General features: G+C 39.3%; 6 protein-coding genes and 1 long non-coding RNA gene across 11 annotated transcripts; 4 read left to right on the forward strand and 3 right to left on the reverse strand.

Moving 5' to 3' along the window:
• Window positions 1-702: 702 nt before the first annotated feature.
• On the forward strand, window positions 703-28,238 carry mlip (muscular LMNA-interacting protein). 2 transcript variants are annotated; one of them, XM_030070493.1, is made up of 13 exons: window positions 703-739; window positions 6,071-6,196; window positions 10,872-11,009; window positions 14,182-14,253; window positions 14,857-14,934; window positions 15,015-15,098; window positions 15,195-15,254; window positions 17,129-17,182; window positions 19,604-19,666; window positions 19,781-19,906; window positions 23,392-23,456; window positions 24,692-24,745; window positions 27,357-27,450. In XM_030070493.1, the coding sequence occupies exons 1-12, from the start codon at window positions 710-712 to the stop codon at window positions 24,708-24,710; spliced, it is 915 nt and encodes a 304-aa protein (XP_029926353.1). In that variant the 5' UTR covers window positions 703-709; the 3' UTR covers window positions 24,711-24,745; window positions 27,357-27,450. The 2 variants fall into 2 exon arrangements, with proteins under 2 accessions (XP_029926353.1, XP_029926351.1); XM_030070491.1 differs by lacking the exon at window positions 23,392-23,456 and having other exon boundaries at window positions 27,357-28,238.
• On the reverse strand, window positions 23,012-31,428 carry LOC115372533 (uncharacterized). The gene is made up of 3 exons (XR_003929455.1): window positions 30,946-31,428; window positions 30,705-30,794; window positions 23,012-23,575 (listed from the first exon to the last, which is right to left on the reverse strand). It is a non-coding gene; the product is annotated as an uncharacterized LOC115372533 (long non-coding RNA).
• Window positions 31,429-45,269: 13,841 nt separating this feature from the next.
• On the forward strand, window positions 45,270-54,337 carry fam83b (family with sequence similarity 83 member B). Of its 4 annotated transcripts, none has more exons than XM_030070453.1 (5): window positions 45,270-45,399; window positions 48,112-48,593; window positions 49,884-50,048; window positions 50,968-51,092; window positions 51,551-54,337. In XM_030070453.1, the coding sequence occupies exons 2-5, from the start codon at window positions 48,138-48,140 to the stop codon at window positions 53,598-53,600; spliced, it is 2,796 nt and encodes a 931-aa protein (XP_029926313.1). In that variant the 5' UTR covers window positions 45,270-45,399; window positions 48,112-48,137; the 3' UTR covers window positions 53,601-54,337. The 4 variants fall into 4 exon arrangements, with proteins under 4 accessions (XP_029926313.1, XP_029926316.1, XP_029926312.1 ...); XM_030070452.1 differs by lacking the exon at window positions 45,270-45,399 and adding an exon at window positions 47,444-47,834; XM_030070456.1 differs by lacking the exon at window positions 48,112-48,593.
• A 9,812-nt stretch (window positions 54,338-64,149) lies between these two features.
• On the forward strand, window positions 64,150-78,919 carry hcrtr2 (hypocretin (orexin) receptor 2). The gene is made up of 7 exons (XM_030070494.1): window positions 64,150-64,360; window positions 70,991-71,169; window positions 76,336-76,579; window positions 77,383-77,498; window positions 77,624-77,844; window positions 78,114-78,235; window positions 78,750-78,919. The coding sequence occupies exons 1-7, from the start codon at window positions 64,150-64,152 to the stop codon at window positions 78,917-78,919; spliced, it is 1,263 nt and encodes a 420-aa protein (XP_029926354.1).
• Window positions 78,920-89,005: 10,086 nt separating this feature from the next.
• gfral (GDNF family receptor alpha like) lies at window positions 89,006-92,772 on the forward strand. Its single transcript, XM_030071110.1, has 9 exons — window positions 89,006-89,102; window positions 89,426-89,560; window positions 90,067-90,222; window positions 90,394-90,453; window positions 90,567-90,882; window positions 91,985-92,244; window positions 92,336-92,416; window positions 92,503-92,584; window positions 92,703-92,772. Exons 1-9 carry the CDS (start codon window positions 89,066-89,068, stop codon window positions 92,770-92,772), a joined length of 1,197 nt encoding a protein of 398 aa, XP_029926970.1. The 5' UTR covers window positions 89,006-89,065.
• A 1,830-nt stretch (window positions 92,773-94,602) lies between these two features.
• On the reverse strand, window positions 94,603-113,386 carry hmgcll1 (3-hydroxymethyl-3-methylglutaryl-CoA lyase like 1). Its single transcript, XM_030070498.1, has 10 exons — window positions 113,340-113,386; window positions 110,179-110,479; window positions 107,762-107,839; window positions 107,165-107,272; window positions 106,648-106,743; window positions 106,346-106,494; window positions 105,245-105,308; window positions 104,582-104,770; window positions 96,498-96,623; window positions 94,603-96,124 (listed from the first exon to the last, which is right to left on the reverse strand). The coding sequence occupies exons 2-10, from the start codon at window positions 110,272-110,274 to the stop codon at window positions 96,005-96,007; spliced, it is 1,026 nt and encodes a 341-aa protein (XP_029926358.1). The 5' UTR covers window positions 110,275-110,479; window positions 113,340-113,386; the 3' UTR covers window positions 94,603-96,004.
• Window positions 113,387-119,541: 6,155 nt separating this feature from the next.
• Window positions 119,542-129,613, reverse strand: bmp5 (bone morphogenetic protein 5). Its single transcript, XM_030070478.1, has 7 exons — window positions 128,658-129,613; window positions 125,601-125,793; window positions 122,643-122,791; window positions 122,280-122,477; window positions 121,318-121,394; window positions 120,163-120,273; window positions 119,542-120,030 (listed from the first exon to the last, which is right to left on the reverse strand). Exons 1-7 carry the CDS (start codon window positions 129,145-129,147, stop codon window positions 119,881-119,883), a joined length of 1,368 nt encoding a protein of 455 aa, XP_029926338.1. The 5' UTR covers window positions 129,148-129,613; the 3' UTR covers window positions 119,542-119,880.
• Between the last annotated feature and the right edge of the window lie 1,027 nt (window positions 129,614-130,640).

Genomic DNA, 130,640 nt, shown 5'->3' on the forward strand with positions numbered 1-130,640 from the left:
GAAAAAGGCAGACCTCTTTTTTCACTTTCTTATTCAGCATCAGTGCCTATCGTCACACAGTATGAGCTCCTTGCAGTGGGCCTGGGATAAATAAATCCTTTCATCAGTAGGATGATCATGATAAGATAACTGTCAAGGACTGAGCTGACAGACAAATGCTTGAGTTTGAATTGTTTATTGCACCACTCAGTTTTTTAGTTATCAGTGTAAAGAAAAAAAAAAACACACTAAACTAAACTAAACTAAACTCAGTCAAATAATGCAATATAATGAAAATCATTGCATGAAAGTGCATGAGGCATGCCGTACACTTTCTGTGAGTATATCGTATATACTCTGATTTTTTTTTTTTTTTTTTCTGGTTACCTTGCAGCAAAACAAAGTGAAAAGGATAACATACAGATAGAGTCCATTCCCAGGAACAAGAGCCCTGTTGCTAGAGCAGCAGCTAAGAGCATGAACATTGTTACCGGTGCCCACAAGGCTGACTGCTGTCTGTCAGCTATTTGTGGCTTTTATGTGTCTATAAAAGGAATCAGCAAGGCTATGAACACGCCAACAGTAATAGACATTGAACTTCAGAAGAGGAGTTGAAAAGTAGGTATCTTATCTTCTATATCCAGCTTTATCAACATTTATAGTCTAAAGGGAAATTTTTCCAAAGCCTGGACATAAGCAAAACTTGGATGTAGAGACGTTTGAAGCTGCAATGGAGAGCTTAAATGAAAGACTGGGGAAGGTAAGAGGGTTTGAAATGGGAAATGATATCCTCTCCTCTCCTCTCATTTGCCAGATGAGAAATTTATTGGTGGAATTTCTGTTTTGCTGTCAGGCTAAAGTAATGTGATTGACCTGCCTTCACTTGCCCAGTGACCTTCATAATTGTAGTGTTTCTGGCTCTAACTCCTGTTTGAGGTGGTGATTTTAATCTGACATTTAAACACTACTGGTAGATGAAATTGGAAAGAATTTGCATTTAATCAAGCACACTGTGTTTTTTGTTTGTTTGTTTGTTTGTTTGTTTGTTTTTTACAATTGTACTGCTCACCCTTCTACCACCACCATGCATTAGATATAGGAAGTCTAACTTCTGAAAAAATGCAAACAGTTCTCAGATGGAAATTAAACCTGCAACAATATATCTGTAAATCGTTATTGTGCCCAATAAGCCATCATAAACTTGATTAAACCATCAGTACCACAGGATGTCGCTATTTTAGAAAGTTTGCCACTGCTTGAGTGAAATATCTTTTTTTCATAGATTATTATTAATTTGTTTGTTTGTTTGAATATGTTTTCTGTGTCTGTATAATCTGGACTGGAAACTCAATATGCTCAATAACCGCACTGCTATCAGAGCAGCTGGCAGGCAGCTATATTTGCTGCACCATATCTATTCTAAAGGGAGGGGCTCAGTGTTTGTCTGTAATTAAACTGTAATTTTACTCAGCGACACACCCGATTGTTTATGTTTTCACTTCAGCAGAGCTGTTGCACACTGTGAGCTGCTGAGATATATAAAGATCTGAGGAAGCTAGGCCTAAATTTCAGATTCACTGCAGTTATGTGTTGACATTTTGTGAATGAATAACTCATAGTTCTGTTGAGAATACTGAGTTGAGAATCTTCATTGGAAAGCTCAAATAAATTATTAATGAATATGGCACTTTTTGCTGAAAATGAGGGTTGCAGAGTAAGAGGCATCATTACACTTGGAATAGAGCACACTGAACACAAACCCACAGAAGAAATGTTTGACATAAAAACAGCTTTTAATGTGAGAAGATTTTAAGGGCAATGAGAAGAGGCAATCACAACTTCTATTGATTCATTGGGACCGGCTGGCTTTCCACCTAATTCAATTAATATATTAATGTGCAGCATGTTTTCTCAAAGCATGCTCTTCATTTCATGGTTGGCCACTGTTTATGTGTGTCTCTTTAAACTTGAGCAAGGCGGGTGGTCTGCTTCAGGAAATGATTTAGTGTCGCTTGTATTTGGTCTTTGGTACGGGTCCTGCATGCCACAAGAAATAACTTTAGTGAGATCACGCACGGTGAGGCGACATGCAGCGCCGGACGCGGAGGCACAGCAAGCCAGTGGTGGTGGAAATGTGATCTGTGAGGACAGCATGACCTCGGCAACGCTCGCAGCAATTACACATTCAAGAGGGCTCTGATGGGCAAGCAGGAAATGCTTTGCTTTAACCTTTCAAAGTATAACCTTACTCTCTGCTATGATTACAGAGAGCAAGCCAACAAGGAGGTGATATAACAACATGAACTCATAAATAAAAGTCGATTAGATAACTGTTTTTTTTGCCCTGTCACTTGTTCTGTGTCTATGAGTAACAGATCGTGGACAGGCGGGTATTTCTTTTTTGGGCTGTAAAAGAGGAAGGAAAGCCTTTTTCACTTAAGGTAATTGTAGTTTAAGAGTATACTGGAACACACTGGTGGCTCAAAAAGTGCTGTGTCACCTAGTGTGATGACAGTTATATGGTGATATAAACAATCATTAGAGATTTGAATCAGACTACATGAATCAGACTACATGAATCTATTACATATCACATCTTCTCTGTCTTATTGTGGAATATATAAAATAAGCATAAACACCTTGGAAATAAATCTAAAATGACCCTCATGAGTGAATGGTGAATTGAACTAGAAATATACATGTGCTTGACATAGCTGACAATCATTTGGAAGCAATGATGCCATGATAACGGGGCAATATAACATCTAGTACTTGTTATTTTAATGGCTAGCCACACATCATACATTAAAGGATAACACCAGCTGTTTTGACATTTTGGGAAAATGCCACTCTCGCTTTGATGGTTTAGCAGCACGTCAGGATTGCATGACAGTGCAGCCCTATTAGCTTCAATTCCTAATTAATTTATTTTCAATTCCTGGTGGTTCCTCCACCAATAGATTTGTGTTACATGTACCTTTAAGATCTTAAACACACACAGCACTCACTATAATTGATGAAAAGACCAATTCATAGTCCTGGCAGTGTTGACTGACCGCCTGAAAAGTCACTCTGTTATGCACATGACATTTAATGAGGAACAGTATGTCTTTAGAAGCTGAATTATGGTTTTATCTTCATACTAGATGTTGCACATTTTCAGCGGGTGAAGAAGTGCTCTAATAAAATGGCAAAATGTCAAAACTTAAATATTAAAAATAGAAGTCCTGCATTCAGGATTTCTTTTAGAGAGTTATTCATGCACTAACCTGTGAGAGGTATTTTAATATTGCATCTCTAACTGCTCCAAATGCTGTTGGCTAGTTTACACTCTAACAATGCATCATGTTTTATGAGCTTATCCCAAATCTTGCACATGTAAAACCTAAAACCACACAGCGCCTAGTAACTAAATCCATCAGATAAATGTAGAGGAGAAAAGGCTACAATGCCTCCCTTGGAAATAAAGTGGAGGAAAAGTATAAAGTACATACACTCAGTAAAATTACATTACCTCAATTTAAATTTCAATTCACTTTTATCTGTCTAGCATCAAATCATAACAGAATTTATCTCAAGGCACTTTACAGTCGCCCAACAAATCTTGGCTCCTCCTATTAACCAAAATCTTCCCCATGAGCAAGCAGTTGGCAGTAGTGAGGAAAAAAACCCTCAAGCAGAACCTGGCACTTGGTAGGTGGCCATCTGCCTCTTATCATTATCAATACTTGGATAAACTCTGTAATTACTCTTCATTCATGTAAAGTGACAGTTTGACTGGTGCTCATCCATCGAAACAAAACTAATACACCTGTTGATTAGCCATGCCTTCAGTTTAGCGTCAAAGCTTCAAACTTGCACGGTTGTCATCCAATATTTGCGAGGAAATTACGGCCCACATGGGAGGGCTAGTTTTGCTCTGGTGCAAGCAACAATATATGTACCAATAAGTGTGGAAAGAACCTCAAAGACATGAGTATAAAAGGACATTCTGGCAGCAAATTGCCTTGGAGGGATAACTTTTCAAGGCACCAAATATGAGTTTCAAACAAAACCAACAGGGTGCAGATGAACTTTATGTACATTTGAACACAAGGGGAATAACATCAAACATGCTTATTCCTCCTTTTTTCCTTTGTTGAACTTCCTGCATGCATACAAATATGACTTGGCAAAGATTTGTCGAAATTCAATTTGTTGAAAGTCACCACTGAGTGCAGTTAAACACCTAACACCTACTCCCAGTGTGTTTAGGGAGACATCTATTTTAATCTAGTTCACAGGATTAACCTGGAAGAGTCTGGTTAGTTGGCTGGATCTGCTTCCTTCTGCACAAAAGTGGACATTGTGAGACAAAAGTCGAAACAGAGCTAAAAATGTCAATCCAATGATTGTACCTAAATCAACCAGCAGCAGACATGTGATCTATTTTTAATCGTCTGCATCTGCTACAATCACCGCCAATGATTACTGAGGGAAATTTCAGTGCCTTCACCCATCATTTTGAATTTGGAGATGACCTGACAGCACAGTGGAGAGAGGAGGCATGATTAGTATGCAGCAGAATTACCTTTGATGAGCATGCACTTTGATTACCATACAAAGAATAAATTAAGTGTTTGCATTCATCCGGACCACCACACCTTTGAAACAAAATCAAAACTGTGCTGGAAATTAAAGACCCAACAGTTTTGGTGTTTAAATTCAACACGAGAGTGGCCTAAAACATTTTGTTTACACTATTTTGAGACAAAATATTATGTCTTGCATTCCTATTTGGAAACGTGGCAGTTTCTTGAAACATAAAAGAAGCGCATTTGCGAAAACATGCATTTTCTAATTGCATTTGTTACTATAAAACGTGCTTTTAATATCATGCAGTAAGAAAATACTGGGAGGCTCATGGGACGTGTGACAATAACTTTTGCTGGATTTTGAATACAGAAAGTATGTTATGTGAAGCACTGCATACGAGTGTGGTTTTTTTTTTTTTCATTTCAGGAATGGCATTTATCTCTACACTCATGATATTATGCAACATATCTACAAATTGGCTGGATGCTTTTATCGAAAGCACTTTTCAGTACCATGGGGCAAACATTTCCAGCATGGGTAGCCCCAGTGAGAATTGACTGACTTTCCCTGATGGTGTTAATGCTATGCTGTACCCACTGAGCTACACAGGACTGCAAAGTGGCCTGAGAGAGGCGGAAGCTTCATGTACTAGTTCATCTCCAGCCAGTGTGGATTTGCTCATCCCTAAGGTTGTTTTGTCATGTTGATGTTTGCCATAGCTTAGCTGGGCACTGGGCCTGCACCCTTTCAATTCTGTAGGGGACACTCTGTACTTGTCTGAATTCCCGGCAGTGGGACCATTCATCAATGCAAACAGATGGGAAGCTCGAGTACTTGGTAGCTTTAACTGTTATAATCTGCAGGGTCAGGTGCTTTTTGGATTTTTTTTTTTTTTTTTTTAAAAAGTGCCTGTAATGATGTGGAAAAAAGAGAGATCCAAGGCATGCTATTGGTTGAAAGGTTTTTTATTCTGTACAGGAGTGTTTACAATCATGACATTTTAATTTGAGAAACAGACAATAGCATCAGTGTCTGATACAAGCCATTTTTCCTGAGCATCAGGATTGCATGAATCAGGTGCTAATGCATGCAAAATGCCTAAAGGCTCAATTATACAGACAAGACCATGATTTCATTTAGGTTACCTCATTAGTTCTCATTCAGTTTGGGGTGTACCAGCGCTCAGATCCTTAATCTGTGTGGGCGCATGTGTGAGTTAGTAAGTCAAAATAATTCATTAGTGCCAGAGGAGTGTGTGTATGCGGTGTGGTGTGGTGTGGTGTGGTGCGGGGTTGGGAGGGAGGGAGGGTGATTCAGAATGAGAATGAAAATTTCAGAGTTGTTTTTGACACCTGGATCTTGCAGAGGGCTCTCACTGGCACTAGCTGTCATATTATCCTCATCAGTTAGCTATATCTGTTAAAACCCTGTGAGTGTGCTTGAAAGGAAAAAATTCTGGTAAATCTCTATCAAGAGTCTATTGAATATAGACTAACCACTGCTCTTTGTTTTACAGGTTTCAGTTGGAGTGCCATCTAAGCCGTCTATTTTTACATTTGTGCCACTGATACAGAAATTACCCGTTGAAAGCATCATAAGGGGAGAGGAGAGATCTGGAGCCCTTACAGGAAAACTAAACGAGGTACAGGACAAGCCATTCTGTCTGTACAATGGTGTCTGTTTTAGTTAGATAGACAAACCTTTTGATTTGAGGATCTGAAGGAAGAAAATTCACATACCCCCTTCATTTGCAATGAGAGTGAATTGAGCCCATCTCTGTGGCATGCCTGTCTGATTCAACATTATTCAACACAGCCTCAGGTTCACTTCAGAAGTTACTAACCATTCTGGTTTTTGAGGCAGAAGTCTCTTGTAAGAATTTATTTCTATGAACAAATCCTGCCCCAAGTTACAGCACTTTATTTACTGCACTGTTTATCACACTGTCCATTTCATTTACTCTCAAAATAACATTCATTTACCCAAGCTTATGCCTAATATAATGTGTGTGTGTGTGTATGTGTGTGTGTGTGTGTGTGTGTGTGTGTGTGTGTGTGTGTGTACTCTCTTCCAACGTTTTCGTTCTCTCAATCTGTTGTTGTCTTTGTATGGTAAGAGGCCACTCTGGAATCCACCTCATATTAATTACTCTCCCTTTCCCCCATGCCCTATAACTAATCTGGGAAGCTGACTAATAACTTTGTGTGTGTGTGTGTGTGTGTGTGTGTGTGTGTGCACACATATGTGGTAAAAGCAGTACCCGCCAAAGGAACTAATTTTGCAACTTTGAGGTGTTATGGAGTAAATCAAAGTTCCCAGAGATTAATCATGTCATCGTTTAGCCTGATAATTAAACAATGTACTTCCAGGGATAAATCAATCTCACCGTGACCTGCTAAATTACAGCAATTACATCCATGACTTTATTCTCGGGAGAGCCATTAGGGAGCCTCATCTTTGCAGAGAGGGAAAATGCAAAACACTTTGCTGATTCATAAGCAATATCATACGGGCTTGTCACAGGGATCCTGAGGATCTGCCTTTATTGTCTGGATGCTGATTGACTCTGTTTAGTTACAGGCTTCATCATATTTACGGCTCATGGAAGCCACCTCCTCTGAAACTGTTTAAATAAATTTTAACTTAAGTTTAACTAAATGATATTAGAATTCACTCTGCTGTATAGCACTTCTTAGTTCTTCTTCTTTTTACTTTTCTTAGTACACTTTGCATATTACTGACACATATCGGGCCCAACTATCGGGCGGGAAATATTTTAATAAATGTTTAACTTACCATATGTTAATCAGTAAAATCAATAAAGGCTGGTCTGGACCCCTACTATCAAGATTGTCAAAAGGAAGTGGTGGTATCAGAAGTCAATACAACATCACAGCATTGCAGCTTTGGGTGCCTCTAGTGAGCCAACTGCCCTGCCTGTCTGAAGTCAATTTGCTGGTTGCTTGCATGACTCTGCAAACTTCAAAAGCCCTCTCATTGGGGGGTTGGCACCAGGACTTTTTCAGCTTACCCCAGCTGCTGCTACCTCAAGAAGTGGGAACCCATCATTTAATGCGGTGGCAATAAAACTCCAAAAGTCCACACATGTAATCATGCAGGGGAGCTTTAAAACATTCACATGTACAGTGCTGGATTGTGTTTGATGCACATAGCAATAACTGATTTTGAATCCTCTCTCATCCTGGCTGGCTGGACGCTCGGTGTTCAATTTACCTCCCCTTCTCTGCCAGGGCTTCATTTGATTTGCTGTTTGCAAACCAAGTGGAAATCTGCCTTCAGTTGTGCTTTTGTCTCACGAACGGTCAGTCACAAAAGGGAACAAATCATTCTGATTCCCTTCTGTGCATTTACATAAAGAGAGCAGACATTGTTGGATGTTATTACTTTTCATCTGTAAATTTCCTCCATGCTCCTCCATGCCTCTTATAGGGCAGCTTGTACAGTTTTACCTTCTCATATATGTAGAAATACCCCCTCATTTCAGTTAGACTTCGTTAAAAGAATTAAATTATGATAGTGTCCCCCCTTAAAATTTCATACTTAACTCTTCATTTGATGTTGCTTTGATGAAACTGATTCTAATTTTTGTCCTGTATACAATTTTAATCATCATTGATTGTTAATCATATTGCTTTTGTGACAGAGAGGACAGCTTGGAGGCTGAGAAGACAAGCAGACAGAGTAATGACACTCTGCTCTGGTCTGAACTCCCACAAGGCTGAGCGGGGGATGGGAAAGCTTGTCACTTGCTTTGCTTTACTTTCATGCTTGAAGCTTCAATCTGCCTCAGTGGACTGTCTTTCCTGGATGTGTGTTGATTTTTAGAGTGATGTGTGTCTTCCCATACAATAAAACGTTGATGGTTTTGACAAGATCAATCATACAACGGCACAAAAGTCACCAAGCATTTCTTTAACAAGGCGTATAGCAGTGAGTGTCTGACTTTGTGTTATCTCCAGACTTTTCTCCATTGGATCATGAATGGAAGTAAAGTTAGGCTGTAAGACTCTGTTTCTATGCATCCAACTGCAAGAAAGACAGGTGAACTAATAGACAAAATGAGCATTGACAGAATAATGCAACCGCATGGCAAAAAGAAAACAAAGTTATCAGAACTTTTGTTTTGTTGTTTTGTAGGAGTTTCTGCCGCAGCATGGTGCTGTGAACTTGAAATGCCAAACTCAGGGTGAGACACCTTCTTTAACTGGGTGCTATCCAGCTGTCACTGTGTGGTAAAAACTTTTTACCACATGTATCGCCCTCTTTAATGAGCAGTACTGAATTAATGAAAGGTGAGAAAGTACAGTATTATTGCGAAACAACATAATCTTAGCACATATCAGACTTTCACACATCTCCCATAACCCCTTTTTTCCCATTTGCAAGTCTAATTTGATCATCATCAGATGGGAGAACTCTCTGCAGGTTTCTGAGTTATTGATTTATTTGCATGGCCTGCTGCCCATTAAGTGATGCACGGTGCTTATGTAGCTTAATCTTCTGAGGACTCTACTGAACCAAAAGTTGCAATAAGATCAAAATATTACATTAAAAGTGAAGGCCTTGCAGTCATCAAGTACTCACTATGAAGACAGGTCCCTTTCACAGTTTTAAATACTGATGTATTAATCTGTAGGAAGTATTTTAATGTTCTTGGTCTAACATCTACATTATGAGACTGTCCTCTGGCAAAAAAACTACCCCATAGGTTGTTTGTAAAGCAGTTTATTACAACCTATAGTTACGTTTTAAAGCTGAGCGACCTCTAGTGGTCCTGTAACTCACAACACCGTGGTGCCGTATTAAGGACGCAACAGTGGTTGGTCACGCTGCTCCACTGGTCAATCAACACGCCTCTCACTCAGCCTTAACCCTGACGTTTTCCTAACGTTAACCATTATGACAAACCCAAACATGAACAATAACCTTTTCCTAAGCTTAACCAACTATTTTTAGTGGTTTGCTTGAGCCCGCTCCTTTGGGTCGTATTAAATGGTTGGACCAAATGTCCTACGTGGTCGTATAGACTGGAGGACATGTTGACAAATTCAGTATTTATACTTTCAACATCTATGCGAAAGGCATTTTGTAATAAATTCTGTGTGCATGTAATATGCTGTAGTCTATGGTTTCACACGGTTCGGTTGCCAGTGTTACAGAGCAGCCAAGTAGGCTAGGATCAGGTTGTGTTCTCCGTAGAAGAGTAAAGGAGCTGCTAATTCACTTGCTAATAAACTGCTAATTAAATCGATCCACGGCTGAGTGGTGATCATTTCAGTTCCTTCAGTGGGACCACAGGGGAACTTATTTTTCCACTGCAGTCTGCCAAACTCAGTGTTGGTGTGGATCATGTGGAGCTGTGGCTGGCATGAGGGGTTTCTTTGTTTGTAAGGGTATCCCAAAATTGGTCTGACAGTAATCCAAAATATAGTTAGTTGCTGTCTTCAGGTTAGAATGAGTCACATCTTTTAATTTTTGCACAAGTCAGATCACTAATCCCTCCCCTCCCGGGTCAAGATATTAATGTTTAATGGCCACTGGGCAGAATGGAATTACTTCCTTACCTCTGAGGCAGCAGCCAGATTATTAATCTCCAGTTGTTTAAGAATGTTGATTTACGCCACCTGCATTTCTGAGGATGTCCTGATACACGTGCAAAAGACTGAAAATTGCATTTAATATTACTATTTTTTTTTTTTTTTTTGGTAGTCAAAACAAAGGCGGTTGAGCACAGATGGTGTTTTATTTTTCATTGAAATGCGGTTCAAATGTCAAGTCATTTTCATTTTGTTTAATTTTCTGACTGACAGATGAATCAATTAGCTTAATTTAATGTTGTCTCATTACGAGCAATCATGATGAATTCAGCATTTGTTTAGCTCGGTTTTTCATAATTATACCTCCCCCTCCAACCCACACACATACCATCACTACCACCCACACACACTTGTAATTTCCACTTGTGACTCACTGCTCATAGTTAACAGTAAGTGGATGAATAGCTCACTAATTTCTCATTTCCAGTGGCAAGCTTCAAAGTTGTGTGTGTACAACGGGCTTGCCTCATTTGTTCACGTAAGTGCATGAGGGGTGTGCTATACTAATCTCAGCAGGGCATGTGCTTGTACATGTGAATTATATGTGTGGGGCATGTGGTCTCGTGAAACCAAGCACACCCCTGAGAGCGCCTGATACATCCCTGCCGGAGCTGGAAGTTACGCCGAAGTTCACCTCGGCTTTGCTCAGATTTCACTGACACACTCTTCCTTTACATTTGCTTCATTCTCCCTTGTCAGAATTCAGCCGTGTCCAAGGAGAAGGCAACAACAGGGGCGATGTCAGACAGGCAGATTTTCAAAGCCGAGATCGTCTACATCAAAGATTCAGAGGAGGGAGGAGTAGGAGCCAAAATCAAAGGGGAGACACGTCTTCAAGTAAGTAAAGGAGCTGAACACTCTGCGACACACAGTGGAAACTGAGAGAGGGCTTTAAAGCCGTGAACTGAAGTATTATAATGTTGTGTGTTCATGCGTGTGTGAAGTGTGTCTATTTATGTAATTCACTTATATAATTCTAAATGTACAATATCAGGTTGACATCTATAATAAGGCACCTTGACAGGAGATAATTACTTAAATCAAGAAAATGGTTGCCCTGTCAAAGCTCGCTCTAATTGTCTTTGAAACTTGACATATTAATTAGAACCTAATAATAATCTGATCCAAAAATGTACAACAAATTCCTAAAGATTGAAGTATAATGCTATGAGTTGGATTGGGATTACTTTTTAACAGCCTTTTTATTTATTTATTTATTTATTTTTTTTAAGAAAAAAAGAATTTAGTCACCACATATTTTTCTGAGATTCAGGTTAATATACATTCCCAGTGATCCTTGCCAGATGTGTGTTACTATAGGAAAACAAGTCATGGCACTTGCTATCTTCAGCTGCCATTTGATGAAACAAACAAACAAATAGAAAAAAAAAAATGTCTTCTTTCTCATTTGAAGCACCCGGTGGATCATGTGAGCCTTCCTCAAACCTCTCCCTCACTGAGTGTTCAGGCTGAAAATACACCAGAACATTTAGCTGCTGGACCGGCTTCTATGGAAACAGCTGTTGATAAACACAGGGGCATTTCCCAACAGCGGTGTCACGATACCTCTCTCGGTACTGAGGTCAGCTCGGGTTTCTTTGTAAATAGAGCGGCTGTGTCAGAAGAAAGAACGATGAGTCCCACAGACTCCGCAGACTTGTTCCCCACCCCGGCTTCTTCCAGGGAGTCTGTCCTTTCAGAAGGTTGGGACAAAGAGAAAAGCTGGTCGGCCATGCAGCTGTACAATGAGGCGTCTCCCGCTTCTTTGAGCCGCACAGTTTCCCCCTGCTCCTCTGTCCGATCCGGCGTCTTCTCCCCCGCTGTGGTCAGGGTCAAGAGGCACACGCTCGCCCCTGGCTCCAGCCTGCTTCACATGCCTCAAACCTGCTTCTCGTCCTGTGAAAGCCTGCCCTCCTCCCTGTGCCCCCAGTCTCCACCTTCCCGGCACCGGCCCCCTCTCACGCGACTGTCCCTGCTCACAGCCATCCTGAGGAAAGGCCGCCTTCCTGTCCTGTCCTCCGCTCTGCAGAGGCCTTACTCCCCCTGCTGGCCCGTTAACCCTGTGACCCTGTCCTTCTGTAACGCCTGCTCAGCTGCCTCCAGTGTGGCCTCCATTCCCCTGGAGTTTTCCTCCAGATTCTCGTCATCAACCTCCATAGACAGCCAGAGGGAGCCATACAGAAGCGACACTGCGCCTCCATCTGTGCAGTTACAGGAACCATACAGAAAAGATCCTCATTCTGCACTAACAAGGTGCTCAGATCGAATTCATTCATTCAGCGGCGCTAGATGTGAGAGGGTTATTTCTCCTCCGCCTCAAGCTGTTTTTCAAGTTCGCTCTAAACCGGTGAAGAACAACACACTACCCCGAGCTCCACTGGCACTCTGCTGCTCACGTCCTGTGTCAAAACTCATATCTAGTACTCCTACTCCAACTATTCAGGAGGAAAAGTCTGACTCTTCACCTTCCAGAAAACCGCAGCACCCATTTATCACCACTTCCAAGGCTGAGTCCCCTAAGTTTAAGCCTAGCAACAGTCTGTTATATTTCAGGGGCCATGCGGTAGACGGTAATCCTGCAAAACTCTCTCTGTCTGCTAAGCTTGTCAATAAGCAAGAACAGCCTGCGTCCCAGGAAAGGAGTCGAACGCCAAGTTCATCGCTCTCAAGGCTTCAATCCCTCTCTCAGCAGTTAAGATCCCTGCCCTCCTACCCTGCCGCATCCCAGCTTTCTCAGCCGCGCCCGTCAAGTGCCACAGCTTCCTTTGCGCCGACGCACGCAAATGCAACATCACCACCTCCTCCTGTACAAAACCCCATAAAAGGGAAGCATCAGGCGGAGGAGAGTTTCCCTGTTTCCAAAAGTGAAAGGATACCTCAGCTTCCCAAAGCTCACTGTCTGTCTCCTTCCCGCTACACGCCCATTGTTTTTCCCGGGTGGCCGTCACCCAGCAGCACCCCTCCTGCTACTCCAGACCGCTTCACCCTTTCCCCGTCTCCTGCTCCACCAATCAGAGACCTCACTCCATCCCCTTCTCTCTCGCTTCGCTCCACACCTTCTCCACGGCCAGGGAGTGGAATATCAGACTGCAATGACAGGGAGGGTAAAAAAAGAAAGGTAGCTACTCTGCTTACTATCTGCATGACACTTGCTTCTATAAACTACAGATATTATTCAGTAATATCTGACATACTTATATATGCTGCTAAAAACAGATTTCACTAACTTGATATCTGGGCATGTATCAAGTGTTGTGCTCTGCTGGAACTGTTTTTAGATCTCTGTTTATCTGTTCTCCTTAGCCATAGAATCATAATCATGTGGGAGAATGGGTGATTTTTTTTTTTTTTAGGTCTTTGCCTCAGGAAAAGTGGTATCATTTGCTAGAGTTTAAGAGTTGCACAGTGTATCTAAAATGTCATCTCAGTTCACACTGTAGATGAAAGTCCCCTGTCAAAAAGCCATCATTGTATCATCCAGTGCTGATACCCCATGCTACTTTCTAAAGCTTTTTTCCAGAACTCTCGGTCAGACTTGGGCATCGCAAGTGCAACTTGAAGGTTTTCAGTAATTGTACAATCACACCACAGGCAATTTGAGAAAACCGCAGAGAAGCCACTCATTTACTGCAATCAGCGAATGTTGATACTGAACACAGTCACCATATTTTCCTGTCTGTCAGTGTGTAGTGTGAAGTGTGAAGTTGTTGGCTGTAACCGAATGTTTTGGTGACATTGCTTTACTCAAAATCAGCATCTCTGCAGTGGTAATGTGATGTGGCTGTGATTGGAGACTAACAGAGTTTACAACTGCACTTGCAGCTGTGCAGCTTTGATTTTGGCAATTTGCTTAACCTTATGCAAAAACATGAGGCTTGCATAAAGAAATATACAATGCAGATGACCCATTTATGAGGACATATGGACTGCATCTTGAAGAGAATGCATAGTTTTGTATGGAAAATTCATTTTTGATTTATTCTCTCTACCTCTTCTCTCTAAACTCTAGCCACACAAGATCAAGTTAAGCTACAAATCGCTTGCTGCGATTCCCACAAACACCCTTCTGTTGGACCAGCAGGTGAGATGACATTCAGTTCTGCTCCCACTGATGTATGTCACCGTAGCTGACAAAACAGCTAGGCACATGAAACACTGCAACACTGAGGGGATGCTTCATCTTGACACATATTTGTCATTGCAGTTTTGTTGTTTAGCACCTTCCTCACATAATGCTGCAGGAATTCTATACAGAAAATGCCAAAAACAAAAAAACTTCAGACTTTACAGAACATCAATTTTTAATTATGCTTCAAAACTTGCAGGAAGAAAAGTGACAGAAAGTTAATTTTGAAAGGATTTACAAACTAGAGTTGCTGAGAGTGTAATTTGAATTACATTGGATGCATGAAAGAGCCTCTGTTGTCAACATGTATTAAAACTCAGAAGTGAGAGAGACAGTGACACAGAAGAGACTGCAGTGTGCTGTAATACATTCAGGTAGCATTGTCGAGGTGCACTGCTTGTGAAAATATATTATACCAGTATGTCTAAACTGTCTAGATGGATGCTGAAAATAATGTAAGTTTCAAAATGGACCAGACTCTTCCAAATCAGTAGGTGATAAATATCATTTTTGGCACTTGGCTGAATCTTGTCACTCTCTCACTCTTTGCATTCACAGGCAATAGACGACCAGGTGGAAAGAGAGGAAGATCACTGTGAGACACCAGACAAGGAGCTTTCAGATACTCATGCTGAGGTATTATAGTTTGGCTTTCACAGGAGGTTTACCACTAGAGAATGCTCACTTCAGAGTTTAACTGCAGTCTCTTTGAACAGATGTGCTCCCCTGCACAGCTGCGACAGCAGTCAGAGGAGCTGTACGCCGTTATTGATGAGGTGCTGGGCGACTCCATTGCAACAGTGAGTGCACTTAATCACATCAGTAAAAAACAAAACAAAACATAATGTTGTTGGATTGTATAGTGATTTTTCAACTTTATTTTTGCAATCTTAAAGTGCACAACCTCCCGGTCGCCTCAACCCTCCAGAGAATCAACCAGCAACACTGGTCCGCAGGTAACGTATGATCTGAAGACTCCAACATTTTATAATAACCATCATAATAAATGATAATATGCCAGTTAATTAAAAGCTATTTTACAGTTAACAAACAATGAAAATATCAGTAATAGTAGTTCACCTAATAGTAAAGTATTTATTATTGCTGCACACATTATAACATCTTATATACTATTTTAAACACAGGATTCGTAAACCTTTAAGAAATCATTTGTAAGACAACAAAGTTACATAGATAGATGGGCCAGATATTTCATAACACTTTGTGTATGGTTAATGAACGGTTTGTAAACCATCTATAAACAATATTTGGATGGCTATTCTAAAGATGCGACTTAAGTTTTTAATAGTTGGTAAATGGTTCATAAATATGGTTAGTGCATCTATAAACTTAACTAACCAGTTAAGCTTTCAGTGTTTTGAACTTTGAACAATTGCCGCTTGATATTGCCAGTTAATATAGGCAGTAGTTGCAACTTTATAAGAGCCATTCAAATAATGTTTATAGGAGGTTTACAAAGTAATTATTACCCTAAACAAGGTATTATAATCATGATTAGCAACTTTATAGTAGCCATCCAAATAATTTTTATAGACCATTTAAAAACCCATTATTAACATTATGAAAGTGTTAAAAAATATCTCGTCCATCTATGTAATGCTAGATGTTTTACAAATGATTTCTTAAAGGTTAAAAAAAATCACTAACAAATATTTAATATGGTATATAAAATGTTATAATGCATGCAACAATGAACTGTCAATACATAGTTTACTAGGTGTAAGTAAACATTATTATATATCATTTTTGTGCTTGATAACTATGACATACCTATTAACTTAAGCTTAACTATCATTTATTAATGACGGTAATTATAAACTGTTTCCCTCACCAGTTACAGGGAATTAAGACTCCTCTGTGATAAATGGGCTAAATCAGTAAAGCTGTCCTGACTTGACTTGACTTCATTCAGTTGTCATTATGGCAATGGAAATACTAAAACTGAAAACTGAAAAAACAGAAGGACTGAAGTTAAATTAGGAAAGTTAGGGTTGAAAAGGAGGAGAGAAATACTAAATTATTAACTTTATTATCTCAAATTATTAAGAAACCAGGAAATGCAAAACTGCAATAACCTTGAAGAAAAAGAAACAAGTGGGCTCACTGCATATCGTTCCTTAATGAGAGAGAGAGAGAGAGAGAGAGAGAGAGAGAGAGAGAGAGAGAGAGCTGAGTTCTGATTGTGTACATAACTGCACAAAGAGTGGAGAGCCGTCTGTTTATTATTCATCAAAGGATAAAGCCTCTCATGGTTTCTGGAGAGACAAGAGTGAATAGATGTGTGTGTGTGTGTGTGTGTGTGTGTGTGTGTGTGTGTGTGTGTGTGTGTGTGTCTGTGTGTGGTTGTGCATAGACATTGTCATCTTCAGTGTGTCAGTGTGTGTGATGGGAATTGAGATGCTCTCCAAACACAAGAGGTAAAAATGTGTGATTTAGAATTGCCTTCACTGATTATCGAAACGGAGAAAAACGAAGAGTGGAAAAAGTTTTCCAGTTGCCACATGAGATAAAACTCAAAGTAGAAAAAAAAAAAAAAAAACAATCATCAAAAATCAATGAACAGAATAGTGGAGGTCAGTTTCAAAACACCAAAAGGTAAAAAAAAATCCCTTTTCATTCACTATAAAATATTAATGTATCTTGTCAAAGCGTTATCAGTTTAAAACCAAGATTTCCAGCTACCTACTATCCTTTAATAGATGTCTCTCTCCCAGTCAGTCAAATAGTGGATCTCAAATTTTATGATGAAACTCTTTGATTTCACTTATCAGTTTCAAGTCTAGTTTTTTGTTTGTTTGTTTGATTTCAGCATATGCAGCAACACACATCATCTCCAAAATCCCTGGGACGTGAAACAAAATATGTGAGTAACAGCCAAATATTTGTCTTTCTTGAATTAAAAACACCATCATGGTTTTCACTGTAGCCCATTGAAACTGTGTCAGTGCACTACCACTTGTTTGTTTATTAATTTTGCAGTATGAAAGAATGTTTTACTCTTAATAAAAACTCTCAATAGAATGTATTGTTGGTTAAATGACTGCGATGTGCACACTCTGCTTCAAATCATCTTGTTGAGCTAAACAAACTTCATTCAATAATAAACAATGAATAAATTTAATCAAATAATTTACTGCTTCTAAAGATTTCGTTTCCCCATTTCCATGAAAAAGAAATTGCTGTGGAAATGAAAGGGAAATAATAAACTATGACTTTATCAGCTCCTTCTATTCAACAACAGGAATTTTAACGCAATCTGTAGACACAGTCTCATGAAAGTTTATGAAATAAGCACATAGTTTGAATCCCATATTGTGTGCTCTGGAAATAAATTATGTGAAGATTATGTTCCTCCACCATGAAAGTATTACAGCGCAATACACACACACCGTGAATCACATGGACAGGGGCCACATGCAGAAAACTTTGTGTAGATTCATGATTAAAACTGCATTTATGCACAAAGGCGGAAATATGCATATGCATTCTTTTCATCAGCTTTATAAAGCTGTGCATATGCATAGCTCTGTTTTATAAATCTCAGTTTGTGTCTAATTGTTTGCACGTGCAACAAGCCTAATGCCGGCTCCCACAATCAGTCATACGGGGAGGTTGACACACTCCTTATTAGCTCATTTCCATACAAATAGCTTATTTCCATATAAATACCTGTTGCTGCTCACTAATTTTTTTTTAGATATGGCAACTAAAAGCACAGGAAGGTCCTTTAAGCTGTCATTACGCACAGCCATTACGCACGGCTCAGCCCATTGATAGCACTCATCATAATGACTTTTAACTGGTCGCACATGTGCCTGCAATCCACCCATCAATCCATCTGTATTATGTGTGACGTAGTGCAACAGATACAGCATATTCTCACCCATAAATATAATAATAATTTTAAAAACACTAGATAAATAGGCTTGTACAAAATCATACACACACAATTAAACAGGATACTTACACTTAGTGTACTGAAATAATACAGTTACAATAATAACACTGCATAAATTTCCATTGTCATGTTATTTTCTATCACTTCTCCACCAGCCTGCAGCCAAAACTCTGTGTTCACATGGTTTGAAGTATGCGGGAAGATACACACGTTCTCACTGCATGTTATAAATACTGATTTCTGTGTAGAAAATAGCATATGCATGTTTCTGTGCATATGCAGTGATTATACATCCGGCTCCAGGTTGGCTAATGGTCCATTTATTCACTTTCCATAACCCTCTTTCACTGTCATATTGTCTGTTTCCTCCATGCATCTTCACACAGAAAACTAAAAGAGTGGAGTGGAGTAAAGTGCACCTCTCCGCCAGGCGATGTTGTACTGTGGTGTGCAAATCTGGACAGGAATAATTCTAAAAATGTATCTCCCCTTCTCCAGTGCTTAGGCAATGAAAAAAAAAACATTTAGTTAAAGACATAAAACAAGCTGAGAAGTTAACTCTCAACTGCAATATAAAAAGGGTTTTTCAATGGTTTTGAATCACTGCACCATGGGAGGTCCTTGATCATACAGTCATAACTGTGCACAAAAAATATTAGGCTGATAGTCCCAGCAGCATGCAAGATTAGCTGAGGACAGATACACACGCACACATACACACACACGGACAGATCCAGCCAACTACACACATGATGCCTTCCAGGTTGCTGCCCGGCAGAGGTGATAATAGCACTTTAAGCTCAGAAACAATGCAAAAGTCACAACACATACAACAATCTAAAGTGAGTGCAACAAAGGAAATGTGCTGCAATTGAGGAAAGCACGTACAAATCAATGTTGCATGAACGAGCATCAAATTGAGGAGAAAAGTAGTTAGCCAAACAACCCCAACCTGAGCTTGACAATAAAGGGACACGGCGCAAATTGAGAAAACAAACAGGAAAAGTAAGTGTCATTATTATTGATCAACAGCCTTGTCACTATATATTGTAGTGATTTTATACTGTGGAGCCGGAGCAGAATAATGCTCAGCTTCTGCACCTTTAAATACAACACAGTATTTTCCTCTATCGGACATGGCAAAGTTAAAAATTCAATCATGACACATGAGGGCGATGATAATTATTGATGTTTTTGTTCTTTTTCTTACTGTGAATATTTGTGTTTGTTTGCTTGTACCTTTACCTTTACATCTAGTCAGCTGGTGTCATAGCTTAAAGTGCTACCTGTAGCCTGCACTGGACTTTTAGTAGATCAACAATTATATGCATATGTTGTTGATAATAACCTTGCAATAACTTGTGCTGAATCAACTCGTCTCCACAGGCAACATTATGCAGCTTTCACCCGCCTGCATCTGGTGAGAGAAAGCTGACGGACATTCAAAAGGTAACCATTCACTTCAGTGTCTTGATTCATGCAATGCCTCTTTTATCTCCCGAGAAAGTGATACTGCCCTATGAATATATCTCTGCTTTCTATGTACTGAATCAATGTGTCCAGACTAAACCCGGGGTTATTCGTCCAGCGACTGCCATTCCAAGGTTGACAGTGGAAGATGAAGAAAAATATCATGGCAACCCCTTCAGGCAGCACATTGTCGGGCAATCGTTAACTTATAGCAGAAAGGTAGGTAGGCCTGCTGGGCAAGTGGATGGTACAGTTACAGTGCATGAATCTCAAAAGAAAATGTCACAGGAGGGAGGGACACATATCTATATCTATATCTATATATAGAGTGATAGATATGTAGATAGATAAACAGACAGATAGATGGATTGACCGACTGATAAGAGAGATAGAGAGATGTGTCATCCTCAAACAGTTGTGAGATATGCAAATATTTACCAGAAATGACAAAGCCTTGAGTCAAACCTACCAGTCAAGAGACAAAGAGACAAGAAGCTGACTCGTCACAGTCTGTCTTCTTTACCATCTCCTCTGTGGAGCTGCAGAGAGCCTCTGAACAGGCCAGCTCCAGCTTTCCTGCTGATGTGGGAAAACTGTGAGCTGTGAAAAATAAGGCAATTTGGCCCTCCAAGCCTTTGTTGTGAACTCTGATGAAATATAGTTTTTTAAAAAAATAAAATACAGGGAAAAAAAATACACACACAGACACACACACATACAGATATAGATACAGATGTATATTGCACACGATGGTGCACACCAGATGGTGCAGTGGAACAAGCACAGAATTAATGATACCTCGCCTCAGGTTGTAGTACAAGTACTGACTTCTCTTACTGTCGCATCTCAGTGGTTTTAACGCTGGATACTGGGATGATATTTGGAAATAGATGCTTTCAATGCTAATGCTAACAACAACAATAATAATACTCCTACTCCAACTCCCACTATTAATAATAATCACCCCACCAAGCATCCAGAGAACAATGCCAGATGATGATTTTCTTAACCATAGTGTCATTAAAAAAGATAATTTTTCACAAAAGTAAAGTGTGTCAGAAGTAACTTGACATTTGCAGCATCGCTCTAAGGAATTATGAGAAAGTCTCTCACTTAATTAAAGAACCGAGACTCCATAAGGTCAAGCTTCTATCTTAAAAATACTGATCTGTGTTGATATTATTACCGAGCTGTATGCAGAACAAGTGTCTGCAACAGGTTAATTTATCATCAAAAAAAAAATGGGAGTGTGAATTGTCTCATCCCTGCTCATTAAGCATCAAGGTCGGGATAACAATCTTCCATTAAGGAAACGATCTGCAAAAATACCAGAGACGCATGAGAAACACCTCAACCTCACGAACCAACTCAGTGACGGCAGACTTTTAAGAATCTCTCACGATGGAAAGAGTTTGTTGTTTCAGTGTTCAAGATTCTGCATTTTGAACACTGTTTTCAATGTGAAATGCAGCTTTTTTTACTTCAAGAAATACTGAAGACAAACAATAGCACAGTTTCTAAATTACTGTATTCCACAGCTAGCCTTTAGAATAGTAGGAGCTTTGTAATGATGTGAAATATAATAATATGCAGAGCGCTGGGGATCCTTGGGGCAAGATGAGAGTAAAGCAAGCACCAAGAGCTATTTCTCTTCAAAGCTGCATTTTCATCATCAGTCAGCTGTCTGCTACTCGCTCTGGCAGAGCTGGTTGGTTGTGGCTTTGCTTGGCTGTTTTCATCTAACCCTCAGATCTTTGCTGCCTTAACATGATTCAGTAAGATAATTATTTATTTATTCATTCATTTACTTATTTCAACTATGTTGATTGAATCCAAGGTGTTGGAATATTTATTAATCACTGCTGCTTGCATGTTGATGTTTGTTGTTTACCAACAAAAATAAATGGCCGGATCCCATGCTGAGGGATGAGTGCAAACCTTTATGTTCTAAGTCTGCATACAGTATAAATCAAACTTGACACTAACAATCTGAGTCTAAGGTGTGAATGTGGACATTTTTACATGAGATTTAGATATTGTCATTGAATCAAGGTTAAAGGTGCACTGCACAAAATTGCCAAAGGTCGATGGAGGTGAGCATGGTTAGACTCGATTGACAGAAATGTGTAATAAGCATACATCAATTGAGCCATTGCAATTTTGCATTATGTACCTTTAAATAGTTTAGTTGCAGTAGTAATAATAAAGCTTTATGATACAAATTTTCAGGATTAGAAAACAAAAACAAAAACAAAAAAAACAGTAAAGAAAAATAAAGGAAAAGTGTATAGAGGATAGGCTATTATTAAATTATTAAATGGTTTTGAACTAATGATCCCACATGCAGTCCTCCTTATTGGTTTAGGCATTACATTACTTAAGTAAAACTTTGTGAACAAACAAAGTTTTGTGCACATCCAAGAGACAGCCTCAGTGACGGGTATGCAAAAGAAGAATGACAGTCCACCAAAATAAAGAAAACACCCACACACTGTCTGCTCTCGCCCATAAATAAATTATACATTTATGATAGGAGGCAACATGTGGACCCTCATCAGACATGCTTGTTTTTCCAAGTTTACTTTTGAGTAAAAACAATCATAGTAGTGAATCAGTATCATTGTAGTGCATTATGCAAAGCAGTAACAAACACTGCTGATGGACACTGGCGGACTTTGGTGCACATTTTCTGCCTTTCATGTCACACTTAAGAAAACGTTCATCGTCTCTCCTTACCAGTTGCTGAATGTCCTTGCAGTGTAATATCCACTTTTATTCTGCATTCCTGACATCCTCTTTCACAGCAGGTGAAAGTGGTTATTTAGATGTACCACTGAGTGACTTTTCCATTTCTTCTGCCCAGTCAAAAGACTTGATTGCTCAATACTCAATATGTGGAAATGGGGCATTTCAACAGTTGTTTATGGATAACTGTGTGCCAATGGCGTGCCTCTGAGCACAATCTATCGGTGATCTTCATTTAAAACAAGAAACATGGCGACAGGTGGGGTGTGCAGTGTTTTACAGACTGAATCTGTGAAAGCTTGCTACCCGTGCTTAAATTTGAAGCTGCAGTTGTTGTCCTGCAGTTTGCTTTCAGGAGAAAAATGGATAATACATGAGTAAAAATTATTAATGTGAGGTTACTGTGGATGTTTTCACTTAAACATGTGGTCCTGAATTTGACCTCTGAAAAAAAAATCCTTGCAGTCTCCTCCTTCCTCAAAAACTGCTCCGACTGGTCTTTAGAGTAGTGCTGTCTGCCCCCTAACCAACCAAACAAATAAATAAATAAATATCATGAATGCGTATATCTTTTTTTAAGTCACAGTGGTGTTTAATTTATGAATGCGTCAAGATACAGACAGTAGAAAACATTGCTGTCAGTGCCACCATTATATCACTGAAAACTGAAAAAAATCTCATTTAGTGTTAGAACCAAGTTGTGATTCTGTATGGCCACGCTCAATTTATTAAACAATTAAGCCAACATCTTTCAACAACTTTCAAAATCCATTATGATACAAATTACAGGGTGACATTACAATATTAAATTTACATTTAAGTCACTTAGCTGCTTCTCCAGAGTGACTTCACACTGACTTCAATGCCGCAGCAAAACCAACTGATTATGTCTGAGATCCCCATCATTACACAAGTACAAAACAACATTTATGTGTAATGCAGACGTTTTTGCACGACAGGGAGCTCTGGTGCGAGGACAGGAGGAAGGCAGCTCTGAGGGCGAGCTGAAAAGTTCCTGGAAGAGGTGAGCTGTCATTTCAAAGCAGCGGACAGGTGATTTCTATTCAGTCCTGATGCAGGTGGGAAGGTCACCTCATCATTCAGCTGCCAGATGAAGAGGCGTTGGGGTCGGATGCAAATATGCTGCAGGGAAGGGAGAGGAAAGAGAGCAGGTTTTGCGCCGCTGTGTAATGCAACAAAAGCAGGCTGGACCTTCGCCAGTTTGCTTCGCTCCTCATACTGCATAAAACAAGCAACAACAACAACGTCAAACTACTGGGAGTTACTGTTCACTGTCACATGTTAGCAGCCAAAACATCAGCCAGTCTGGGTGAAAAAACGGCCTTTAGTCGAATCAGCTCAAGGTAGACCAGACATCAACAAAGCGCATAAGGCAACAGAAGGTGTCTGTGAGCCTTCAGTGAGCTGCATGACATTATTAAAACTGAAATGAAACAAACAGACAAAGAAAAACAAAATATAAATGTACTGCCCTCAGATTTCAATTGCACCTGTCAGTTAATAGTCAATTATAACATTATTTTGAATTTCAGTAATCCATTTTCCTTACACAATAACAATGACCCTTTCCCATTATAATATCTGAACACAGAAAAACTGGCATTTCTGTCTTTTTTGTGGAGTCAAATGTCTGCATGGAGAGTACAAATGGAAACGACAGGAATTGTCAAAAATAAATCCAGCACTACGCAGAGGCTTACTGATTACATTATGTTTCGTTTCATGAAATAAAATGCATCAGATAACATCAACTAACACAATAACCTTATAACCAACCAACAACAACTAACATCTTACTTTTTGTGATGACTGCTGCTAGGGAATGTTTATCATTGGGGAAAGGGAACTAAAAGATCAAAATTTCACAAAGGTGATACTAGCGGGTGTCTGTTTAACTCAGCCCTTGTTTTGGGGGCATGTTAAAAAAAAAATTCTGTATGCATAAGGATGCATATTTTCTATATTTTCTATTGGGATTTGGGGATTTCACACTGATAAGAGAGGTATTCATGTATGGCATAAAAAATTACACTTTCACTTACACCTGCTCATGCATAAATGTGTTTTTAATAATATCTTTTCATAAGCTATTTCATTCAAGAGACAGCATGTCACTATTACATTCTGGGTTTTATAAAAGTACTATGGCAGTTTATCAGGAACAGTGTCATTTTACAAGGAATTCACCATGTGCTCTTGTCTTCTTTATCTTTTCTTCTTTTCTCGGACATCACCCAGTCATCCCGCCCTTTTGTGACAATTCATGAGAATGAAACGCTGATTTCTGATGAGGTAATGCATGGAGTTACTTAGAAAGATATAAATGATGTTTTGTGTTATTTGATGAAAGTGAATTGGATTATCTGAATGTGTTTTTCTCAGTCAGTCAGCTGCAGTACATTTAACCTCTAAAGTGTTCAGAACAACGTCAAAAAGTCAGATACCCTAAAGTGAACAGAGGAAAATCTCTCTTGCTTGTGTTTAAAAACTCACTGATTATGATCTCACCTCTTAATCACCTCAGTTACAGTGTAAATGAGTAAAGAGACAAGTCATCATCAAAAAGTGTTGTATCTTCTATTGACGAGTGATCTAAAAAATGATTATAGATCAGTGGTTTTGGTGCATCACTATGAGATCACATGGTTCTTTTTCCACCTGAAGAGGTGAAAGGCTTGATAGGACAGGGTGTCAGTAGTCAAAAATATATATTTTTAACATTGTGTGAATTTCCCCTCTACCTTGACATGAGGTGGGAAGTTGAAGCAACTTTTGAAATTCTCAGAGAGAGCCAATAAGCCAAGTGTGTTGAATCAAGTCAAAGATGGCAGCCTAAAAATAGAAACCAGGCGGTCAGTCCTCCATAAAATGAGAACGACCTTTGCAACAACATATGCCTCCATTTTTAACACTGTGCAATATGGCATTGAATTGTCCCAATGCACCATTTTTTTGTATCTAAAAATACATTTGACAAAGAACTGGTAAAGGTGGCATACCATAGAGAGATAGAAATGCAAAATGCAAATACTAATGCATGTTCTGTGCACAAGAAGTGACAGAAGTGTGTTTTGTCACCACCGAGGGATTACATGAAAGAGACTGACAAGAGACAGGCAGACTCCACCCCTGGGAACAGTGCAGGGGTGGAGAACACATTTAGCTTCAACTCCAACAAAATGAACTCATTTGTCAACTCAATCAGATAAGTTTTCTGTGTTTTCATTTTTAGTTTGTATGTCTAACCATAACTTTAACCTTTTCTTAGGGGGTAAGGTTAGGTTGTCTTTAACCTGACCTGAACCATTTCATTGTCACATAATCCAATTTGTGAAGGAGAAACACAGTGTTCACACCACTACAAATGATCAGCACTTCAAACTTCTTGCTTGTTTCACAAAGTTTTATGAGATTGTGTTGGCCATTCTGCACAAATAATTCATATTTTTCAAAATTTGAAATGAGCTACAGTAAGTGACGTGCATCTAAGAGGGCCTTGTTTTGCAACAAATACATCTTCAATTTGAATACTGAAGACTTTTCCAATTCCTGACCAATGAGAGGGCAGCCACTGCAGCACTGAAAAGACAGATTAGCACGCTGAGCTTGAACATAAACACTTGAAACTGGAGAAACATTTTCTTGTGTTGCATTGAGGTTTATATGATAAGATTCTTTTTGATAGCGATATTCTTTCTGCCTCCTTGCTACCCTTTTCCTGGTTCAGCTGGTGACATCTAACCATTTGTTCCCTGGCATTAGCTGCATCAAAACAAATCCTGCCTGCTGGGGTTGAAAATAAATGGGACAAATATTAAAAAAAAAAAAAAAAAAAAAAAAAAAACTTTCATAATCTTTATTTATGAATTATTGTGATACAGTCGTGTGGTGAAGGTTGCCCAGACTATTTTGTTCCACTGGGAAGTAGGACCCATGCATCATTGGCATATTTCCATATTTATTCGGTGGATCAAATTTGGTGGAATTTGATGAGTCATTGTTACCTTCCCTCCAGCACCACTGGCAGGCCAAAATGTTGTAATAATGGTAGTGTTGGTAATGGTGGTTGGAAGAGTTGAATTTTTGGCTAGAGGATGAAAGGGGACAATTTGGGCGACTCCGTGACCTTCTCTCTAGCACCACCAGCAGGGCCAGAGGCGCATCTGCATGAGAAATAACGCACTTGTTATTTTGAATGAAGTGCCTGGAGGAGCACTTGAAAGGAAAACATAATTTTATTGTCAGTATGTTCCCAGTGTGCTTGGTAAAAAACAGCCTGCACATTTTGTTTTGTCATTTTCAAAGGTCTAGAGGGGGGTGGGGGTATTTTTGTTAATGCTGATAATGCAGGGAATTGTTAGCTATTTAAGTGGATGGCTTCACAGAGAGAGAGAAAAACTTATGGTTATACTCTGGAAAATGACAATACATTGGTGTGTGTGTGTGTGTGTGTGTGTGTGTCTGCATGGGTGTGATAAGGCCAAAGTATCCATTGATTATTGATTTAGTCACAGTAATTCCCACAGCAAACAGGTATCATCTACTACTAAACATTGCCATATTTAATCATTACATACTCTGCCATCTTACATAGCAACTGTTTAAAATAAAATTTGTGAGGCAGAAATAAAGTTAATCGAGGGCAGGTGTTTTGAGCCCTCAACCAATCCCAAAATATATCAGTTTTGATCAGAAACACAATGAATATTGACCATTTTACAATCTCCAGGGACCCCTCAGGGAGAAACACAATTTGAAGCAATTTCCCTCAGCACTCAAGTCAGTCAATTTCAAATGGCAACAAACAGGTTGAATGGAAGATCCTTACTGTTGCTTGTGCATTCTCCTTTGACCTTTCTCACCAGGAAGGCGAAACCTTTCATAATGCCCCTCTGTATTTCAGGTGGTAAAAACATCTCTTGAAGAGACAGGGGGAGGCTCTGATACAAGTCCAACATGTAGAACATTTAGCAAGGAGAAGAGCCCTCAGAGAGGAAACACATTTTCAACATCCGACCTGTTAATCATTGAGCCTGAGGAGCAGATCGCCCACCCTGTGAAAGATGGATCCTGGCAAGACACTTCAGCACCTTTCAGCTCGGTCCTGCTGCGGTTCTAACTGAAGCTCTGGAGACTCATATTTAAAACCTCAGCAGAAGAGAGAGAAAATATTTATAACCATTTACTATACGTGACACAAAAAGGACTCCTTTTTTTTTTTTCCAAATCATTGATATTTGCTGAAAGGTGGCCAACAAGAGAAGACCATTACAAAGCTATTAGATGAAGAGATATGTCAAGTGAATGGCATCTTGCATAGATTGGCTTTTATCTGCAGTTTACAGCGAACGCCTGACTCAATTAATGAATAAAACATTTTCACAGCCTTTTGTGACATTATTCAAGTGGATAATGGTGTCTAGAGACATTTAAAAGTGCAAAGGGTGAAGACTATATGGTTATTAGAAGGGAAGTGCAACACAAATCATAGCGATGCACTTGATGTGGCTCTGATTAATTTTCTATTCATCACATGCAAGCTTTGTTTTGAAATAATTAAAAAGGAAAAAGAAGAAAACAATTTGAGCAGTTCACACGGCTCACTCATAGGAGTCATATTACTGGAACAGAAAATGATGTAAATGATGTAACTCACTGATCTCCATAGAAAATGATGCTGTAATATCATTACATACTTTGAAAATTATGTGACGTGTAATAAATGACTTCCCCACCATTATGCTAAATGATTTCATTTCCCTCTGGTGCATATACATCTTCAAATCAGTTAAAAAAAAAAAAATATGACAAGAAAGACACTGACTGCTTGTTAAAGTATGAATAATTGCCGACAGTTGAAGGAAAACTGGCCAAAGCGATAGAAGTATGAAGTGGTGGGTTTGTCCCATCATTGAGAACATGGGACTGGATGGAGTGAATTTCGTTTCACATTAAGAGCACTAAGCTGTGATTGCACTTGTTGGAAGTTGCTTCACCTGATTACAAGTCCTCATGGAAATGCCTCCTCAATTTGAAAGGGGCTCCTGGGCAAGCTGCAGTAAAAATAGTGCAGATGATTGCCCAGCTCACAGCATCCACTATCTTTGTGGTCATTGCTGAGTTAGGGTGTGGATTTTTAATATTCTAATATCAAATATACACTCAGTGGCCACTTTACTGCGTCCACCTAATACAGTGCAACCCAACAGCTCTGCTATAAATTCAAGTTTATAATGTTCAGTTTTTGTTGACATTGTGGAGAATGTACAGATGTCTTGTACAGCGCTACAGTATATTTAAAGGTGTTTCTAATTTTTTGTCCTCCCTATTCATATACATGACGGCAGGATAGAATATTGGAAACACCTCTCAATAAAATGCAGTCCAGTACGACAGCACCACTAACTATGAGCTCAATGCCAAACATAGAATTGAATGAACACCTCTATTACTGTGACAAAAACAAAACCTGAGCACTATAGGCATCATAAAAATAAACTTTATGGCAGAACAGTTCAGTTGGATTGTATTCAATTTTGCAGGCAGACCGAATAAAGTGGCCATAGAGTGTAGATTAAAAAAAAAAAAAAACTAACAATACCTTGAATAGTAGCTGAAGGAATGCTTCAGAGTGCCTGTCCATTTGCTGATAACAGTTTTGAGAATTAACTTGAAACGCATTGCAACTCGACATTAACCACTCAAATAGCGTTATAGTGCAGAGCTTGTCTTTAGGTCAGCCACAGTCAAACCTTTGAATATAAATTTGTAGCAATTGTGACGCTGTTGGTGTTTACTTCTTAGGGAAAAACAGCATCTATTGTCTTGTCATTCTTGGGCAAACAGGATTAAATAAAATGGCCTTATCAGTTGGGCAAGCTCCAAACACACTTGAGTGTAATTTGATTCAAACTTTGTCCTGCATCCTGGCAGCACTTGAATGGCAATTTCAACACAGGACAAACAACTGATAGATGGGTGTCAGCAATTTCAGCTTGTAATAGAAGTTTTTTTTTTTTTTTTTTTTTTTAATGTTTTATTTTGATATTTTACAAAAGTAGAATAGCAAAAAATGCAAGTCCACCAATTACTCTTTTTTTAATTACTGCAATAAAAAACAAAACAAAACAATATCGTTATTATTTTTTTTTTATGAGGCATGAATCGAGGCATTTAAACCACTTTGTGTCTCTGACAGTAACGATAACAGAGATCTATGTGAAGTGGAGCAAAGGGATCTTCTTCACAACTTAGGCTACAGTATTCACTAGTCCCAACAATTTTTACAGTTTTTCTGTCTTCTTTTTTCTAAAGAAAGTTGTTTTTTTTTTCATTTGAGATATCCATTGCACACAGGAGAGGGGAAAGTCTTATTTCCATGATGATACAATGCATTTCAGTCAGGCCTATATCCAGAAATTTGATATTTGCATTCCTTCTGAGCTCTTTGATATGTTGGTGAAATTGCAAGGTGGGTATAATTCTGCATCTAATGGAAGCTGTTTTCCTGTTATCTTGGGAGACACTTGGCACAAACATCGTGCCAAAGTGGTTGCCCCTTTGTACCTCTCTACAGGTGCCATGAATGAATGTCTCTTCAGCTGCACCACCTTTGAGACACATCATACAAGGAAGGCTCCAAATTGTGTAGGACTATTTATACAAAGCCAACAGAACTGAATACCCCGTAGAGACCTGGCAGCTTTCATCCAGGACCTTTGAAGCACACTCCTCCATCAAGATACTTTTAGATATTGCAGAGGATAGTACGCTCTTCCGATGATGACTTTAAAGCTAAAGCAAGTTGAACTCAGAGAACGGTTCACATCAAGCATTTATCCTCAGAGGTTTGTTATTAGTGTTATAAAAAAAAAAAAAAAACTCTATAGAGAGATAAACAAGCGCTGTTAGAACCATTTCCTATGTCGAGAATAATTTACTTTTGTGCTTTCATTTCCAGCTTTCACCCCATCTGTCTCTATTATAAACGTTACATGAAAACATGGGGATATTTTGATAACACCCGCAAATGGCCTAAGAAAGAGGCTATACAACAAGTCAGACAAAAATTACAGGACTGCTTTTGACTATCTGCCACTGGAATAAAGTTTAGCATGATGAGTGCTATCGCGTAAAACCTGAACTCCTGACTGGTGCCGATGAGCAGTTTGGCACCTTACACCAACAGGTGAATGTGAGGGGTATATAAAAAAGTGTTATATAAAAGTGTATTTAAGTGCAGTCCATTTACCTGTATGTGTAGCCCTTGCTCCTCACGCTCCTCAGGTTGTGACCTTGTGTTTCTCTGTATTTCCTATACCTTCCTTGTATCTCCTCCTAGCTGGGTTTCCATCCAAAATGTTTTGAAAAATTCGATAAAAGAAAATGCAACTTAATGATGGGTTTCCATCAACTCTGTTATGCAAATTATTCTGAAAAGTACAAGCTCAAGTTCAGGCTTATTTAGAGCCCCAGGTAACTCCCTTCCTCACCTCTGCACAGCGCCAACAGTGAAAGGATGTAGGTATTACAAATCGATGCAGAACAATTATTGTGGCTCCTTTATAGCTCTGTGGTGAATTAAAAGTCTCATAGAAGGGAGGTGTTCTCTGTCAGGTGATCCACAACACCACACCTGATCACAGCGGTTCACAGTTTAGCGTTTCACCAAGCAGAGTAGTGTCGCCTCTGCTGTCGTGTTTGTTGTCTGACAGAGGAATCGCTCCCGTAATCATCATTGTTATGTGAGTCAAGTGTCCCCATCTCACATTTAGTGGATTAAGTATTTTTTGAAAGAGGCAAAAAACACCTCAAGCAAGCATAAAAACTTTTTTGCAAAACTGTGGAAGTGTTTTGAATTTTGCCATTTCCATCAACCTTTTCTAAAGCGATACTTCAAAATGCACATAAAAATATGTTGATGGAAACACTGCCACTGTGTCTGTCTTGTTTGTGTGTGTGGCTCACTCTGTCCCCTGACTCCTGCTACACCTGTTGGCAATCAACTCATCAGCACTTCAGGGTAAAAACCCCAGCTTCAGTGGTAACAACAGACCACAACCATTACATACCACTGGCACAGCCTGTACTGAGGTACCTGTCTTATAGAGGATCTTTGGTAACAGCTCAAGTTACATTCCTCTGAGTTACGCTCTCTGCTTTTCCTCAAGCCGGTTGATCTAACAGAGAGTCTCCCTGTGTTCATTTTTCCCTCTTGCCTTCTGCCCAGTGTCTCCTTGCTCACCCATGCCGCAGCCTGCTTCATCTGGATTTCCAGCTCATCTGTTCAGCCTGGATCCGCCTTTTCCACAGCATCTTCCCAGGCGGCATCTCCAACAACCCACATCTTAAAGTTCACAATAAATCCATATTTTACTACATTACATTACCCATACTACCATACTATTTAGTAGGGAAAAAAAAGAATTAGTATGTCCCTATACATAGTATGTCAGATGCAGTATGCCAAGAGTACCAGGACGTTCTACTACATCTGGTCAGATTTCGCAGTATGCATTTCAGCATGCTGCTCTGGCCATTCTGACCCACAATCCTTTGTGCAGCGGACGTTATGTCGCACTGACTGAGTTGTGTGTACAGGCCATGCCCACATACGGAAGACAAAAAAACACACATATCGCACAAAACTCGCTCAGTGACAGCAGAAGCGACAGGAAGACAGAAGATCAGAAATATGACAGACAGCGCAGTATGAAACAGCACTGGCATTTTGACAACAACATTCAAATGTGGCACTACAGACGGCGGTGGAAGTGAGCAAGAGGGTCGGAGCTCAAGGATGATGTATGTAGTGTGTCCCAATAGTATGCATTCGCATGCATATTGCATACTAAACTACATACTTTGTAAGGGCAGCTGCAGTACATACTAAAAGTAAAAAGTATAAGTATGTGATTTGGAACGCAGGGCATGACATTCAGTCTTAATCTTTTCCAAAGCAACCAGCACGCGGACTGTTCGCTTTGAACAGCCGGATTGTCTGGACTGGATTGTCATGACCCATGTGTAGTGTCAGGTTTGAGAGGATCCCTCAGCTTCAAACAGAGAAGCAACTCAGCAGTGAGCAAGACATCACAACATTACACCATAACTGGTGTAAGTCACACTGTAATTTTATTTATTTATTTATAAATTGTGTGATGTGCAGAAATATTGCTGCTCCTTTGACCTTGCAGATATTGAATGTGAAGTTTATTGCCCTGCTGGCCTTGTGGTGGTGCTGTGGTGGCCCGATCAGGTTAATATTCAAAACGTCTGGCGCCCAGTGTCCATCCTTTTTAACGGAGAGATGGAGCCCAACACCTTGCCTCCAATCTTCAGCCCCATTAGTGCACTATAAATGCTGTGCACAGGAAGGTCAATTTCTGTGCGCTTGGAGCTTGATGAACTCTTGGTCAGACTCGGTTCAGACGAATTCAGGATTGCCTTTTTTTTTTTTTTTTTTTTTTTTTTTTTTAGATCTCAGACTGCCCAAAAAAGCCAGCTCTGCTTTATATGTATTCCAGGTTTCTGTGGTCTCCCAGCACATGAATATTTCAACCTCACCTTTTATCCCACTACAGACCTCACTGCTGTATAGAATCAACATTAGGATTAAAATTTTAACACATCTGGATGAGTGAGCTGTGTTTTCCATTTTGATTTAACCGAGTAAGAAAAAAACACTTCTTCTGGCTTCTACACATTATATATTTGAGGTCAAATTCAAACTAAGGTCCTAAGGCACTGATTTCCAGTACAGTTAAGGTAAATATGATGAATTATTATGACTGCTATGACAAACTGTTAACCCCTTAGTTTTCCGCAGAATGTGACTTGAGCTTGAAACAGTTGTTTTCACACGTCTCCAAAACATGTCAGTGGACTTCATGCGACTCATTAAGATGACAGATCTCCTGTCAGCGCAGGCAGCAGGAGGTGGGACCTTAGTGCATTATCCCTGACCTTCACCGATCCACCGCTCAATGACAGGCTTTTACTGAGGGACTGTGTGTAACTGTCAAAAGGGACGGCCTCACACATATCAATAACATTACATTTAGTCCTGAGAAAAGCCATAGCCACTCAAATTGTGCAGATAAATACACTCCCTCATGCACAAATACACTCACACACAAGCCCCCCCACACATTGTTTTTATCATTTAATCGTTCTCTAACCCCCCTCAATACATGGTGAACTTTAACCTTTCACCTACCTTAACAAATACTGATTCTAGCCTTAAGTGAGTTTAAAGGAGTAATCTATAACCTTTACCAGCCTCTATTATTGGTGATCAGTAGGAACTGATAGAGCCTGTCTGCAGCAAATAATGGCCACAATGAATAGAGGCATAATTGATGTCACCTTGAGGGTTTCCAGTTGTGTAAAACAAGCGGTCATTTTGTGTAAATCTATTTTGTGCACACTTTTGTTGACAAAGATAAAAGGGATTGTAATCGTAATGGAATTTTTGTTTTCCCATTTCACACTGATGCACTGCATGAGCACATTTACTGAAAATTACAACCCAGAAATGTGGTTAATATTTGTAACACCGCTTCCCCAAACTGTACATGTGTGGGAAGGGATTAAAATGCTCACTGTTGGACAGATTATATGCATGCAAAATTTACCAGATTTGCCAGAGGTTGTATTTTCCAGTTAATGTTCCTAGCGAACGGGCAATGCAGAAACAGATTGCCTGATGCTGTCTACTCAAGCTGTGAACAGGCATTAGCAGTAACAAAAGCTGACACTAAAACTGACACCACAATAACAGTAAATGCAAAATTTTCGTCTGATTGTTGACAATTTGATGTGGGTGGCAGGCTTTCTGTAAGATTATGTGACACCGCAGAGTATTTTCAATCTGCGTACCCTGCAGTTCAAATATTGTGCCCTCACCCACACACATGTAGTCCAGAGGTTCAACCTTTTTGTCAAAGACCCCAAGATTGATATGCATTATGCTGCGGACCTGTATTTGATAAGATGTAGTCTCAGAGATCCCCATCTAATAGAAAATAATAGAAAACATCTATACTGTGGATTAGCAGATTAAAACCTATGAACATAATAGTCGTTCCTATATACACTCCCTCACTGTCAATATATATAAGTCAATAAAATTATGATAGAAAATAAAAAATGTTTTCCCCATTTGTCCAGGGACCCCTTGGATCCTTAAGGACTCCTGTTTGAGACCCGCTGCTGTAATTCATTTTACATACAAGTCCAGCGAGTCCGTAGCTCATTTTATCAATAATCAGCTGATGCTGAAAGTCCTCTATGTCTGTCATGACCGTGCTGAGCTCTGGGAGGAGCAATGAGTAGGAGATAAATACACACAGGTGAAATCAATCTGCCCTGAATCGCTGCACCTACATTAAGGAGGGGAAGCCGCTGTTCTGTTTGCTCTGCCACCAGCCAGACCTGTGTGTCCTTATGTTTGTTGTGTGTGTCTGAAACTCACTGCCTGATGATGTTAAAGGGAAATTTATTATGGAATCTGCCGCCTCACTTTCCCCAGTGTTGGCGCCTCACAGTTAGACTTCTGTGCTAAATCATTTTTATTCTAATAGGCAAGTCAAACTTCTAATTTTGATGAACCTATAAAATATTAATTTTACATTTCTCCTGCTGAGCACTGAATATCCACACATTTACTTTAGAGTCCTTCTGATTTAGAATAAATAAGTGAATTAACCATTAGGAACAGCAGGATCAGTGGCTTTGACCATGGGACAAATTTAGCCTGCCTCAAATGACACATTCTTAGCTGCTGACCAGTAATTTTTAATTTGCTCAGACAGTATTGATGTCACTTCTCATTTGTCATCTCACTCATAATCCAGACAGTTCAGCCTCTAAAGGCGTAAATCTGCCAAATCAATAGTGTTGGCTAGTTTTGCGTCCTGAAAATCTAAGTTTGGATCTTTGAGCCATGGCTTCTTTTGGCTGATAATACTGGTATACAAATTTTTGGAAATTGTCTGCTTCCGAGATAAAATTCTTCTTCAAATCTTACATACTAAATCCTAAATCTTACATACTTTGATAAGATGAACTGGAAAACAAATGATAAAACTGATGATTGGCTAATGTTTCCAAGCTATTTAATGACAAAGTTTTATTATGTATATACATGTACATAAATCTTGCGTTTGAAAGAATACTTATATCCTAAGTGTCCAAGTGCTAGCCTGGCAAGGATTAAACAAAAGAAGTCTCATGACTTATTGTAACTAAATGTATTAGGAAAATAAAACTGAAACATCACTTAAAACATCACTTAAAACAACAGTTATTCAGTATTGCATGGAGCTTTTTGGCTTGTCTCTTGTACACGGCATCAGGATCATCCCTTGACATATTCCAACAGTAGTCAGCCAGCATAGATGGGTTCCATTTTCCCTGATACCTTTTTTCTCCATGGCTGCAATATCCTGGTGAAATCGCTCCCCATGCTCATCACTTACAGCTCCACTACTGTGATCTGTTGGTTCTTGTTACAACAATATTATGGGGCAATATTATCCTGATCCCCTATTTTGCATCCAAAATAAAGAAGATATGCCTTTTTCACAACAGCAGTTATACGGCGTTTTTGTGATGCAAAGGTTACCTCACCAGAAATATAACAGAAGTTATCTGCAATGTTTACACAGTTTCGAGGCATCTCTGGTTCCTCAGGTAAAAAATATGAGACAATTTGATAAAAGTATCACACACTGACAATTATAAAAGCTGCTACATATGAGTTAGATCAATGTTCGTCGTGGCTTATGAAATGTAACGAAGTATATAATATGTCAAAGAGGGCATGTTCTGTCAAAACATTAGAATATATGAATATGTTCTACATTGCAGACATGTTTTGAGTCAGAACTTGTAGCTCAGACACGTACATATCCTTTCAATTAATAATCGCTTTCTCATTACTTTGTATAGAATTTCAATATTTGACTTATTACTGTATCTTGATAACATGAGCCAACCATCACTTTTGACTTTTTTTTTTTTCTTTTTTAGTGACTGAAAATCGGTAAAGTTTTACTACTTTTATTCTGGAAGCATTTTGCTTGTAGACCAGTGTAATATTTTATCATTTAAATGGGGCTTTGGTTAAGAGTGAATTAAAGTTTGTGGTTAAAACAAGCTTGATAGTTTCATGTTTAGTTCATGACAGATTAAAATAAATATGACTATCAATACATGATTTGTCTCTTGGGTTCTGCAAAACCATCATAAAAACAAATACATCATTTCCAAAACGCCTTTTTTAGTAAACATTTTGTTGTTGTGAGTAGAAAAAGAGGTTCCACAGGTTGTCACAAATTACATGCTATCAAAGCCAAAATCAAGGACAAACACTGAATATCAAACAGAATTTTGGCCCTGAATTATATGTTGCTTCTTGTTTATCTAGGAGCCAAAGGTCTGAAAACTGGTATTCTTCCTCTGGCCATTGAGGTTGGAGGATTCAAAAATATTCCAGAGGAAAACAGATTGTGTGAGCTGTGCGAAGTGGAGCGTCAGTCCCATTTCCCTTTGTACTGTACAAATCATGATGACTGGAAGGCAGAATGAGCAGGATTTGTTGGTTGTGGTTTGTAAACATAATATTCAGATCTGCGAGCTTTATCTGCTGCCTAAAGGATGACGCCCAGAAGAGTCCCATAATCAGGAAAACAAGAAGATCCAGGCAGAGGGCAGGGTCTCTGTAGATACACACACCAACACACACTTCTAGTGGGTCATAAGTGATAACTGAGAGGAATTATTTTTGAATGTGTCTATACATTGTTTTTTGGGAGCATCCATCCAAATCATTCTTCCTTTTAAAGGTGTACTATGCAAAACTGTTGAGGGTCTATTGAAGTGAGGAGTGTTAGACTTGACTGACAAAAAAAAAACAACAAAAAAAAAAACAACGTGGAACAGGTGTGCAGGACCCACTCGCTATCAAAGATTACATGCTCAATTTCACACTTTTTTTCAGTTGAGTGTACGAGGTCCTCACTTCAGTTGACCTTCACCCAGTGCACCCTTAAAGCCGCATATAAATAAGATTTATGCAGTCACTGTAAAGAATAAAAGAATGTAAGCAATTATGTGACATCAGGAAAAAATGAAGGGACTCTATCACTACATTTATTGTGCACCACTTATTTTGCAATTGTCCATGTTTCCACATACTGTAGGAAAAGATTGCAGTTCTTGTTTAGCACTCCCAAATGACCAAGATGTTGTTTTATGTAACTTAATAAAGTCATTTGCTACCTGTTGTGAGCCTTTCCTCTTCCTGACTCAAGTTTGGCTCAGCATAAAAAAAACAAAATGGGTGAGGTTGTATATACGGTCGGGATGTTCCTTCAGGACAGGCAGTACATACTACCCTTTTTTACAAAGAATTTTTTACAACTACACACTTTACAACTAAATTAAACTATATATAGTACAGTATATTTCTTCTGGTTTCATTACAGTCCTCATGTATGAATGATATAAACTGTTGCTGTTAATGTTTCTATGTTTGTCTGGCTACTATTCTCTCTGCCTTCATGTCAGCAGAGCAGTGTTATGTATGCTACTTCTCTTTTGTGTCTGCCTTTTTATTCAAGTTGAATCTTTGCGGTTCACTGACAATCTGTATGTAAGACCTCCAGTCTGGCTGAGTCTCTCTCCTTAATGAAGGCATTGTTGCCAAAACACACAAGCGTGCCTTAAGATCTCTGCCTCTGTGGGCCTTATGACCCCATTTTAACATGTTTTTTCCTATCATGATGTACCCAAGGAATCAAAAGCTTTAACTTTGTTCTTCATCTTGTAAACTTTGGGATTTCTTTTTTTCTCCTTTCTTTCCTTTTTATTAAATATTCCAGGACTTTGGTGGCATTCACATGGGACATTGGAAATCTGTCACACTCATGGACAAGCTGGAGTTGAAAAAACACCTGGTTTGTGCTGCTCTGGGCATGTCTTCAAACCATTTGCTTCATCAAAAGCTTTTGAATCTGTCAAAAACCAGTCTGTCAAAGTCTTTTTTATGATTGCAATATATTCATGCGCTGCATTCTGTCACTGCATGTCATCCTTTCATGCTGCTCTCAGTCCAGGAGTGTAGCTAAGAGTGGTTTGGATGTATCCGCTGTCAATGATACTGAAACTGATACTAAGAGCGTCTCTGAATATAAATACCTTTGTATTGGGGATGAATGAAAAACTCACATTCAAAATTTACTCTTATAGATCATCCCGCCAGAAAACTGTAGCAAAAGCTTGTTTTTCTTTGTAGGAACAGGAATAGCTTTCCCCTGTTCTGCGTAAGGAAACCTCACCAAGAGGCGATTTATTACTAATAAATTCACTCTTACTACAGCTTTCACACTCAAACTTGAAATTATTGAACTCCTATTGTAGTGTGAGACTTGTTGTCTTCCTCAAATCATCACAACCACAAACCCTTACAATATCCTGCTTTCTTTGTGTTTTTCATATGTAATTGTACAGCCTTGTCTCCTCACATTTTTTAGAAATAAAGACTTGGACTTGATGTATCTGCTTTGTGTACAAAAAAACAAAACAAAGCAAAACAAAACAAACAAAAAACAAAACAAACAAAAAACAGCCAGGACTGCATTTTCCTGCTGTGAAAGGATAAGATAAAGGAGGCACGACTAGAAACAGTTATTCACTTCATATTGAGATAGACTGGTTTAAAGTAAGAGCAGTGGCCTTGTTGGAGGGGGTGGAGGTTTAACCTTCAACTCAGAGTGGCCAGGTCTTTCACAGCACCACCCTGTACTGTCCAGTTTTTTTTTTTTTTTGGCTTTTCAGGCTGAAGCCTCATTATGCATCAGAATCCCAGCTGGAATTACTGGAGCCAGACAAACACTTTCAGGTTTCAGTATTCTTCAAATCAGACTGTAAATATGACACTGTAATGAACACTGGCCTCCATGTTGAGTGTGACCATGAAAAGGGTCCCAGATGCATGTAGACTGTGCATCTGGGACCTTTTTTCTTTTGACCCCCTGTGAGCCTGAGCGGAGCCTCAAATCCTCAGGGATTTCTCTTCTAGTGGTGCTGTAGATCCAGGCTTCAAACTCAAGGTGAAAAGGCCTCTGCAGCCCAAGCCTCTCTGCTGTGAGAGAGCCCGCCTCAAGAAGACAGACCACTGAATCCCATCTTTAAATTATTGCTTCTTCCATAGGAAATGGAATTGCTCTTTATTGCTCTTATTTCTTTTAGTCGTTTTTCTCCTTGCTTCTATTCTTTAGTTTTTTTTTTCTGTGCTTTTGCCTGAATTTTTTATCTCTAATTTACTTCTTTGTCTCATGTAATTCTCTTTTGATCACTTTATAATGCACATTTATCTTAGTTGTACTGTAGACATTAGCATTACTTTAAAATAATTTCCATAATCAATAAGTATAAGGTACAGAAAATAATATTAATCAGTCACATTCTTCGATCCCACACAGCTCCCATTTGTGATGTCGATTCTTTCCTAAAACATTTTAAGGGAGGAGGAGGGAAAATTAAATTTCAAATCTGCTACCAGCACAGACAGCAGGATATCAAACCTCAAAGCATTTTCTACTATCCTGCCATCAGTCCAGCTGAGCCAGCAGCTACTGTAAAATGACTGAAGACATAACAGAATATAAATGAAATATAGCTTGAAACACTATAAATAATATTTTGGTTTGTAGAGTCCAAGTGTACTATACAGTAATGTGCTGCAGTGCAGTGTAGAAGTTGTTCTAGATATCTACGTTTATGATGTGGCATGAAAATTACTTTACTTTTCCTTTACTTTTTGATATCAGGCAGTGGTGGAATGTAACTCCACAATTTTGCTTGAATGTCCTCAGATAAAACAGGATCACTATACAATGACTACACAGTTTGGATGATTTGTTTTTAATATTACATCCTGTATCATTTGTATGTTTTATCTATTCTTGACTGAAGTAGGTGATCTGTTAGTGGACTCCCTACCTATTTTAGTAAGCAGCTATAAGTCTTTGCTTCTTTTCTTTTCTTGTCTTTCCTTTTATCACTTCACTTCTTTTCTATTTATGTTGCCATTTTCCAATACACTCATGACTGGAAAAGATGTACTAACTTTTTCTGTCTAGATTATTTTTCACAGTGGTCTAAAATTAAAAAAGCACCCTGACATTCATTTCTGCAAACATGCTCCTCTTCCAATTAAATCATAACCAATAACAACAAATTATACAGGTAGCATGTGAAAAAGCTGTTGTCACTTGATCACACATTGGCTCTCCAGCACAAATGGTAAACTTATCAAGTGACCAAATCCTCATGTCTGGGATTGCAGATGGCAAAGCTGACTCCCAGCATGCCTTGTGGCATCCGATTTGATTACTATGAGTGAAGCAGTCCTGCACCCCACTGTTTCTTAGTGCTTGGTGTCCATTACTAGTTAGAAAGATCTCATTTTAGGAGTGAGATCTCTGCATGCCAGAAACTGACTTTGCTGTCAGACGTTGCCAAATGGATTTAAAACCGGTCCAACTCCTGTGTGTGCGTGTGTGTGTGTGTGTGTACGTTGGGACTCGGCAAACATAAGTATCGTGTTGATGTTTATCAGTCAGTTGAAGAGTAAATTCGGAAGTTTACCAGATAACAAGCACTGCGAGGCATCTTGTCGCTTGCTCAGGCACGCTCGCGTCAGCACCAGCAGAAGCCAAGAACAACTCTGTAACTGATCATGAGGTCACTGTGAAACAGGGCCCGTGCTTCACAAAAGGTACTCACCTGTGACTCACCTGTGATGCAGCTTCAGGGGAAGAAACTCCCAGCGAGTGTGAGTGCATACCTTACTTAATCTACACACACCCACATTCAAGGCACAACTGAACAATGGCGCACATATCTTGTTGTTCTTGGCCCTTTTCAGATGAAGCCTTATGGAGCTACCAGCCATGTTTCAGTCTTAAAGGAACAAGATAACTGTATATCCATGTTACATACCCAATATTATGCAATGCACAGAATGGGCAGAATTTAAGTGGATTTGTAAGATCTTTGATAAAACTTAATGCTAAAGAGTTGAGAGTTGATAGGGGAGCAAAGGAGAATAATGATTAATAATAATTAGCAATTAGACTGCAGCAAATATCAACTCTGGTAGATTCATTATATTGAGCTAATTTGCCATAATCAGCATCTTGTGACAATGGAGATAGAAAAGCATTTAATTTCCTGTTTTAATCTCATTACATGTGTGATCATGCCAATAAGATACAAAAGAATGAACAGGAGCTGGCACAGAAGAAATTGCCTTCAATAAAATGCTGACATTCATTAATATTTCAGTGAACTTGTACAGGAGGAGTCAATTATTGATTTGAAAAATAATAAAAAAAAAAGCATGGAAGAACTTCTTGCATAGCAGCTGATGCATTCTGGTGTCACGTACTGTTTTATTAGCATCCAAAGCCTCATTCTCTCTTGTTTGGCGGCTTTGCCTATCAGACTGTGGAATTTTGGTAAATTGCTCTCTTTCCTCAGGTGAACGTCTCCTCCACTGATCTGCATGCTTGGCTAAGTCAAGAAAATGAAAGTTGGCAGGGTGTTGTTAAAAATGTTTCCTCTGTCATAGAAACAAATGCCCTAACCTATACTATCCATACCATACATTACTCTGTCTGAATGTGACGCTTCCTCACAGGTGTACTGCAAAGACAAGGAGGGTAAGTATGCTTGCAGGTAAATATGTCTGTGAGGCGCCGCTGCACATATGTAACCACCAGTGGAGAGTGTATTTGCGTGCCCAGGCATGGATGTGTGTGTGTGTGTGTGTGTGTATGATGCAGTCAGTGGAAAGACTTGTGTCATTCACTCATATTTCTCAGGGGTTCAGTGCCTCCAGACATTTTACACACAAATACTGTATGTTATTGGGAGAGGAGCTGGGCTGACATGAGGAATAATTTGTGGGTAACCTTGGAGATTCAAACAGGTTGGATGAGATTCATCTCTGGAGGTTTTTTTTTTTTTTTTTTAATGCAAGCTATTTAAAACTAATGAAGGATTTAGGGTTTCTCTAATACATGTTGTGCTGCAGCTACACTTCTCCAGCAATGTGTTGATCAATGTTGGCAGGCTTTTTCACACAAAACTGGGAGAGATGTGGAACACAGGCCCTAGACTGACAAAAAAAGGATAATAGGCTGTCCATGGCCATTAACACTTGCTGCGTGCAATTCAATGCAAACATGCTGAGCTCAGTGTAATGTTTTCATAACTGCGAATTTGAAAGTTGTTTTCTCATATGTGCACCTGGAAAATCAAGTGAAGTCTGGTAAGTCTGGAAGTCAAGCAATATTAGGGCGGTTTCCTAGACAGGGATTAAGTGTAGCCACAGCCTAAAACACCTTTTAAACTGGAATAAGTCAAATTCACTTTCTGGTTGATAGATTGAAATAATAATTTTTAATAATTTTTCTTCTACTCAAGATTAACAATTCTCTGACTCCCAGGTCAAAAAGTAGTGTCAGTCCTGAACTAAAAGGAGTTTTAAATTAAACATCCAAGTAAGCAAATAAAATTCAGATTACTGCTGTTTGTCAGAGAAGAAACAATAAATATCCCCCAATACCACACAATTCAGGACTTTTCTAGATCCAGTCAAGATTATGAGCATCATCAGGTCTTGGAATTAAAGTAATAATCCAAAACCCTTTTTATATAAATAAATGATTTGATAATTTCTATTGCCGACTGATTCTGTACAATCGTGATTCAACCTGTAACCAGTTCCTAAAAGCCTGTACATTTGCCATTCTAAACTCCTATGATAGTAGTTTTTTTAATGTTAATGGAAGCATCAGCAGTGGGTTGTTGCTTTTAAAGTGACACAGCAGAGGAAACACAAGAGAGAGCAATCCTCAGAGCAGGGAGCCTTTATTGTTGCACAGAGCTTGAACCGACGGCATAAGACACACAGGCAATGAACGCTGTCGCCAAAATCAAGAAAAACATGAATATGATGGATTATTACTTTATATTTAATCAAGGACTCGACAGTCCAGAAGTAACTAATCTGAAGTTGAGATGTGTTTTTAGAAAGTCACTTTTTACTCCATAAGGCCTAGTCCTTAATTAATTTAATGTCTAGGAAAATGCCCCATTTTTTCTTATATTTCCTAAAATATTTTCCTAAAGCTATGGTCTAATAGACTACGCATTTCTAGTAATATGTTGTGTAAAATAATTTCTGATTGACATTTCTGCTTTATTCGACAGCGATAGGAGAGACAGGAAAGGGGACAGAGGAGAGAGAGGATGACATGCAGCTAAGGGCTCAGCTCTGAATCAAACTGGGCTGGGCTGAGGAGTCAGCTTTGATATGTGGTTTGTGGTCTATCATGAGAGCCACCGGGGCACCCCAGCATCAGGGGCGCCGTATATGGGGGAAAAATTAGGACAATTCCAGGGGCCCTTGCCTGACAGGGGCCCCAAAAATAGGTACAAACTAATATAGAATTATTAAACCATCATCGAGTAAATATATATATATATATATATATATATATATATATATATATATATATATATATATATATATATATATATATATATATATTTTTTTTTTTTTTTTTTTTTTTATTTATTTTTTTTTCATGGGGCCCAAAATTTCTGGAGGCACCCCTTGCCATGCATAATTTGGCACAAACATGCTAAATTATTATTATTATTATTATTATTATTATTATTATTATTGTTATTTCCTTGTTTTCCTGGGTGAACATTTATCCAGCCTAGGTGAATATGCTTAACTTTATAGAACTGAAAACTCCAAACTGACCACACAAAGTAAAGGTGCACCCAGTTTCACCTCGGGTGAACTCAGCACATCTCTGACAGAAATAGGCCACCTGCACAGGACACAGACAAACAATCAAAAGTAAAATACAACTGTAACAAGTGAAATGATAGCACTACAAATACTATATAAAAAATTGTATGTTAGATTTGAGAGGAGAGAAATAATATATACTTAACTTTAAACCTTGCCTCATGTCTTTTGGCCTTGCCTTTCTTCAGATTATGGGGATTCCCAAACACATTACCTGATAACAACACTGACAATAACAACAACAACAAGAGGCCTGCCGTGCCTGCTCTGTCAAATAATCTGAGTAGCTCCACTCTGAGATTCAAGCCAGCTCTTGAGGTGAGATTAGGTGAGCTCACACTAATTAAATGTATGATGTGTGTGAGCCTCTGATCCTTGTAGGAAAATTGGTTACTTCACTTCCATACAAGTCTATAATTAGGTCCATTGATTTCTGTTTTGAGGTTTTAAATTTGGGTTTTAGGTGTGTCTCATCAAGGCAACTGTGGTGGATGTCTTTAGTTGTGTACAACCCACACGTGTGCTTTAAAACTGGCTTGTTAACCTGCTGGTGCCTGTCACCCGGCAGGTTCAGTAGGAGCAAGGCAAATATAGGGTATTTATAAAGCAAATTTATTTTGTATGTATTTCTGTCCCACTTGTGTGAATGTACAGCACTACAGAGATCATATAAGTCAATGCAATGAAGAAATGAAATACTCACCAAAGTCCAAAGCGTCTTTCCTCCTATCATTATCTCTTTTTTTCACTTCGGTGAACTTTGGCTCCCTGGAAAAAAAAGGGGAGTGGCTAAATATCTCAAACAGGTTTACGGCTGCCTGAGAGCAAGTTTCGAGGCAGGGAATTTGCATGTCAAAACTGGAATCCACACCCTCCATCTGCAGACTGCTTATCATGTTGAGACACCTCCTAGTCTTTGTTTCTTCCAGCCGGTCAGACACTAGTTTTCCTCAACTCTCAGGCACAGACTGAGTATGTTGACAATATGTAAAAGGGATATATTGGCCGCATTCAAGAGGACTTTGACAAAATTCACAATCTTAATGTAAGTTGCTGCTGTAGACTGTAAGATAATGGGGTGGTGGCTTGCACACTCTGCTTTCAAAACTGAACAAACTCTGGCTACTGAACGAGAAAGTACACAGTAGCTCTGCTGGTTGGGGGAAGAAAAAAATTATACAAAGTGCCTCAGTTTCAAATTAATTCTCTAGCCATTGAGGTGCATGTGATATTGTAAATAAATGTGCGTTTTAGATGTGAAGTGTAGTTCATGAAAAATTAGGCTACATGAGGAGATCATCAGAGTCTCTTTTACATTTTGACATGATGTATCTGTTTAAACAAGCCGCAGTGATGCAAACACTTCAGGATAATTGAAATTCAAAACAGCATATCAAAATATGGAAATAAGCATACTGACAATATCTGTATGTATGTGCATATGGAGGCAAAGGCTGGGTTTTAATTGAGAGCATTATGACTGGCAGTCACTCCTCAGATGAACGCCTCTTATGTATGCTTGGTGTATATTAAAATATTCACCTCCGTCTCCCGTGTTAATATGAGAATTGTTTATTGTATAGCTGGATCTATGATATGTCATTGGTGCACAGCGCTATAAAAAATAAACTGACACCAAAAAGAAAAAGGTGAAAGATCTCAGGGTGATTTACTGTATATAAGGCTACATTATTTGTTTATGATAAAACTCATTTGGAAGTCACACTTGGACATTTATTGAATTCATAAAGTATGTTTCCTATTCAAGGTTGATGAAGCGCCTCCAGGTTGTACAACAATATGAAATTACAGATTAACCTTAGCTCTCTACTTTCTGCTTTTGATAGACAGAGGACCACAAATCCTGACTCATCAGTCTTGGGTGGAAAGGAGAAGCTGTTGTTGTTTGAATTTATCCGGTGGTTTTTTGAAAGGGTTTATAAGTGCATGGATTTCATAATTGTCTCAACCGATAGAGGATCATGTAATCCCTCAAGTGAAGTGAAATTAGACACAGTTTTGGCACAGCAGTAGCAATGTTTGATATCTTAAATCAACAAACTAAGGTGCTTCAGACCTGGCAACCCTTAAAAGACCTTCAATGACATTCAAAGTGTTTTTTCAAAGTCATTAGAATACAATTTGTTTATCATGTTGAGACAAACCACACAGATATTCTGATCATTAGCTGTTATGGATCCTGATCAGGAGGTGCCAGTTTTTTTAATGCCTTTAGAGTTGTCTTTATTTATCCTGTTGTTCCAGAGCAAAGCCTATACATGAGTTCTTGTGATTAACAATACACACAAGCTATTTCAAAGTAGATTTCATTCTTTTTTCTTTTTTTTTTTTTTTTTTTGTCTGTTTACATTTCTGCAAGGCACAGAAACTCCATAAAGGAGCTATTTCTGGTTTTGGAAAATGTGGGGGAATTATTTGAATTTCAAGTTTTTGCTGAATTTCATGTTGAGAGAAGGGCCAACTGAGAGAGGAAAAAAAAAAACTGAGACATAAGATGTTTCCACCTCCACAGATACCAAAATAAAGCTGATTGGAGGGTCATGAAGGACACAGAGGGGTAACCAGTCACATTATTACCCCCTGAACATTCACACCTCAAACCTCCAGAGTCAACAGGTTCCTCTAATGATGCCTATGAGTCATGAGTTTTCCAGTCAAATTTCATATCAGCAAAGGGTTGCTTGTTAAAATCACTTTAAAATCTCATTACTTTGTATGAGATTTCAACACATTGTACTCGTACTCGTCCTGCTTGTCTGTATGTTTTTAGTCCCGGCTGTCGGTGTTTTTGCTATTTTCTCTTTCTTTCTTTTCTCTTTTTGTTTCTCTCTTGCTCTCTCCCCATGTCATTTAGTCTCATTATTGCTGTCACCTGTGCCTTGTTAGTTTAATTCCTTTGGTCTGCATGTTATCTGGTCTTTGTCCTATCCAGTGTCTCCAGTGTTTTCTCCCCAATTTCTGTCCCAGCCTTCTCACCAGCTGTGTCTCGTCTCCCCTATTTGTTTCTTGTGTATTTATACCTTTAGTCTTGTCTTTGTGCCCTGCCAGGTTGTTGTTGTCCATGGTTTTGAATCCTGCTTCCAGCCTGTTGTTTGTTACCCTTTCCTTATGCTTACCTGCCAACTTGTTCTCCAAGTAAAACTTTAAATCTCAGCCTTACCTCCGAGTCTGTATTGGGGTCCACTTGCCGGTTCTCTCTCTGACATATTTCTTATTTAAGTAAATAAGCTATTTATTGATTTATGTTCAGTCTTGAAATGAAAAATTCGGACATTGTGAATGAGCTTGTCTATCAGGGAAAACGTCTGTTTGGCAGCAACAACAATTTCTAAATCAATATGGGACAGTACTGTCCAGCGGATTTTTTTTTTTTTTTTTTTATAGCTGTATTTTTTTGTTGTTGAGAAAATCTAAAACATTATCCAGCACAACACTTACATGATGACAAGAGGGAGCAAGGTACTTGTTGAAAAGTGCAACATAATTTCTCATTTTTCATTATATTTGAAAGTTTTTTGTCATCAACATCTTGTCAGAAATGTGTCACTGAAAAACCTCAATAACAATATAACCTTACCAAGTACTCTATAGTGGTTAACTTTACCACAGTAATGTTGCTCAACGTCATGTTACAGTATTTCATGCCATGTCACCATGCTTTTAACACTGTTCGTCACTATCTGCTCATTGATATATCCTCTTGCATCATGTCATTGATTTCCACTATCTGCGACAGGTCCTACTGAGTCACCATTTGGAGCGATGGAGCCCAAAGAGATTTCCATCCTGTCCTCTTTGAGAGGAGAGTTTATACCAGAGGATTATATTCAACCCCACTATAAGGAGTCATATCGTCTTGCCATTGATCGCTTGGTGAGCGGTGGCAGAGAGAGTTATCAGGAGTTCCTCAAGGAAGAACGGCTCGGGAGTTTCCTCTCTGAGGATGAGCTCCTCTTCATCACTACTAAGGCAGAAAGCCCCCCACCTGGAAATCACACGGACACTGAAGAAACCGATGTTTCCTCGGACAGCAAGTCCTCCTCAGGGACCTATTGGCCCCTCCACTCGGATGTGGAAACCCCAGACTTGGACTTAGGGTGGCCTGAGGTTCTGAACAACAGACTACAGACAAGTATAGACGTACTGTTTCATCCACCAAGGCAAAACAACCCAACCATCAAAGAAGTGATACGTAAAAAAATTCAGGATGCAAGACTGGTAATGAAATGTTTTCTGCTTTTGACAAGGTGCTAATGCAATGCAGAAATTAGCATTGTGTGGCGTTGACTACTGATCTAGCCTTAGCTTCAGATCAAAAAAATTGCCTCAGACTTGCTGCCTCTCCAGTGAGTTTAATTTGAGAACTGTGCTCCTCTGTTCCAAAGTATGTTGCAAGTCCTTTTCCCTCCAAGGCAGTCTCACAGTCTTTGTTGTTCTCATTTTTTTCACTGACAAGGAGTGTCTGGGGAGGTTGTCAGGGTCAAAATCTGGTTTTGCAGCTTAGTGTCATGAGATAAATGAGTGGATGTCTCAGAACAGGCAATATGCTATAATAGAATTTACACAGTCATATCCTGTATACAGTTAAGTCTCGACTAGTTCTCACACTATCTGATGATGATTCAGACAGTAATCATGACTAACTGCTTTTGAAGCTTGGATTGTGATTAATCGACAATAATCTACTGCACTATTACAACCCTGATATTGCAGCACTGCCAAAATTAAACCTGCAGTCCACTTACAGAGCAAAATGATGGACTAATGTCTCTCCTCTACAACTCACAAAAGGTTAATAAAATCTTCCTGACCGCTCACCATGAACTACAGCCAATCTCGCATAAACTAATTCAATATGAACTGAGCAAAATATTTCATATGACTCAGCAGCCTGGATGCCTTATGACTGTCCTAATAGCAAATTTGGAGGCTTATATACTTTATTGAAAGATCCTTGTTATTCGATATTGCATGTATATGCATGGTGCTCCCATAAATCTATTGACATCTTTTAGAGCATCTACACAGGAAATTGAAAACAAGAACAATATTGTTATATTTTCAAAATGCACATGATCAAGATGAACTTATACTAAAAATTTCTGCGTCACCGAGCATAACTATTATCTCCAAAACTGAAACTTGGGAACAGAGAAGGAAGTGATTATCAGAACCTGAATCTGTTCCCAGAACAAAGAAGAAATTGACTTCACCTTAATAAATGATTGATTGCTTCCAAATACACCTGAGGTACTCTAACTGCATGTTAACTTTTTCTCCCATTCACAACAAGGAAGTAGTGCCACTCTTTTTTTTTTTTTTTTTTCCTTTGCTTCTAACCTTTGGAAAGTCTTGTTCATATTAACTGGACTGCAGTGTCAAAGATCTGAGTGACAGTGGTTTAAAAAGTTAAGACACCCATGAGGTCCACAACAGTAAACAACATTCCTAGCCATTCTGATCTGGTCACATTTAACTAATCGTAGTTCACTCACTGTCTCCTCACAGGTCGTCGCCATTGTGATGGACGTGTTCACTGATGTAGACATATTCAAAGAAGTTGTTGATGCCTCGTTGCGGGGCGTCGCCGTCTACATGCTTTTGGATGATTTCCATCTGCACAGCTTCCTTTCAATGGCTGAAAATCAAGATATAAAAATTCAACAACTCCGAGTAAGGATACTTTTGAACACTGTACTTTTTTTATATAGGTTTTTTGCACCATCAAATTTAAAGCAGCAACACTAATTTCCAGGATTTCAAAACCTAATCTCATGTCTCATGTTTTCTCATGTTTTGGCACTCTTTAACAATTTAATTAGTGGCTGAATCACAAAACAAAAAGAGGTTTATCATACATCACAGGGTACACATTGTATTCTGCAAAGATGTTGAAATGAAATTATTAAAAACAAATAACCAAACAAAAAGACTTAAAAATTACAGCTTTTTTGATACAGGGTGCACATGACATAATGTCTTAAAAGAATGTGGGGGTAAATCTCAAATTTGGGAACTGCACATTTTAAGTGTGTTTATTCAAAACAGCAATATAAAAGATCAGTTGTTTGGTTCTGTATGATAATGTCTCTCCATTCACACATTCATGAAAAAGTCACTATTGTGTAGTGTTTTTTTTCCACACAGTAATTACATTTTACCATATTACAGGCTCATTGTAAAGGAACATCATCAAACATCATTTTAAAGCCCAGTTCCTCCTGTTTCAACTGGGCAGGGCTGTAATTACTACTTGGCTTAGATGTTAAGTGCTCAAACACACCCTTTAAATTCCCATTAAATGCATGACAGGCAGTCGGCTAACAACAACTTTGGCACAGAGACAGGAGTCTGTATTTTCACATGCTAATAGATTCAAATGGTGGGTCAAATCAGACAAAATCAAATCATCTCCAGAATTGCTCAGAACATGTATTTGATTGCCTCAGATGCATAAAACCACAATATTTGTATGTATGAAAAGGCCGATTCCGTTGTGCCTTTTTATAAGTGACTAAAAATAAGTCTTTACAGGATTTTTTTCCCCACAATAACACATCTGGACATTTTTCTTTTGCTGTTTTGATCACAGAACATGAGAGTGCGCACTGTGAAAGGACAGGATTACCTCTGTCGATCAGGAGCTAAATTTCATGGGGCAATGCAGCAGAAGTTTCTTTTAGCTGACTGCCAAACTGTGGTCTACGGCTCCTACAGGTAAATGAAATTGCAGCGTAAGACATGCTGTGAAATCGGCATGGTGCACAATAACAACGTGCTACCTGTGTCCACAATAGCTGTCGTAATTTCTTTCCAGTGGCTGTTGTGTAACTAAAGTTTGTTTGCGGGTGTGCAGTGACACAAAAACATTATATAATACACCCCCTCAAAAAGGATCTTCTTCAGACATAAATCAAAGAAGAAATCCTTTTGAATTATGCTCTCTCTTTTATACTGAGCCTTCTTGGCCCAATTTAAAGTGCAAACTGGAATCATCCACCACCTCAAGGAAGGACCTCTGCTAATAATTAATGCAAGAATAATAATTAAAATGGAACTAGCACTGCAGGTCTTGTGATGAGACTGTTCTGTTAGTGAAGTATATGTTACAGTCTTTCTAATGTTTTTCCCCATATTGAATTAATACATCTTCACATTCTCATGTTTATTCGCAGCTTCACATGGTCATTTGAGAAGATCAATCTGAGCATGGTGCAGGTCATCACAGGCCATCTGGTGGAGTCCTACGATGAGGAGTTTCGAACACTCTATGCCCGCTCAACTGTGCCAGCTGAACTGTGCCCCTCAGAGGGATTACTTCAAGTCAGTGGGCCAAATGGAAGACAGATGTTTCCAAACTATGTCTCTCACTCTGCCCCAAAATTTGAAAGGAAGGACCAGCTGAGGCACACTCTGGACACAGTCTATCGGAAGGCTTGTGAGAGGCACATAGGTATGAGAGACCTTGAGGAGAGACTTTATGAAGAAGAGCCAATCAAACACAGGCCGCTGATTGATAATGGGATGTACCCGCCGAACCAGATGCCTCAATTCCAGTCCCCAGAGACAATGAACTTCTTGAAAAGGCATAGCTATGCCGGTGAGAGACAAGAAACCAATATTCCCGAGAATGCCAGATACAGGGCAAGTAACTGGAATATCTCCAGGGAAGCAGGGTTTCTTAATGGAAGAAACAACTACCCCATACTCTCAGAAAAATTCCCCCAAGGGCCACAAATGTACAAAGGTCAAAACATGCATCCGTCTTACCACAGCAATGACAAACAGGTCCTCTCCATGAAGCAGGGCATACCAACACTGGAGAATGCAACAAAGTCATACATGCGCACCTGGAGAATTGAGTCTTACCTCAAAAATCCCGACACTCCGTACGAATCCTGTGACTATTTAGACCAGTACGAACCACCAGACAACAAAGCTAACTCCTTCATGCAAGGCAGGATGAGGTCCTCCCTTGTTTTCAGGTCCGTTATTCCAGAGCAAATGGAGACAAACAGTTATACAAACTCCTCCACTGGTGTTTGCCAGGCTGATACCTCAACAGCACCAAACACCGCTTTGCACTACTCGTCGATGCAATGGAATCCAAGGGCAGCAGTTGAAAACAGGAGAAATAATGAGGAATTCAGGTTCAAGAGACAAAGTCTGCAGATTTTGGATGATGATCGGAATAATATAAGCTACAGTCCAGGAAGAAACGCGATATATGCTAGCCTAGGCGAAGCCAAAGGCATGATTACAAAGCCTGACATTCTGACAGACAACTGGTACAAAAGGCACAGCGTGGCAGATCCGAGATCAAACACTGAATATGATCATGAGTCCTCAAGTCACATGTATGGAGGAGCTTTTGCAAGGAGACCGGTAAATAGAACCACAGCAGGGTTCAATGCACAGAATGGGGGATACGGATCAAATCTGAATGAGGATCAGAGATCTGTGTCACAATTTGATGTCAAGAGCATTACGAGCACAAAGAGCCCGTCTGCTTCTATTTGGCAGGAACCACCTTCTCGAACTGTGTCTGCAGCTGCCCTTGATGTGAACAGCAAGGAACTGACAGCTAAATCCACGAGCATGAGCTCTCCACATTTCCTAAAGAAGAGTTCCAAGAAAATCAGATCCTTACTTAACATACCAGAGAAAAAAGAGGTTTCCCGTCAAACCTTAGAAACGGCAAGCTCAACGTCGGGTGGCAGCACAGACACTTTAACTGCCGAGGATGATGAGAAAAAATCAGACTGGGAGAGGAGCCCTCAGAAAAGCACAGCAAAGTCTTCATCACTGCACCAGAGAAACCAGTTTGCAGATGACCACCTAAAATCATCGATTCCTCGCTTCATAACAGAGGAGTGCCATCAGCCAAACTCTCTGTCCAAAACAGTAACACAGACGAGGCCCTCAGCTCATGACAAATACGAGAGGCCAAGCGTTGCGACAGGAAACTCAAGTAGAGATCGAGGTGCTGACAGCCGACTGCACAGCAGGCTGGAGTCTTCCTGTACATTCGAAAATAAACACTCTTCACGTTTTGCAAAAAGCTCTCTCAACACACACTCTCAAGAGAGAGTCAAGAGCATGCTGTTATCCAAGGGGGACTCAACTACTGAACATAGCCTCGGCCGGGCTGCACGCGGTCACCATGACAATAAACTGGGGAAATTTATACAAAAAGTGGGAAATTTCATACACAAAGGCAAGTAGTAATGGCTTTCACCCCCCAAAAAAGAAAAAAAAACATGAAACATGATGTACAAAGTAAATACATCACATTGTTGATGCACATGTGAAGTGTTGAGGGTTTTTTTTTTTTTTTTTTACAGTGTTAACAAGGGTTTATGTTTTTTACTTGAACATGTATTTAGCAGGTGTTTGCAGCTTTTTTGTGGTGTGTCGATGCTTCAAACATCATTGAATATGGCCGCATTAATCAAGTGGTTTTACTGAAGAATTCATTAAATACTCAATGCATAGTTCTACATAATAGACACTTGAAACACACTTGTCATGTTAAGAAAGCCCTTATGTTTTTATTGGCACCCAACTGAAGGCGGAAGGTGTTTGAATAGTTTCATCATCTTCAGTGGGAATATCTCTTCATACTCAGAGGATCATGCAGCCTGGTGTTCAAATGTTTACAACAGTGACCAAATGTTACAACTCACTCCCTGTTTTCTTTACATTTTGTGAAATGACCACAATGTGTTACAATTAAGTATATGCTCCATATACAAAAGGTGAGAGAAATATACTTTCCACCATAAAAGGACTACATGAAGGAGACTGGGCCAGCAACTGTATTTTGACGTTGAGATAGCATGATGCTATGCACTGGCTTTCCAATGACCCAGAATATTTCTACCGTGAGTGAAGTTAAATTTTTTGGCAAAAGTTTTTCTCATTTTATTCTGGCCAGCAGGGTTTCCCTAGCCGACTTTTTTTTTTTTTTTTTTTGCCCAACCTTAAAGTTACTAAGGCTACGTTCAGACAGCTGGTAGAAAGTTGCCTAGATTTATTATTTTCCTCAAATGGGACACAGATCTGATTTTTTTTTTTTATGCCAGTGTGAATAGAAACAAAGCATTGAATTTGACATTTTCAATTCTGATTTTGGCCACTTTCATATGTGATCCTAAATCAGATAAATATCTGATTCCTGCTGATGTGATGCTGCATGAATGTTCATATCAGAGTTCACGTGTTTTTTCCACTGAGCACTCACATCTCTGTCAGTGCGTCATTATTCACTGATTGTCAGCAGTGGTGAACAAAACAAAACATGGAGCATCGCAACAACAGTAACAGGGACACAGGAGGTGGCAAATTTTAATAGATGTATAAGAAGATGCTTCAATCAAAGCCCTTTTTGACCTCAGCCTGAGCAGCCGACAGACCGCCACCATAACACTGCTACCACAGCAAACGATTCTAGAAATGAATGCCTGCTCTTGGGGCTGCGCCTGTTGTTAAGATATGGTAAAATCTGCTCACAGTGATATCAGACACTGGTCGCATACAAAGATGCATGTGACTTGTCAAAGAAAAAAGATCACATCTGAGGAAAAAAAATCAGACTTAGGTCACTTTCATCTGCTGTGTGAACGTGGCTGAGGTGTGATATTTTCACTGGTAATCAATTCACTAAATAAGGGAAGTGGAGCTGATGAGGGTGACGAGTGTTTGAAGTGTTTGGTTTCATGTGATGAGCAGTAGCCTGTTCCTATGACCAAAAAATATTGCACCTGCAGCTGTAACTTGAATCATCGTATTAACCTAATGTTAAGCAAAGCCAGTGCTTAAAAGTTAATGGTGAAAAACATGTCCATTTTTATCATCACATGATCCAGTTTTTGGTGCGGCAGCATCATTTTAACATGGTTTGTGTCCACAACACTTCAGACTTCAGAAAACTCCTTATGGTAAAAACTCACATCAACTCATTACCACAGACTTATAACAACACATGTCAGCCAAAGGATTTATTAATGCAAACATGTGGCTTGCAATCATTTTGTAAATTGTGTATCCATTTTTCTGAAGTGATGAATAAATTTGTGCTACATCTGTCACTCTGCTGTCAGAGAACCTCCCAGAGCATTCCTTTGATTAAATGAAGTGTGTGACATTCAGCAGATAAAGGTACCCAGAGTAGTTTTCCTTGTAAACAAAAATGGTTGTTTGCATTCAAAATTTATCACCAAAGGCACTGTGTGTATCTTTAAGGTCTAATAAACACTTTGAACAAATTTCCTACCTCAAAATACATTTTCAAAGCCTTATTTTGCAATATTTTGAAAGTTTGGATCATTTACATGTGCATGTGTGATGTGTCACTCCTGTGCTCATGGCCTGCTTCATTCAATCATTTATTTGAGCACAGATGCCCTCTTTTACAAGTGTGCCGAGGAATGCAAATGGCTTTGTGCAGATAGGAAAAAAATAACAATAACAACAGGCTTTACTGATAGAAAAATGACAACAATAAAATCAGAGGTTAATCAGGCAAAACAGGATAAGGAACAAGATTCCCTCCTAGACACGTTCTCCACCAGTTCAAACACACAAGTTTGTTTACTCTTAACAGCTGCTGCAATTTCTTCTATTTGTCTGGGGCAAAGAAGCTAAAAGCCGACCTCCCTGAGCTCAGTATGTGAGGGGTCTCGAGAGTAATCATTTCATAATATATCCACAATATATATCCATGATTTGTGCCTTAAAAGAGAACAGATATATAAATTCCCCTGCAAAGCCTCTGAGCGGAGAACATTTCACTTTCTGATAGTTTCTTCTGCCGACTGTTGCCATGGAAAGGTGAATCATTCTGTTTTACCTGAGACAAAAGCCCACACCGGTTCTACTCATTCAATTTCTATGGTTCAAGAACATGAGCTTTAAATGAGAGTTTATTCTGTAACCATATGACCAAGTTTTTACTTCTGTTACCGTGGTCTGGGTGAATATTCCTCTCTGATTGGCTGGCAGGTGTGCAGTAAAATTGTGTATAGCACACATAGCTCAGCTCACTTGTCACCATAGAAACATTAAAAATCACAGCTGTCAAAATTTACCCGTTATCAACAACAGGAAGCACAGCTGAGTTGTCAACATGATAAACAAACAACAGGGAAGGAAAACACACAGGTGGAAGTTTTTGTATGGTTTTCTACTCTTTCCTTTATATTGTTGGCAAATGACCATGTATAAGTGGGATAATCAACTCATAAGTGTGTGTTAAACAGTTTTAACACACAATGTGGTTTGCCTCTGCAATTACCCCTTACATACCCCAACATGCCCAATTTGGATTTCCATTATGTAAATACAGGGACCTGGTTTTCCTAGGGTGCTCTATAGTGCCACCAGTGGTCGCAGCCTACACTGGGCACCTTTTAACTGGAACTGTACGCTGCTGGCTTTCATGTGAGACAGGAGGTGTGAGCGATGTCACCCAAGGATCTGTTTTGCTCTGTGAACATTGTTCCTCGGGGCAAAATTCATTGTTGTTAAACCTGATAAAAGCCACTCAGGGGATGCTGAAAGGTTAACCAAGGTGAAGGAGCTGGATGGGGTGTTGAAAGTAAACAGGCATCGATATGCGTGTCTTTGCATGATGTCATATTCTGCTCACACTTTATTCTAAAATTATAGTTGGGTACTAAATCTCAATGGGAGCCTCAGTTACAGGGTAGAATCTGAAAAATGAGGCACAAAGTGGCTTCATATCATGTCAGTCTAGAATTCAAGTTTCTGAGTTTCGGTGTATTTGACAACCTACCTTACCTGAGTTTGAGCAATAATTTTTGCTACTACCAGCGAAGATTTCCTATATGGGCACAGCTTAAAGTGTTTAAGCAGCACACTCCAGTTCAATTCTGCCAGTGTATTCTGCCTCACCTTTCTGTGGCTACACTCCCATGTCTCTGCTGCCTCTTCTCTACATCTACTTCAACATATCCATAGGAAAACAGATGTGTGCATTTTAGTGCAAAATATGCACAAGTAGAGTATCAATTTGAGCATGGCAGACAACACCCATTTTATTAGCCTCAATTATTATCCCATTGATAAATAGTTTGTGAAACAGTAGTTGTGTACCGCTCTTGTATGATGAAAGAACAACAAAGTATATCCATATCTGTATCTGTATCTGAACCCGCTCTGAAAAGATGCCTGTAGTAGTTGAATATTCCACATGCAGACGCTTGAAAAAGCTGAAGCTTTCTGTGATGCTAAGTGCACTTCAGTATTTCAAAGGCAGTTAAATGTACAATAGGCATTACCAAACAGCATACTTAAATGGACCCCAAAATGACAGAGCAGTAGTTTCCTTGTCATTAATTTCTTCATAGAAGCATGGACATCTGGATGAAGAAGCATTCTGTGTTCATCAGCCTCCTTTTTTACAGGAAAATTTTTTTTTAATAAATATTTTTTCTTGTTCTCAAGGTCAATTTGCCAAATGTAGAGAATTTGACATCTTGTCAAAATATTCTCAGGTAATATTCACAGCTACATACAGTGGCCTTTAACAGGAGAAAAAATGTCAGATTTTAAAATCTGATGGTAAATGTCAGGTTTTGGTGTCAGCGTGCTCAGGGTGTGTGATTCTGACTTTCTCTTGATGAGAAACTCTCACTCTGCTCCTGCAGGAAATGCAGACCAAGTGCGATCACTTCCTTTTTCACTTTCTCTGTGAAAAGTTGTCATGTGTGGGTAATTCATTGGGTGTATGTTGCAACAACCCTCCCAGAAAATTCCAAGATCATTTAACATTTTCTGTGGAAAAACAATTTTTAATTCAATTTTGCCAAAATCTAATCCATGAGCATACTTATTGATAACATTATCTTGATATTGTGCTTTATTCCAGGAAGCTATTTGGCAAGCAATTTAAAAATTAAAGAAATTACACAGATCTGTATGACTTGAAATAATTTCCCCTCTGGTTCCTTGAAGGGAAAAAAATGCATATATGTATTGTCCAACCTGATCTCACAGAAATCCGTGAAATGAGCACGACCTCTTAACAACGCATTGCGTGCTCCTGGCACATAACCTGTTATAATTACGTGTGGCCACCACAGAAACAGTGTCCACTGAAAGTCTATTGGGATCTGTGTCGTGTGGTCACCACGCAAACAGCGTCCACTGAAAGTCAATTAGGATCCGTGTCGTATGGCCACCACGCAAACACTGTCCACTGAAAGTCAATTTCATGTGGGTGGTAGTTCATAGATCCCGGAAGTGCAAATTTAATCAAAATAAAATAATAAAATAAAAAATAAAAAATCGCCAGTTTTCTAGACTAGGCCTACCATACTGACCCGCATAAAAGACGACCCTGATTTTAAGATGACCCCTCTTTTTCAAGACCATTTTTTGGAAAATAGGCTACTTTTTATATGGACAAAATCTTGTTTGAATGAAAAAGCCACCGGCCTGCATCAGGCGGGTCGGCCGTGGTACCGGCTGGTACCGCGCCCACCCGGTCAGGTCTGCCGGATCTGACAGGTGAGTGGTCAGTGCCGCGGTCGGCCCGCCTGGTGCCATGGCCGGTAGGAGTAGTAACATGGAAGGGCGCAAGCCAGTAATTTCGCCTAGGGCGGCAACACAGGCAGAACCGCCACTGTATAGTTTATAATGTCTAATATTTTCATATTTTTCTAGTCCACAAAAATCACATTTTAAGCCATTTTGAAATCAATGAATGAAATTTTATTTTAATCTGAAAAACACCGGCGTTACCAAGGCAACGCGCTTCATGCTACCTGATGACTCCCGGCTTCTCGGCTTCAAAGACGTCACGCCGTGGGTGGTGGTTCATAGATCCCGGAAGTGCAAATTTAATCGGTATTCTGAAAAAAAGGTCTGATTATTAGCCATAACGTTGTAACCACCCAAGGCAGACTTACCACGAGCTATGAGGTTGTGTAACCATGGCATGTGTCCACAAGTCCCATATAATATCAACTTTATTTTAAGAAGAAACACGTTTTATTTGCGATATCATATCACGGAGAAGCACTACATTACCCATAATCCTAGTGTTTATCAGCGACGTGTCTGATTTGACAGCTTTCATCAATAAAGTCAATAAAATCTAATAAAGTGCATGAAAGTTGATAATATGCTGATATGTTACGCCATTGAACACAACCCTTTCAGTCAGCGAAACAGAGCGGGTGGAAAAACGTGGAAACACGTCAAAAATAGCACTAAAGATTTATATATAGGCTATATATATATATTTTTTTCATAACACATCTTTACTCGTGGTATAAACATAGGCTACATGTTAAGGTTATGCTTTTGCTGTTGAAAAACTACCGTATGTATGGTTTTTAAACCTAAATTCACAATGTTTATCCTAACCCGGTAGAGGGGTACCAGAACTACAATTCGTGCAGAGTTGCAACACACAGTGGTGTCCTGCGCCATAGCTTTTGTAGTTCTAACATGTTATGTCTATTATATGAAGTTGTGATCACTAATTTTGCAATCTTAATCAAAGTTTTTGGGTGTGGGAAGAACGCCTGAATGGACCCCATGTCTGTATCATATTTTGTTGCTGCACTGTAAGCCTTTAAAAGTGTCACAGGGGCAAGGTTCAAAGGGCACTCATGGGGAGCAGGAACTGCCCACTGGTCTCACACTGAGATATGTTACTCCATAGGTCAAGACCTTTCAAACGATGTCTTCATTGTTGTTTTATGACAAAGTTTGATTTTCATCTTGCTCCAAGCCAAGGCTGTCTCAGGTGTACATCTGCAGACCTCTTTTAGGGCCAAGCTTGATAAAATCAGTCAAACTTCTTTAAGGGGGTATGTAATGGCCAAATGTATTTAGAATATTGATGTTAGTCATATACACAGTCATACTTTTCAATTTGGACCATTTCAAAGCTTTTTTCCCCCATAAAATACTCAATGTTTCATATTTCAGATTTTCCCATTAACTTAATATGGCCACCTGAGACACTTTTAAAGGCTTACAGTGCAGCAACAAAAAATGGCACAGACATGGGGTCAACATTTTTGGAAAGCTCTTGACCTCTACTATCATGTCCGATGCCAAACCAATAGGGGGCGCCACCGACTAGTGTCAAAACATGGAAAAACCATGATTTCACTATCTTAAAAAAAAAAAAATTAAAATCTGACCATTCAGGCGTTCTTCCCACACCCAAAAACTTTGATTAAGATTGCAAAATTAGTGATCACAACTTCATATAATAGACATAACATGTTAGAACTACAAAAGCTATGGCGCAGGACACCACTGTGTGTTGCAACTCTGCACGAATTGTAGTTCTGGTACCCCTCTACCGGGTTAGGATAAACATTGTGAATTTAGGTTTAAAAACCATACATACGGTAGTTTTTCAACAGCAAAAGCATAACCTTAACATGTAGCCTATGTTTATACCACGAGTAAAGATGTGTTATGAAAAAAATATATATATATAGCCTATATATAAATCTTTAGTGCTATTTTTGACGTGTTTCCACGTTTTTCCACCCGCTCTGTTTCGCTGACTGAAAGGGTTGTGTTCAATGGCGTAACATATCAGCATATTATCAACTTTCATGCACTTTATTAGATTTTATTGACTTTATTGATGAAAGCTGTCAAATCAGACACGTCGCTGATAAACACTAGGATTATGGGTAATGTAGTGCTTCTCCGTGATATGATATCGCAAATAAAACGTGTTTCTTCTTAAAATAAAGTTGATATTATATGGGACTTGTGGACACATGCCATGGTTACACAACCTCATAGCTCGTGGTAAGTCTGCCTTGGGTGGTTACAACGTTATGGCTAATAATCAGACCTTTTTTTCAGAATACCGATTAAATTTGCACTTCCGGGATCTATGAACCACCACCCACGGCGTGACGTCTTTGAAGCCGAGAAGCCGGGAGTCATCAGGTAGCATGAAGCGCGTTGCCTTGGTAACGCCGGTGTTTTTCAGATTAAAATAAAATTTCATTCATTGATTTCAAAATGGCTTAAAATGTGATTTTTGTGGACTAGAAAAATATGAAAATATTAGACATTATAAACTATACAGTGGCGGTTCTGCCTGTGTTGCCGCCCTAGGCGAAATTACTGGCTTGCGCCCTTCCATGTTACTACTCCTACCGGCCATGGCACCAGGCGGGCCGACCGCGGCACTGACCACTCACCTGTCAGATCCGGCAGACCTGACCGGGTGGGCGCGGTACCAGCCGGTGCCGCGGCCGACCCGCCTGATGCAGGCCGGTGGCTTTTTCATTCAAACAAGATTTTGTCCATATAAAAAGTAGCCTATTTTCCAAAAAATGGTCTTGAAAAAGAGGGGTCATCTTAAAATCAGGGTCGTCTTTTATGCGGGTCAGTATGGTAGGCCTAGTCTAGAAAACTGGCGATTTTTTATTTTTTATTTTATTATTTTATTTTGATTAAATTTGCACTTCCAGGATCTATGAACTACCACCCACATGAAATTGACTTTCAGTGGACAGTGTTTGCGTGGTGGCCATACGACACGGATCCTAATTGACTTTCAGTGGACGCTGTTTGCGTGGTGACCACACGACACGGATCCTAATAGACTTTCAGTGGACACTGTTTCTGTGGTGGCCACACGTAATTATAACAGGTTATGTGCCAGGAGCACGCAATGCGTTGTTAAGAGGTCGTGCTCATTTCACGGATTTCTGTGAGATCAGGTTGGTATTGTCATTATGGCCATGCCAGTTTTAATGCCTTTTTAGGTTTTGTGCAAAATATATTTATTACTCTTGCTCTCTCAGTTAATTGAATCTCCATGACATTTTGTGTATAGTACCTTTGAACCTCCCACATTATAACTAATCCATGACCTTTTGAGGATTCAAATTGTGTGGTGAAGACATTCAAACAGAGAGTGAGGCATAATTTGTTTTGTGCTGGAGTCAAACTGTCACTCTGTGCATGTTTTGTTCCATAAAACTATTTGAATAAAGTTGATGAGTGCACTGCCCAAACCGGAGGGGAGACATAAGAATTCATTGAGCATTCAAATTCAGATTTTCAAATGTCCCTGACGACTCAAGAGAAAAATGAAGAATAATAATAATAATAATAATAGGAAGCAGAGATCAATTTTTTTTCTAATCATTCTTCTTTCCTCAAATCCCTACAATTAATGAAAATCTATTGCACATGCTGGTTTAATTTCTGTCTAAGCTGCTCCTCGGCCATTTAGAATTATAAAACTTTTCCCAAGCTCTCACATAGAAGTGCTCCAATCTGCACATTATTTTGCATGGGCAAAAATTTTTCTGACTGGCACTGGTACATTGGCAGATGGACTAGACAGATTGTGCATAATACGAACATGAGACAGTATTTGAAACATGATGCATCAGCTGAGATTTGAATTTGTTAAATGAATGACCATGAAGTTAGTCACTATCAGCTAGAGCTGGGAGATACAAACAAAATCAAATATCACAGCATCTTTGACTGGGCAGCATTATAAGGTTGACTGTTGGTGTTTTTATAAGATAGTCATAATGTGGATATGATGACAAAGCAGGTAGAGGCAAATAACAGAACAGCGTGAACAGTGTAACAAATTCAGAAAATTGCATTCATTCACTGTAACACAGCCATAAAAGCCAGGAAAACAGAACTCTTTGCACACTGCACATTTAAACAACAAGGTCCTTTCATCGATCTCTGCAGATAGCACAATTTTGCACAGTAGCTCTTAAACTTTACTGCACCCTAACTGCACTGCAGGACTCTCCTTCACCCTGCGAGACTGGATGCATCAAAGCTTGAACTATAGTCCTCTTCCTCCAAGTGCAAAAGCAATTGGAAGCACAGACATGAATGGCCACGCTCAACCTTTAACCCACCCCAGCCTGGTCTAAACCTTGAAAAGAAATACTCTACCTAGCTTATATTAAATTTAACATTTTACTATCCAGTTATTGTATGGGTTCTGAGACTTTTCACATGTACATTCTGGTCATTCAGTTTAACATGCTGTGTGATCATCATGGGGGTATTCATGCATCCACTTCTTGTTCTTAGGCTTATAATAGAGAGCTGTGAAAAGCATGTAAAATGGAAGAGGCTGCTGTGGCTTAGCAGCACTCCCCAAAGCTACCACATTAAATTACATCAGCTTGTCCATCATTCCAGAGGAGCAGTGAAAAAAGTAGGAAAAAGGGGGACCTACAACAAACCTGAGGTACATGTCAGAGTAAAACTATAACCTCCTTGTAGGGATGATACAGGACATAACATCTGATGTATGTCATGTCATATCCTATTGCATGATATAGGAGATAAAAATGTAAAAACTCACTATTAGGCGGCACAAATACCTTTTACGTCACTGTGGGAATATTATGGTGATTTGTTTAGTTGGTATAAGAAGGGTTTTGATGAGTTGAAAGAGAAAATCAGGATATATTGTCATTTATTTATCTTTGGAGTGGATGGCTCATTGGCTGCTCAAGTACCGCACTTCATGCTGGGGTGGGAGAATTTTGTGTGCTGCATGCCAAACACACATCTTATTCGTGAGATCTTCCGCTTAGTGACATTTTCCTGCTGTTTGGAGATGGAGTAGCCCTGCGCGTCACGCTGACGAGGTCGGCAGGGCGCGTTTATCAGGCTACTACAGCACAGAGCAGTTTGTCCAGCAGCCTGCCGTCACTGCCTGCACAGGAGTCACACTATAAAGGACTAAACCACCGCAACATCTGGAGGCATGTCTGGGATCACTGTAAATTTGGATTGCGAGGAGTGTTTATCCCATGTGGCCAATACCACGGAGTTGCACCTGCACCCTGATCTGGATGAGGATGATGAACTTCTTAAATACATCTGGAGGGAGTATTTGCACCCCAAACAGTATGAATGGGTTCTGATCGCAGGCTACATTATAGTGTTCTTCGTTTCTCTCATCGGAAACTCACTGGGTAAGTTGAATCTTTCGCATCAAAGTCTCTTCCATTCATGCTCCGTGGAAGCAGTCCCGCGGTAATCTCACGCATACTTTAAAAACATAACTCTGCATGTTTGAATCAGCCTAAATGCCACGGCGATTAATAAATCCCCCAAAAAATATAACTCCAAGTTGCAGCATGTCGTTCAAGGTTAGTGGTGTATCTCATCCACGAACAGACATGAAGAAAGGCAAATTAAACAAGCGCGTCTGTCAGTGAGGCAAAGCGGACCCCTTCAGTATTGGACATGAGCAGGTGGGCTCAAGTGTGTGTGTGTGTGTGTGTGTGTGTGTGTGTGTGTGTGTGTCTGTCTGTCTGTCTGTCTGTCTGTCTGTCTGTCTGTCTGTCAGTCTTAAGCGAGGATTAATTCAGCCAACTGATGATCACACCACGCCACATGCCCCGCGTACCTGACACTGACATTTTGGTCTTATAGACTGCCCTTAATCATTTATTGTTCTGCACTTTTTTCAATCACTGAACTACTTTGTTGCCATTATGTATGAGTTTTCATCAGCTCTATAGATTTTTATATATCTTACAGTGCACACTGTATAAAAAATATATAGAAGCACCATCTTGAAAATCCTCCGGTCAGGGGCGGTTGTAGGGATTTTGATTGCAAGGGGGCTCAAAGGGCCCCCCGACTTCTAAGAGGAAAACTTGTTCAAAACTTTAAACTGCCATTCACAGGTGTTTTCTTCAATACATTTTTGCAGACCAAATTGTGTTTGTGATGAAGCAATTTAGCCCAAATGAAATCAGTGTCTTTAAAATTTCTTTTTCATTTTGACTAAAAAAACAGTGTGTTACATAATGTGTTAAGGTAGAAAATTCTTTTTTGGGGTCATCAGATGCTGTAGTTCTTAATGTATTGCGTATTTATTTGATAATTCTTAGAAATATCATAGATAATACGGAGGTTTTACTGTCATTGTTTACCGGCCCACTTATTTCACTTAGCTTATTAAGAATCACATTATTTTCACCAGTTGACTGTGATGTGGATGAAATGGAGAATTTTGGACAAAAATTCAGCATGCATAGTTATATTCTTAAGAAATTTGGGAAGGCTTTCTAGAAATTCACTAGGTAGGTATCATAGATACATTTTTCCATTCATGCATTTTGGATGCATTAGTTGCAGTAACTCATCGTTAAACATGAAAACAACAAATCAGAGTGTGCTGTCAACTATACTTCACTAGTTGGTAATGATGTTACATAAATTGACTGTGGTAGGGGTGGAAAAAAAGGGAAGGTTTTGCAAAATGTTTAACTGTGATTGGCACCACAGGAATTAGACTAGGAGAGGATATTTCTGCCACTGCCATACAAAAGAAATTACCAACATACACACTGCCTAAGATGTTATTTAGTCAGCAGTTTTGTGAGTTGCTGCTCAAGATTAATGAAGTCACTTTAATTTTCTCTGCAGTTTTGCAGACTATGGTAGATATTGTAACCTTGCTTACACCTACCAATTCTAATTACATTCAGCAAGTCAAATGCATTGGGTTTGATCATGTCCTAAACAACCAGGGTGGCAGGAAGGGGGCGTGTCTTTGAAGCCTCAAGGAAGCCCAGGGTTTCCATGTCCAGCACACACCAGTCTAGTTCTTCTAATTAAAAAATGTCCATGTTTTATAGCTTTGATTACATTGTTTTCATAATTCAGTTTGTAATGATCCAACTGTTCAAATCAGGTAATAGACCTTGATTTATTCTTTTTTTCCCACTGTTAAGTGACCTATGATTGCATCTTGTGTTATTTTATTACTTTGGTGAATGGAGCTGAATACAGTCTTTTATCTCACATAGTCAGAATACGACTGATGCAATAGGAGCAAGCCCCAGCTGATTATGTGAAAACACATGATGAAACTTGACTTCAGGCCATATGCAATGGTATGGTAATATAACCTATGTGCAAAAACTCATGAGCTTTATCGGCACAGGGCCAGCTATCTTAATTGTTAATCAAAATAATAAACAATGACAACCACATGCAAAGAACAAAATGGTGCAAAATTCCAGTGATTCCCCCTACTGCAGTGTCAGTGCTGCTTCTGCGGGAACTTTACATGTCAGGGCTCTTGCTGCTCTAACACTAACAGAGACAACTAACAAGTATGATAGACCAGAGCCCAGAGAAATGCGACAAAATGTTTAATTTGAAATGAGCAGGAAATCACATTTTTGCTCTCAAGTAATTTTCATCTGTGTTTTCAGCTGCCATTGCTCAGTGACAAATGCCGACAGCCTTTTTGTCTTTTCATTCCTCTGTCCAAGGGATTTGAAAACCTCAGGTGCTGCAAGGCCAAGCTCACCTAATGCTGCTGTTCTGGAAAAAAAGAAAAAATAAGACTATCTCACTCATCTGTGGTTTGGTTTGGTTCTGTTAGAGTAGAGGTCGTCTTAGCATGTAAAATGTTGTTGAAGCAGTACTGCCACTGATAGGAAACAGCAATTATTTTTTATTCCAAGAACGATCATTTGGTGTCTTTGTCTTTGTTTTTGGTGTTGCTTCTTCGCATGAGTGTTAAACAGAGAACCCCAATGTAGTGCTGTGTTTTCCAAGTAGCACTGATGAGAAGTGCAGCTCTTTGACAGGAACTGGCTCTTATGGCTCTGTTCTGTGTCGAGGTCTGTTCAAAAGAACAGCTCTTCCTTCCTTGTCCCCCCAGACGTTGATGTTTTGTTGTCTTACTGCCCCCACCCCTTCTTGCTCTAATGCTCTATTCTTATTTTGGCGTGATTCTGAATCTCAGTAGACTCCTGGGCAAAATACTCCTGTGGCTGCTCAGACAAATTTGAGGTGCCTATTGCCCCTTTGGTTACAACAGCCTTGATTTGACAGCAAAAGCTTTCTCGTAATAGTAATTATAACTTTATTTGTATAGCATAGTTCATACAGCAGGTACAAAGTGCTTTACACCAATGAAGTGGACACAGAGAAAAAGAAAAACAGAATACTACTACTACTACTACTACTACTACTGCTGCTAATAATAATAATAATAATAATAATAATAAATAAGTAAATGAAGTAAAGTAAAACTGCCCCCCTCCCCCAATTCCTCCACATATATCTCTCTTGCACATCCACCAACACACACACACACACACGCACGCACGCGCGCACAGGCATTCACACACTCAAAAATACATTTTTTGAGATTGAGATTTTTTGAAGCTGGCCACTGAATCAGAGAGCCTGACCTTGTCTGGAAGGCTATTCCAGAGACGAGGGCCAATGACACAGAATGCAGCATCACCATACTTCTTAGTTCTACTCTGGGGGACCATCAGTAGACCAGAGGTGGAGGATCTTAAGGATCTAGAGGGAGTGTATCTGATCAGCATGTCGGATAAATATACAGGTGCCAGTTCATTGAGGGATTTAAAAACTAGGAGCAAAATCTTAAAAGGAATTCTAAAAAGAACAGGAAGCCAATGAAGAGCTTTCAGAACTGAAGTAATGTGTTCTCTGCGTTTCGTCTTAGTGAGTAGTCGTGCTGCTGCATTTTGTATCATCTGCAGTTTGTGCAGGGATTTCTTTGGGAGACCAGACAACAAGGCATTGCAATAATCAAGCCTGCTTAAAATAAAAGCATGAATAAGTGTAACCGTACAACCTTAAAGTTAACCAGGTGGGCGTATTTTGCCCACAGCATGTGGCATTTGCCCAAGGTGTGTTGTAATGCATTATGTATCATATGTATGAAATTATTCTACTTGAGAGATTTATGTCTTAATATGTTACAATATATCAATAGTTTCCCAGGTGTCTTAATTACAATATGACTTGCAATGTTTCATAGCTGCAAAGTGCTTAGAGCCCAAGACTTAGTTTCTTTCTTCAAATACTGTTGCCACTTTAGCATTAATGTTATATGGTGTTATGAACCCTGGACTTCCAATACATCAGGTAAAAAAGTAATGCTTGATAACATGTTTACTGTGCATTATAGAAAAGACCTTGTTCCCCTTAGATCCAAACCACTTATAATTATCTCCTACTCATCCTCCCTTTGCAGTCACGAGAAAGCATCCCATCTCTCACTGTGGCTATGGCTATGGATTACAGGTTGGCATTACAGTTAGTGGAATGAGAAACCACAGCTCTACTGCAGACTTATCCTCAGGGCACTCACATATTATAGAGCCATTTTTCATAGAAAGTTACATCTCTTAAGCTAACTTAGAGGATTCATTAAGTTTGTGGGGTTTTTTCCTTTCAAGGGATGAAATGTGTGGTGGAAAAATAGATATATGAACCTCACTTATACTATATGTACTGCACTTGTGCAGCATATCCTGACTCTGTGTTAAAACAACATGTATCACTAGTGCACTGGTGGAAAGGTGCTGTTGGCAGACACAAACAAAGCACTGAGGAACCTTGGGTACAAACAACAGATGTACGTAAGCAGACAATCTGCTGTGGCACCCCTCTCATTTGTGTTTGTATTTCAGCAGGTTTGCCTGAATGCATAAAGCCTGTCTGATAATACTGCTCCTTGCTCAGTGCCTGAACAGACTTTGTGACTGTTGGAGGTGGTGTCCCTTATACTTCCAAGTATAATAAAGTCCAGAAAGAGATGTGAAAGTCTTTTATTAACAGAATTTCCACCACAAAAGGGATACAGTATTGTGAGACAGTTGATAGCTGATAGCTGTAGTTTTCAGGTAGCATAAATGAATATTAAATGTCTAAAAGGCCACAAAAACTCCTCAAACAGCAGTCTGAAGTAATAAGTTGGCTGAAGGCAGGAATTCAGACCCACATGCCAAAAATTCTCATGCTGTTCTATAAAAGAACGTGCCAGGTTATAGTGAAATTTACTTCTTCTCTAACAAAAGAGAGGATTCATGCCAGTTTCCTGTGAGTCCAGCGCAAAGATGATGAAAGGCTGCATGATAACTTAGCTCAGCGCACGGCTGCACAGGGAAACATTCTGCTTATGAGAAATAATGATGGTATAGTAATATATGCAGTGAGGACATTTTGACAGTGACAGTGATGTCCATTTACTACTGATGAGGGGTCCATGGACCAAAGATTCTGTAGCCCTGTTATGATTGCTCAGATGATAGATTCTTTCTTTACATGTTTACATTTTAGAAACCTACAGCGACCAATGAAATAATATTTCCTGGATAATCCATGAAAAAGGAGGAAAAACTTACTTACTTACTTACTTACTTACTTACTTACTCACTTACTTACTTATTTATTTATTTATTTATTTATTTATTTATTTATTTATTTATTTACTTATTTATTTATTGGTGGCGTAGTGGTTAGTGCTGTCACCTCACAGCAAGAAGGTTCTGGGTTTGATTCCCAGGGTCCTTTCTGTGTGGAGTTTGCATGTTCTCCCTGTGTTCATGTAGGTTTCTACTGGGAGCTCCGGTTTCCTCCCACAGTCCAAAGACACTCAAGTCAGGTGACTGGAGACCTGTCTAGGTTGTTTCCCTGCCTCACGCCCAATGAGCGCTGCGATAGGCTTCAGCTTCTTAATTAGGATAAGTGGTCTGGAAAATGAATGAATGGATAATCCATGTATCCTGGATATCCATGTAAGCTGCACAAGTGCACCTGGGAAGATTTCCTCCTATTTTACATTGTCCAAAATAGATGGCTTTTTTTTTTTTTTTTTTGCATCTTCTACAAATTTTGGCAAACTGACGCCAAATATCACTCACTGTGGTCACCTGAACCTCACCCTGATTCTGGCTATTCATTTTCTTGCTGATATTCCATACCATCCACCCACAAATGTCTTGCAGGGTTTATGTAAATGTTATTATCATCACAGAGTCAGCTGCAGGAATTTGCATGACATATTTTCCACATGTTCTTGGGTCATGTCTAATTCATTATGTAAAATTTGGTCATGATTGTCAAAAAAAGGGAGTGCGTTACAAGCATAAACACACTTCATCAAAATTGTAGTCAAAACACCAACTCCATTAAATGTAGTGACACATAACACATTTTTGCTGTGAAAAGACATGGGAGGTTATTGATAAAACTCACTGGTAGAGTTATTGTGATGTTTTGAAGTGGGACCCAGAGGTGTGAATTCATTTTGCTCTTAACTATGGCAGTCCCTGCATCTAAAGCCCCGGTAGGCATCAGACACTAGCAGCCACAAATGCCTCAATGGCTTTTCCTCAATGGCTGCAGGCAAACTACAGGCATTAAACAACTCTGAGCTTCAGCTCAAAGTTTTGTTCATTTCTTGAGGGTCAATGCAGAAAAGACAACACCAAAAACAGTTCCTATCTGGAATCAAAGAACTGCAGGAGTGACCAACTGATCTTCTGTTAGTTTTCTTTTGTTGGCACTTCAAATTTGTTATTTGCAGTCTGCACCTGATATGAATGAACGTTCACCAACAATACTCCCGATGCTTGAAAATGCTTGCTCACAAATTTCAGACACATGTTTGTGGAATGTGTGTAGATAAATCTGCATCACCTGTACACCTTCACTACAAATAAATATAACCTGCCATTGAATGCCCAGTAGCATTGAAATAAATATTTGTCATTGTTTTGTCAGGGTGGTCTGTGATTTTGCTTTATTTTCAGTTTGCTTTGCAGTGTGGAAAAATCGGCACATGCGCACCGTAACCAACTACTTCATTGTGAATCTCTCCTTGGCTGATGTCTTGGTCACCATCACCTGCCTCCCGGCGAGTCTCGTGGTGGACATCACTGAGACGTGGTTCTTTGGAAACACTCTGTGCAAAGTTGTGCCTTATCTGCAGGTAAGAGATTAACTCTTGCTAGAAGCTGTATTTTACACAGGAGCCAGATAGGCCTGATCCAAATTGCTTTTCTGTTTAAATGTTGTAATGTTTTTGTATAATGTTTAAATGTTATACCCACCATGCCATGTACCTACCATTTCCTTAATTCTTACATTTACTTTGTATTCCAAGCAGTCAGTGACCCTGAGTTTAAGAGTAAAAAATATTTTTCTCATATCCCCTGAGATGTACGATACGTGAGACCTTTGATCACATCCCAGGGTGGTTTTGTGCCTTCGGCAAATCTTTTGCTTTTTCCATTTTTAAAATGCTCTTGCTGCACTGTCCCTTCCATATCACCACAATAGTCAGGAAGAAAATCATTATGTTTCCATAACTTCTTCTAGGCCACATCGATTTATGCATGAGTGTTGAGCTTGTGATCTCAGATCCTAAAACTATCCTTAGTCTATATACATGTACATGCTGTGTGAGTGCAGTTAGCTGATACCCACAAGTTGATAGAGGATCAGTTTCATTACAAATTATATCTTGAAGTGGACAAATGAGTGTTTGAATTGTTATACGCCTACTGACTAAGTGATGGTGTAGACTGTATAGTGATTAGATAGTTATTTTAAAGTGCAGCAATCCTAAAATTTAAGGTGCTGTCTATTTGAACAGGAATGGGTTAAGAGAAGCACTGCAAATAATTGAATGTGTGTGGATTGTTTTGATCATAAACTGTAGCCATTCATGCATACATTCAAAACTTTATTTAAACCTTGGAGGACATTGAGGTTTCCCTCATTTGCAATGTTCTGAAATTCCAGTTGGAGTTAGTGTTAGAAACATGCATGCATAGTTACAATAAATACATGTAGAAGACAAAAACTCAGTGATGTTTTCAGTTCTCAAAGAATATTTCAAACATCCCTCCAGAAAGACATATTGTACAATTGTTTGTAAACAAACAGTCTCATATCTGTGTTTACTGTACTTTGCTTGTACAAAACCAAAAGTTAAGGCAAATAAAAATGCATTTTTGGGATGGAAATTAGGGAGAGATTTCCCTCTCAAGAGGGCATTTGTTTGATGACGTGGATTATTTTGTCTTTGATGTTTTACTGTCATTGCAGAACAGACTGCAGTGACAAGGGCATTAGGGTGATCGATCTGAAATTTTGATGTGTTCATTAGCAGAATGTGTAATTTCAGACAGTTTCAAGTTGGAGTGGTGAGAAGGACTGGAGGAGCCAATACAGATTATAGAAGTTACCCTGCATATAACTCCAGTTCTATGAGTATGTGGGTAACCTTCTAACGGGCCTTTTGGAACAGGGAGAAAAAATTGCAGGCAGGTCTGCTTACAGGTAAAAATGGGCCGCAGGCAGCTAGTTGTCGGGGTCTTCCTCCTCGAGCACACACTCATCCTCCATGTCGTAGTCCTCCCATGGCTCTGACATCCCTCCACATGCTAGACCGTGGCCAAAAGGATGGCGCAAATCCGGAAACTTCTTCCTGCTGTTATGCTTCCCCTCCTGGTGACGCCAGCCCAGGCAGGTGACGCAGGCTGAGTCGGTGTCCTGGGGCAAGAGCACTGTGGAGCAGGCCTTGCTAACAGAGCACGTGTTGTACAATAACTGCGACTCTGGAGGATAAAAGAGCCTCGCAGTGCAGGATCCAGTGCTCAGGTGGCAGAGTGGAAAGGTGAGACGAGCAGCGTGGATGAAGGGGTTTACAGGGAGTGTTTGTTTGGAGGCCCCTACCACCTGGTTAGGTGGTGAGTGCAAAGATCTTCCTCAGGTGTGAGGCAGATACTGTAGATTTTAGAAAGCTAAGCTAATCTTGCTCCAATCTATGACAAATGCAAGATGTTTTAGCAATATCCTCAAATTAAAAATCAGCATTTTAAAATTTGTGAAAGAATATTTGAATATTTTTAAGCATTTATTTATTTATTTATTTATTTATTTTTATTTTTCCTTTTTGTGGGATGACATCCCTCAGGAGGTAATTAAAGCAGCTGTCTAGCAATCAGAGAATTTGTGGTTTATTCCCCAACTCCCTCTGGTATCATGGTGAAGTATCACTGAGGAAAACACTGAGCCCCTAACTGCTCCTGATGAGCAGGTTGGTACCTGGCTTGGCCTCTGCCATCAGTGTGTGTGTGTGTGCGCGCACGTGTGAGTAGCTGAATGTGAGTCATTAAATGCCTGTAGTGGTTGGAAGACTAGTTAAGTGCAATAAAAATCTCATCCATGTACAATTATGTTTTAGAAAATTATATTTTAAGACTATTTACAATAGACCTATTACATACTCAACATTCATTACCATAGACTATTATAAAAAAATAAATATATAGACAAAATAAAATATATTCTGAATAAGAATTTTATTTTATTTTATTTTATTTATTTATTTTTTTTTATTTCATTGAAACAGTAATTGAAACAATAATAATCCCAGCACATGTTAGCTGCAAAAGTTGCCAGAGGTTTTCTGGCTGCCCTAATTCCCTGCCACCCTGCTTCCTGCTGCAACTCTCCCCTCAAGGCCATCACATCACCCCTGACCAGCAAGTGTGCAAACTATTCAAGAGGCACAACATCAGGAAAGCAGCAGAACTGGAAAGTGCAGCAGCTAGCTGATCCTGGTATTAACAAAAAATCACAAAAGGTTACCTGTCTTAATATTTACAGACCAATTGCTCTAGTAAGGAAGTGCCTCGACTGCGCTATCTTAAATTAGTAATTGAAACCCTCCCAGATGCCCTGCAATTTGCCCACCGGGCAGTCCACTCTGTGTCTGATTTGATCAGCCTGGGCTCAAAATCAGTCCTACAGCACCAGAGGGAAAAGTAGGCAGATGTACTGCCTAAACCATTTTTTACCCAGAGGGAAACCTAAGAGTTTTGGTTCCAGTTTTTGGTCAGAAAACCCATCAGACTGCGCAGCATTTTTCTTGGGAAACAGTTAACTGGAAAAAAGAATTTAAATATCTAACCAATCTGAACTATTTTGTTATATTTCAAACTGCTGCCCAGTTTTTTGTTTTTGTTCGTTTTGCCAGTCAGATTTCAACTGAAAAGCATGTGTAATATATTAACGGTTTACACTAATCTTGTGTTAAATTGATGAAACTCATGAACTGACTGATTTGTAAGCATTTTTCACCAACTCATGCTCTTTTGCAGCTATGGACGTGTTACTTTTCATATGTGCTCTGCATAGCCTTAGAAGCTTCCCCAGTTCAACACGGTCATCCCATCTGCCGGTGTCATGGGGCCGTGTGCTCTTTGCTCTTTTCTATTTCTTGTAAACAAAGTTATTATGGCAATAACAGCGTTGAGGTAAACAGTCTCAAGATGGAGGAGGTGAGGGTTCCATTGCCCCTGGTAATCAATGGCACTACTGTTAGATTGGAGTCCTTAAAATCCTTTTTTTTTTGGGAGCGTGGGGGTCATTCAAATTCCCAAAGTCCTACATCTGTCAAACTCTCAGATGGGAGTAGGCCCTCTCCAATCTAATCACAGAAGCCCAACATAAGATCTTGCATATGTATCCACTTTGGTAGCTCGATGTAGACCTGCCAAGTTGGTCGAATTATACGGAGCTATCAATGAAATCATCTTCACTCCACCATGCCATTCTGGTATGGCTCATCCTTCCTTAAAGCAAAGGGTGAAGTATAGCCACAAAGTCTCTCCAATTCCATCATTTAATTAATCTTTAATAAATCGACACTTCAACTAAAGGGTCTTTTTCAAGACTCATGTTGGGATCTTTCAAAAGATCCCTCAATTGAAACATCGATTAATTTCCTATTGGTATGCGTTTCACCGCTGCATCATACTCATCTTCCCCAAAATCAAGGCTGTGTTGTATTACTGAAGTGGCTGAGAGAGTAGTTGGCTGCCAGCTGTCCTCCCTGAAAGTCCTACATGATGCCAGAGCAAGGAAGAGGGCAGAGAAAATTGCTGTTGATCCCTGTCCTGTCACGCTGATGGAACCTAATCTGGTTCAATCTGCAGTTAATCTGTAGTCACGAGAAATGAGTTCAATGGCTCGACAGGTCTTTGTTTTGCCTTGCCAGCAGTCCAGTTCTGCTGCAGTGGTCCAGCTGATGAGTGTCTAGCTGCGCTGTGTTCAGTTGCTGATCTTATGCAGTGCATCTTACCTGCAGTATATTTGAACTGTTATGTTTTTCACCCTGCATTGTTAAATTGCTAGTGCACCTGTTGTGTTTGGTCAATGAAAGTAACTCCTGCTCTGATTGTGCTTCAACCTTTTGAAAACATGTGTTAATCAGGTCGTAGAGGTGCTCAACTCCCCTCCACGAGCTCCATCATGAATAAACACTGGGGACACCAATCAAGGATAGCCTTAAGTATAAATAGTACAGGGGTGACAGCAAATGCCATGCACTGAAAGGAATACTCAAATAAATCACAGTAGTTTTTCATAATTTACATACATAAAACCAAACACTGCAAATTATATAGAGTTGTATTCACTTGAAAAATAGGTCAGAGCAGAGCAATTTTGATCTACTTACTGTGGGAAAAAAATGCCTGTTAACTGAAGACTGCACCATGAACATGAACTATTGACTGCACTGACTGTGTTTACCACATACAGCATTCACAAACTTGCAAGCAAACCGGAGATGAACCAGGCCTTTTGTTTGGCCTTACTTTTATTTTATTTTATGTTTTTTTTTTTTTTTTTTTTTTTTTTTTTTTGTTTTTGTTGCATGCCATAGCCATACACTGTTATATACCATATACTCTTTGTGTCAGTATTCACTAAAGGTACTTCCCCCACTTTACAAAGCTACTGGATTTTATATCAGTTTAAATTGAGTGATTCATCTTTTCATTTCATTTTGTTTTGTTTTTTATTGTTGCTCTGTACTGACATCTGTGCTTTAATATCTTTAAAAGTAAAATGTAAGTGAAAATCATTGCCTACGATCACAGCATGCTCTGGTGTCTTCATAGTTGACATTCCCAGATACATATAGGAAGAGGTGCAATCCATTTTCTAATTTTAACATTATACAGCTTTATAACACCATTGTCTTCCATTTATTCCAGGTTGTACTATCCAAGCAATCCCAGATTAGTTTTGTCTGCAACTTATTAACCAATATTGTTTTCCTTTTCCCTTTTTCCCCCAGACGATTTCTGTTTCCGTATCGGTCCTTACTCTGAGTGGCATTGCCCAAGACCGCTGGTATGCTATCTGCCACCCGCTGATGTTCAAGAGTACAGCCAAGAGAGCTCGCAAAAGTATTGTTCTCATCTGGGTTGTGTCGTGCATCATCATGATTCCTCAGGCTATTGTGATGGAGTGCAGCAGCCTCCTCCCTGAGCTTACAAACAAGACCAGCCTGTTCACCGTGTGCGATGAGCACTGGGGAGGTTAGTTTGTGCACAAATCAGATCATGTGTGTGCCGCCACATCTAGAGCTTAATCTTGAGATGAACGCCTGACCTTAGGCCTACAAGGACAATCTCATTAGTTGATTCGGTGGGCTAAAATTAACGTACCATGTATATATTTCTGCTGGCACAAATTGTTTGAACACAGTCTCCGCCTCAAAGAGCTGATAAATAAAGATAGGACTGATGACCTTTACAGGTGTTAGGATAAGACAGTCAACTAATTAAGGTTAGCAAAGAAAAATCCAAAGAGAATAAAGCTTTGCTGTTCTGCAACGTCTTTACAGAGGAGTGAATGGAGGTGGGTGATCAGTCTGATAACTTTGAAACATATTGGGCCACTTTGCTTTCAGATTAAGTCGTATGAAAGAAGTCCTCCAATTATATTGATTATGATCATGATTAACATTCGCTGCATATATTGGCACTTAATTCTGTAACTGTCCATCTATAAATGACACAAATGTCTTTGACAAATGTGCTAATACAGCATAAAACAGCAGTATTGTCCTTTGTAATCTACATTCATGCTCTTCACAGTATACATCAAATTAACAGAATTTGAACAACCTTTTCTTTATTGAAATGAATTATTAAATGGCTGACCACGATGTAATGATTTTTTAATATTATTTAGGTTGGAGCGTGCCTCCAGTAGTCTAGATCCCAATCCAGTTTCATTATGTATGCGGCATACAGTACATTTCCTTTGAACTGTATGGAAAAACAAATCTGTTCATAAATAATAATTAAAAACTTGTTATGTCTCATTCTCTTCACAGCTGAGATCTACCCCAAGGTGTATCACACCTGTTTCTTCATTGTCACATACTTTGCACCATTATGTCTCATGGTTCTGGCATACATCCAAATATGTCATAAACTGTGGTGTCAACAGGTGTGTATTAAAGTGCACTGTATGCATCTAACAGTCAGACTTTACCCATTATGTCAAAAGTGACATGACAAAGCTTCTTTAGCAAATGAACAGTTGCTGATGTATGGATATTTTCTGATTCACAGATTCCCGGGAGCTCATCTGTGTTGCAGAGGAAATGGCGGACTTTCCAGTGTTCAGCTCAGGCTCCAGCGCCCGGCGAGTCAGTCAGAGTCCGAACCAGCACTGTCTGTGCCGAGATCAAACAGGTCCGGGCCCGGCGCAAGACAGCCCGCATGTTGATGGTGGTGCTGTTTGTTTTCGCCTTGTGCTACCTACCAATCAGTGTGCTCAATATCATGAAGAGGTAATGATCTCTTGTTTTCTTCAAGCAGCAGAGCACAAAAGTCATTCAAATAAGGAGAAAGATGCACAGCAGACTTTGTTAAGCCAGGGCTCACACTCCTCCAATTAAGGGGTTGCAGTTAAAGGGTGAACTAAGGGGTATGTGTTATAATACAAGATATGGTACTTTTAGAATACACAAATCATATGTGCTCATGTACTCTTAATGTATAGCATTGATAACAAACAAAATGAAACATGAACTGATATCATGTGATGCTTCAACTGCAGAGTCTTTGGGACTTTCAAGAACACAAATGACAGAGAAACCGTGTACGCGTGGTTCACTTTTTCACACTGGCTCATCTATGCCAACAGTGCAGCGAATCCTATCATCTATAATTTCCTGAGTGGTAAGTTTCTGACCTGAGACATTGTTTAGACTGTTTGTGATTTTCTCACCCCCCCTGCTGGACAGTGTGGCAGCAACAATAGTATTGCATTAGTCTCTCCTTTTCTCCTTCATTTGATGTGATGTCCTGGGTTTATAATTCCAGTATTCATATGGGGTCACGTTCATCAAAAAAAATCCTGGTGTGAAATTACAGTCTCAAAGCCCATTAGATTTTAATAGCCCCAGTTTGTGACTGATAAAGAGATGGTCATCCTTGGCGTTTGCTTGATTGGTAATTACACCTCAGTTTGAAAATCATCACAAGATATTGTTTGAAAGATTCATTAGGACTGAGTCAATCAAGCCTTCAAAACATTATTCACTAAAATAAATAAAGAAACAAATATCAGTCTCCCCAGGTGATGACTGGAGAAAATTGAAAATTGCTAGTGTTCAGTGCAGTGGATAAAAGGTTCAGAATGAACAGTTTCTGAACCTGGAGTCTGACTGAAAATATTTCTTATTTTCCACAGGGAAGTTTCGAGAGGAGTTCAAGGCAGCATTTTCCTGTCATTGTTTTGGTCAAGGTCAAAAGCAGACAAAGAGGACGAGGACCAGAACAAGCACTGACAGTCGCAAATCCTTGTCGACTCAAGTCAACAATATGGACAGTGTGTCGCGGATATCGGATCAGGTAGTGTAGTCCGACCCTGCTGTCGACTTATCATCAACCCCTGTCACACAGGACACAGACATCCATAAAGGGAAAAATATCGTAAAGCTGAATTGAAATTGACCATTGGAAATGACAGTTGACCTAAGGATACACTGACCAATGGAAACACTCATCACCCCCCCCCCCCCCCCCCCCCCCCCCCCCACCCCCAGATAAATCCTTAATACCTGGTGAATTTCGGTTTGGGTCAGGACACAGAACTCACTGGAAAGTAAGTGAGGGTTGTAGAAAATCGAACAATCTTCTGAAGATTTCTCTTCCCACTAGAAGCTCATTGACCTCATCATACCTTGAACACAATCCCAAACAAGACTTGGAAGGATCAATAGGAATACACAGAGTCTCTCACATTGTTTATTATTAACACTGCTCAGAGCTGGATACAATGCTGTATGTATTGACTGATATTCTATTACATATCTTGTTGTCATGTAAGGGGGGAAATTATGTGTTTTTAATCACACATGCATACTGTTTTTTTCATTTTCTGACTGTATAGTTTTGTTTTTGGTGCAGTTTTTTTTTTTTTTTTTTTTTTTTTTTTTTGGTTATGAGACAATACAGGTCAACAATGTTCTGAGCAAGAAAATCCACTCAAAGGTGCCGCTGGGGTTTGTGAACTGTATCTAGTAGCTTTCCATTAATATTTTTATTAGTCTCATGAAGACAAGGACATCCCTAGATGTGCACTCAAGTGTACAAATGCTCATCAATATGACTGTTGGCGCAGCAAGTATGTAAATGTTGCACTATCAAACACATTTGCATAAATCAAAAGACAGAATATTCATCATCAAGGCTCACAGCCAGGACCTTTGTTGCATGGCCTTCCTCTGAATCTCGCCTGTCTTCTCCCTCTCCACTGAAAAAATGTTCACTAAAGAGAAATGTCATGAAAATAATATATATAAAAGGAAAGATTCAGACATACAGTAACTCAATATGATGTGAACCAGGATGAACTGTGTCCCACTTTTTCATTGTGTAATAACAAAATGCATTCCAGCTATTTTGGTGCTAGAGTGTCTGCTTACTCTTACTTTTGATTATTACTGTATACAGTATGGCAGCAGCTCAAAAAAGTGTTTTCCACATTTCATTGTTTCATTGTTTTTTCTGTGGAAAAAAAAACAAAAACAAAAAAAAAAACGGGTGTTACTTTAGCTATTTGTGACGAAGTCTGCACACACCTGTACAGCCAAATGGTTGTGAGGGACAGATCAATTTCCCCAACTCTTGACATGAAGTCCAATTAGGACCGGCACGGTCATTTAATGGACTACCACCACAAATATGCATGGAGTGAATAACTTTTCATCCTCACAAATGTTTGATGCATTAATACAATATATAACATCTTCATCATCCCCTAAGCAGTGTAAAAAATGGTGTGTAAAACATTTGGAATATAACAAAGAATTCACAAACAAACAAAAAAAAACCCTGTTGCCGGCTTCTGTGCTATTCAAAATTCTTGCAAACTACACAGCTTGTGACATCATCAAATATGATACACAACATGCATACACAGTTATAGAAATATTTTATTATGGCAGTTGGCAAAATACTTAACTCTCACCTATCCATAAATTCTGTAAAATTAATTTGCAGCCATCTTGGCCCTTTAATTGCAAAAGCCAATATAATAATAGTAATAAAAAAAAACTTCATTGTTATTTATTGTTGTTCTCTACTTGAGCCAATTAATCTCTTACCCAGTAGACATAAGCTTCTCAATATTTCTGTTCCAAATAAGATTGGAGCTGTTTCTGCATCCGTGACTTTCATGGGAAAACAACCCCTCCCACCACCTCCTCCCTGCCCTACCCACCCACCCGCACTCACACACACACACACACACACACACACACACACACACACACACCCACAAACACATTATTTGCCAAGGTGCTCATAACTGACAATCATGCCAAACTACCTTGGCTAACGCTGAGCTAGTTTCTACTTGTTAAAACTTTGTTAAAACATGTTATTTTGAAACCCCAGTTTATGTCACTGTATAGCGACACACTCACACACATACACACACACACTGACCTGGATTTTTTGCTGTTGCTAACTGTTGCATACTGTAGTCATCAGGCTAAAACATACTTCATCGTGCTGTAACTGCTTCTGTCTGCATGGCACTGTGCACAGGCATGATCAGTACACACCAGCCACAATGTCCTTGTGCCCATCAGGCTTTTTAGTCCCGACTTTTGTGCAGGACGTGTAGGCTCAAGCGTGTCAGTTAAAGATACAGTCCAAGTTGCAGTGTCAACTAAATAATTCAAATTGCTCCAAAGTCAAATGGTGATATGCCAGAAGATGAAGGTAGTCAAAAGAAATCACAGCCCAATGACAGAGTTTTGAGAATTTTTAAATTCTGCTGTGGCAGATTTCTTTTTTATTATTATTCTTTTAATTATTATTATTCATTCACACTGATCATAGCACAACCATTTTTAACAAGTTTTCAAATATAAATTTAAAGGTTTAAAGCAATGTGGATTTTTCGTAAAACCATTTCCCTGTGTGTGTTCGTGTGCTCAACTTGGTCATCACTGAACCAGATCTACTCTCTAATTTAAAGGTTTATGTCATGAAAATCTGGCAGTCACCACTCCAAACCAATTAGACCATGGCTTCCTTATTTAACACATTCATGTTTTCAAACATATGCTAGTCAGAACTATATTTTTGAGGGTTGTTTTGTGCACATGAATGAAGAGGCGAAAATAGAATATCTGCGTTCTACATGCAGGCATCCGCGGGATTGTTTCTTCTTTCTTTTCTGATGATAAATATGTTGTTTGATTAATATTTTGATTGATATTTTCAGCTCTGACTCATGCATCCTCAGAGATCAGTCAGTTTTTCTTCATTGGCCTTCAGTGCTCCCCACGATAGATGGAAGGATACAAGTGTACAGCCGTTAAGACTCCAACCATACTAACCCTAACCCTAACTTTGACGGCTTTGGAGTTGCTGTCAGGTTTATTTTTTCACTTTGACAGAGCTAGGCTAATGACTCCCATAGACCTCAAGTCTTTATGCTAAGCTAACACTGGAGGTGAAAATGGTTTCTCAAGCTGTGTCCCAATTCAGGGTCTGCATCCTTCAAAGTCCGCATTTGAAGGCCAGTTATGTCACAACACTGCGCGAAGGCCTGTCCCAATTCATCCAAAGTCGAAGGATCCTTCAAATTCGCACTTCAAATGCGTCCTCCGTTTCAGCCGTTGGTAGTCAATTCGGAGGATGCACCGCGACTATCCTTCTCGGGCTCCCGTATCCCAAGATGCTTTGCGTGCTGCTGCTCAGTTGAAAAAAGTTAACTGAAATGGCGACGGCGGCATCTAGTATATGCAAATATTCAGATTTCACTATTATTTATAATAGTGAAATAATATATAAAATATTCGGTTTTTACTCATTTGAACATCCAACACCATATGTTAAACCAAAACCCCTTTCTTTACTGTTTTGTCTTGTCTGACGGAAGGAATCGTTATCTTTCTGTCTCCGGAGTTTGTTGTCATGGTAACGGCGGTTACGCGACCAGGAAATACTCCGAAGGCTAGACCGTTCCATTTGGTTGACGGGGAGGATGCATCGTCCAAAGTCCATGGCCTTTGGAGGACCCGGATTTCGAAGGATGCAGACCCTGAATTGGGACACAGCTTCAGTCTCAGTCTGGATAAGTCAGAAATGTTGGAGTATTCCTTTAATGCTTACTACTAATGCTTAATCAGCCCACCACTGCACCCATAAAAAAACTATATCAGTTGATATATTTAAAGGTACCCAATGTAGTTTTGTGACCATTAGTGGCGCTAGAGTGCACACAAGGAAAACCAGGTCCCTGTAATTGTTGACATCACATGTTCTTCCAGCAGCCATGAGCACAAAGATGACATGTAACACATGCTCATGTAAACGGTGCAAAAATGTTCCAAAATTAAGTTTAACAAATATCTTTTCAGGTAGGAATTGCATTCAACATTAGGCCTTAAGGATACAAACAACATTTTGGTGAGAAGTTTGTGAGTGTAATTAAAACAAAATGTGTTTATGTATGAAATGAATGAAATCTACATCTACATTTCTATCTTTAAAAATACTAAGTCTCCATAGCACAAAGTTCTTTTAAGACATGAAACAGCCAATGTTTTGGTATCTAAAAGTAATTAAAGATGTGAGAGCAACACATCTCTGTAATTTCACACTGAAAATTTGCAATGGCTGTTGTAATTAAGTTTTATAACTCTGCTGTTAATTGCTCACTGGCCTGCATTGCTGAAGCCTCTCCAGAAAGGTGTAGTGCTTTCTTGAGTCCAACATGAGGTGCTCTACCTGTCTACATGATGTTTGATATAGTAGATCTTAGAATTTTATATATTATAAATAGCTCTCTGGCTACTTGTATAGTTAAGTTTTGTTCAGCCACTCAAGAAATGATGCCCTTAACAGCTACAGGTCTATCTCTTAACTGAGAATTTTATCAAAAGTGTTAGAGGAAAAATTGCTTTTACTTAATCATCTTATTCATTGAACATGGGCACTTTGTGAAAAATTGTGAACAGAAGAACAGTGTGTGCTTTCAGATCTTATAGACCTTATTAAAGTATCTGACACGGTGAAAACAGAATGCCTCGAGCGCTGGTAGAGTTGGCTGAGATTGTGCGTCTCATATAGAATCTCAAGTTTAATACCAAATTCTTCAGCACCTTGACAGGCACATGAAAGACATCTGTGTGGTCCCGCAGGGTTCAATCCTAAACCGCCTCATTTTCTCCCTCTATACGCCCCCACTTGGCAGAATCATTTGAGAACATGCCTTTTCCCACTGTCGTGTCAACAACACGCAGCTGTAGCCCCATATTCAGACCTAATGGGCCAAATTCCATACACACTCTTAAAGTAATAATTCACCCTAAACCTGTGTAATTTGTATCATTTGCTCACCCTGAGTTGTCGAATTTGGTACAAAAAGTTTTGATTACAGTTAAAAAATGGATGGCGATGATCAGCAACTGCAACAAAACGCCCATTTCAAAGTCTCAAACTCTTGTGCAGCATAATCCAAGTATTGACGCTCCATTTGCATGTCCACTATATAGCAAACAAATGTAGTTTTGCTGAAAAAATAGCTAAATTAACTTGTGATGAAAGCACCATGCACAAGCGCCTGTTCTCATTGTGTGTCCTGCGTGTCCACCGATATGAAGACCTCCTTGTTCACTAATTGACTAAGAGTCCTACACACTCACCGGTCACACAGTGTCTTGACTGAGGGTGACTTCCATTTGGCTTAAGCTTCACAGACAGAAAGTGTTAGAATTAGAAACTGACACTCTCATATCCGTCTTGCTGTTTTAGGTAGAAGTGCTCCTTTAAAGAACTGCCCTACATACTGTATAGCAAGTGCTTGATGGTGCAGAGCATTTTATACCTTATTAACAGCAAATCAGAAATAGTCTCATTGGGCTGTCCAGAAACTGATTGGTAAAGTGACTATTCTACTACAAAATGCAAATGGACAGAAACCTGTACAGTACAGTATTTTCGACAGTTACTTTAGATAGACCTCTTTCATGGCAGCCATTATTGGGTTACTTATGACATTAATTAAGGTTGCCTTCTGTTTCAGTGTAGTGGAGCCTTTCCAGTGAGCCAGCATGAACAACGCCCGGCCTCCGGCTCTGTTAGACCCAAATGGAACAGAGCCTAATTAATACTGTTAGTAACACGTGTGTTTACCCTGCTGTTTAATGTGAAAACGGCTGCTGTGAAAAAGGCCTATATGGAATCAGTTTCAAAGCATGACTATGTCGATCTGGCCCCAGGCTACACTGCAGTCCTCTCAGGGCACTCTCTTAAGCCCCAGGCTATTCTTAGCGCCAGAATAAAGATAGCCTGGGGGTAGCTCACATTCCCTCCTTCCTCAAAATGCTACACCTGGGTTTAAATTCAACATATTTATCCATCTGCATCACGTTGCTCCCACTGGCCCCAATCCACACTACCTGTGTTTGGCACTATGTTTCTGGAAATTTCAAGGTTTAACCCAAGAAAAGTGGTGCCGAGCCAAGGGCCAAGGTCAGTGCGTAAAGTGTGGGAATGTGGATACCTGCTTAGTCCAAGGTCTAAGCTTAGGACATCCTTAGCTCTAGGTCTTAAGCTGCAGGGCCTCCTCAGCTCTAGGTGTTAAGCTGCAGGGCCTCCTCAGCTCTGGGTCTTAAGCCGCAGGGCCTCCTTAGCTGTGGGTCTTAACCTTTGTTGTTTCTTAAGCATAATTAATTTCACTTTTTCTCATATTTTTCTGAATAGATCAGTATTATATCACCTGTGTGTTTTACTATTGTTTTATGCCCTCCTGTCTGTTAAGCACAATCTAAGGTATTTATTTATTTATTGGAAGTGCTATACATACATTGATGGCACTTTAATGGGTTTTATTGAATGCACAGAGCTTCTGCAACCGGTGACAGAATGGGGCCTTTTGGATGTTTTCACCACAGCTTGATTTGCATAAATTTCTGTGTATGAGACATTATTGACTGGTAAATTTTCATCACAATTGTAGCGGATTAGGGTTTTCTTGCATTTGAATTATTTGTATTTCTTCATGTCTTGAAAATGCCCTGAAAATGTGAAGTTTTCAGACTTTCGCTCTTTTGGACTCGAATTGTCTGGTGTTTATCACATGCTTATGTACAGTTCAAATGTTATGTTAGGCTTGATTTTAGATGTTCTGAAACACCATCTGTGGTCGTGGTGATGTGACTAGATGTGGTGTTGTGATGCAATTTCTTCAACAATTGTACTACTGCTGTTTTCACACTGGAAATCGACTGATATTGTAACTAGCTGCAGTTTGTGAAGAGGGGGAAATTTGATTCAGTGAACATTCAAACACAAATTCACCAATGAGGCAAAACAGTGAGTGATGACAGCTCTTTGAATTTTTGACACCGTGTCATTTGTGTGGGAAAAAAAAAAAGAAAAAAGAAGGGGAAAAACAGTTCTCTTGTGTCTCTGCTCTTTTTTTTTTTTTTTTTTTTTTTTTTTTTTTGCAAGGTGCTTTCATGGTTTGTCATGATTGTATTTCTATTAACAGATGCTTACCCATGCCGTGAATGTATTTAATTTGCTGTGTTAAGACCAACTGAATAAAATGTGTTAATGCCTGTTAATTTGCAGCACTCAGTATACGCTCTGCCGTTGTGTTGTATAAATGAGTCCTAACTAGTAGAAATTACAGGAAATGCTGATTATTAGTGAAATGTGTCCTAGCAGTCAAATCAGTCAAATAAAAGGCCAGTTATAAAAGCTTTACATAAACTGTCTCTGCTGTGTAATAATTAATAAATGGGACTAAGTCAAAGGAGCAACTAAATATTACTCACTGATGAATACAATGTCTTTCCAAGTTATTTAAAACAGCCAGGCTGACTGCTGACCTCAGCCTGTATGAGCTTAAAGAAGAACACACCCTTGGACACTCTTTCATAAAGTGGTGCATTTATTCATTAATTTATGCCCACTTCTACCAGCTGATTTGCTCAAGGCAATGGATTTAAACTAATGGCTTTAAATCAAAGGTGGGCATACCTAGCCACCTACTTTGTGCACACACACTGAAGTGAAGTGAAGTAAGCAGAGATCAAGTCAGATCAAGTCATCTTTATTGACATTCCTATCTAATAGTTGTTGGGGATTTTGCCCTCTTTGTACGGGCACATTTAAACATTAAAAATCACATTATGCAGTACATACACACCCTACCTCTAGCCAGTTAGCTTCCTTAATGGGAATATAAAACTGATAGTACAAATACAGCTTAAACATCCTAAAAACATCAGAGGAATTTAAAGTGCATCACATGGCATGAGTCGCAACACTAATTAAGAGTTCGGAAACTCAGATAGCCTCAGGATGAATGTTGTTTTTTTGTTTTTTTTTAACTGAGCCTTTGAACCTTTTCGCTGAATGGATGAGCGCAACGAGACAAAAAGCTGAACGAGAGTGGTCATCTGTGATCTTCAAAGCCCTCTGAATGAAGAGAGCTTCATGAATTAAGGAGAGAGAGGCGGGTGGACATCCAAATATTTTGGACTGAACTTTGATCACTGTCTCTATGTTGGCACTCAGATTTATAAAACTAGAGCAGCCTATATGCCAAAATTCTTCAGGTACCTCAATAAACGATATTCTTTTTACATTTTGGGGAGTTCTATGATCAAAACATGGTTATAACATAATAACACGGTGAGTTCTAGTTAAAATTAACGATGCTGACTTTACTTTAGGGAATAACCCTGGCCTCAGCTCTTCAGTTTAAATCAATGTCTTTTTCTCTTCCTGTTTCTACAATGTGATGTTGTTTATTTGCTCAATTTATGTGATAAATACCAAAATATATTCCAAGTTGCTGCAGTCGCTGAGTGGCAGACATGGACGGTGAGATAGGAGCCCACAGAGGTACAGCGGATATAACTGCCACTCTCTAACGGGTCAAAAAGGCATTTATTTTGTTTCATGTCTTACAGCGACAATATAGGTTAGATGCTGTAGTCATGGAAACAAGCATCGGCGCAACAGAAGTGTTCATGACACACAGGAAGATTTCAAAAGAAAAAACAAAAACAACAAAAATGAACAAGTCAACTTCACAGCGGCACTTACAAATAGGTTATATGGGAGATTAGCCAATGCAAAAATTGCAATGTTACATTCCCTAACAGGTGAATGAATTGTTTCTTTTTTTTTTTTGTAAAGTGTATTAATGTGATCTGCATTTGGGACTGCCCCAAAACAGTTGTATGCTTGTATTCTTGGGTCTATTTGGTTGTTCAGAGTTCAGCTGCATGTCCCATTTAACCCATGTTACTGTTTATATGATTTAACTTTATTTACTAGATTTTGCCAGGAAGCTGTAAAGGTGGAGCTTCCATTTTTGTTTAGTCCTCTTCTCCCCTGTGTTTTGTTTGTTGATAGGGAGTTAGGTTTAGCAGTGTAACCTTTTCTATTGTGGGCGGTTTTCTCTATTGTGAATTTGTTTCCAGCTAGGGGTGTTTAGTTTGTTTTAATTAGGTCTGGGCTTATCAGTGCTTCAAAGACTGGCAATAAAAGATTGGAAACTGAAAACCACTAACTCACCCACTCACATCCTTCACCAAGCCTCTTTCGCCCCTCAACCAAATTTAATCACAATAATCAGTTATACACCCACAAATGCAGCCAGAGACACTCACAAAAAGTGAGAGATACCTGCTGTAGTGAATTTGAGTTTGGTTTTAAATTAATCAATACTAATTATTTTGAATGTGGGTGTTAACAAGTAAAACACATGATGTATGCTTTCACACTGAAGCAACAGTCCTTTCTGTCTTCCAGCATAACTTGAACGCAGCAGAAGAGCAGCATCAAGCAAAGTAAGAGGGAATGTATGTGTGTGTGTGTGTGTGAGAGAGAGAGCTTAAGAAACAAATTGACTTTTGCAGCTAAAATGTCTTTTTTTTTTTTTTTTTTAACTATAACTGCAGTGTGGGTGCTACTATGCTGAAAGGATTTGAAGTGGTGTAATTTCCACTACAATCAACAGCCATGATTGCAAAAAAATAGGACACTAAGGGCCCAGGTTGAAAATAGCATCGAAAGATCCAAGACATGTGATTAGACCTGCCACTCCAAAGTCATATTCATTTCCCCTTATGAACACAACAACCTATATAAAACCCATTAAAATGTATATAAGGATACTGCATCAGTTGCAAACTTTTTAAATTTCTAAAAGAATAATCTTGTTATAGATTATTTAAAAAATATTCAGGTAGAAAAATCTCACTATAAACTTATTATTGAGGATACAGAATCACTCTAGATCCTTTATGATAAAAATATATTTGTTAGGACCTATAGTGAATTGCATGCATCATTTTACTGTATCTTCGTGGGGTGCAACCTTCAGTAAACATGTTGCATCACGTTGACTGTGGGGGTGTAACTCTGTGAGCACTGAGGAGAGGAGAGGAGAGGATAAGGTCAGCAGCATCAGACCTGCAGCTGTCCGCTCATCAGCACAGCAGCAGCCTCACCGCAGCTACCATGAAGCCAACACCTTGGGAAGCTGTTGTCACGATTGGTGAGTGTCACTGAACTTTATATTGTGAATTATGCAAAAGGGCAAAAGAAATAATTCCTACTTTTTCCAAACACTGAAACCTAGCAATCTCATTATACTGTAATCTAGCATTATGTGTCTCTCACATTGTAGCCTTCTGTCTGTGTCACTGTATGACTGTCTACCCTGATTGGAATAAGTTAAACTTGTCTCAACAATTGCATTCAACCTACTATTTGTGCAGCAACAGGCGAATACATAATTAAATTAATAATCATTAAATACACTTTCAAGATGCAGTGTCTTGCAACACTATGAGTGACTGTGATTTACTCATCTTGCAGGAGTTATTATTTCTCAGATTACAAGCATCAGGATTTCATCTAGATCTACAGACTGTTTGGCTGCTTTGGATACCTGCCTGTCAGATTTATGCAAGAGTGAAAAGGCATTTCTCAGAGGCATCTGTGAGGTTAACGGTAAAAATGTCACATTTCTCATTTATACCTGCTGCGGGGGATTGGATCACAATGTTATCTCTGTGTTTGTGGCATTATTAAGGAGTTCACATTGCCTCTGTAGGCTTACTCTGGGCTATTCAATTGAATTGTGCCTTTTGGACTACGGTTGAAATGTAATATTGAGGCAATAGCCTAGAGCTAAGTTTGTCCTAACCAAACAAACATAAAATAATAAATAAGTTTCCACCTGTGCTTGAAATTTCTGTGATGATACTGGAAAGAAATATAATTGTGAAATGTCATATTTTTCTGCATTTCTCTGATGCAGTTCAGACAGTTTGTGTAAATATGTGAGATTTGGTCAGATTTGTAAGCTCCACAGTTAACAGATCATATAGCCTCTCAAAGCCATTGTAGGTGAAATTAGAGTGGTGTTAAGTACATAGAAAACACCTGTTGTGCAGACCTCACTCACTCATGGAAAATCCTGTTTTTCTGCCTCCCTGTTGTGCATGTTATTCTAGATGAAGGCTGCCAAATAAAAGGCTCAAAGATCTGTAACATGACCATCCAGGCCATACTGGACCAATTCCCCTCAATGCATGCGTGTCTGTGTGCTTGGGAGGAGGAGCCTTGTGCCTCTATACAAGCGCTTACTGTACAGTGCCACCCAAAGCCAGGTGCAGTATTCTCAGCATTCTTTGTGATAAGCATTAATAGCTAAAAATACATTTTTGTTGACAAAAGGGGGATCAGTGTGTGAGGCATTGTGTTCCAGGATGGGTGTCATGAACAAAACAGTGGCTGTAATAGATTGGACAAGAGCTAATCATACCTCCTATTGTGTGCAGCTCTGCAGAAGAGGAGCACTTCAGAGATGGACTGGCAATCTAGCATACTAAAAGGCTATGGTAATTGTTTGGGCATGGTAAAGGTCAAAGAGATAAGAGTTATGAAGCAATATGGTGTATTCACAAAGAGTCAAATCATGATGCATGTTTTTTTTTTTTTTTTTTTCTTACAGTTTATGACGGTACTGGATCCTGCTTGAAACAAATGGAAGTCTGCCTGGATGATGAGATTTGCAACAGGTATCTGGTGCCTTTTGTTCAGGCTTGTGCTGCAGGGCAATGCAACAGGACCCACTGCCAGCAAGCCACAAGGCAGTTTTACAGCGGCATGCCGTACAATGTAGCAGAGATGCTGTTCATGTGCGAGTGTGAGGCTGGGGCTCCGAACTGCCTCCATATCAAAAAGACTCTGCACAGTGGCACATGTGGAGAGGAGACGTGGACCTGCCAGGAGGGGCTGAACCACTGCCTTGCAGACTGGCACTGCAGGTGGGTAGCTAACATCTCTATATCTTTTTTCTTTTTTTTACCATACCATAACAGTAACCATGACAATACAGTACAGTACAAGACGATGCAACACGATTACAAAAATCACAGCAATTTGAGTGCAGGACTGGTTGGCTTTATGTTTAAAAGTGTCATAATTAACACTAAAAAGGGAGACTGCTTAGTAATGAGAGGCTATAGTGGAGAAAACACATTGCCCAAATGGAACTGCACTACACAGCATCTTCTAGTGCAGGGTTCTCTGACCTTTTTTTTTTTTTTTTTTTTTTTTTTTTTTTAATTATTATTATTCCAGAGCTTAAAAAAATGAAAGCTGTTGTGAAGCTGTTATTTTGGCTATTGCCAATATGGCCCAACAAAGACAAATCTAGAGTAATACTAAATTCTAGTGAGGACCTTGTGAACACATTCATGTAGTCATAACGTAAGTTTGCCTTTATCAGACAGTGAAGGAAACCTTTAGTTAACATCAAGGACCACAATGGAAATAAGTTTGCAACTATATTTCTTAAAAAGCTGTCCAACAAAACTAAGCTAAAGTAAATTAAGGTAAACTAAACCACTTATGGAATCCTTAATGGGGGGCAATTTAAAGAATGAATAAAAGTGATGCTCAGTTATTAAAAAAATAAATAAAAAAATGGAAAATCTGTTTAGACTGCTGTCCTCATGGATGTTGTTGCTTAGGAAATGTGCCACCTACCTTGACATTGTGGGTTTGAATCAGACCACTGGTCTTTGTCTAGTGCTCTCCAATTTCCCATCAAATAAAGCTGAAACGTATGATGTCAGTTATTCTAAAAAGTTATAAGTTATAATTTAAAAAAAAAAAAAGGGTTGTGATGCAAATGTGTGAATTTCATGTAAGGTTTATGTTACTTGGACTGTGGGAATTTTTTTTTTTTTTTTTTGCATCTAATGCACATCTTCTTCTATGGCATAGTATGATGACTACACTGACAAACGTTTTGTGTATTCATCAGAGATAATGGCTATAATACTTTGAAGATGACGACTGACTTTCATTTTGTATATTTTTTTGCAAATCCTTTCTACACACCCAACCACTTTGACTTTCCAGAAATGTGTTCGAAACCTTTCAAGCGAAATGCTGGCATGCTGAACTCACACAGTGCAGCGATTCTGAGAACACAGACGGCGAATGCGTCAGCCAGATGAATCCAGCTCTTGTCCTTGGTGGAGATATTCAATGTAAGATGGCCTTTTTGGCCACTGTGGGCACGACGCTTCATTATCCTTGTACCTGCAAAGGACTGCATGATGAAGAGATGCTGAAGTGCAACACACTTCATGATATATTTCATAACCGGTCCCTTTACAGTGAGTGGCATTTGGCTTGACAGAGCAGTTGTTTTCATGATTACTTGCACACATTAACAACAAACAATTCAGCTCTTTTTTTATATTTCAGTGATACCTTTGAAAATCACCAGTGCTTCTTTTAAACCTCCTGAAGTGAATGAATCTGAACAAGGTCCTGAATGGGTAACTGGTAAGTTTCTATCAGAATTACACTGATTATGATGTCACTTCTTTATGTTTCTATCACTGCAGTGTATTAATATTTTGTCTTTTCAGATTATCTGCTATATGCTTTTGTATACACGTTCCTTGCTGGACTTATTCTGTTAATGCCCATTGTTGTTTTCTATAAAGTATGGTAAGTACATCAACACAGGTCAATTCAAAATATGCTGTATTAAGTCATTATAATATGGTAATGATGATACAAAACATGACATTACATTTTTTCCTTTCTTTTTTTCTTATTCTCGTAGGATGATGAGAAGAGGGGATAAAACCAAATTTCAGCCTCCTAAAAAAAGGAACTGTGTTGTTATTCTCTAACATTCATACATATGTTTATATATATTACTAAAACTGAAAATCGCTCATGATTCTTTATATCTAAAGGTTTCCAGAAGAAAAATATTATGTGATGGATTTGAAACTCTATAGCCCCTCCAGTAGACTAAAACAGCAACCTGTTGCTATAGATACATAATAGATACGCATCACGTTATTAATGATGTTGATAATGATGCTTGGATACTCCAGACACTGAGAGAAAAACAACATTTGTACAGGATTTATTGTATAACATATCTTTTGTATTCCAAGTTTGTTTCTTAAGCAGCAGATGAAAATGTTGCAATGAAAAATGTTGATCTCCATTCAAGGCACTCTGCAGGAAACCTACAGTATTTAAGAGACTGATAAAACCTGACTTTGATATATTCTGCAAATATTTAACTGTAAAATTCTATGATGTTTGACAAGATTTTTGCTGTATCAAAGACTGTTTTGTAATGAAATTCATGATGTGTGGTCTCAGAAAGCAATCTATCCTCTTCAGTTCTACAATCACCTCTGCTTTCAGTCACTGTAAAACCACTCTGATGTATTTGACATGTTTGAGATCGGAGATTAAGTAATTGATGCCACTTTTTGATGGTTTATTGTTGCTTTTTAAACCGCCGGTAAATCTGAAAATAAACATTTGAACACCTTGAAATCCCCCGACAGTTTGATGAAAATGCTGTGCTAATCTCTGAGGTGACACATATTCAAATACAGCCTTTGAAGGAAAGCCTGCCGCTCATCCTTTCCAGAGGCTGCATTAAGGCATAAAAAGGAGACAATATTTGAGGAAAAAGTGCCACAAATCACCATGAAACACCCACTTGCCAATTAACGAAAAGTCAATTCACTGAACGGTCTTGAATTTCAGTGCCTTCTTATGCTTATTCAAACAAGCAAAAGTTTCAGCTGTGCACATTCTCCTAAAATGAAAAATCATAATAAATCAAAGATAAAAAATCACCACTTAGCTGAAAGTAAAACCACTGACAAGAAGCAAAACACAGGATGCTACATGTAGTATTTTACCCACAAAATATTATTGCCATGTTGATTTTAAAACATTTTAAGATATTTTAAGATATTTGTAGTAATTTCTACAAAAGTCACACTTCACAAATTGTGAAGAGGATAAGTAGCCTTTAGTGGTCCCAACACTTCATTTTACAATGTGTTGCACTGATTTGCAGGACATCTGCTGATATACTTCACAGCTCAGTGGGGGATTGTCGACAATTGGTGGGCTACTTGCAAGAACAAGAACGGTCAACCACACCAATACACCTGGCTGCATCTGCTGTTCCACATGAAATAATACTGATGTGAGTGAATGAGAAAAACAACAGGAAAAAATGAATTGATGAAACTGCAATCAAGACTGCGTCAGGCTGAGGAGTCGTGTGTGCACACTCGTGCTGTGACCCCGCCGCATGCAACATCATTTTGTTGGGTCAGTGTTTGCATAAGTGATGAAATCTGATGCGGCCATTGTTTGCAAATGTGATGAAGACTGACAATTCTAACTGGGAAACTGCCACAATTTGATAAATTATGCAAATTTGCCTGTTCTCAGTCCTAATCATTAGAGCATTTACTGGCATAGAGTTATCTTCTTTCTTTCTTTCTTTCTTTCTTTCTTTCTTTCTTTCTTTCTTTCTTTCTTTCTTTCTTTCTTTCTTTCTCCTCTTTATGCTTCATTTTATCTTTGCTATCTTAACACAAAAAAATCACTAAAGCATCAATGTCACATTCCATCTTATTTTATTTTATTGTTTTACAGACAACACAACACACTGTATTAGGAACATTGCGGAGAGAAGTGCAACAGCATATCATTTTACACCGGTTCAATCACAGTACATGACCATTGTACCAGATGAGTACAGTGCAGTCTCTGAATCAGTATGCTATGTCATGCATAGACTTTATTAAGGGCGAGGTTAAAAAAAAAAAAAAAAAAAAAAAAAAAGACCAAGAGCCACTTCTTTAATAATTGTAAACAATCCTGGGCTCATGTTTCCCTAGAAGAAATAGCTTTGAAATGTTGTTGGTCTGTGGGACAGGGTTTTTTTCTCTCTCTCTTTTTTGTGTTTTATAGGCTAAGCCCTTTTGTACGAAAAAAAAAAAAATCCTTTGGGGACCTAACTGACCTAAAGGGATAAACACACACTCAAAACCCAGACTTAAGTTTTAATTTGAAAATTTTGCCTTTGGAGTTTTAGTTATACCTAAATACTATACCTGTGGAAATGATGTTTTGAGTTCAGTGAGGAGCTACCTGACAACACTCATGTTACTTTAGAAGAACAAAAGCAGCAAAAGCACAGCCAGATTGGTGAGGTGCCAGCCAGGGAGAAAGAACTGGCGGCACACTTATAGCTCCAAAGCAAAATTTATTGAAATATAATAACCAACATTTCAACAAGATGTCTGTAAGGCCATTGACTCCAGATACCATCTTATATCAGGTAGGCATCACCACAGCAACCCGAGTGAGGTGCCCTTTGCTGGGTTTATCCCTCAGAACCGGACAGAAATGACTAATGACAAGTAACTTCATTTATTGGAGGGCTGAGCTGTTCAGATCCTATCTGGTAGGGCGAACATCTGTGGGCTGTCAGTCATGACATTTTTGAGAGATGAAAATTCATTTTGAGAGAACATAATGAGTCCAATGCTGATTTTCAAACCCATATAACCTCCATAGCCGATGGTTTTTGTCTTATCACAACCCTGTTGAGCAAGACACTGACCAGATCGTCATGACTAACCAGGATGAGTCAGTCATGATGATGATCGATTTTATTAAAATTTTATTTTAATTTTATTTTAATTTATTTTTTGCTGCCTTTGTGAAGCACTTTGTAATGCTGATTTTGAAAAGTGCTCTATAAATAAAGATTATTATCAGTATTGATATGATCAACTGGAGCATGATCACAACCCTTTAGACTCTCACAGACTCCAAAAAGCTGAATAAATCGAACCACAGTACACATAAACTGAAAGAGCTGGTTTAGAGTACAAGGACAAAGTATTTCATTTGGTCTTACAACAGTTTTCACATGTCAGTCAATAATTTGGACCGAATACCTCAGATGACTGCTTTGGAAATGTAAACAAAGAACAATGCGCTTTAAATACAGCAGCATAGGCCACAAATCTAGGTGCAGCAACAACAGGGGAGGTATATTCAAGGGAGAGAAGTCAAATATTTATTTTACAGCAATGCATGTCCTGATGTCCTGCCTCTTGCTTGGGCAACCCTGGAGTTTGTCTTGCGACATAAGGCATTGCAGATAAAGTCACCAACTTCTATAACTTTGGCAAGGTCCACCCCCTGTGAAGGATCAATAGTAGCCTTTAAGTATTTATCTAATGCAGTGAATGTCACAAACTGACTTTTTGTGAACTTATTATGGAGTGATATAATACTACAATGTAGTAGAGACAGGCTACCAGCAGGGGTAGCAATTGTTGAATAAATTGTTGCCGAGACAAGGCATGCAACACTGTGGGCTGATGCAAGTTGTGCAAAACCACTGACATTATAAAATAAACTTTTACAGCAGATTTACAGGAGAACAATCTGTTTATGCATGTGATCTTCAAATGACAATCTGGGACAGTGTGTTGTAGCAGTGAGTATTAAGACATAAAATACTGCACATGCACAGTAGGTCCCTCAAAGGACACTGAGAGGACATACTTACAGTTTCAATGCCCATGCCATGGAGCATGTACAGAACATCCTCTGTTGAGACGTTGCCAGATGAACCCTGAGCGTATGGGCACCCTCCCAGGCCAGCTACTGCAGAATCCACCACACAAACCCCCATCTGCAAGGAAACACAACAGAGACATTCAGCACCTCCATGCAGGCTTCACCCCAGGTAAAATCCCAGAACAATGATCCTTGTTCTGCTTGATTGTTCTGTTTGGGGCCGTGCACCACGCCAGGCCTGTGGTTATGTTTTACAGCTGTTTAGGACTGTGGCTTGTGTCTTGACGATGAGTGGGCACAAAATGTCCCACAATATGGCTTACTCATCCTCTTTGTCAGCTTCAACCACCAGCACTGCATAATTATGGCCTTGTTCATGTGAGAGGAACATTATAACTGCTGAACAGTACAATTCATATGTTTCTGATTCTCTCGGTTGTTCATGTTTTTACAGCACTGCTCTGCCCTTAACCAGGAGGTGGATTCACTTTCTTGCCACACTGCTCAGGCATTTTTTTTTTGTTAGCTGTATCTTCTTACATAGTGCCCACAGTACAGCAATTGTAACATTGCAGTATGGATTTTCAGCTCCTTCTTTTTCCACATACTATAGTATTATCTCTGATTTCACTGTTTAATTCAGTCAGTCTCAGGCCAACATGTTCCTATTCTCCTATGGATAATGTACAAACATAATGCACTTGTGTAAGAATATTTACACCAAGAGTAAAAGGATTTCATATTTGTTTCGAGTTTGAGTTTGGCTAATGGGCTGTTTTCAGTCAAAGCCTTATTTCTCCATTTTGTGGGAAAATGCCTCCATGCTGCCTACCGTACAGTGTCTGGCGTCCATATGAAAATTAATGATGCATTTTCAGTTGTTCCTTTTTGTGTCCCTGCTTTTGTTGGACAGCTATACCAAACTGTTGCTTACCAAATGTCAGCCCTCAGTTTTTTTTTTTTTTTGTTTGGATGCTAATTCTGCAAAAGCAACATATTTAATTTAAGACATATTTAACAATCCAGCCCATCCTGACATGAACGTGTATTTTGTGACTTCTATGCATGCATACATTACATGAAGAAAAAAAATGAATGAGTGCTGTTTAATTTATGAAGAATAATGAGGTTCAGTCTCTTCTGTTAATCTTATGATTTTCTACAGAGCAAACAGAGAACATGAGTTCCACCGAGACAAACCAAAGTTACTACCCTAACAGCGTTTGCCATGTAGGTTTGTAACGGTAAGTGCAACCTTTGTGTTCACACCAACGAATGATGAAGCCAAGCCTTCAGTTTTCAGAGTCATTACAGCCTAAGGTCTCAGGATGTTTTCCACATGTCCCTGGGATTGTCATGAGAATATTAAAGATGTTTTCCAGCTTCTGTGGCAAAGCCAGATGTCAGAGGATCCCACAGCGAGACAAAATTAACGCACTGATCTTCTTAGTGGTCGTTGCGTCACATCAACCTGGATGGACTTTTACCTCAAGGGGATAAACCAAGCAAACACAATTAATAAAATCTCTGTTGCTTTTTGAACAATGCTGCTAATTGGTGCCTTTTCCTCCAGACAAGAACCTACTTCTTTTAGGGGCTGTCTGAGCCGGCTGTAATTGCTGTTTGTGTTGGCAAGGGAAGAGGAGGAGGTGGGGTGGAAGGAGGGGATCCACTCCGGTGTGTGCTGTGCACGAGATTTCCAGACCTTGGTTAAAGCCAGAGCAGGATATTGTACTAGGCAGACTTTTGTTGTATAAACACAGAGTTGTAATCTGCCATGCCAATCCTCTCACTTTCAGCTCCTAACTATGTAAGGCCAGGGGTCTTCAGCATACTGTTTCCGAGAGTAACAGAAGACAAGGGAACAACGATCCCCTTTTAACAGCATGTCCTGTTCCTCTGGACGTTAATCGCATAGGGATTGGTGGTCAGCAGCTCCAGCTTGCCAGTGTTCAATTAAGGTTCACACTGCCCAGAAACCAGATGTGGATTGGCTGTTAAAAAGCCACATTCAGTGAGCTGTGGCTGTATAAAAACAATACATTCCTAGGTAAAGATACACTGCACTCCAGTATTCAAACTTGCATAATTTGGGACAAGGTTGTTAGGCGATGGACACGCACCTATTATGGTTTCATAACTGCGTCACAGAGAGAGCGAGGGAGAAAGAGTGAGAGAAGACAGTATATGTGTTCACTGAAGGATACGAGGCAGTGAGGCTTTACCCACGACTGCATAAACAGGCGAAACTGAGAGAAACTGTTTTCAAGTTGGATCCATGGCTGACACATAGTATCTCACCTCACAAGCCCTTCCCAGCAACACATAAACAAGCCTGACACTGAGAAGCCACATATCTGTTCCAGACATTTGTGGAAAGCGGGGAGACAGACAAAAACAAAAAAATAAAGACAGCAAATGAATTTAAGGAAAAAAAAAACTTTTTGGTTCTTTTGAGCATAAAAAACTACACATTACATAATTAAGTCATTTGCCACCAACATTATTATACACTGAGCAACAGCTGAGTTTCATGAATGGGGAATGCGGCATGCAACTATCAGCAAAAGGCAAGTAAAGTTTTCCCCCGAAATTAAACTTCATCCACTTTATGTCTTTATGCTCATGAATAAACCCCGTGGTCACCAAGCGGAAATGAATATTAATTGGCTGAGAAGGTAAACAGCTACTTTGCCATGTGCACCACTTCAATGACCCACTGTAGTCTCAGTCATAGGTACAACATATGTTCCACCCTCTACTACACATTAACCAGCAGCATTTAGCTCTCTTAACATGGCCCCATTTCATTATGAACTGTGTGAAGTATTTACAGTTTTACATACTGTAATGACTACAAAACCTGGTAAATGTAATAAGGCCAAGATGTTCTTTTACTGTAAAATAAAGTGATGGTGGTTACTTTTCAAACCAAACTACGCTTTAATCCTTGATAAATTGCTCATGTTTTCCCCCACTGATAAAAGAAAAGATATCACAATTTTGTCTAAATGTTTCTACGTTATTTTGGAAGAGCAGAGTCGCTGAAGGCAACAACCCACTCCAATCCCTTTTCTACTTTACAAACAGACCAGTAACTATGAAAAATAGTCAGGCCCCTGGGTTAGAGAGACAAATAACTTGAGCCTATCACTGTTTATTAAAAGCTACTTAGTTTTACATTAAACAAAAAAGGAGTCATGCATCATGCCGTCATGTACAAGCTGCATGAAAAATACATGTTGGTGTCTGTTTCTTGAATGTTCATATTTTGGGAGTAATCAAACACCATTGCTTATAAATCAAAGTGTCACCATGAAATCAGCCTTACAGAATGAGTCAAGCTAAACTGCGTCTCTCTGGGTTTCATCAGCAACACTTCAGTCCACCTTACAGCAGATCACAGTCTTTTGTCAGTAAAACAAGCTAAATGACTCACTTCAGGCCATTATCTTTGGTGCCCTCTTTTTACTCTCTGAGAGTGTCTAGAGGACCGGCAGAAAACATAACAATGTGCAGTAAATGTAATCATGTGGAGCGCTCAAGTATGAGCACAAACACGCTATATATCCCCAGCTGTGATCTTTCAATTGAAGCATTACACAATGTGCTCAAATGGTGGGTAAGATGAAATATTTTTCCTTGCCAAGCCTGTGAAATCTAAGTACATACGTTCTTATTGTGTGACCTGCCAGGAGAAGGTTTGTAACAAAGCCCCCCAGACCTCCTGAGAAAAAAAGGTACAAAGACCATGGAATGTCTTTATCAGGAACAAAAGAGGTGACTCAGGGCTGACAGGGCTGGGGGAATTCATTTCTCTCCCAGTTGGTGGTGTGGACTACTGGCACACAAGTAATGAAACGCTATGATAAAATCTTTCATTTCCATTCTGTTTATGGGTGAGCAAATGGTAGGCTAAATATGCCCGGCTGCTATTATTTTCTCTGGTCTTGGGGCAGCTGTGATGAATCAATCTCAGCATGACCCAGTATGACTCTCTGTGTTTTGAAAAATCAAAGCTATCTTTCTAAACAATTTTGTTTTTCTTCAACACATTGTCACAGTGTTGTATGTATAGATGGTCATCAGCAGAACTAATGCTTCAAGTAGCCGAAAATGTGCAAAAGCATCGATATCTGGTAAATCAAACTCTCATTTTGGCCATCATGTCTTACTCTTGTTTTTCTCTTCCCTGCATGTCTTCATGCACTTAAAATGACTTAAGTTTTTACATCTATGCTGATAAATTTCAATAGCACATGATCTTACAGCACAGTAACTTTATAGGAAGACGTGCTATATAGAAAAGTGCTATTAATATTTTAAGTCAAATTCTGAAAAAAGTGTTAGTTTGTTTATAATTTAAGTAAGTAAATGGTAACAAGTTATCATACCAAGTGGTAGAAGGTTATTAGAAGAAACCCTGTAAATAAGGAATATTAATGAAGTAATATTGTACTGTATTGTAGATATCTGGAATATTGCAGGTAGGTAAGTTACAAAAGGATAATTATTAATTATTTTGTAAAGTGCAGATAAAATAGCTGATAGTTGATCAGTTGATAATTTGAACTCTATATCGAGCAAATATGTGTTAACAAGTTGTAATACCTGGTACTTACTAGTATTAATAGTGAGGGTGCACTGCATTTAGTGAGTGTATAATATTGTTATTAAGTCAATGTTACATGTTAATACTAAATATGTTATTTGTAATTTTGTGGTAAGAGGATTGTAAAATAAAATAAAAACTCACATTATTTTTGCAGTAACTATTTTGCAGTGACTTTGCATCACAAAAGTCAAACAACATTATTATACACTGTATACCAGGTATATACTGTACTGTAAAATAAATTGCTAATGGAGTTTCTTGACCATCGTCAAGCCACAAATCTGTGGCTGCAGCTGCAGTGCCATTCGTCATGTGTTTGGTAGCGGGCAATGAAAGGATCATTTTGCACTGCCCTTTAAGCACAGCATTGTCAGATAGTTCAACAGCCAAGCGACAGATGAGTTAGGAGCCCCCCAGGGCCCTTCTATCCACCTCGCTCTCGGTTGCTTTGTCAGACAGACACTGAATAGGTGAGCCTTTGTGCTGACCCCCTCACATCTGCTGACCCGCCCAGCCCCCTGTGAGAATGACAATGTGCCCTAGAGAACTGATACAGCCATATCTGCATTACCTCTGTTTTATGTCCGGATTTGTGACAGTTTTAGGTTCGCTGCGGGCAAGTGGTGAAAAACACCACAGATGAGTGCTCTTCCACAGGGTTTTGTACAAGCTAATTACATTTTTGTGAGCTTAGTAGAAATAGGGCATTATTAATGGTCCATGAAAGCCTCTTTTCTTCACCATAATACATGTTGCACTCTGATGGGACGGCCCATTGGAAATATCTTATGTTCATTAAGATTCTGGGATTTTTTCGGTGGGCAGTTTCTGAATCATCTTACTTTGTGGGGAGGCTAAGATCATGTTTCTTAATGCCCCTCTTCCTTGTTGACGGATGGCTCCTGCTTTCCTGTGTGTCCCATTGTAGCCTACACATTTGTTTTGAAGCAAACAGTGCCTTCTCAATTCACTTAACAGCGGATACATCCGTTCTGATGTAAGGTGACACATTATCATTAAAGCCCAGGGCAAATTCTGTCATACAGTGAGCTTTATATTATTTGAACAGTGACACATTGTTTTATGATTTGGCTCCATACTCTTGTTATTTTGGATATGAAAAGATACAATGACTATGTGGTTTATGGACGCTGTCAACTTAATTAGAGAGCATTTTCAGCTATATCAGATGAATAGTTGGGGGGGGGGGGGGGGGGGGGGGGGGGGGGGGGGGGGGGGGTTAGGAAATGGGAAAAAAATCCTGTCTTTGCATGTGGCCTTAAATCTAACTGTATTTTTAATATATTATTTTAACCTTAATTCTGTGTTCTTTATATTTTTTAACTGTATCTACAGTACTGTTTACTCAATTTTGGTTATGCGATTTTGCAAAGTACTTTGAAAACTTGTTTTTGGAAAACCTGCTGAGTGAATAAAGATGATTATTATTGTTGCAGTTGTTGCTGTTGTAGTTAAATAGAAAAAAATATGAAGAAGTAGAAAAAGAGATCATCAGAATAATAAAACTGACCAAATAATTACCTCAAAGTCAACTTACTCAGTCAACTTATACAAGCTGACAGAAGTTTAGTTTCTCAGCTTGTTCAGCACTTCTGCTCTTTGACATTTATCAAGTCTAAAATCAATAATCACACTATCAGTTTCAGTAAAGGTACTGGAGAGTTTCTGCTTGATTGCGGCTCAAAATGTTTTGCAATGTATAAATGTTAAGAAATATGTTGTGCCTTGAAAAGTATGTGCAAAGATGGATTGAGAGCAGTGTAACATATCATTATACCCACTGGGAATAATGATTTAAAGGCGAAGAAAAGACTTTTGATCCCTGCAATGTTGGCAGTTGTACTTAAGGAAGTTGAAAAGTATCCTGGAAAAAGATTCCCCATCTCTAGTTTGCTTCCACATCTGGATGTACCTCATCATGTCATCGTGGGCAACAACACTGATTTATGCATAGGCTGTCCTTTTATCCCTAACCTGTCTGTGCTGCTCCACAAGAATATTTGTATTCATCATATGAAGGATGATGTGCATATGAATGAATGAAAAGGTGCCCAAAAACTGCTTGCCAAGCCACTTGGAAAGCCAGAAAATAAAAATAAATCTGTCCAACAACTTAACATAAGGGGGTTGGGGAGATCAATAGGATTACAGTAATAGGCAACACCATCTTGTTCTTGCCCAGAGGGGAAGGTCTCTCCACGTCTGTCTGTGGGAAATGTGCCCCCCTCTTTTAAAGATGCCAGGACTTACAAACCAGGTCCCCTCTTCAGACCTCTGCAAGAGAAATCAATGTCATATTTCATATCTCTCACGCAGAGATCAGATTCTGTTTTCACACTTCCCTAAGAAATCCCTGGATTTGCCTTTACTGTCCTCTTAGAGATGTCAGTATTCCCCTCCTCCTCCTTCAGTAGGCCTGTCACTGCCTAGTTTCCTCATTCAGAGTTCTGACCTTACTCCAACACATTTCGAGAGATTTCAGATCTCTCCTCCACTCTGAATTGAGAGAGTTCTTGGTTTTCTCCACCAGGTTTTCAGAGCGTTCAAGTTCCTTTCTCACACTGTTCCCAGACCTCCCAGATCGATCCACCCCAGATCCAGAATATCCAGGTCCCTCCCTGCACCCAACTCTTCATTTTCAGGGTTTTCAGAGATGCCAGTTGCCTTGTGGGATTCTTACCCAAAGTAACCCAACACACCCTATTCACTACCAAACCTCACTTTGGCCCATTTCCACCTGATTAGATAGATAGATAAAACTGTGTACTCTTAGCTGAAGCAAAAAAAAAAAAATAATAATTTTGACTTTAATGTCTTACTCAAGAGCACTCACAGTCACTCTACTACTACCTACCTACCTACCTACCTGCCTCTACCAACTCTGAATTATCATAATTGTCCTAAAGGTGTCGCCTCACAGCAAGAAGGTCCTGGGTTTGAATCCCAGCCCTGGTCTTTTCTGGATGGACTTTGCATATTCTCCCCATATTCGCGTGGGTCTCCTCTGGGTGCTCAGGTTTCAATCCCACAGGCTCAAAGACATGCAGGTCAGGAGGAATGAAGACTCTAAACTGTGCGTAGTGTGTGTGAGTGTGTTTGTGTGTATTTTCCTTGCCATGTGCCCAATGCTGCTGGGATAAATTCCTGATCAGGAATAAGTGGGTATGGAAAATGGATGGACAGATGGATGGAGGGATGGATCTTAATGCAATTATAGATGTTCACTGAATCAGCAGAGGACACTTTAATATTACCACTACTACTTCTACTAATAATATTATCAATAATGCTAATGCTACAACTAATAATAACTGTTAGAATAATATAACTCCCTATTATTAATGTTACTATAACATTATTTAAGATTAGTAGGGGTAGTGACATTATTTCTAGTATCATGTGGTGATACTGCCTAGCTGTACATTGTCAGTTCTTACCTGAAGTGCAATAAGGATGTTGGCCAGTGCTTGCCCATAGGTATCATGGCAGTGAACTGCTAGAGCGCTGCTGGGTACGTCCTCCATCACACTGCGCAGCATCTTAGCCATTGAACCAGGAGTGCCGACACCGATGGTGTCCCCCAGAGACACCTCATAGCAGCCCATTTCATATAACCTCTTTGCCACCTGACAGGACATGATGTCAGAACTGTTAGCTTGTTAAAAATGCAAGGATAATTTGATAAAAGATCCCATCTGAGAGTCCAAACTGTGGCTATGATCATAAAGTACATCCCAAAGCTTGAAACCAGTCAACTGTGAATCAAATGCATGGCTGAAATCGTGCATGTACATGCTTTGATTTGCACCAGTGGCATTAATATGAACTTGAATTTGCCCAAAACATTTGCATCCAAATGTGCATTTTACTAGTGCTAGAGAAAACAGAAATAACCTGTCCCAGATCGTCATCCTAGGTCCTGGAGCAGTCAGCTTTCTCATCTTTTAGCGGTAGCAAATGTTTAGTAATACAGAAGGAAATGACACAGAAATGATTTTTCAAAGATGCCACTCCTAAACATTCCCTCATCTGTATGTTTCTGTAGCAAATCCATTTTTCAAATATGAATACATTTTAAGGATGAACAATGTTTATTGTACCTCTGCAACTTTAGAAGGTTCAATGTATCCTTCATGGGGACATCCTAGGGCACAAGAAACATACCTGAAAGAGAACATCAGTGAGAATTTTATTTTGGGTTCACCAGTTACAGTGTAACAGCATATATGAATAATAATATTTGACTTTACAAGACAGTGTCAAATAACTGTTGATGTAAACTTTTTTTGAAAATCAACTTTTTGAAGTGAAATGTTTCACTGCAGCCTCTGGTTGTTAGATAAGCTACAGTGGTGTGGCTGATGAAGAGGCTTCATGGGACATCACTGTTCATTACTGTTCTTTTCCTCTAATCGTTAAGATCTTTACTGCTTTTTATCCTTAACTGTTATTACACACGACCAAAGACAGAATGTGTGGACCATAATGTTCTAATCTAATCTAATCTAATCAGATCTAATCTAATCTGATTTGATCTAATCTTATTTGATCTGATCTAATCTGATTTGATCTGATCTGATTTGATCCGATCTGATTTGATCTGATCTGATTTGATCCAATATGATCTTATCTTATCAGATTTGGTCTGATTTAATCTATTGTAATCTAATCTAATCTAATCTAATCTAATCTAATCTAATCTAATCTAATCTAATCTATATGATACTTCATTGCATTATGGAGTCTCTATATTTCCACAACTGACTTCATGCACCCAAATTTCACCAAATCTGGCCAACCAGTGTTACATGTGCCAGAGCAGGTACACTAAGAAAAAATAAACAAACAAACAACCCCCCCACACACACACTCCCCCACCCAAAAAAAAAACAAAAAAAAAAAACATTACTATTTTCCTGTATACAGTATAAGGCTGAAGTGTACACAGTAACTTCCTCTGTTTGGCACTTGGACTTGTGGTTTACTAACATGTAGAATAACTTAGTGCGTCTGGAAGCAGCAGCTGTGTTCTCTTGAATACAGTTAATGTAGTCTTTCACAGATTTTTAAGATTTTTTTTTTTTTTTTTTTTTTTAATAAATGCTAAATTTCATTGATAGTACTACATCATAATGTGGGTAAAACATCAGATATGTGGTTTCACTCCTTGTTAGCGGCGGTGTAATATACAGAATACAAACCCTCGGACTGGAATTTGATGCTCTTTGGCAGCGCTAATGACTTCCTCAAATCTGAGCATGCTTTCCTCAATAGAGCAGTTGATATTTTTTCTGCTGAAGGTCTCAGACGCTGAGCCAAACACTGCCACTTCAGTAGCACCAGCTGCAACCTTAACACAGGAGGGAAAATGAACCATTATAAAACACTTTTGTCACATTTTCATAGCAGGGATTATCTGACAAAATAATGCAGTGTCAAGCATTATGTCAAACTGACAACGTGGATAAATAATGCAAGAAATGAGCAGAGAAGTAATGCTTACAGCATCTTGGAAGCCGTGCATGTTAGGAGTCAAAACTGGATACTGAACATGAGGTGCTCTCTGGATCCCTTTAAGTACATCAGTATGGTCTGCCATCTTAATGAAGGGGAAAAACATATGATGTAGAAAAATAAACCTCATCTGGATGTGGTCCTAAGAACACATCATCCTACAGCAATGTTTTCATATTAAGCCCTTGTAAGCTGCAGACAAATCTTCAAAGAAGAACTTAGAGACTTTTTCATGTCGTGCTTCTCTGTATAAACAAAAAAATATGTCACATTCATGTTTGCTCAAGTTCATGAAGTGAGAAGTGCAATTTATGGCAGGGAGTGAAGCCACATAGATTGCAACTGCACTTGGACAATCTCAGGAGTTTCCATCCTAAAAACTGTGTCTCAAGCACATGAGTAAGGATGCTGGAGGAGCAGATTTCCCTCAGTAGTTTTGCAGAGAAGAATGAGAGTCTTATAAATCACTCACCACTCCTTTGCTGTGCATGAGGAAGAGTTATTACCTGCGGTACCCACTTTGAAGAGACAAAGCTGGTGGCCTCGATCACAGGCAGGCCTGTTCCTGAGAGCATGTCTATCAGCTGGATTTTCACCCCTGTCGGAACGATTTCCTGGGGAACAGGGAAATTGAAACAACTCTTTCTGGATTTGGCTCCACTCAAGACGGGTGGTACACAAGCTGATATCTGGCTGATTGTGCTGCTATTTTGCTTTGATTTACTATAATGGCCTGCTGAGTCCTTTAAACATATTTCTTATCAGTACATCATGTGGTCACTGCACAGCTTTCATGTCAATCTGTAAAGCTGTTGTGGAGTGCAATAAAGACATGATAAAGTTGTGACTTAAACATGCCAAACATAGAGAACATAAGCCATCGAGGGATCCCTTGTCATCTTTCCCGTTGAATTTGAGAGAAAATATGAAACATATGTCACTGGCAACCATGTAAAAACAATCCATATGTTTCAGAAAAGGACGAAATCTTGTTTCTCAGGAGATGATCACACATTAAATAATAATGCAACACTGACTCTCATCACTACAGAAGAAACATGCATTGACATTATTAATTAAATGACAGAAATCACAGCATATACCTTTTCATTTTGAAGTCCATCTCTAGGCCCAACTTCAACCACTTTGACAAACTCTGGATACTCATGTGCTGCAATGCTCTGGAAGAAAATCAAAAGTATTAGCTATCAAGACAGGACTACCATCTCAAATTCACAAACAGTAAGTAATTGCTTTGGTCTAGGCTGCTCTAATCAATCTAACATAAACCACTTGCTGCCCTAAAGCCAGAAACCTGAGAGCAAAACTTGAGCCATCAGATGTACGTTGACAAGATGCTTATGAGGCCTTTACAGTCGCTGACAACTGTTCTTCTGAATGAAAATAATATGAAATAGGCATTTTATAACAAGCTACATGTCTGACTAGAGTCTGAATAGATCACACATAGTGCTCTATAGTATTTCATTTAAATTTCAGTGCTCGTGAGGTGATAGTAATCCACTTGAATTGAGCTAATTAGGGGTTCAAACATCAAAGGTCCTGGCACCCTATTAGTATGTCCTCTTCTTCTTCTTTTTCTTTTTATTCTTTTTTGTCTTTGTCTTCTTCTTCATCTTCTTCTTCTTCTCCTCCTCCTCCTCCCTCTTCTTCGTCTTCTTCCTCTTCTTCTCCCACTTTTTCAGGGTTCAACCACTTCCATGTATACCTTTTTCAGAAGCTTGCTGGCTCATAGAGACCAGTTCTTAACATGGAATGTATAAAGAATATCTATTTAAAGAAAAGAGGGTATTAAAAACCGTCAATACATTGGTGTTAACCTAGTTGGTGTGGTTCACCGTCTCAGTGAACGGGAGGTAGGACGGTCTCCTGTGGTTTGCACATGGGTAGATTAGCCAACTGTGTTCTGAGACATTAAAAGGTTTTCACATCACATTTTCTGAGTTGAGCAGCATTCACATAGAAATCCATTTAATGTTTTATTTGGTGTAGGCTGCTGTTAGGAAGACCACCATCTATTTAAAAATGGTGTTTTCAGTTTCAAGCAGGCTGAACTAAATCCTGTGCAGTAAATTACTGTATCGAGTACAATACAGACAGGATGGAACTGGCTGTGGCCTTTTAGTGTGTTTCTTCTTTTTTTGATCGATCAGCATGCTGTGGCTGCACGTTCTGAATTTTCAAAAATGGTGAAAACTGTAAACAAACAATTTGCTGTTTTATAGAAAGTGATGCTGTATCTCAACGATGACCTATTGACCCTAAAATTGGTGCACATGCTTGCCATGTCGCACTGAAGCTATCTGCAAAATCTGGCAATGACCTGTGAGGGGCACTGTACCAGACAATGGCTTTTAACACAAAGAACTTCAGAAAAAAAGCTGTATTTTTATTTTGCACAGTGTCCCATCTCTTCTCAATGCTCAGTTAATGAGAGGCTGTAACTCCTAACAACATGGTTGCTACTGGCCAATCAAACTGCAACCGTGAAAAAGGCTGCATTGACTTAAATTTCATCAGTACACAAACCTGGTTGAGTAAGACATCTGCTGCACCAAAACTTAATTCAGGGGAGCTTCAGCAAATCATAAAAGTTCCAACAAGTTCTCCGACCCATACAACCACACAGGTTGTTTGTTCCAACCCACTAATACAACCCAAAGGACTGTTTCCCCAAATGTTAGAGAAGGGTTTGTCATCGTGGTTCAGGTTAGGAAAAGTTCAGTGTTAAGGTTAGAAAACATTAGCTAAGGTTCGCTAATATTGGCTAGCTAAGTAATGTTACCTGGGTTACCTATAAACAAACACTGCTCATGCTTGGATTTGAACTCATTTTTTTGTTTGTTTATTTGTTTGTTTGTTTGTTTGTTTGTTTCAGAGGAGAGTCTCAAAACTTAAAATAATGACATATGACAAATTAAAACTTTTTTTTTTTCCTGAGGATGCACCACATTCATTTGGACAGTTTTGTCTTATTGACACTAACCTAGGTACACCAACAGGGCTTGACACTCTGAGGACATGAGCAACATTTGGTGCAGCCACCTGATGGTACCCGTACTCAGACTGCTTAATTGCTGCTTATAGCTTTGTTATTTGGTTTTAGTTCTTATAAGACACATAAAACTTTGATTTATTAGTCTTCTAACCACTGTACAAATGAATGTACCATAAAACAAGCAGCCCTTTTGATGCAGTCCTATGGAGTGACATAACACAGATTTTACACTGAAAATGAAGCAGCATCTAGTCATCATCTCTTGCCATCTCAGTCAATTCTGAAAATGCTTTCCTATTCTAAGATAAAGCTTATCTTATTAATTCCAAAACACTAATGTTTAACAGGAGAACAGAATTTGTATTTACACTAGGCATTGCATAAGCACAGCATCTCTCCATCTGTCCTATCATCTCTGGTTGCCGTGCAGCCTCCTTGTCAAGGGGGAGTCATGTGGCAGAGCACGTGCAGCAGATTAGAAACAAGAAAAACGACGCCCACCTTCTCCTCCAGCAGCAAGCGCTTCAGCCATGGGTAATCCCGGATGAGTTGCTCGTAGCTCAGGCAGTGCTTCACTGTGGTGGGTATGTTACCCATCCGAATGGCTGCTGTTCAGCCTGCCTGTGTCCTCTGATTCTCTGATACAGTCTACCACCCAAATGATGCCTGTAGAGTGCACCGCCTGATCAATATGCGAACGCAGGCGTGGATGATGGAGGGCCTCTCTGAACGACGAAATGGAATTAGAGGTTGGCTACATACAGTAGAGCATGACTCAGCAGTTACCATGGCAGCCGCATCCCTTGCAGGATAGAGAGAGAGAGAGAGAGAGAGAGGGAGAGAGCGAGAGAGAGAGCGAGAGAGAGAGCGAGAGAGAGAGAGAGAGAGAGAGAGACAGAGAGAGAAGGAGAGAGAGAGGGAGAGAGAGAGGGAGAGCGAGAGAGAGAGAGAGATGATATAGACTGGTAGGGGAGATTATCACTGCACATTACACTGAGCATTGTTGTGGAGGCATTTTTTTCCCCATTTTTTCACTAAAACAACAGGACTGATTTTGTCACTGAGTTCATACCAGGAGCTGTGGACTTGCTTTCATGTTCTAAAAAGTAGATGCATATTTCACCTCCCTGTTTCAGTAGAAATTCAAGGCTTCAGGGGAACAGGCCACTTTGATTGATCTCCTGTGACCCAAACAGCTGAAGAGTTTCCGCTGCCAGACCTGCCACTCCTGCCAATGTCAACTGCATGGTGTAATAAAATCCCTTGTTAAGCCAAGGCAAAATTTACCAGAGAAAGAGCCATTCTTCTGAACCCAGATGTTAACAATAGAGGGGCTTAATGAAGTCCTAGCATTCAACCATCTCACCATGCTAAACTGCCCTGTGATGAGAGACCCTTACCCTTCTGTCAGGGGAGGGAGGCGACTCATATGATCAGCCCTGAAAAAGCCTTTTTTGTGACGGACTTCAAGGTTGATGTCTATCAGTCGCCACCCCCAACAGTCTGAAATCCACCTCTCGCTTCTAATCACGTATTCCTGATTCTCTTGGAAAGCAGCAGCATCCAATGTTTGTAAGAATTTAAGTCTAAGAACTACATTTTTTTAATTCAATATTTAATTCAAATCAGTGTTGCTTGTATCTAAATGAAAATAAGGGAAGTGCCGATCCCGGTTACATTTGCCTCAAACATCAGCTTTGTACATTCATTTAGAACAAATTGATGGTTTAGAGGTTTGATGTGCTTTAAAACCCTTTCAGATGCACCGCAAAGGTATGCACTGAAAAGTAGCAGAGGCAATTAATAATGAAATCAGTGTTTCCTAAAGCACATTGAATGTGCACAGATCAGAGCTGTCATGATTCAGTGATACTGTGTGGGCCTTAGTTTAGTAGTTTAGTAGTACATGTTGTGCCTTTAAAACAAAAGTACTGTAAAGGTAGTTAAAATGTAATAATACTATATAATACTACAAAGCATGACCCTGTGGACAGGGGCGCTGTATATGGGGGGGAAGTTAGGGCAATTTTAATGGCCCTTGCCTGACAGGGGCCCCAAAAAATAGATAAAAACTAATATAAAATTATTTAACCATCATCGAGTAAATATCTATCTATCTATCTATCTATATATATACTTTTTTTTTTTTTTTTTTTTTTTCATGGGGCCCAAAATTCCTGGCGGTGCCCCTGCCTGTGGATGTGCTAATCTGCAAAAAAATATCCATTGTCATCACTGGAGTAAACGTGTCTGCTGATGTGAGGGCAATAATTTGATATTGACAGGGGAATTAGCTTTCATATGGCTCCTTATCGGTCCACGATCACTGTATCAATTCCGTATCCATAACTGGCTGTTTAACATTTCTGTTTTCAAGGAAACTCAGCAGCTAAGGTTTATCTTGACAAATAACAGCTGTAGAGGGTTATTCAAAAGAACTGGCCCTCCGGGGCTTTCCAGCTTTCAGGGAGCAATGCAATGCAGGTGAGTGAGAACCTTTTAAAGTTGCAGATGGTATTAAAAATAGAGGACACTCAGAAACTCTGTCTTCTTTTGTGAGATCTTTGGGAAATAATGTGAAGCATTAAAGCTCACAGTGCTACAGTGTGTAAAACAAGGTTACCAATATCACATGTAGGAGAATATCATCTAAACACTGGTCGTAGGAATAAACTCTCAAAATCATTTGGCCTTTTTTACATATGTTATTTATAGACCGAATTGCACAAAATGAAAAATGCTTCCTATTCCATTAGACAATGTGGCTCGTGTGTATAACTTTGTGTAGATTAGGTAAACAGATATACTCTCACAGGAAAAAGACGCCCCTGCGCTATTTTGTGAACTGTCTCCTGAGAACAATATACTCTATTTTACACATGCAGATTTTGGAGTCCAAGCAGATGATGAATGTCTTCAGAATATTAAATTAAAAAAATCTAACTATCAGCAAATGGCGCAACATTTTTCTGAGCTGGAAAAGTTGCATATAAAAGAATAGGACTATTCTCTATGTTTCTGTCTTTCCTTTTTTTTGTATTCAGACAGAAACAGATGTGCAAAACATATTTTATAGGGTACAGGTTTCGGCATGGCATGAAAGAGGTTTTAAGCTCTCAGATATATACTGAAAACAAAGTGGGAGAAGGAAAACAGGAACCAGATTAAATCAATTTTCATCCTCCATCCGTCTTCAATTTCTACATCATGGATTTAACTGAACTGTGACAACAAGAGAGCCCTGCTGCTGAGAGAATAGCACATTATCATAACCCTTAGAGCAATATCAAGAAACGGTCCCTTATACCCTGCAAAGGTGGAACGGGAAAAACTAAACTTAAGTATCTTAAATTAATTGTTATTGCAGTTCCTTACTGGGTAATATTGGAAATGGACTACTGCAGTAATACTCCATAGAATTAAGTGTATACTTAATGCCTTACATATTGCTCAAAATCAGCAAACATTTCCTGGAATTAACATATATGCATCTACAATTACATACATAATTTGTCATTTTTCATGGGAAGGCATGAAAGTCCTGGCCACGGCGTCTTAGCTCCTGCACCTCTGTTAATTTCCACTATGTGCAAAGAGAAAAATGACCACAGTGAAATATTGTTTTTGCTGAATGTAAAGCCTTTGTAAATACAGCGGCCTACCTTATAGTTCCTTCAGGAAGACTGTCTGGTCTGAGCCAACTTTCCACAGCTCCCCTTAGAGACAGCATGTGTGTTAAAGATTACCCTGCAGTAATCACACTGCATAACACCCCTTGGCATTTAGCAACACAAGTCACTAACCTGTGTGTTGGGGTTGCGTCTGATCTGTGCCGTGGAGCACTGAACTCTAAAATGTGATTTATCACGATCAGCTGATGTCAGGCGATGAAGGTTATCTAATAAGACTGTGTGCACACTGCTCTGCTGAGAAAAATGACCAAAGCGAAATGGCACAGACAGAAACAACAGGCTATAAATAACAGGAACCCGGATCAAACAACAGTCATTTCCTCTGCAATTAATAATCGATTGGCTGCGGTATAACCATGTTATTGATATTAACATGCCACTAGACCACTGGCTTATTTCTTACAAAAGCATGAGGCAACACCGTGTTTGACACTGATGTATGCAAGCATGATGTTTCAAAACAGCGAGAGATATATTGTGCGATGGTTATATTGCACCGTAGAGGATACCCTGCTGGATTGCTGCTCCAACTGGATCATAAACTTGAAGGTTTTCTTAAAAGCATCCATATCTTTGGTGGAAGAAATTGAATTTCACAGCAAAATTTACAACAGCCTAAACACACATGAACGGAGTTAAATGGAGGCTGTTGACATCTCTATTTGCTGTCTAACTATGCGTTTTTTCCACTGTTTTTTTTTTTTTTTTTACAACGCGGACGATGTGAGAAGATGCAAGGACAGATAAACAGGGTTGGTACTTAAGGTATCATCAGCCTTGGGAAGTTCAGTGCCTTTGCTTATGTTTATCTCACAGGCACACATAGAGGAATCACAAAAGGCTATGTAAATGAGATTGAACAAAAGATTGGTATGTAACAGCTCTACACTGCAAGACGGAGATAGTTAAGTAGCACCAAATGGCTCCAAATTAACGCGCACCACAGGGAACATGGGATGTGCTTGTGGAGCCCAAGCCCCTTTCTGCAGTCATTCTTTGTCTAATAAAGCAAGACTAGCTGGAAAATAACCCTCAGAAAGTATGAAATATTGGCTCCACATATTGATTATTAAAATGAACAAGCCACAGAGCACTTTCTGTGTGATACCAAGCCAATTTTTAAGATCCTGTGGCGAACCGCAGAAACAATGAAGAAGCGTTTGGCTTTAATATGGAACCCCTCGGGGCGATTTGGATGTGGAAAATGGTATTCAAATACCAGTGAGGAACTTTTTCAGGATTCAAGTGTTTTTCAAGTTCTTCAAAGAGTAGCGGTTCTGTTAAATACCATTCACCCCACAAACAAACTCTGAACAGCCTTTTTTTGGGAAGAGTATGTCATTTTTAAAGATGTGCTATTGTCTTTTGCTTAATTGGCTGCAGAAAAAGTACAAAGATTGGAGCTATCCAGCCAGTTCACTTCAACAAATTGTTAAAAATGTTAACTCCACTCATCTACAGTATATGCACAAACACAACTAGACAGCTTTTGATATTATACTTGCCTTGGTGGCCACCAGTGATCATTAACTTTAAGTAAAATAAATCCTTGGATCGAGAGACATGCAATTAACATAAGAGGCTTTCCAGGATATTTCCATTTTGGAGACAAGAAGCCACCAGTTTTTTTTCCCTTCTTCTTCTGTTTTTATTGTGCCCTGAAATGCCATACTGTAGATGTAGAAAGCAGGTGCTTTTTTAATGTACCCTGCTTTGTCAGGAGAGTAAGCAGGTCTGAAAGCTTGGTGATACAGTAAATCAGCGTGATGAACACAGGATGCAGACGTCCACGGACTCGCTTTTTTCTGCCAAAGAGATATATTGCACAACTGATTTGGTTTGTATTTTTCTTTCAACTTTTTGCTTTATGGGTGTCCATGGACGTAAATCACACAACGGAAGGACAACAGGAGGAAATAAATAATATATTTAACAACAGAATAACTACATGTTAGTCAGACCTGCAACAAGGAAAAAAGGATGGGAGCAGACATTCTTTACGTATCGTGTCAGAGGCTTTCATTTCTATTGAGGCAAAGCCACAACAGAAGCTCGCAGGACTATGTTTGCCTGGATTTTCATGGAAAACACAGTTTCGTAAATACTCCATGTGATATAAACGAAGCAATGGAAAAGCCCAACCAGCATTAATTTAAAACAAGCAAATGAACAAAAACATGTTAAACTATTTTATACCTGGGCTAAACACAGAAAATCAAGGTTTTAAATGCATGATTACAGTGGGCTTAGAGCTGTTTAAACGGTTCCAGAGAAGTGCTGCATTTTTTTTTAAAACAATAATTAATGATGTGTCTCATGTGTTCCATATATATTAAGCGCACAGTTTCCTCTCTTTAGTGCAAATGCAGAAAAAAGATAAAACGCTTAAACAGTATAAGGTGTTGGAGTTGCCAGAATATATAAATGATGCTTTAAGTAAATGCTTGCAGTGCACAGGTGCCTCGTCTAACTGTTATTGGACATGACAGTTGAGCTCCCAAACAGCACCCTACTTTCTGCTGCTCGGGAAGCTAATGTGTATTATGTGAATTACAAGCAAACATGGCAGTGTTTCTGCATCGCCCCGTATGAGGACACATTCCTCGCCGGTCCTGCTACAGCCTTGTCATACCAAACAACATGTAAAAATGTGACCCATATGTTCTCCCTTTTCAAGAGGGACTGATTGAGCTGTATGGAAGTCATAGCCCACCCACAGAACACAAATAAGGAGAACCATATGTGGAAAGATGAATTAGGTAAACTGCACAACATTTTTATTAGATACAATTTCACCGGCCTTGTGGATGGACTGCAAGGTGACACTTTGAAAATAAACTCTGAGCCTCAGAAACAGAACAAAAAAAGTAGTTTACTGAGGGTTAATTGATGTGGGACCTACTCAACCGAATGAACAATTGCTATTATTTTACATTTTTACCGTAATATATTCAGCGCACAAGATGACTGGCCTGTGTTTTAAATCACCAAAAGGACAGGATGTTTTGTTTTTGTTCTGTTTTTTGTTAAATGATCAATGATTTTGTTCGATCCCACAGTTTTGCTTCTCTGATTATTTAGCCAAAGCATCCAAGGTTTTGTACAGATCCCAGACACTATTTGACAAACATGATGCTCAAGCTTTCTCAAATTTTCTTTTATGTGCTGCATTTTCCATGTCGCAATATTAAAGCGCAAAGAGCCTATACTTCCACTGTTCACTCCTTTATTAAAGAATTTCATGACGACTGCAACAACGGAATCTATAGTTATTGAATGTTATATATTGGCTTCACAAAAATGTAATCAAATATGCTTTTTTTCAGTTATTCATCTGGCAAAGGAAAGGCTGTGAATCTCACATCCTCATGGATCGGCTTTTATAAAAAACGCTTGTACCAGTGATTGAGCCAGAGCATGCACATTAATAATAAGTAAAATCAATAAAATAAAATCACTTGCTTTTTCATCTGGATAAATGTTTGTACCCAGCTTCTTATTCTCCACTACAGAGAGAGAATTAAATCAAAATTCTCTGAAAGGCATCCGCTAATTTTTGTTTCTTGTAGTTAGTCAATTTCCTTGCTTTGGTAGCAGCTACACTGAAATGACTGCCAATATTTAATAAGAAAAAGATAACTCAGTGATTCAAATTCATTTTGTTGGTGTACATTCTTATACATAAGAATCGATGTTATGTATGTTATGTTTGAATTTTGCTGACAGTCTGTTGATATTCAACTACTCAGTTGATATTCATCCGCTCTGATGGCGGCGACCGCAGCTGCTTCCCACTGCATGTTGGCTTTTATCAGTAATGGCCATCACGGAGCGCGCGGCTCTGTGGTTGGTCTGACAGCGCAAGAGAAATAACGCAGTGGCTCGTGGAGTGACTTACTGCATTGTCTGTGTTTTTATAAACATTTATCAACAAAATATTCCCTGCAATATTCCCTTCTGTCCCAGGTTGGCCAAAAATGGCCTGGCTCATCTAGCATTTGCCAGATTTGACAGATGGCTGGTCCCGTCCTGCTAAGGGCTTCAGATGATCCGCGTGTGATGGATAGGCCTTCTCAAATGTTCTCACCGCTAAAATATATCACATTTGCGGAACAAAAGAAAACATGTTCTCCACAACTGCTCACATGGGTATGTCTGTTTTCTCAATCTGGTTAACAGGATAACCATGCTGTGTGGTAGAGGGGAAAAAAAATGACCACAATATCCGTATCTGGAAAAGCATCTTGTCACTATATATTTAGACCCAAATTCCAAAGCTCCAATAGTTGTTATGACATACAGTGTACCGGTAACCCAGCAGCGTGATGCAGGCACAGTGCATAACATGTTGCATGAGGCAAAATACAAAATACCATGCGTTGGTTTCGCATGACCTCTCTCTGGCCTATCTCCGATGTGTAGGGAGAGTGGAGGTGATGAATGTCAAGTCACCTCTGACTCACTGCAGGCTGTTTTTGACCACAAGGGTCCCCAAGGAGAAGGGGGCACTATAATAATCTGCCCCGAGTATGGCAATTGTTAGCCTTTCCTTTAATGTGGTCAGGAGGTTTCAGCTAAGAGGGCAGCGTCGCTTTGGAGAATTCCTTCAAATAGGAGCTCATTCATAGTAGCTCATACGTTATAGAAAGGAAGAAATTTAGCTGAATTGGAAAGAATCCATGATATTAAACAGTAGATGGGATTGTGAAGTGCTAGGAGTAATCATGCCAGGCAACAGGCCACAGGAATGCAAATCATCCCTCAAGCCAAGAGTTAAGTTAGCAGGTGGCCTCTTCTATTCACTGAATGTCAACACTCCTTTTAGATGGAGCCCACATAACATCTGGGAAGGCCAGCCACTGCTTTTAATTAAGTGAAATACAGTCACTCAATGTTCCGCCGTGTCAGAAAAAAAAAGTTATAAAAGTGGGAGGGTGAGAGGAGAAGAAGTGTAACAGTACATATCCTGTGTTCAGTGAAGGTCAACACAGTTGTGTAAATAAATATTAATCCTTAACCTAATCCCTACATTTCCAAGACCATTGAAAATCCCTGAGTAACCAGAGTACTTCTCTGGAAATAGCACGTTCACTCACACTTTTCTGGAAGCTCTGCTTGTACTGAAACGCGGAGCAAAATACACAACACTCACTAAGTTTAGTTTATGGTCGCCACATTGTTTCCATGTCCAGAGCGAGAGGCTTGTGCAGAATGTGTGAAGGCCGAAATGTGCCATGCAGTTCACGCAAATCATGTGACGGATGTTATCGTTCCCTCATATTCTGGAAATGATCGCTTATGAAAATGATGAATACCTTTCTGTGCTACCAATCACCCGTTTGGTTAAGCTTCGGGTATCACAACGCTGCTTTGACTGCTTGCACTGTACCACAAGCATTCCCACTCCCCAAGAGCACATGAACAGGCTCCTTGGGTGGACCCCTAGTTTATATCATACTTGTCAAACATTGATAAATCTCAGATGGTACTCAGCAACGGTGCATAAAACAGCCATAGAGGGCCAAACAGAAATACAAAAGGACAACTTGAATTTGAAAGGTTGGAGGACTTGCAACTGGAGGAGAAAAAGCAAGATAACATGAACATTTGGGTGCATTTCAGAGTGGCAAGTGAAGAAGGCAAACCAAATGATAGGGTTTTTAAAAGTGGTACATTTATTGAAATACACAACACTCTACAGAAAAATACATTTTCCCCAAGCATAGACTAAAATTACTGCAGGGCAAGACGGGAAAGCTGTTGTAAAGTCAACAGAGGCATGGGTAACAATGTTTTTGGAAGGGGTTTACATAAACATGAACCATGATATAATTCATAAGGCATTCAAAAATGAACATTCAGCATATGAAGAGTTTAATTTCAAAATGAAATATTTTGAGATGCTGACTTTTGACAATATACATTCATTCCTTTATTTTCCTTTAAACAATTAAAGAACATTTACTCATGTCAAATCGCAAGTCCACATTGTTCAGTGAGAAGTTATAATACTTTTCATAGGTATGGGAAAAGGGAAAAGGAAAATAGAAACTGGAAAAGAAAAAACTTTAGGAAAAAGTCAAAAAGGGTCTTCAGGAAAAAATAAAACTATAATAAAACCACTTTTTACTCTTCAACCCAATTTTTTAAAATAATTTTTATATCAAGCATCTATACTGACTCTGAATTTAATAGGATAAATAATTTTGATATTATAAAACTACAATCCAGTGGATAGTTTGCTGACATAAAAGTTACCATTACAGTTGTAGCTAAGTGAATATATGCCAATGGACACAAAGGTTAAGTGATAACTGACGTACTGTAAAATCAAAAATTCTTCTAATCATTTAAATATTACAATATTCAGTGTTATCTTAAAAAGAGTGGAAAATAAATTAGATAATAAAACTTCTATATACATAATACTGTACATCACATCACACTAGCGGCCAATGTGTTTTCCAGCAATTCCTGTACCAGCTATCATAAATTAAAGTTATCCCGGCCACTAATGGCAACCGCAAGACCTGACTACCATGTTTCTATATTTCTTGAGGATAACATTTGAACTGTCATCAAAATAAAGCACAGATATTGCGTTCAGCTTGGTTGGGGCACAGCATGGCTTTGGCACATTGTCAGGAAACATTAAATGAACCTGAAAATGAAAGCAGAAAGAGCTGATAAGCAGCGTGTTTCAACTGAAGGATAACTGCTAAGAACAACAGTCACATGCAATTTGTTTGTACTGCAACATGCATGTAGAGAATATACTGCCGGGGATACTTACCAGAGTTTGCACAATTGCATGGTTTGTTGCGTTCATGTGCGCATTGAGTGGAAAGGAGCATTCCCCATCACAGTAGAAAGCAGCATAGCCCTCAGGTGCAATAATCCAGTCCTTCAATAAGAAAGGAGACAATTATGCAGCAAAGCAGCTTCCTTTATTTATGACACTATGTATTTTCTCAGTGTTTCTACACAACCTTTATGAGAGTATAGAAATCAAATCTGTACTGTTTGCTGCAATGCACTGTGAAAAATTCCATCTGCACAAGTCATTTACTCATATTTAGTCTTAAAAATTTGCTTTGCTTAAAAACAAACGAGGAAATGGGAAATGGTTGATGGGATGAGATAATCCCACTTGCCTTCCATGCTAATCAACTAGTTTCAAGAATGTTCTTGAATCAAGTGTCATTCCCTGGATCATAGAGGGCTGATCTGCCTTGTTTCAACATATTTATACTTGTTCCAAGAAAAAAAAAGTCTTAAAAAAGTGAAACTGCACTGGAAGCACGTGGAATTATATCACACAACTGGCGATTTCTTCACTTGTTTTATGAAAAGCAACAAAAAATGAACACTGATTATGAGACTACATGACATGTTAGAAATTATTTTTGGAGTTTATGCCCAGTGTTAATAACTTACTTTGAGCTTTCCGTCATGCTTTTAATTATGCAGTGTACATAGCCTCCATGGCTGCCACGCATTTAGGTCAATTTCTGAAACCCTTAAATCAGTACAATGTACATGTATCTGGTACTGTTGGAGAAATCAGCATCTCATTATTTATTTCAACCTACTTACTTGTCTGATAAGCCCAGAGGGAAGTGACACAGTAATGTCACTTCCAGAGTGACCCTCCTCCTATTCCCTTGCTTGCTTTCAACTAAAACACACATTTTACCATATTCCCAGCAACATTACAACCCAAAATGTCCAGCTGTGTGATGTTTTCCAGATCCCAAGGTATCAACAATTAAGGTATTATGTAACCTGGCATGTTCATGCGGGCGAGTTATTTTGGAAGCTTACAATCTTGAGGGTTGTTCTAATGTACATATTTTCAATTTGGCCAAAGAAGAGTTACAGCAAACACTGCAGGTCCAGGTCCTGGAGCAGAGTCTGTGTGGTTCAAGAGAAGTGCAACACTTCTTACCTGCCAACCCAAATCTCGAAAGCTGACATAAAGTTCATGCTTCTTGCACGCTTGCTTCTGTTCACTGGTGTTATGATCTAAAAAATAAAAATACAAGGCCATGCAATAATGATTTTTAAGATATATTGTGTCCTTAAAAGAAACATATCTAAAACTGTGCCTTCACATTTTTTTTTTAGTTTTTTTTGTGCATGAAGGTGAACACAGTAGCATAGTAAAAACACTTATACAGTTTTTTTTAACATATATGTGAATTTCTTTTACTGTGTGTACAACACAAATGCTCAAAAAACTTATGTAGACTATGTAAGAGAGAATCATAGTGCACTCTTGGTTATTACATAATTGTTATAAATGCAAAAACAGCAGTTGGAAGCACCAGCAGATTTACTGTTATTGGTGTTACAAATGTTGGGCAGGCACAACTACAGTAATACAGGAAGAGTCAAGGTGTGATGCATCTGAACAGCTGAAAAATTATCCATGGATACAGCAAGTATTAATCCAAGGTTTTTGTTAAATCACTATTGTACCTTACAGTCACACACTGTACAGTGCTTTACACATCTGTACTATTATCCATCATCTGTTCAGATTATCCATCGATCATTCTAGGTACTGTTATTGTATTCACAACAGTGCTACTGTAAGTTAATGACATTGACAGTCAAGCTAATGACATGGTATGAACATCATGATTTAATATTAATAGAGACATGCTTTGTGTCCAAATAACATATGTTACTTGAATTATAGAAGCCTGCAGAGTTTTATTTCAACAAGTTGTCATCTTTTGATTTTGGAATAATGAAGTGGAGAATATTTGGCTGGAACAAGATATGATGTCTGTATGATATTTGACTTGACCTGCAGTGTAGGTGTGTTTATAGCAAAGATAAAAAACTACACCAAAATACAGAGACAAATAATATTTTTTAACCACAAAGTAAAAGTGCTCTAACCTCCACTTTTTGGCGCCCGGGATGATTCTTGCTGATTTCCAGATTTGTTGCGATTGTGATTCTTTTTCTTCCCACCAGCAGCCCTGACAGAGCGAAGCAACACCTCGCTGGCCTTGAAGAAAGCAACCAGGAACGGCTGTTTGGACTGCGGCCCGTTTCTTCCAACTATTCCAGCTGATTTTATGTTGATACTCCGTCCTTCAAAATCAAATTTAAAACAGAGAGTGAAGGACAATTGCTATAGAGACACAAATAAATCACAGCTTCTTTATAAATGTTAGGAGTAGTCCAAGCTGTGAATCTTTTCTCTGTGATTATAAGTCATCATCAAGTTCTCAGAAAGGGAAAGCATGCTTCACTTGCCATCTACAGTCTCTACACAGAGCTGCAGGCCCATGTTCTGCTGTGGGTTCATTACCCAGTGGTTACTGGTAGCAGTGATGTCGAAGACCAGCCAGCCTCCGTCAGACGCCTGAACCTTTTTGGAGTCGAGCAAGAACGTCTCTGCATCTCTGTCGGTGAGAGGAAAAGTGGAAGAAGCACTTGCATTAAATAAACAGCCACTGGTGAAATTACATCTGCAAATAAGATAAAGCTGCCAAACAAAAAACTTGAACTGCTGATCATTTTAAGGCCCATTCCAATGAATTTTGAATGCTTGGCCCATACACTACAGTTTACCCACATTTTACTTTGCAGCGAGCCATTTTGCAAATCATGCAGGGGTAATAAAAATCCCTCGATTTTCAAATTTGAATTTTTGGCTGGCACACCAACCTTATAATGTTCTGCTTCTGCGGTTAACAAAGTCGTCCACAGCAAACCACAGAACGAGTAACTGGCTATGCAAAGTAAATGTTTCCCCGGGGACTATTTTCTGGCGGAGAGACTGTTTCACTCAACTCAATTTCAAGCCATCAAAACATAACAATGCTGCTGCTTTTAGGAAAACGAATGTGGATGACTTTATTATGGTGATGGAATATGGATGTGAAGAAAGTCTGAAGTCTCTGAAAGTTCATTTTTATGTCCTAAAGTAATGAAAAAAAATGATTTCAAAGTTCTAAAATGTGACTGCTTGCTTTGGGAAAGGTTTGAAGTATATACATTTTGCAGATTTTAGGCTAAACATACAAAATCACTGGTATGGTCCTTTTATCATGTGCAACAATTAAAAAACTACAAAGTAAATATTTGGTTTACAAGTTTTTTTGCAACATGAGCATGACTGCAACATGGGGATTGAGCATTTTTTTAAACTGAGAAAGGCAAAGAGACGGTGAAATGAATGGAGGAACTTTCCTGATGACATGAACCAAGAAATTATAAAAATTCCAGTCCCTAATACAGTGTATTATGCTCTGCAACAAATATAAAAATGTCTGTGCCCTGCAGTGTTGCAAAACCCTTCATGAGACACACACAAAGAGAGAACAGATGCTTCTTCTGGGTCATTTCGACTCGGGTCAGGCCAAGATGAGGCTTTAAGAGGCCATAATGGAATACATAAACAAGGTATCATTGATTGATCACTGATGGATGCTTCAGCCCGCGCGCTGTAACCTAAGCCAAAGAAAAAAGGAAAAATAAGAAAAAAAAATCGGAGTGGCTTTTATTAGTTGTTCATGTCTGTCTTCTGTCCCATAATCCTTTTATTTTGAAACCAAACATGCTTCCCTAAAAAGGTCTTGAGTACTGAAAGCAGCTAAAGCAGTGTGTACAACTAATTTGGTAGTTTATGTGTGGAAGCTTTGTGCCGTTGATAAAAAAAGAAGAAAAGAGTATGATGGCTGAGGAAGCTGTGGTTCATATTAAACTGCTGGGTTGTGTGGTAAAATGTGTGCCGAGGCCTCAGCCATGTGATAGGCAAGCTCTGAAACATGCATATCGGTGCCTGTGAATTTTAACATGAGTCTGACATAAGGCATCAATCAAGGCTAAGTTGAAATACCCCTGCTTCGCAATTTGAATTGGATCCTCTCCAAGAGGCAGATTGGATGAGGCAGTGCATGTTCAGCTTTTGTGGTTACACGGTGTGCTTCAGGGAGTACCAAGATTTTCCATGTGGCCCCTATGGTTTCAAAATTACTAATGTGTTTATTACAGGTATAATAAAACTAAGTGGAATTCTGGACAAGGTTAATCCTTAAAAGTGACACATGGACATATTTCACCTTTAAAACATATTATTCTTATACCTTGAAATACTTCAGTTTATGTAGGTGAGCATTAACTAATATTTCTCATAGTTATATCCAAAATAAAAATATATATGATGTACTGTCCCACAGAGAATGAGCTGGAGCAGACAGATTCTTGGGATAGAGCTACATAGTTTGGATTGGAACTAATATTACTATTGTAATATGAGGCAAGCATGGCCATAAAAGTTCAGACAAACGCTGTGCAGACTCAGACCATCGCATTTTCACTGTCACATTGTGCACTGATGGCTTTAACATCAACCTATCGGAACATCAGTTCTGTTTCTAGCATTGGGAAGAGTTGTTGAGTTTAAGAAACGCTGACTGAAATCTACTATGCCGTACAAATAATCTCTGTGAAACCTGAAATTGAGTGGTGTTCCCCTTTAAGATGGGAGAGTTCATTGACTAGGACCTCTTCAAAGCCCAGGAGGGCCATATCTCCCCTTCAATCACCCACACACATATTTGGCAGGCAAATGTGGGCCCTGCTTTAAGTACACCCCTGTGTATTCAGCTATGTCATGCCTCAAACTTCCGGGATATTGTTAAGAGAGGCAGGTGGTGGGCATAAGAGTTACTAAGGAAGCGCCCTGGGGACATACCCCCCTCCTCTAAATATGGGCCCTCATGGTTTCATCTGGGACGAGGCCAGCCTGGCAGGCAACACATGAGGAGTGATAACTGATGGACCTTCCAGGCTTCACAAGTGGTCAACTCGCTAATGGAGTTCACTTTATCCGAGAACTATATTTGTATGGAGGGCATGGTGAGAGTGAAGCAGAACAGAGTTTGAGATAGGAGGATGTTCTGTGCTTACGGAAAGTTTCCTTGGAGGAAAAAAAAAAAACAGGCAAGACAATTGCTGATACAGCATTGCAGCCTCTGAATTTCGAACGCCGCGTGAAGGCCATTGTTGAAGCTTGCTTGTGTGTTTTCTAAATTCAACCAAAATTTTCAAAGTGGTTTGGCTGAACAAACAAACAGATTACACCAGCCTGGATTTCCTGTTAAACATGAAACAGCTCTGTTTAGCTCTGAATAAATCATCTTCTCACTGGGTGGTGATTTATCTTTCCCTGTTTGGTTCTTGTTAATTGAGAGCTAAGGCACTTACTTGTTCTGGTATTCCTTGATGACTTGGTATATGGTGACCTTCAGAGTCATATTGTCATAGCGTGAATGACTGCGATCCTTATAGATACGAAACTCCGCGGCAGTCACTGCCTCTCCGTCTGGGATCTGAGTCAGATCAAAACGGAACTCCTTGTAGTGTCTTCGGTGGTGAGAAAAATCTTTATCCTTCTCCACTGGGAAAGAAAACATTTTGCGGTGAATTTAATTTTTATGGGCAGAAAATGTATCATGATTTAAAAATAAATAAATAAATAAAATATAAAATAAAAAAAATACACATATATGTGACTTCACCTCCTGAACCACTGTGTGTGTGTGTGTTGGTGAAAACAGAAAACATGCCAGCATTAACACACCGAAAAAAGAGTTAATTTATCACATCTTCTTTTACATTCCAAGTCCAATCCAAACATTTTGACTACCAACAAAAGCACTTTCCAGTCCATTAAATCAGTCAACTGAATACAGGTAGCAGTTCCCAGACAGGCCCTCTACTGTGTGCCTAACTGCATTCTCTGGCCATGATGAATGGGCTGTCAGTTAAGAAAAACAGGCTGATTTCAATTAAAGACACTTTCGTCTGCTCCTCAAGTGAGAGAAAAGACCAGACAGGATTCTTCAGCCTCATGTGAGCGACTACTCTGACCTCATTTCTGACCTTTTTTTGACCTCCTGTAGGTTTCATACAATACACTGACAGTGTTTAATGACCTTACCTTTAAAAAACGTCATATTTCCAAGAAAATAACTCTATCTTTGACCTCTAAAATGTTCTTGTTCTCCTGTTCTTCTTTTATAAAATGAGCTAGAGGATTTGTACATATTGATTTTTAAATGGATACATTTATTTAGTCACTTTTTGGTAATTTCACACTGATATTCAAAGAGGACGGCTTTACGAGTTTTATGAACAAAATGACCAAATAATTTTTAATGCCATGCTTCCTTGATGCTTCTTAAAATGAAGAAGTGACAGCCTACACTACTCCTAAGAAGCAGAAATGAAGCCTGGGGCTGACATCAGTTGATTTTCTGAGACTCTTATTGATATCGTGCAGCGCATTTCACTGATATTTTATTTAAGAGTGAACTTCTGCGGTTGCTTAGCACAAAAAGGTCAGAGGTCAGCTCTGACTTTTACCTATTGAGAGTGTTCCATTATGTTAGCCATGGGCAGTAATCTGAGGCAGAACTGCCACTGAGCGTGTAAAGTGTTTAACTTTCAAATAACAAAGGGTTTAACAATAATGACTTGGCTCACCGGTAGGGCAAGCCTCTTGCATTCTTGATGTGTTGCACATTAATTGGATTCAGACTCTCTTAAAATTCTACCAGGATAGTATCCATCTTGACAGAATAAAATGACTAAAACCTTAGAGTGACTCATATTTATTGTATATCTTGCCTTTACCTTCTCCAGTCTCTAGTAACTGATTTTCAAAAGCTGACTTGCCACTTTCTCACTGTAATTCCTCGCTGTCACATCACATGACGACAGAACTGATTGATTAGATGTATATACAATATTCTGCCTAAGTCTGCATGAAATGTCATAAACCTGTTTCTGAAGCAGCTGAGGTCAGTCGTCATATCTGAGTGTACTGTAATAAAGACAGAGCCCCATTGAACACTTCACTGACAGTCCCCAAAATGAGAGCAGAGCTTTCAAGGCTGACAGTGTACATGCCTTGGTAGTGGTAAGTGGAAACAGATGGGCTCAGGCCAAGGTGAGGGATTAAACTTCCAAGCAACTAGACAAAAAATCCCTTTTACATGTATAGGCTACTTTTAGACAATTCTTTATCACTGCAATACCAGAAACCTATTTAATTGTGCATATTGAATGCTGATTTTTATTATTCAATTTACATGTGCAATGCTGCATCATATCATTTCCACTTTTAAGTGATATTCCAAGTGACAGTCTTTCCCTGTATTTATTTCCATTACAACAAATTCTTTAAATGATGCAAACATTCAGGATGCTTAATTCGCTTACTGTCAGAGCTTACAGACATCCAGCAGAGGGCTAGTACAAATACATGCATCATTCAATATCATTCCCCCCTTTTAACAACAGGAAATAATTAAGACCAATTTTCTCAAGGTCAGACAGTCATCTGATAAGTTGCTATGAACTGCTGGGTCAAGGGTTGTGGCTACTGAAGAAACACAATCATTCTGCAATCCAGCTGGTTTTTAATAGCATGCAGTACAAAATTATGAGGTCAAAATGTTAGGCCTAACTGTATTAAATGTAACATATTTCACACACAATCTGAGGCAAGCACGGGACACTTCAGAAATTAGATTGTGATTGAAGCCTGAAAATGTAAATAATATAAATATTCAGGCTGTAGCATACCTTAGAGACCAAATCATTATATATGACTAAAATGACATTTCTTATTTGCCAAAAACTGAACTGCAAAGTACAACTTGCAGATTCTCAGCATCCTTCAGTGTTTATTAGTCTGCAAAAATGAGAACATAGCATGGTTTGTATTAAGTAGCTTTGCAGGATAGTCTGCGTCGAGTTTATTTTTTTATTTTGCAAAATGACCTGAGAGTGTGCTGCCAGCGGCTGCGCACACAGGCCTGCACTTGTGAATTTGAACAGGCCTTGACGGACGAGTCGTGGACGCATGCTGGGCTTTCACCCTGCACCTCCTACAAACCTTGCCTATACCCTATTTGCAGAAAATGATCCTGTATGTGCAAAACATTAGGAGGATTATTCGCTTATTATTTAATTAAGCACTCTACACTGGTGATGTGAATGGTGAAAGTCATTATCCCTTACTGATTTAATTATTACTCATTATAGAGAAAGAGATGCTAAAACAGAGGAGCGGGCAAATTAATTTGAGAAAATTAATATATATTGTGCTAATATTGTGCAGGGCAGCAATGCGTTCAGTGTAGATGATAAAATGACTAGCCTGCTAGATAAAAAATAAACTACCAGTAGGCCCAAATGTAGGATAAATTACCTATTTTTTTATTAGACAATCTGCCCCATTTTTACGTCACTTACCTAAATTGACAAAACTCATAACCATATCGGCGTCATTGAGGAAGTTGGTGTCGTGGGCTGTGGTCAGAGAGGGGCTGTGACCTGTGAGAGGGGCCGCTCGGTAGGGCTGCGCCATGCGGGAGCTGTATCCATGCTGCGGGCTGTAATAACCTTTACGGGAGTGTCCATGAGCCTTGGCACTGTAGCCCTGGCCGGTGCTCTGCTGCAGCTCTTCCTCCTCTATGGACATGGCATTGTACAGGTCGAGCATGAACAGCGGAGCGGATGATGCCTGCTTCCCTGGAGAGAAAGGCCTCGGTCGGTGCGGTAAGCCCAGGATGGAGAGGATTTCTCTCTGGATCTCCCTCCGTTCGTGATTGCGCAACCGCCTGTAAATAAAACTGGAGTGCACATGGTTGTCACTTAAGCCACAATGAGCGCAGGACAGAAAACTCAAGCAGCCCCACACAAGTCCAAACACAGCACGGCTCAGAGGTGTAAGTGCTGTCATCTTGACAAATAAGCTCACTCTCGGGAGCGGAGCTGAACTACATCGCACTCAGGGGAGAAAAATGAACAAGTTTGCCAACACGGAATCATATACTTTCCATATTAGCCAGAGGCGCCACAACTTTCACGGTGGTAAGTCACAAAGCTTTGTGAGGCTTTTTTTTTTAACCAGTCAGCCTACAAATGAGGCATCAGCTTGCAGTAAAGTCCCAGCTCCTGTCCTGTGTGAGTGGTCCTCGGCTGCTCCAGTAGTTTTTACTCCTGTTCCTCTCCAGGGTCCATCCAAACCCTCTGCTACTGCTTGTATTTAAGGCGCATTTGTGACCTCGTCCCGCACCTTACTCCGCTTCAGTGAAGGAAAAAAAAACACATAGGTACGCCCATAAAACCGAAGGATAACCCGAAGTCCTCAATGGGCAAAATGTTATTGAACTGGGTTAAAATCATGCAGAAAAGTATGCTCGACTCATGGCTCTGCTCGCAGGTTTTTATGGAGAGTGTGCTGCGGCTAGTTGCCCTCTGAGTCCATCCCACACACAACTTTGTTTTTGCATCCACCTCTAGCGGCCGCAATAAAACTTGACTGAGTCCAAGATGAATGTGGCGACTCCGAAGTGTAAAAGGAGACACTTGAAATCCGAGACCCGTCTTAACGAGTGAAAGAATAATGACAGAGCCTTTTAATCACCTCAACTTATTGAAGTCCGTGTGTTTATAGAAGGCTCCAGCAATAATATGCAGCGCACAACAAGCAACCCACCTATACGGCCCGAGTTCTATGTAAATAGTTGACTATCTGGCTATGCATTCATAAAATATATCTTATTAGCTTCATAAAAATAAATAAATAAATAAATAATTCACCAATATTGCTTGTGACCCATACTAACTCATTTATAATCCAATATAACCTGCATTATCCCTTATTAAAAAAATAACTACAGCGTTGTAGTAAAACAATACAAATAATGCAAAACAATTAATCTATCAGGAAAATTAATAGTTGCCACTGGTGATATCATTAAGTGTGATATGGTCCCTATAAACTCACGTCATGTTATAGTCCCTTTGTTTAGGATAAATTAATTGTTTGATAAAAGGGTTTTAAGGGAGTTTATTAATAACTATTATAGATTAGGTATTTCCAGCAAGTTACCTGGGTGTGTTTGCAATTAAAGATTGGCCACTGACGTGTTTCAGGATAATGCAGAGAGAAAACTGACTGTGGGCAAAGAGGAATAAATTTAAAGCATGGAGACAAGGAGGCATAATGCAGAGGACTGTGTTTTCAAAGGAGCAATAAGTAAACAGTATGTTGAAATAAGTATGCTGGGCTTATTAAAAACATAAATAGCCAACGGTTTCCATTTGATGGGTGGCTGCGGGCCAGAAGAGGGAAAAAGGAAAGAAAACACCTTTCCTCAGTTTAACTCATCTTCATGCTGTTACTCCACAGCGACATCTAGTGTTCGATTTAAGCACTTTTAAAATCTC

Source organism: Myripristis murdjan, chromosome 15, assembly GCF_902150065.1.
Source record: "Myripristis murdjan chromosome 15, fMyrMur1.1, whole genome shotgun sequence".
Lineage (NCBI taxonomy): Eukaryota > Metazoa > Chordata > Actinopteri > Holocentriformes > Holocentridae > Myripristis > Myripristis murdjan.

Coding starts and splice junctions, on each gene's coding strand:
- hmgcll1 (XM_030070498.1), bottom strand. CDS start 110,274: ATGGGTAACATACCCACCACAGTGAAGCACTGCCTGAGCTACGAGCAA. Junction 104,771..105,244: donor AACCTTCTAAAGTTGCAGAG/GTACAATAAACA, acceptor ATGTCCTGTCAG/GTGGCAAAGAGGTTATATGA. Junction 96,624..104,581: donor ACATCCTTATTGCACTTCAG/GTAAGAACTGAC, acceptor GTTTCCTTGCAG/ATGGGGGTTTGTGTGGTGGA.
- hcrtr2 (XM_030070494.1), top strand. CDS start 64,150: ATGTCTGGGATCACTGTAAATTTGGATTGCGAGGAGTGTTTATCCCAT. Junction 64,361..70,990: donor TCTCATCGGAAACTCACTGG/GTAAGTTGAATC, acceptor CTTTATTTTCAG/TTTGCTTTGCAGTGTGGAAA. Junction 76,580..77,382: donor GTGCGATGAGCACTGGGGAG/GTTAGTTTGTGC, acceptor TTCTCTTCACAG/CTGAGATCTACCCCAAGGTG.
- fam83b (XM_030070453.1), top strand. CDS start 48,138: ATGGAGCCCAAAGAGATTTCCATCCTGTCCTCTTTGAGAGGAGAGTTT. Junction 48,594..49,883: donor AAATTCAGGATGCAAGACTG/GTAATGAAATGT, acceptor GTCTCCTCACAG/GTCGTCGCCATTGTGATGGA. Junction 50,049..50,967: donor TAAAAATTCAACAACTCCGA/GTAAGGATACTT, acceptor TTTTGATCACAG/AACATGAGAGTGCGCACTGT.
- mlip (XM_030070491.1), top strand. CDS start 710: ATGGAGAGCTTAAATGAAAGACTGGGGAAG. Junction 14,935..15,014: donor TTTCAGATACTCATGCTGAG/GTATTATAGTTT, acceptor CTCTTTGAACAG/ATGTGCTCCCCTGCACAGCT. Junction 19,667..19,780: donor AGCTGACGGACATTCAAAAG/GTAACCATTCAC, acceptor CAATGTGTCCAG/ACTAAACCCGGGGTTATTCG.
- bmp5 (XM_030070478.1), bottom strand. CDS start 129,147: ATGACAGCACTTACACCTCTGAGCCGTGCTGTGTTTGGACTTGTGTGG. Junction 121,395..122,279: donor CCGGGCGCCAAAAAGTGGAG/GTTAGAGCACTT, acceptor TTTATTTTTTAG/ATCATAACACCAGTGAACAG. Junction 120,031..120,162: donor ATGCAATTGTGCAAACTCTG/GTAAGTATCCCC, acceptor TTTCATTTTCAG/GTTCATTTAATGTTTCCTGA.
- gfral (XM_030071110.1), top strand. CDS start 89,066: ATGAAGCCAACACCTTGGGAAGCTGTTGTCACGATTG. Junction 89,561..90,066: donor AGGCATCTGTGAGGTTAACG/GTAAAAATGTCA, acceptor ATGTTATTCTAG/ATGAAGGCTGCCAAATAAAA. Junction 90,454..90,566: donor TAGCATACTAAAAGGCTATG/GTAATTGTTTGG, acceptor TTTTTCTTACAG/TTTATGACGGTACTGGATCC.